General features: G+C 48.7%; 3 protein-coding genes and 2 long non-coding RNA genes across 10 annotated transcripts; 4 read left to right on the top strand and 1 right to left on the bottom strand.

The window, feature by feature from the left end:
• Positions 1 to 6795: 6795 nt before the first annotated feature.
• On the top strand, positions 6796 to 19059 carry SAPCD2 (suppressor APC domain containing 2). The gene is made up of 6 exons (XM_023937921.2): positions 6796 to 7446; positions 11935 to 12068; positions 13016 to 13162; positions 13277 to 13375; positions 14425 to 14538; positions 15392 to 19059. Exons 1-6 carry the CDS (start codon positions 6933 to 6935, stop codon positions 15518 to 15520), a joined length of 1137 nt encoding a protein of 378 aa, XP_023793689.2. The 5' UTR covers positions 6796 to 6932; the 3' UTR covers positions 15521 to 19059.
• A 3865-nt stretch (positions 19060 to 22924) lies between these two features.
• Positions 22925 to 40907, top strand: UAP1L1 (UDP-N-acetylglucosamine pyrophosphorylase 1 like 1). 4 transcript variants are annotated; one of them, XR_015278180.1, is made up of 10 exons: positions 22956 to 23261; positions 28560 to 28632; positions 30325 to 30529; positions 32116 to 32311; positions 33349 to 33521; positions 34325 to 34518; positions 35492 to 35564; positions 36757 to 36942; positions 37573 to 37639; positions 38544 to 38741. XR_015278180.1 is itself a non-coding variant. In XM_086858178.1 (10 exons), the coding sequence occupies exons 1-10, from the start codon at positions 22985 to 22987 to the stop codon at positions 38628 to 38630; spliced, it is 1599 nt and encodes a 532-aa protein (XP_086714304.1). In that variant the 5' UTR covers positions 22960 to 22984; the 3' UTR covers positions 38631 to 40907. The 4 variants fall into 4 exon arrangements, 3 of the variants coding, with proteins under 3 accessions (XP_086714305.1, XP_086714304.1, XP_086714306.1); XM_086858178.1 differs by having other exon boundaries at positions 22960 to 23261; positions 35492 to 35632; positions 38544 to 40907; XM_086858179.1 differs by lacking the exon at positions 28560 to 28632 and having other exon boundaries at positions 22925 to 23261; positions 32136 to 32311; positions 35492 to 35632; positions 38544 to 40907.
• A 1353-nt stretch (positions 40908 to 42260) lies between these two features.
• MAN1B1 (mannosidase alpha class 1B member 1) lies at positions 42261 to 62710 on the top strand. The gene is made up of 13 exons (XM_023937978.2): positions 42261 to 43177; positions 45422 to 45530; positions 46674 to 46810; positions 47781 to 47938; positions 49609 to 49718; positions 50986 to 51171; positions 53260 to 53408; positions 54014 to 54202; positions 55043 to 55233; positions 56844 to 56964; positions 58666 to 58863; positions 59166 to 59297; positions 60140 to 62710. The coding sequence occupies exons 1-13, from the start codon at positions 43046 to 43048 to the stop codon at positions 60341 to 60343; spliced, it is 2016 nt and encodes a 671-aa protein (XP_023793746.1). The 5' UTR covers positions 42261 to 43045; the 3' UTR covers positions 60344 to 62710.
• Positions 62711 to 62937: 227 nt separating this feature from the next.
• LOC111936883 (uncharacterized) lies at positions 62938 to 63520 on the bottom strand. The gene is made up of 2 exons (XR_002868339.2): positions 63335 to 63520; positions 62938 to 63231 (listed from the first exon to the last, which is right to left on the bottom strand). It is a non-coding gene; the product is annotated as an uncharacterized LOC111936883 (long non-coding RNA).
• Positions 63521 to 86159: 22639 nt separating this feature from the next.
• LOC147649666 (uncharacterized) lies at positions 86160 to 93684 on the top strand. Of its 3 annotated transcripts, none has more exons than XR_015278167.1 (17): positions 86160 to 86331; positions 86422 to 86613; positions 87486 to 87547; positions 87626 to 87669; positions 87764 to 87829; positions 88014 to 88093; positions 88164 to 88287; positions 89171 to 89234; positions 89313 to 89356; positions 89441 to 89516; positions 89701 to 89780; positions 89853 to 90008; positions 90894 to 90955; positions 91034 to 91077; positions 91169 to 91213; positions 92083 to 92126; positions 93450 to 93684. It is a non-coding gene; the product is annotated as an uncharacterized LOC147649666 (long non-coding RNA). The 3 variants fall into 3 exon arrangements; XR_015278166.1 differs by having other exon boundaries at positions 87764 to 87930; positions 89441 to 89617; XR_015278165.1 differs by having other exon boundaries at positions 88164 to 88352; positions 89441 to 89617; positions 93450 to 93570.
• Positions 93685 to 101335: the final 7651 nt, after the last annotated feature.

The following is a 101335-nucleotide window of genomic DNA, read 5'->3' as shown; positions in this document are numbered from 1 at the left end:
TACCACTCTGCCATCTCTCTGCCTGCCACCCTGCCACCCTGTCTGCCTGCCACCCTGCTTGCCATCTGTCAGCCTGCCAGTGTCTCACCTCTGTCGCCTCTGCTGATCTCCACAGTGCTACTCTCCATGCATTCATCCTCCCTTGACCATTCCCAGGGACAGAGGAACACTGTGAATTTTTAGGGAACTGCTTTGATAGCAGGAGGGACAGATCCCCTCAGCATGACCAGATATGAAAATGGCATTGAAACCTGAAATAACCAGAAAATCCACCAGATGCGGGAGCAGGGTTTTCTGTGGGGCAGCAATAAGTTCCCCACAATTTAATGCAAATTTTTCATGATTACAGCCTGTGTCACCACTGTGATGAGGCCACAGCAGCAAGGGACCAGGTTAACCTGTGAGATCAGGCAGATGCTGATCTCTTTTCTCTGCTGATCAGTGATAGGACCTGAGCATGAAGCTGTGTCAGTGGAAGTTTAGTCTGGTTATCAGGAAGAAGTTCTTCCCCAGAGGGTGCTGGGGCATTCACCAGTCTCCCCAGGGAATGGGCACAGCCCCATGGCTACCAGAACTCCAGGAGCATTTGGACAATGCTCTCAGGGATGCACAGGGTGGGATTGTTGGGGTATCCTGTGTAGGGCCATGACTTTTTTCCATGACCAGGCATTTTCCAACTTTAATGATTTTGTGCTTCTGTGATCCTTAAGGACTATCAGGACTATTCTACGGTTCTATCCTTCTTTGCGGCATTGGACAGGAGCCCAGAGGAAGGGATAGATGTCGCAGGCAAAGGGAAACCAGCTCAAGAGCCTCAACTCCCTACTGTGCTGATGTCTTTGGCTCACCCTATATCTGGATAAACACAAAGAACTTAATCCCAGGTAAAGCTGGATGAGGATGTGTCGCCAGCATGCCTGAGGCACCTGAGAACTTTTGTCTGTATGTCTACATCCCCTGCAGCTGGTGTGGACATGGGCTTCAGCTCAGTCACCCAGGGAGACAGGGCTTTCCTCCAAGGAGAGGCACAGGCACAGACTCCCCAGGAAAGACAGGGCATGCTGGCACCCATCCCAGCTGGGCAGAAAAAACTCGTCCCCACCATGGAGCCGGAGAAATAATCCCTGGGGGCAGAATGAAAGAAAGATGAGTACAAAGAGGAGAAGGTGGGGAGTGCATTAGTCACCCAGCAGTGCAGGGGACCGCCACTTCCTCAGACAAAGGAGAGGTGTTTTTTTTTTTTAACAAAAGCCTCTGAGGTGGGGACACCTGGGTGAGGGCTGCAGGGTTGAACAATGGATCATTCAAGGAGATCAAAGGAGACACTGGATCAGGAGAAGGAACTGATGTCTCTGAGAGGTGGGATTTGCTGGTTGTGGGAATCATGGCTGTTCAGTGGCTTTGTAAAACACAGATGAGCACATCTGGGAGCACTGGTGGGCGGCCCTGCAGCTCCGTATGCGGTTGGGTAATAACAGGAAGAACATAATGAGCCTGTAGATACTGCAACAGGCTGGGGTCCAAAGGGAGGGGTTAAGGACAGGGTTCTCTGCTCCCATCTGCGAGCTCCTCAGCCAACAGCAAGTGCAGGGGACCATTCAATCCAGAAGCATTCAACAGTTTTGGGATTGGCCCAGCACAGGCCAGCCCTGAGCAATGCACAAACAATCCCACAACACACTCCAGAGCTGCTCCAGCACAATATTGATCTTAGCCTTGGCAGAAGCCCTGGGGGTCCTGACCTGCTCCTGAGGGAGCACTGGGAGCCAGTGGGGTTCCTCTGCAGAGGCACCCAGACCAAGAACCAGCAGAGTTCCACCCAGGGACAGAGAGGGGCTGGCTGGAGAGCAGCCTAGTCCCTGTAGCAGCCAGAAGGACATTTGGGACAGCATGAGGCTGCAAAGATGTTCCCAGATGGAGCACAGCCCCCATCTGCCTCTGCAGCACAGACCAAGGAATAAAGGCAAGGATCTTTGGTCTCAGGTTGGGCTGAGGCTTCTCACCCATCCATAGGCTGTGGTCCATGGGAGAAATCCCCCAGTCCCGTTCTCAATCCAAACCTCAATCAATCCCACTCCCATTCCCAATCTCAGGTCTGCCTGGGAGCTGCACTGGAGGCACAGACAGATGGAGGAGTGGGAACCTACTCCCAGTCCTCAGGGCTCTGTGACTCCAGTCAGGACCTGGACTGACATACCCTGGGACTCAGCTGAGACATCAGGTGTATTCTTTGGCTAGTGCAGGACAATGCAGGCCAATGCAAGCCCAGAAGTGCCTCTTCCTCAGGGACCTCCAGGCAGGGTGAGTCCTGCACCAAGCAAAAGACTTGGATGTTTAGGCTTCCCCAGCTGCTGGGGCTGACTCTCTCCCCAGTATCTTGTCGCCTTGCATGGAGGAGTCCCAGTACTGTGTGGGGTATCAGGAAACCTCCCAGCTGTCTGTCCTGCTGTTAGGTGTATCCCACATTCCAGCAGAGATGTGTGAACCTGGAGCCAGAAAGATGCCTTTGCTCAGGGTGCACTTACATCTCCACCTGCACAAAGTTGGAGTCAGACAGGACTGGAATGGAAGCAAGGACCTGTCAGGAATTTCTGGGGATGCCCACACCAGTCCCAGCACTAAGGCCACCGCACACACATATGAGGCATTTTGGGGTGTTTTTGAGTCTGTGGCCAGTGAAGCTACAAATCCAACCAGTGTTTACACTGGTATAGTAAAAAAATAAGGGAATTAAACAATCTCCCTCAGTCAGGAGTGAGCTCCTGACTGAGTGCAGCTCCTGCTGAGCCTCTGCACCCTGTGAGTGGGAGCTCACTGATGTATTCCAGCCTCAGCTCCAAGCCTAGATCTTGTCCTCTTAGAGGCGTTGAAGGTCTGGAAGGATCTTGGTGTATCCAAGGCTATAATCTCCGTCCTGGCAAGAATCCTTGCCTGGAAGGAAAATCAAAACCAAGTACAAATCTCTATTCTTGCCTCACTTTCTAAACCCCTTTTTGTCTCCTCTTTCCCAGGACAGTGTCTGTTTGATGCAAGCCCTGAGGGGGTCCATGGGCAGGGATCCCTGTCATCCTGGCATTGAACCAGCCAGGAAGTAGGTAGCTTTTCCAGAAAAGCCCCACTGGTTTCTCCTGGTTGTCTTGCCAGGAGCCGTCTCCTGCCAGGACAGAGGGCCAAGAAGTATCGAGGTACAGGGCAGCCCCTCAGGCTGACAGCCCTGTTCCTGCAGCCTGGCACAACACATGACAAGCCCTCTCTCTGTCTCCAGCTGTCTTCAGCTGGGGGCGTGTCCTGAGCCAGCCATGATTTTCTGATTTTCACCCTTCACTAGATCCCTCCTTTCTGTACTTGTCAAAATCCCTGTTGCGTTGCAGGCAAATGTCCAGAAGCACCATCCCTTATCAGGAAACTGCTACACCCCAGCACTGGGAACTGCATGCTTTAGGATGGGTTGGATCTGGCTTCTACCTCCACTGGAAGAGCTGGTGGCTCCATTTCTCTCCAATCTCTCCAGGACTGTCTGAGTTTGTAGACCCCCAGTTGTATCTTCTCTGGCTGGAGGGACCAGTACTGCTTAGACAGGAAGGCTCCTTCCCACCAGAGTTTCCCAGGGACCCTACAGCTATGTGATGCTTCCTGGCAGGGCTCAGCTGTCCCAGCTGCCCCATGTGCGTGCCACTGCATCATCCTGGTGCATCCCAGGGGGCAGGATCAGCCCTCTCATGGTCCTTGCTGCCATGCTGATTGTTCCTACAGCTAACTCCCACCTCACATCCCTCCTGGGGTGTGCAACATATCCACCATCGAGCAGAGGCATACTACTATCCCACAGGCTGGCCCAGACCTCCGGGATTTTCCCACCAGTGATGTACTTTCCATTGCTTTTAAAAATAAAATCCCAGTAATAAAAACTTCAGCTAATTTTATCCCTAGCCTGTTTTTCCCAGGCTGGTGCAGGATGAATTTCACCATGCAGAACCACAGCAGGGGGATGGGGTCACCTCTACCTCTACTGTCTGCACCCACTGCCACATGGGTGTCCCACAAAGGGATGCTTTGGCTCTGAGGGAACCCACACAATGCCTGTGTTCCTCCAGGGTGCGGGCCAAGACCTCAGCCCCCACTCTGCTCCCTGACAGCTGCTTTTCCGGGGCTGGGTATCTTCTGTGTGCTGCTGCCTCTTTGTGTAATGTGGGGGAGTTTAAGTCATGGTCCCTGCGGTATGCAGCTGCAGAGCAAAGCAGGGATTCTGGGAGCCTCATTCTTCCCCATCACATGGGTCTCCTGGAGGGAGCATCTGCCTTCAATCAGTTGTACCTTGGAACAGAGCAGGGTGGCTGTGCAGACAGAGGTGAGCAGGCTGGGATCACAGCCACAGTGAGTCATTGGCTCTGGCAGAGATCTGATGGGACACTGAAACAGAGCCTGGATGCTGTGCTTGATCCCCTTAGGATGGGAAGTGTCCCCCAGAAATGAACTATGCTGGTGAGCAGAGGCTCAGCCTCCATCATACCTTGCAGTGGGGAGGGCAGACCTCTCCTTTCCGCCTGGGTGTGGGCCTTTGCTCACAGTGCTGCAAATATCAGCCACAGGCAGGGAGGGGAGAACAGGGAGCACTGGGTAGCATCCGGTGACCCTCCTAAGGCAGGAGGCAGTTTATCCATGCTGAGAGGAGAATAGCACTGGCATTCTGGAACCTGGGATACAAGCAAGAGCCTAGGATACAAGCAAGGATGCAGCAACACAAGGGGATGGTCTGGGATGGGAGAACACTCTAGCTGAGGGATCACAGGGATGATCAGCACCCACTTGCAGGTCTGAGATATAACAGGCACTTCCTTAGTCCAGTCAGCCCTGCATGGTCCAGCTCCCCATCCCAATGAGAACCATCCCCAGGACCCAGGGTCTTCTTCAGGTCATCACATCCTCAGTTTGCTTCCCAGGGAGTTGCACTGACAACAGCAGGCCAGGAGGTCCAGAGCGAGAGGGCTGCAGGGCCAGGGCACCAGAGACTGTGGTAGCCCAGCAATGCAGACTGTATGTCAGGGAAGAAAAGCAAAAAAGACAGAATGTTTGGATCAGGGGCCCAAGAAGCAGCTGTTCCTGGTAGAATGTAGGATGATTGCTCTGCTGGGACAGCAGCCCTTCTCTAAAGGGGCAGCTGGGCATGGAGCCCTGGCTCAGAGGGCATGTAAAGGGCATGTAGCTGGGCAGGACAAAAGAGAAACTATGCCTGGATAAACCTGGATAACTGGATCCTTCCCAAACTGCACAGCTGAGGACACAGAGGATGAGATCTTGCATCCCTGGGCAAGGTACACCTCCAGACTGAGCTCAGAGGAAGGCTCACTCTGCTCAGATAATAGCTTCAGGCTCTGGCAGTAGGGACCCCCCATGCAATGTCACCCTGGCGCTCACCATAAATGCCCCATGTTGACCCCATGGTGTTGCGCCTGCATGTGACGAACTCCAGTGTGGAGGGCTTTGGGGTGATGAGGTGGGTTGGCAGGAGCTGTCCTGGCTGGGGACAGCAGGGCTGTCTCCAGCTGCTCCCAGTGTAACCACAGCTTCACACAGTTGAGACATAAACTTTGAAGAATTTAAGATTTTAGAGAAGCTGAGACCTTAATTAAAAATAAGCCTTGCTTAATCTAATTAAAAAAAAATAAATAGACGGGCCTTGCTAAAATTAAAGGTAGTTAGAGAGGCTTTGCTAAAATTAGAGTTTAATCATTGGCTAATAAATAATTATGCTTGTTCAGCTGGGCTTATAAGGAGAAACAAAGAGTCCGGTAAAGAACTTCAAGAACATAAGACAATTGCAAATCAGAAACCCATTGAAGACATGAAACTAGGAGCCCAGACAAGGGTCCATTTGTCACTTTGCATTGAAAAGACAGAAAGGTCAGAACGAGGAAGAGCCATATCCCTTCCCTCCCTTTTGTGACCCCTGCTCATAGTAAGACCACCGACCCATTTCAAAGAACAAACCACACATGCTTGTTTTTTTTTAAATTAGCATAAGAAGCAGAGAGTGGGTGGCAACTGGGTTATGAGTATGGTTTGTATTTAATATTTTTGTAAATAAAAAGCCTGTATTCACCTGTATTTGGGGCCGTGCATATTAAGGGGAGATCCAGCACTGGCCCAGAGCTGCTAATAAACATACACTTTTTAACCCTAAAATGGTTAAAGAGCCTTTGTCCATCTCAGTTGGATATTGATACTAGATCGTATCCATATTTTGGTAAATCACAACAAATTTCCCTGTAAAACACAGAAACCCATACTCTCACCAATGCCAGTACATATTAACTTTGTAAAAGATAAGATCCAAATCCTGTTTCTTTCATTTTTGTCAACACCGCTGGGTTTTCCCCTCTTTTATGTCTGTGGTTCAATAGGGCTCCTACCACATCTCCTGCTGGCTGCTGGCCACTGGTGCCCCTTACCAGCCACAGCACTGGGAGGATGGGATTCTATTCCTTCTGTCAGCATTTCTTTCCCCCGTGGCACCAGACAAGTACACCCCCCAGGACTCCTTCGTTCTGGTGCTCTACTCCCCCTCCTGTAGGGATGCTGCACTTCTTGGGTGCATTTGCAAAGGTGGCAAGTAAGAGTGAATGCCATCGTTGGGATTTTCCTTGTCCCTGTTCACTAAACACATCGGCTCTGAAGTCGTTAGAAATTGTGCTGGTTTTGGCTGGGTTAATTTTCTTCACAGTAGCTTTTACGGGGACAGGTTTTGGATTTGCACTGAAAATATATTAAGGGAGGGGGGGGGGGGAGTGGAGACGGAAGGGTCTGGCGTTTGTCGCGGTCCGTCGTCCGCAGGGGAGGGTCGGGCTCCCCCCGCGAGAGGAGCGGGACCCCCGCGGGCCCAGGCCGGGGCGGGCGCCGCATGCAACTCAAATTGCCGTGCTACCTCTCAGCCAATGGCCGGAGAGCCCGCCCGTCGCCAGCCAATGGGAAGGCGGCACTCCCCGCCGCCAGCAAATAGGCGCGGGGGGGCGGGCGTTGGAGTAACGCTCGGAGCGGCGGCGATGGCCCCGGAGCGCGGTGACCGCTCGCTCCCCGGCGGTACCGAGGGTCTTCCCCGGGTTTTCCTGCAGAGCCTGCGGACTCTTTTCGATATCCTGGATGACCGGCGGCGGGGTTACGTGCACCTGCGGGAGATCGAGTCGCGCTGGCGGGGAGCGGAAGCCCAGGAGCTGCCTGCCGGTGTGATGGAGGGGTTGCGGCAGGCGGCGCCGGCCAGCGGGTACCTCACCTTCGAGAGGTTCGTCCTGGGGCTGCGGGCGGCTCTGCCTGGGGCTGAGCCCCCGATGGAGGGTGTCAGCGGCGGACGGCGGAGCGTAGAGAAGCCACCAAGCCCTCGCTGTTCCGAAGAGCGGCGGGGGAAGAGCGGCGGGCAGCGGGAACCGGGGCAGGGCCAGCCCCGAGGCCGCGGTGAGTGACGGGACTGGGCTGGGGGCTTCGAGCTCGCGGGGGTGATGGCAGCGCCCGGGACGGGGACTGGCGCTCGGAGGTCGGGATGCGATCCCGCGGTCCGCCCCGCTCCCCTGTGCCCTCCTCTGGGCTCAGAGCCAGCGTTCCCTCAGGGCCGGTGTAGAACTCCCCCAAAGTTACTGTTCGTCCTGGTTTGGGCTCGCTGAACACCGATCCAGGTGTGAATATCCCAGCGCCGTCGCCCGCCCAGGTCTGTGCTCCCCTCGCGATGCGCTGGGCTATTTATAGCGCTGACAGGAGGAATTAAGGGCTTTGCCGTAATGTGTCCGTGATTGTCCTGACCTCCAGGGATGGGTGGCACAGCTGGGAGTCTCGAAGAATGGCTGGGCCCTGGGGACCCCCAAAGCCGAGCAGCTTCACTGGGGTGAAGCTGCGGTCACAGAGCGGCCGTGTGCTGGCCCTCAGGAATGATTCCTTCACGATGTCATGCATGGTTTGGACAAATACAAAATGCAAAACCTGATTAGCTTTTTGGTTTGGATCATTCCAGAGCACTATTCCAAATAACAAATAATTAATCAATTAATAAATGGGAGAGCAGTGCCAGGGCGATGTGCTCTGCTGTCCCAGATTCTGTCCATAGAGCTATCCTGCACATCCCTGTGGACTCTGCCCTTTCCTTGGGATCTGGGCTCCCTGTGCTGGCTCTGCCAGAGCCCTCTGGGGTGGTACACAGACCTTAGCATGGAGGAGACATGCCAGTTTCACTGGCATCTTGATTTGTTGCTAGTCAGTAGAATATGCTATAAGGAAACCAGGTTTCTGGGCTTATCTGGGTAGGTAATAATTCTTTATCTAGGTTTGTGAAGTGCTTTTGAGACAAAGTCTGTGTGAGGAACTGGTACTTATTATTGCACCACTTGAGTGCAATGACTTCCTCCACCTTGGGAAGGTCAGGCTGGTTTGCCTTCCCTTCCCAACCACTCCCTCCCAGTCTGTTCTGCTGGGTGGAGAAGAAACTTTTAACTGTGTCTGAGGTTCTCTGCTTTCCATTTTGACTCCAGACTAACCACCAGAGCTTCATCTAAGGGAACTATTAAGCAGACTATCCTATCATCAAGAGTGTAAATCCGGAAAAGCCTGAAAAAAATCCTGTTTGTTGAATAGACAGCAGATTGAAATCTCTGCCCTGGGAAGAAACAAGCAGCTTTCTGCTTGCTGAGGATCTTTCCATTGCCGGGTGATGTTCTGTAACTGTCCAGAGCTTGCAGGCAGGGTTAGAGCCTCAGCCCTTGCTGCTAGCATCCCACGCTGCAGGGCTGTATTTTGGCAAGAGGCCTGAGTTTCAGGTTCATTCAGCAGTTTAGAAAATAGTACAACTCAGTTATTCCATCTCTTAGCTTGTGATCTTGCCCAGTGCGCCCCTCCACAGATGGTGTCCCAAGGTGCAGTTGAACAGGTGGATGTTCTCAGCTGGCTGCAAGGGACTTAGGCAGTGTCATGGCAGGATATAGCTCCATCCTTGCTGCGGAGATGTGTGGTGGGTGCTGGGAACTGACTGTGGCTCCAGGAAGACCTGTCTCCACTAAGGGTATATCATTTGGGTGTGAGGCTGCTCTGAGCCTCCAGCTGCATGTGGTGGCTTCTGTAAGACCCCAACCAAATGCAGTGAGAAGATGTGTCAGTGCTCATAAGCTGCAATGAGTCAGAGGAAATGTTCCCTCTCTGTGTTTTGTGGGAAGAGGGTGCTCTCACAGGGTGTCTGCCCAGCTCTGCTTTACGGTCTGAGGAGCATCTACACATGTCAGAGGTGATTTGGATGTGACTCATGGCAAAATGGCAGAGGTTGGGGCCAGGTGGTTCTCCTGGAACCTCCAGGGGTGCAGGGAGCCAGTGGGACAACAGTTCTGTCCCCTCTCTCACACTAGCCACTGCTAGCGTGTGGGCTGAAGTGCTTCTGAGGTCCCTGCTTAAGTCAGCTTCCAGCTTCTCCTCAGCCCAGCAGTGCTGGTGCAGAGTGCAAGCTTCTGCTTGGCACCCCATGGTCCCTGGGAGCCAACAGTGCCAACACTGGACACAAGGATGATGAGGTGGATATTGGAGAAGTCACAGGGCAGGGAAGTCACCATAATGACACCCTTCTTCTGGTGTCTTGTCACAGCAGTGTCTGAGCGCATTGTTCTTGGGGTTCTTAAGCTCAGTAGTACCCCTGTGAGCTGGGACCTGGAGAAGTCAAAGCACAGAGAAGAAAGCCCTGGAAGTGTGTTGTGGCCTGGGGCACTGGCTTCTCCCCAGCACAGTGCTTTCCCTTGCTCCAGGGGTGGCTTGGCCCTAGCCTCTGGAGAGTTGTTTGCACTAGCAGGAGGGAGAGGATGATTTGTAGGGGCTTGTCTGGGCCATTGCCAAGGATAGTTGTGGAGAAGTATAAAACAACCATGAGGTGTCTGCTTGTCCTGGGCAGAGAGGGTCCCAGAGGGAGGAAGGAGCTTCTCCATTATCTCATGGCGGGATCTCTTCTACCTCTAGTGAGCTTATCCTGTTCCTTCCCTAAGAAGAACTCTCCTAGCGCATTAGCAGGGGTGCTGTTTTAGCCACTACCTTGTCAGCTCAGGTGTGCAGAGATCAGCTGGTTGACCAAGAGCTCCTGCTTATCACAGGTGCAGCTCAGCTCAACCCATCACTTCTAGGTTATTGCAGCAAAAAGTTTTCCAACACGCTTGTCCCACAGCTCTGACCAGAAGTGCTCCTGGCATTGCCTTGGGATTCTGACTGTTAGGAGTATCATTGGTTTTGGGGCTGTTCCTCAGCTTTTCAAGCAGGATATACTACAGGTCTGCCAGGACAACACGTGTGGTGACACCAGTCCTGCTGGGTTCCTCCCAGGTAGATTTTGGTACATGAAACCAAAGGGAGTTGGCAAAGCAGATGGATGGGTGATATCAAAGACTGTGTTTGCTGATGTGCTAGAGACCTGTCTGTGCCAGAGTATTTGTTGGGAAGTGGAGTGAGATACTGTAATGGACTAGAAGGAGGACTTTTCCCATGGCATAGTGGCTTCTTTCCCCAGTGATACAAAGTGACAAACTGAGGTGTAGCATTGCCTGCTGCCAGCTGAGCCTGTCTCCTATCCCTGGACCAGTGTGACTGTGGCAGCGCAGGCAGCCCTGGTATAGGACTCCCACACCTTGTACCTTCAAGATGAAGGGTGGCTCCTGTGGCCGTGCCTGCCCTCTCCTGCCTCATATCCTTCCTCCGTCATGTTCATGTGCTCAGCTGAGGAAACTTGTGGAGCAGAGGGAAGAAACATGCCAGCCCATGTGGTGCCACACACCCTGTACTGGCATTCACAGCCATTCATGTGCCTGCAGCAGGGAATGTGCCAGACCTGTGCCAGGCAGCTCTGGTAGAAGGATGTGCGAGGGATGGGAGTGCCTGGCAGACACATGGGGAACTGTCCTGGGAAGAGGGCGTTTTCCCCAGCTGCCTGCCATCACTTGCCAGCTCCCTGCTGCTTTTCTTGAAAAGCCGGGTTAGGAAAGGAACTCTTGAGGAAGCCTCAAGTGTGCAGGGAGCAGGCGAGCTGTAGGACTGAGGGGGTGGCACGAGACAGGGTGTGCTGGGCACTTGGCTGGGGTCTGAGGCAGGATGGGAGGAGAAACAGGCTGCTGCCCAGACTTGCCTGGGGATGTGCTGGCTGCACCCTTGGCTGCCCTGATGCTGTGATTTGGGACAGTGGGGTGTCAGGGTGCTGCTCTACCAGCTCGGCTAGCAGTGGATCAGAGCTGGCTCAGCTGTGACTGCAGGGCTGGGTTTCTGGTGAGGGCAGGCAGTGTGGGGCTTGTACAGACTTCACTGCAAGTGCCCAGGGAATTCATGCCCTGGCTGACAGGCAGGAGGTGCCTGATCCAGCCTGGAACCTTCCAGTATGAACTTAATCTTCAAAAATAGGTTATCCATGGATTTACATCAGCGCTATGTGTTTGTAGTAGATTAGTCTTTTCCAGGATAGGATGTTTGGGTTTTAATAAAATTTTAGAAAATCTACAGCTTGATTTACTTTATGGTTACATCATAGACATAGTGTCTGGGCTGGATATCCACATGGCCGAGTCCATCACCAAGCAGGAGCTGCCTTCCGGAGAAGTTGGCTTCCTGGCACAGCTGGTGCCACCTGAGTGGAAGCCGGGTGTCCCATGAAGACACGTGAAGGCAGTCAATATCACTAATGGTTTTGTTGCCCCAGCTGGGACTGGACCAGCTTTTCCTGGAAACTGCTTGCTTTCTACAGAAGATGACATTGAGGTCTCTTGCTGGCCTGGCACAGCTGAGTCAATCATTCCTGACACCTGGACAAAAACAGAAGTAGGCTGGTGGTTTGCTCAGTCTCTCCCTGTTTGCAAGACCACCCTGCAGATCATCTCACAGAAGTGGCTGTGGGGAGGATTTTGCTGAAAGCAGCTTGTAGCCTCATGCTTTCATCTGTTCCAGGTGATGATGCAAAGTCTGCTGGGAAGTTCCAGGGAGACAGTGGCCACCCAGAGGCTGGGGACAGTCGGAGGCATCAGAGAGGCCGTGCAGAACACCGGAGACACACCATCACCAATGGTGTGGACTTCAGCATGGTAAGGGAGAGTTGTGGGCTCCCATGAGGGGGAAGGTAGATTGCAGGGTTCTCTCACTGATGACTTCATCTCTGGGCTTTGGCTTCTTCTCTGCCAACCCTGCACATGTGAGCTGTGAGTTGTCAAGCAAATCCTGATATTTTGGATATGAAGGTCTGTTGATGTATGTGGATGTTTTGCCATTATTTCCAAAGTGCTTTCTTTCCTGAATCGTGCCAGACAGGGAGGAGGTGGATGCCTTCCCCCAGAGTGGGGTCAGGCCACAAAGCCAGTGTACTGGCTGCTTTCCCAATGGGCAAGGTCTTGGGAAGAGGAAGACAAAGGTGGAGGTGTGGGAACAGATGTATCTCTGGGTCTTAAGAGCACACCAGTGAGGGTCAGGTATGCTTTGTGCTGGCAAGCAGTGGGGCAAGGCTATGTCCCCTCCCAGATGTTCCATGCAGATCAGGGCTCAAACATGCAGGTCCTCTCAGCTTCTGACAGACTTTTTGCTAGCAAAGCAGAGAAATCCACATTGAATTTATTCAGGCAGCCCAGGATGGAGGGGTCTGTTCGGTGCTCACCAAAATCCAAGTATGTTTGTTCTGGGGCTGACACACCCCAAAGGGAGCAGGGGGGCAGCTGTAGGCATGCTCCTGCTGCATTCCTAGGTAAATAGGTGAAGAAACCTGCACCTGCAATGCTGAGCAGGAGGGTAGAGGTAACCCAAGTGTCTTTCACACAGTTTGGTTGTTCTCCAAACTGGAGAACTTTTCTTCCAAAAGTCTTTCTCCAAAGCAGCATCAGGCAGCAGTCGTTATCCTGCCCCTCTGTAGCCTTTCGTGGGGAAAGGGGCTGAGACCCTTGCCTGTATCCACATCCCCCCACACCTCATGAAGAAACCTACTCCTGGGACTTGACAGAGCCTTGGTGGGGAGTGGGTGACATCTCTGTGCTCTGTCTTGCAGCTGAAGTACATGAAGGAGCTGGAACAGGAGAAGGATGTCCTGTTGCAGGGCCTGGAGCTTATAGACCGGGCTCGAGCGTGGTACTGCCAGCACATCCAGCTCATGCAGGAGCACCAGCGGCTCCTGGGGAAGAAGAGGACCAGTGCTGTGAGTCTGGGCCTTCTTCTGGCTGCGTGTGGGTTTGGAGAACAGGGCTGGAAGATAGCTGGACCTGGAGCTGACCCCATGGTAACCTCTAGCCTCTTCTAACCCATCCTGCAGGATTTTGCTGAGGGTGGCCAGAGTCACCTGGGGCGCCTGGTGCCCAAGCTTCAGGAGGTGAACCGCTGCCTGGGTGACCTTCTTTCCACTGCTGGCAAGGTGAGAACAGCATATCAGTAGCTTCAGGTTGTTTGTGTGATCTTAGGATTCATCCTGTCCCACCCATGTTGGTGGCTGGGCTGACATTGGAGCTGCCAGAGTTTCCCCCAGCTCTGGGAAGGCAATGGAGGACAGCCAAGAGGACAGCACAGCTGGTCCTGATGTGGGCTGGAGGATGCATAAGGCATTTGGGGGGCTAAAGGAGATGCCCAAAAAGGTACAGCCATTGTCAAGGGAATAAGGAGCCTAACCTCATGAGGCGCTGAGTCAGCCACTTCAGAGCTGACTGTCATGCTGGGCAGGAGACAGGCACACTGGCAGGAATGCTTCCCCATTCTGCCTGGTGGGCTGGAAACACTGTGATGGCCTGTGCTGGGATTTTAATCATCTGCTGGGCTTCTTTGAGTTCTTTGTGTGCCACAGAAACATCTCACCTTGAAGAAGGGCTCGGTAGGGCCACAAGATAAGAGGCCCAGTGTCTCATTCCCTTCATGTGGAGGCAGGTCAGCCTGTCAAGGCTTTCCCTTGGAGGAATGTACCCTGACGGAGCTGTGATAAGCTTATCTCAACCCTCTCCTAGAGAGGGTCCTTTAGATGGGACCATCTTCTCTCGTCATGGTGAGCTATCCCACCATACTTCAGTGACTATGCTGATCCTTTGTAACCCATTGGTTTTCCCCCTGGTACCACCTTGGCTTTCCCCCATAAAAACCCCAGCTTCTGCCCAGTTCAGTAGGGAGCTGATGTCCCTGGCTACCCTTCACAGTGCTGCTGGACAATAAAACTGTCTCTGTGGAATCACCATACGATGCTCCTGTCTCTCTGTCTCTGAGTTGGCCCGGGATAGCCTCGCAAGCAGAGCTGAAATCACTGAGCTGAAATCACTTGCAGCCACAGGCTACCCCTTGCTAAGGTTACCCAGTGGCCAGGGATTGCCAGAGACCCCCGAAGGCCATCTCTTGTGGGACAGCTCTCTCTGGGAAAGTTGTGGCATCCTGGGTCCGACCAATGGACACGGCCTGGCCACCACACCTTCATCTTCTCTATAGGCAGCAAACCCCTCCTCAGCCCTGAGCAGGCTGGTGCCTGTAACATCCCCAGCCTCCACAGGCTCCCAGCAAGCCATCAACATGCTGAAGGAGCAGAATCGGCTTCTCACTAAGGTGAGTGGAGGTAGGGGTGGAGGAGATGCCCTTGGGCGTGCTGGGAAAGGAAGGGGATGGGATGGGGCCAGGGAAGGAATGATAGGCAGTGGGAAGTGTTCCTTCAGCTTGACCAGACTTGGTCATCCCAGAGAAGGGTGTATGGGGCTGCACATGGAGACCTTCTGGCATAGAGCTGTGCCCAGCTGTCTCCAGCTGTTTGCTGGGTGAGTCAGTGGTAGGGATGAGGCATTCCTGGCAGAGGAACAGGCTGTGACAAAGGTCACAAGAGGTCACAAGAGAGGGCAGAGACTGAAGCTGGGGGCTGTCAGGGGAGTGATGGTCTGCCAGGGCCAGGCTCACTGCTGGGGTTTCTGTCATAGCATATGGCCACATAAATTCTTTGGGGGCTTGAGTCCCTCTGCTCTGGAGCCAGGCTGGGACAGCCTGGGGGTCACCTGGAGAAGAGAAGGCTCTGGAGAGACCTTAGAGCCCCTTCCAGGGGGCTGTTCCTTGGGACAAGGGCCTGGAGGGACAGAACAAGGGGGAATGGCTTCCCACTGCCAGAGGGCAGGGTTAGATGGAATACTGGGAAGAAATTGTTCCCTGAGAGGGTGGTGAGGCCCTGGCACAGGGTGCCTAGAGAAGCTGCCCCATCCCTGGAAGTGTTCAAGAACAGGTTGGACAGGTCTTGGAGCAACTGGCTCTAGTGGAAGCTGTTCCTGCCCATGGTTAGGGGCTGGGATGAGATGGGCTTTTTTAATGTCCTCCTACCCAAGCCCATGATTCTGTGGTTCTATGAAATTTTATCTGCCACACACCAGTTGCCAGCATTTTCCTCCTCTAACCAGCATTTTCCTCCCATCTTGTGCAGGAGGTGACTGACAAGAGTGAGCGCATCACCCAGTTGGAGCAGGAGAAATCTGCCCTGATCAAGCAGCTCTTTGAGGCTCATGCCAACAACAACCATGAGATGAGCCAGCTGGACTCCACCTTCATCTAGCACATGCCTCCCCCACCCCATCCCCAAACTTCCTCGGGGTTTTCAAGGGACCCTTGCTCCAAACTAATCGTACCCACTGCTCCAGGTGTTGTGTCTCAAGATCTGGGGCTGCTGGTGGCATCTCTGTGGGAGGAAGCCGGGAGCCCTCTTGGGGAGCATCCCTGCCCTGCTGATGGTTTATCAGCCATGCTGTTCTCAAGCTGCTCCTTTCCTGTCTCTAAATGGGTTGCAGGGACACTGTCCCCAGCCCCGTGACCCCCAGTATGTGGGAGACATGGCTGCTGTCTGTGCTGCCCGTGTGGGGTGAGCTGCTGTGCCCTTGCTGACTTAGGCTGGATTTTGGGGGCTCATGGGAAAAAGTGATGCATCTTCAACACTCCAGCCAGCATCTCCAGACAAGCCTGACCCTTAGAGGCTCATGCTTGTCCTGCCGTTGGAAGACTAAGATTAGAAATCCAAGGAGGCATGCCTGGCCCCTCTCTGCTGCCCATGTTCTGCCATGTCCTGGCCCTGTAGTGCCCAAACTGGTGGTCTTCATGGCAGCCCCTCTGTCGTGTTTGTGGTAGTGATACCATAGTTGCTGTTTACATGTCTGCAGGCTCCTGTAGGGAATGAGCCATAGACCTAAGCAAGATAGCCTCTACCTCTGAGCTGCTGTTTTGGGCTGTTGACAAGTTGAGACAGACACCGCGCCCTTTACTTGGCTTGACCTGGCAAATACTTCCTGATACCTGCCAGGATTACATTCTTTTCATGACTGTCAGAGAAATGATCTTCTGTAGCCTGGGGATGCTCACATCAGCCTGACCTCGCGGGGGGGCTTTAGAACTTGGTTTTGTATTTAACTGAGTGTGAGACAGAGCAGAGGCTACCAGGCTCTTCCCTGTGCACATCTCCACATGGAGAAATGGCAGCTCTGCTTCACGTGGTTGTGGAGGCTACTGCCAGGGGTGACATCCTGACTGTGAGCTGCACTCTTCTGCAGGTGTCTTGAGGGGTGGTGGTGGTCTAAGATGAGTCCTGGCGCATCTCAGGACTCCTCCTGCTTCCCATCACGATGGGATTCCCACCTCAGTGATGATGCTAGAGCTGAATGACATTCGACTGTGGCTTGCTACTTGGTATCCATGGTACTTTCACTGGAGATCCCATGTAGCACAGCCTGGCCCACTGTACCCCCAGGGCCAAGGCCTTTCTCTCTGGGGTTGTTTCGTGCTCCAATTCTCCAGGTATGATGCTGTGGCACTGAACTGAGCTGGGCAGAAGGTGCTGGCTCTGCCCTGAGCTGACACATGCAGGCCAAATCTCTTCTCACTTTTGTTCTTATCTGTCAGGACTCTCTCCCATGCAGCAGTTCTCTTCGAGGTTGATCCTGAGCTAAAGCTCACTGCAATGTATGAATCCCTGCTCTGCCCTTGTGCCTGCAGCTGGAGTAGGGATCAGTAGAATGCCAGGGGGATGGTGGAGGAGGAGCAGCAGGGCCATGGCTAGTCATGTCCCCTGTCCGCAAGAGTCGGGTGTTAGTTGTTCCCTGGGCATCAGTGTCTGCTATCCTTTTTGTGGTGTCTTCTCTGGTGTCCAGTGCCTGTTTTGCCTAAGGTTTAATTAGAACTGACCCTTTTTATGAGGGTTACCTGTCTGTAGGGCTAATAAAGTGGGGTGACCTATTTAATTTATCCTTCTGTCTCTCTCCCTAAATCAGCCCATCTCCTGCTGCCAGCCCTGAAGTCCCTGACTGTCCTGTCTCTCAGAATTTAGGGGGAGCTGAAGCTGCAATCTGGTGAGCAAACAAAGAGCCCGGGGAACTCTGCACCTGGATATGTTTCCATGTCCTTTCCCATCACCTCTGGGCTTCCCAGGGACTGGGGATGCCCTGTCCCCTGCTGTGGGGCAGGGTCTTAAACCCACCTGCACCCCTTCCAAGTGCTGTAGCTTCATCTGTGTATTCCTCCAGAAGCTGTGCTGGGGCTCACACTGCTAAGGCGGTGCTGGTGCAATTCACAACCTCTTACTTGCTTTTAAGTAACCTTTCTCAGAGCTGCCCCATAGAGGTGGCAACACTGGCTGGTGTTCTGCAGTAGCTCCTTTCCACAGGGTCAGTCACAGGGGACCTCAGTGGCATGGCATGTGTAGCAAGTGTCCCTCTGCCCTATGCTGAGATGGCAACTCAGTGAACCTGTGCTGACTAGGAAACCCTCCTTCCATAGGTTGTAGGGTGAAACCTGCACCCTGCAGAGGCTGAGTCTCCCCTGCTGGGAGCGGAGCCAAAAGGGAGACCCCAGTCCACTTACTGGCATCTGGTGGAGGGATCTCTGCCATGGCCTGTTCCAGGTGCCGCTTAGGGCAGCCACTAGTTCCAGATGGGGCAGGAAGAGGGTTGCTAATTACCCTTGGTTCCCATTTCATGCCTTTGCTTGGGTGTGGAGCCCATGAGGGCTTCCAAAGGAAAAAGAGTCACAGTTCCCGCTCCAGGCTGCTCCATGCAGAGCCAGGGCAGCTCTCTCTGTCCCAGCCCTTGCCAGCAGCACTGGCCCCCACTCTGCTTTCTGTGAGACGGCTGTAGGTTGCAGGGTAGCTCTGGCAGTGCCAGGGCCCACTGGAACCAAGTTTCCCCTGGAAACTGCAGGGCTCACCTCAGGCTGTCACTCTGGCCTGCCCACACTGTTTCTAGGTCCCTGATGAGCCTGACCCTCCCCTGTGGGTCTGTGCTGTGTCCACTTTGGCGCACTTAACTGTGGGGACTGGCTCAGGGGCCATGAGACCTGCATTTGAGGTCAGGTCTGATAGTGATGTGTATGCTGGGACATGTAGGTGAACACCTTCCATTCTCTTCAGGCCTTTTCCTGCTGGAACTGCCTTTGCATAGATCTGTGGTGGCTCCAGGGCCCTGATAACTGCTGGAGCCCACTGTGAGACATAAACTTTGAAGAATTCAAAATTTTAGAGAAACTGAGGCCTTAATTAAAAATAAGCCTTGCTTAATCTAATTAAAAAAAAAATAAATAGATGGGCCTTGCTAAAATTAAAGGTAGTTAGAGAGGCTTTGCTAAAATTAGAGGTTAATCATTGGCTAATAACTGTCTGTCAACTTTATGCTTGTTCAGCTGGGCTTCTAAGGAGAAACAAAGAGTCTGGTAAAGAACTTCAAGAACATAAGACAATTGCAAATCAGAAACCCATTGAAGACATGAAACTAGGAGCCCAGACAAGGGTCCATTTGTCACTTTGCACTGAAAAGACAGAAAGGTCAGAATGAGGAAGAGCCATATCCCTTCCCTCCCTTTTGTGACCCCTGCTCATAGTAAGACCACCGACCCATTTCAAAGAACAAACCACACATGCTTGTTTTTTTTTAAATTAGCATAAGAAGCAGAGAGTGGGTGGCAACTGGGTTATGAGTATGGTTTGTATTTAATATTTTTGTAAATAAAAAGCCTGTATTCACCTGTATTTGGGGCCGTGCGTATTAAGGGGAGATCCAGCACTGGCCCAGCACTGGCCCAGAGCTGCTAATAAACATACACTTTTTAACCCTAAAATGGTTAAAGAGCCTTTGTCCATCTCAGTTGGACATTGATACTAGATCGTATCCATATTTTGGTAAATCAGTTGTGTCTGTTAGACAAAGCAGCATGTTAACCCCAGTGCAAGGTGCTGCCTTCTCTGCAAATCCCCTCAATCAGAGTCCATTGCAACACAGCAGACTGCAAAGCCCTGGTGTCATGATTCCCATGCCACAGGCACTTCAGTTTGCTCAAGGGACTTTGGATAGTCACGTGCTGGCACCTCCAGAGCCCCCACCCTGGTTTGATGCTCATGATGCTGAGAGGAGTGTCAGGAGCAATCCTGCTGGAGAAGGGGGATGGCCAGGAAAGGTGATGAATCACTGTCCAGGTGCTCAGGTTGTGAGACTACTTGTGTCATGGATATCTTCCTGTGCCACATGCCAGGGATGATTCCCTTTAGCTCTGACTTGGCTTTGAAGGAGGAGTGTGGAAGCTATTTGGGGCTCAAGCCCTCCCACCCACGTGGCCCTTGCTGTGCTCCCCTTGCCATCAGATTCCCTGTCCAGGTCAGACTTCATCCAGGTGTCTTCAGCACCCTTGTCCTACTTCTGGCTTCTCACTCCATTCTCTCCACTTCTTTTTTCCTTGGAGACTCAGCCTTGCCAGCTGCCAGGTAAATCACAGCAGCCTCTGGAGACCCTCAGGGGGCTTTTCTCCACCAAGGTCCTGCTCCAGTTGCTCTCTGTGTTGCAGCTGAGCTGTTCACAGCCTGATTTTCTTTAACTCATTTCTTTTCATTAATTTCCCAGACCCATCCTACCTGTTTGAGATCTTTGCTTGACTTAGATGTGTTTAACTGAACAGGTTCACACCTGCTCAGGATACGGGAAGAAAGAACCAAGGCCAAGGGCAACAGCAGTCACAGCTGTGCCACAGACTGAAATTCACCAGCCTGTCACCTTGTTCAGGGAATGACTGTAAAACTGTGTTTCTTTGGGGAACATATTGGTCGTCTGTGGGAAATCCAGTCTACCACAAAGTAGACAGAGGAGTCCTTCAACTTTGTTCAAATAAAGGGGAAGAGTCCACTGGGCCATACCCATGTGGGATCTCTCTCGAGGTATCACAGGACGTAGCCTCCTTTTCTCCTAAGCTACCGGCTCCTGTTCACTGGGGTTGTTCTGCCTGGTATAACTAATCCAGCCTGTCACCATTTTTATTACTTTGCAGAAGAAAATACCTACACACAGAATGCCATGGGCTGTAGAAGCAGCCAGGGGGATGCTGTGCAGCCAGACGAACCTGTTCTGGTGGATAGCTGGATTTAGGGAGCGGGAGCATAATTGCCAGGAGCAGCATGATTTGCTTTGGTTCTTCTAGCATCCTATGGGTTTGAGTCTCCACAGCTCTGAGACAGGATTCCTTCAAGGCAAGGCAGCAAGTTCTGCAGGAAAAGAGTTGATTTATATGTTGGATCTGACAGAGCCTTTTCTGATGGGTAAGTTATGATGGTGGTTATGTAGGCATCACGTGCTTTGAAAGACCCACACTCATTTGCATACAGGGCAGGCAGGGCATGCAACCACAACAGGGAGAGATTTCATGTAAAGGCGAGCAGAGGGAGAAGTTTCAAACCCCCAAGGCTCTTCTGAGCAGGAGCTTTGTCAAGTAACATAAAATAAGAAACAGAATGTGAAATAGAAGTTTTGACAACTTCCAGGGATTCCTCCTGACCTGATGGTCACATCTGGATGGGGTCTAGCTTCCCTGACTCCAATCACATGCAGGGAGATGGCTGTGTCTGAGCTGTTGTGTGTTTTCTCATGTTCTCCTACCCAGCTTGGCTCTGACTGCAGGCAGGATGGCTATTGTGAGTAAGGGACAATCACAGCCTGTGGGTGAGGATTTTACTATGCTCATGAGCACAAAGTTTAAACAAAGTTGTTCTTTGGCATTTTAGTTCGATTTATAGTGTCCTCCTGCTCTTTGCTTCTCAGTTCATGGCTCTTGGTTCCTGCAGAACCCTTCATCATTCCTTCATCTTTCATGATTTCTTTTATTTGTCCTTGAATTTGTCCTGTACTACTTCAGTGATTCCATGCGGTTTTAACTCTTATCCTTCTCATTGGTACTTCATTTAAAAAATGGGGAATTGGATTTGTGAGCAGGTGGCTTGAGTCTGCACCATGTCTGGGGTACAGCTGGGACTATCCAACTCCTTCTTCGTTGAGGGAACCCTGAGACCTTGCGATGTTTCCAAGTGTGAATGTAAGACGGGGCACTGAGACCTCCTGGCACAGGTTGCACCAGGACCCAAGGGTCCCATCAGACACACCTCATGCCAGACACAGGACCATGGCCACTGTACAGCAGAGGTTTGGCCACAGGGTCCAATTTTCAAAAAGGGCAAGAAGAAGACTTACAGGCCTGTTCAGTGTCACTTCAGTGCATGGTAAAGCTATGGAGAAGCTTATTCTGGGAGTTACTGAAAAACACCTGAAAGACAACATAGTCACTGGTCACAGTCAGCATGGCTTCATGAAATTGCTTATCAAACCTAATTTCCTTTATGGCAAGGTAGCCACCTGGTTGATCAAGGAAAGCCAGTTGATGTAATCTTTTTGGATTTCAGTAAAGCTTTTGATACTGTCTCTCATAGTATCCTTCCAGATGAACTGTCCAGCATTCAGCTGGGTAAACACATCACGTGATCGTTGAGCAACTGGCTCACAGGTTGGGTGCAAAGGGTGACAGTGACTGGGATGACATCAGGCTGGCACCAGTCAATAGTGGGGATCCACAGGACTCCATCCTTGGCCCTGTGCTCTTCAACATCTTTGTTAATGACTTGGACACAGGACTGGAAGGGAAGCCGAGCAACTTTGCAGATCACAAAGTTCACAAAACTGTGAGGAGCTGTTGACTCCCTCAGAGGGAGGGAGGCTCTGCGGGGAGACCTGGACAATTTAGAGAACTTGGCAATTACCAACCATATGAAGTTCTACAAAGGAAAATGCCAGATTCTGCACTTGGGATGGGGCAGCCCGAGATACAAAAACAGACTGGAATATGAGATGCTAGAGAGCAGTGCCACAGGAGGGGACCTGGGGGTCCTGGTTGACAGGAATGTCAGTCAGCAGTGCCCTGGAGCCAGGAGGGACATCTGTGTTCTGGGGGCATCAGGACCCAGCATCGCCAGCTGGTCAAGGGAGGGGATTGTCTCTGCTCTGGCCTGGGGTGGCCTCACCTCAAGCCCTGAGGGCATTTTTGGGCACCGCAATTATGAAAGATATTGGAGAGTGTCCAAAGGAAGGCAATAAAGATGGTGAAGGGCCTTCAGGGGAAGCTGTATGAGAAGTGGTTGAGACTTGATGATGAACATCTGGAGAAGAGGAGACTCATCACAGTCTGCAACCTCCTCCTGAGGGGAAGAGGAGGGAGAGACACTGATAGCTTCTCGGTGGTGACCAGGGACAGGACCTGAGGAAATGACCTGAAGTTGTGTCAAGGGAGGTTCAGCTCGGATACTAAAAAAAGGTTTTTCCCCCAGATGGTGGTTGTGCACTGGAAGAGGTTCCCCAGGGAACTGGTCACGGCAACAAGCCTGACAGAGCTCAAGGATTGTCTAGACAACACTCTCAGGCACACGGTGTGACCTTGTTGGTCTGGCAGGGCCAAGAGTTGGACTCAATGATCCATGAGAGTCCCTTCCAACTCACACTATTCTGTGATTCCCTGGGGAAAGAGCTGCGGTGGCTGCAGTTCTTGCGGGGCCGGGATTGGGGCCAGCCCAGACTCACTGCGACCCTCCGGGCGAGGAAAGCGCCACAGCCCCGGGAGCGCGTGACCCGCGAGCGTCGGGGCGGGGTTCGGGGGGCGGGACGGCACCTCTGGCCCCGCCCCGGCCCGGTGCCGCCCCGCCCGGGCCCTCCACGTCCCAGACGGGGCCCCCGGCGTCATGGACCCGCCGGAGGAGGTGCGGGCGCGGCTGGAGCGGTGCGGACAGGGCCATCTGCTGCGGTTCTGGACCGAACTGGACACGGCGCAGCGCAGAGCGCTGCTGGCGGCGCTGCCACCGGGGCTGGGCGAGCACTGCCGGCTAGCGGCGGCGGCCGGGGCCCGCCAGCGCGGCCCGCCCGAGCGCCTGGACGGCCGGATGGAGCCGCTCCCCGCCGAGTTGCTGGGCAGCGCCCGGCGCAGCGGCCCCGCCGCGCTGCAGCGTTGGGAGGCGGAAGGTGAGGGGGCGCGAGGCCGCCTGTCCCTTCCGTTCTGGGGCTGCCGGGGTCCGGCGCGGGGGTTCAGGGGCAGCCGAGTTCCGCCGCGTCCCAGCCGATGCGGGACAGGAGCTATGCCCCGCGGGGCCCCGGGGCACTGCTGCCTCTTGCGGTGTCACCGCGTGCTGCCGAGGCCGGTGGCCGGCGGGTGGGAGCCGCAGGGACGGCGGGTAGAGCAAGGAGGGAGAGAGCGGGGTCACGGCTCCACCCCGGCCCTTAGCGCTGGCTGCCGGTGTCCTCGGCCCACGGAACTTTGGGTTTGGAACTTTGGGAGACACCGACTTTTCACTCTGGGTTATGAAATGCGGCAGCCGAGGCCCGGCGGCCGTGCCTGGCAGGATCAGATCTCTACAATTCTGTGACAGGCAATGATAGCCAGGTGGGGCTCAGTCTCTCCTCTCACTTAAGCGACGGGATAAAAGGAAAGAGCTTCAAGTTGTGTCAGAGGAGATTCACGTTGAATATTGAGGAAAATTTTTTCACTGAAAAGGTGGTCAGGCATTGGCATAGGCTGCCCATGGCAGTTGTTTGAGTCACCATTCCTGGAAGTGTTTAAAGAACAAGTGGACGTGACACTTAAAATACTGCTTAGAGGGTGTGAAGGTATTCTGTCAAAATGATTTGCAGTATGTGTCATGAAAAATCTGTAATACTAAAGGATTTAAAGGATCACCAAGAGCACTGGAGAGGGACTTTGGACAAGTTCCTTGGAGTGACAGAACAAGGGGGAATGGCTTCACAGTGACAGAGGGTAGGGTTAGATTAGATACTAGGATGTAATCGTTCCCTGCGAGAGTGGTGAGGCCATGGCGCACACCCAGAAAAGCTGTGGCTGCCCCATCCCTGGAAGTGTTCAGGGCCAGGTTGGATGGGTTTTGAAGCAACCTGGGATAGTGGAGGGTATTTTTGCCCATGGCAGGTGGTGGAAAGAGATGGTCTTTAAGGTCCCTTGCAACCCAAACCATTCTATGACTGAGTCCTTGGGGACGGTGGGAGGAAGGGGGGCGGGTTTCATTGCTGCTGAGCTGGGTAGCTGCCTTCATGGGAGGATGAGCTCCCAGCCTACCAACAGGTGCACAGGCTGGTCTCAGGTGCTGATCCCCATCCATGCTGTGTCATGTGCAGCAGGAGGCTGATGGGATTTGGGAGCAGAGTGGACGAAAGAAGCCCAGGAAAGTCCATAATCGATGGTTTTTGGAGCCTGGTAGGTGCGGGTGTGTGAAAGGTAGGGGTAATGGGGGACCTGGTAGCGGGATGTGCTCTTCCACAGCATGTAAATCTTACATGGATGTCCTGTGCTTTTTTATAAATGCACACTCTTACTTATTTATAAGGGTTCATCTTGGATCTTCCTTTATAAAATATAACAGCACTGTTAAAAAATAATCTTAATTAAAAAAAGAAAGCCAGGAAAACCCACCTGTGGTTATAGAGATACTTGTCTAAATTTTGACAAGTGGCTGCACAGCTTTGGCCCAATGTTGCTAGTAAAGAGATGAGAATGTGTGAGCAGGGGAGTCAAATTTTCAAAGCTTCTGTATGTTTCAGGCTTCTATATGTTTCTATATAGAAGCATGAGGGTCACAGGGCAGAGGAGCTTTTCTGCTGTGTCAGACTCTACTCATGGGGCTGAGTGGTGATAGAGGGAACATAAGTTGGTACAGTAAATCACAGAATCCCAGAATGGTTGAGGTTAGAAGGGACCTTAAAGACCATCTCATTCCACCCCCTGCCATGGGCAGGGACACCTTCCACTGTTCCAGGTTGCTCCAAGCCCTGTCCAACCTCTCCTTGGACACTTCCAGGGAAGTCCTGTCAGACACACCTCATGCCAGCCACAGGACCATGGCCACTGTAGAGCAGAGGTCTAGACGAGAAGCCACAGCCTCTCTGGGTTACCTGTGGCAGGGCCTCCCCACCCTCACGGGAAACACTTCCTTCCCAATATCCCACCTATCCCTGCCCTCTGGCAGTGGGAAGCCATTCTCTGTGTCCTGCCCCTTCATCCCTTGTCCTAAGTCCCTCTCCCGCTCTCCTGGAGCCCTATTAGGCAGTGCAAGGGGCTCAGAGGTCTCCCTGGATCCTTGTCTTCTCCAGGTGAATGCCCTGAGTTCTCCCAGACTGGCTCCAGAGCAGAGGGGCTCCAGTCCTTGGAGCAGCTCCACGGCCTCCTCTGGACTCCTTCCAGCAACTCTGTGTCCTCATGCTGACAACCGCAGAGCTGAAGGTGGCACTGCAGGGCAGAGAATTCCCCCTTCTCACCTGCTGCCCCTTGTGGTATCAGCCAGGGCACAGGGGCTTTCTGGGTGCCAGTGCACTTGGTTAGGGCATGTTGAGCTTCTCATCCACCCACACCCCCAAGTGCATCTTGGCAGGACTATTTGAGGGCATCATAGTGAGGAGGAAGGGATCCTTTGAGCCCTAGAGGCAGATGGGCCTGGGTCAGGGCCCCACAGTTAAACTAACAGCTTTATCAAACTGGTCACTTGTCCCCCAGCCAGCTAGGTAAGTGAGGAGCTGATGTGCCACTTGCCACTGGCAGGAAAGAAAGGGAAAGGGAAAGGGAAAGGGAAAGGGAAAGGGAAAGGGAAAGGGAAAGGGAAAGGGAAAGGGAAAGGGAAAGGGAAAGGGAGAGGGAAAGGGAAAGGGAAAGGGAAAGGGAAAGGGAAAGGGAAAGGGAGAGGGAGAGGGAGAGGGAGAGGGAGACCAGGCTACCTGAGTGGGCTGGCCTTGCTGATTGCCAGCACTGCCTGCAGCAGCCCAGGTCTAATGTGTTTAGGATCCTGCCACTGTGCCCTAATCATCTGGCTCTAAAGTCCAATGGCTTCAGGCCACTTCAGCCCTGCAGGCAGCCTGAATTTCTACCAGAAGGAGTATACACAGATGTTCTGTTTCCTTTGGTTTGTTTTTATGAGCCAGTTTAAGGCTGAAGAGCGATTTTATTTCCTGACAGAGGGCAACAGGAGCAGAGACTTTGTTCCACTGAACCCAGGCATTGCTGTGTGTGTCCCTGCAGATGTGGCAGCATCCGTGCATGGCATTTACCAGTGGAACCAGTGTCATGGACAGGCTTTGCAGATCATGGGTCTCTGAGGGGATGCAGCTCTTGAAAGGCCTTTATTTGCAGTGTGTTGAGCAGGCTGGGAGCAGGTGAGCCATCCCAACCTGCTGCTCAGTCTCCCTGAGTCTGCATGGCTTGTACAGCCTGTGGCTGTGGGATCATCATCATCCTGAGCTGAGATGCTCAGTACTCTGTCTGTAGGTGTCTGAGCTCCCCACACCTGCCATCTGCATTGCTTAATTGTTTTGCATCCTCCAAAGACTGAACAACTAAAATGATGTCTCCTCCTTCCCTCTTCCCCTTTTTCTGTGGTAAAAAATGATGGATAAAAGAACCACACAACTGAAAACTTGTCTTGGGGACACCTGAGATCTTTTTAATAGTTAAAAAAATAATACTGTTGTTATTGTGTCTCAGACAACAAAACTGCCCGATCAGATTTCCTTTCAGATCTTAAACACTGGCATTTAACAATCACATTTTCCAGGCAGCCCTAGGAATGATGGTATATATCAAACACAGACAGAAACACTTTTGCATTCTGTCAGTGTTTTATTGAAGAAATCTAAGTCATGGTCATGGGTTGAGGTGTACCTCATTTCATCAGAGAGTTTGAGGAGCCATTTTGGTTATCTGACTGCTCTGCAGTATTGAAAATTCTGGAGTCTTCTCTTGCTGGCTGCTGTTGTAATGGAACTGATGTGCCTGTTCAATAAGAGAATTCAGTCTGTTCTTGCAAGACTAGTCTGTTCCTCCTACAAAACCTATTTTTGTTTTTTTATTTTTTATGCAGAGTAGGATTGACTGCACTGGTAGTAGCATTGGTGGGTATCTCAGCAGCCAACACATTTTCTCTTTAGTTGAGCTGTTTGTATTTCATATGCTGCAGAAAATAAGGTGGATTTTTTTTAAGGGGATAGATCTTTTCATTGCAGCCATATGAGTCAGTTATTATGATCTTCAGTTGTGAATATTGGTAATTTTACAGTTGGGAAGTCAGAGCAGAGCTACTTACTGAAATTTATGGGGTTATTTGTTTTCATTGTGACCTAAGATCAGAACTTGGAAAAACTGTCTGGGTTGTAGGGTTGTACCATAAATACTGAGAATGCCATAAATGGTTGGATGCACTCCCCTGTCCGAGTTGTTCATGTGCACTATGGGGAGCCCTCCTGGGATCTGGCCCTGTCAGTCTGCTGGATTGTAAAAAAAGCAACATCATTTATGTTATCAGTGACGTTGCTTTGGGCTTGATTTTATCCTGCTGAAGTTGAGGTTTCAGTCCCTGCAGGGAAAGGCCCCTCCAGGAGATGTGTATGAGATGCCAACTCCCCCTTGGGTAGATCCCATCCCCTCATCACTGCGTGGAAAACTTCGGAGAGCTGCTATCTCCTGTGGGCATCTACATTTCAGTGGGGTGATGCCAGCTATGGCACCTGTGAGCTGTGGCTAAGAATTGTAGTTCCTTGATGTTGTGGGATAGAGTGGGGACCTCCTTGACTTTCCCAGTACAGTGTTCAGGGTGTCATGTGAATGATGACCTTGGTCACAATCTGCTGCTCTGCAGAAGCATCGAATTTGGGATCTATAAGATGTGGTCTGTTGCATCAGAACCTGAATGTATGAGGCTGGCAGTGCAGGGGGGAGATGCAGCAGTGCAAGCGTTGCACTTGTTCCACTGGTGGGTGAGTCTCAATTGCACCCCAAAGCAGAACCCCCCATGCTGCAGCAGCTGAGACCAGCAAATGCTGAGCTTAGACTTCAAGCAGCTTTGGTTGAAATTGCTGTGAAATACTTTAGCTCAAGTTTCAGTTATAGATTATTTTAAGTAAAGATAATTATTAAAAAATGTTTTAATTGTCCATTTCACAAAATCACAGAATGGTTTGGGTCGGAAGGGATGTTAAAGACAAGATTATCTTTTTCTAGCTCTCCTGCCATGGGTGTGGATGCCACCCACTATGTGAGGTTGCTCAGGGCCCTGTCCAGCCTAACCTTGAGCATTTCCAGGGATGGGGCAGAACAATCTGGAAGTGTCCCACAGGGCAACTTTTTAAGGTTTCTTTTTTTTTCCCCTCCATAAATTCTTTCTTTGCTGGATCCCAGTAGGGAAACAGGCACCACCCAAGCCAGGGCATGAGATAGTTTGGAGCCATGCTCTGGTGTCTCTCCACTCAGCTCTTTCCCTTCTTCTGCAGTGGTGCCCTGCGCTGGCAAACAGTTGAGCACACAGGAAAACCATGTGATGGGACTGGGACAAGTACTCATGGTGTAAGTAATACCTGAGACAACCTGCTCTGTCCTTTGAGTCTCATAGGCAGCTCAGTGGAGGCACAGAGGACCTGTTTATTGCTTGTGGTTTGTTGTGAAATTCTGGATGTCTTATTTGCATCACCATGCAGCTCACCTCGTCTCCATGTCTTTTACATTACCAATTTAAACCAATTGAAGCTTCCCCTGCTATCCAAGGACCTCCTGAAGCGTTGAAATCCCAAGATCTCCACACACTGGTTTCTTCTTACAGAACTCTCCTAATCCTACTTGGAGGATTGAAGATCGCCAGAAGTGGCTTTCAGCTCTCACTCCTGTGGCCCTGTGGCCCCGTGGCCCCAGAGGCTTCTCTACAGCAGAACCGTGGCGGTGGAACTAGCTCCCTGTGTGCCTGGACACTAGCAGCCTTTTTGGAAGGGGTGTGTTTAGGGAAAAGGCCTTGTGTTACTGCTGTGGTTAAGACTGAAACTTGTAAGCGTGGGAAGGGGAATTGTGTTACTGCAATGTCATGGACAACTTAAGTCTTTGCTGAAAAAATTGCTGGAAGCTGCATTTTTGAACAGAACTAAAATCAGGCCAGGTTGTTAAAACAGCAATTGATATTTTTGCTCTATTGTTCATTTAAACAGCCAATTATTTAAAGATTAGCATAAGCCAAATCCTGGCGGTTTTTTTAAATTTAATTTCTTTGGTCTCCATACCTTTCAGTCCAAATTAAGAGTGTTTTAGCCTGTGGGGTGTTTGCTGAAGGCTGAGGTGCTCCACAGGCTGTCCTTGGCTGCAGGAGCATTGGCAGTTCAGTGCTATGCAGTGGCAGAAGGCCACTGATAGCTACTGCAACAGAGCTGTGGCTTCTGACATGGGCAAGCCCGATGTTCCTTGCATTCCCAGAGAAACTCAAAGTGTTCCCTAATGAAAAGTCTTTCTCACAGTTGTCAGTCATTATTGTGATGCTGACTTTGGAGAAGGCAGGGACCAAAGTCTGAGACTGAGCTGAGTGTTTATTATGTGCTCTGGTTCTTCCCCAGGTTCTCCAAACTTCCCTGGTTTGTCAGGAGCACTGATACTGGTTTCAGTTAGATCGTGGAAGTTGTAGCTCCTGCAGGCTTGGCTGTATTACTAGCAGCTGTGTTCAGCTTCCACTGAAGCTGGAGCACAGGTACAGATAATTATTGAAGCCGGATTCCAGAAACCCTCATGCTTTACTCAAGACGATGGAACTTGGCTTCTTTGGGGTGTAGAAATGATAAGGGACCTCTGGAGGTCTCTAGTCCAACCCCCGTTTGAAACAGAACTACTCCTAACAGCCTGAAGCCAGGTCACCTGAAGCCTTACTGAAGTAAGCCTTGAAAACCTTAGGGGACATTCCTTCTTCTCTGGATGTCTTTTCTAGTGATGCACTACCTCCCTTGTAAAGATTTTATATCCTAATTTGAATCTGCTAAGTTGCAGCTCATGGCTATTGTCTAGGTTTGCACCAGTTGTTGCTTTAGGTGAGGAAACTTCTGCATTCAGGAGGTGAAATGAATTTTCTCCTGTGGGTGCAGTGGCATATTTCTCTCCGAGCTACCAACATTGAACTGGCAGCTCCTGGCTGTTGTCCAAGCTCTGCAGAAAGGCTCAGGAGAAGAAGATGGGGTGTTGATTGCTTTGGAGGTTCTTATGTTCCCTTGGGCTTCTTTTCCTGTACAGGTTTACATCAGATCTCACAGAACAAGGTGGCAGTGCTGCTCCTGGCTGGAGGACAAGGAACCCGCCTGGGAGTCAGCTACCCCAAGGGCATGTACAACGTGGGGTTGCCCAGCGGCAAGAACTTGTATCAGATCCAAGCAGAAAGAATCCGCAAAGTGGAGCAGCTTGCTGGCAAGAGACACCACTGCAAGTGTGCCATTCCCTGGTAGGTGACTTAAGGCCAGACCTGCTGTGCCGGGCTCTGTGCATTCCAGTCTTGCCCATGTTGCCTTCAAGAAGCACTGATCTGGGCACCGTACAAGGACAGGTTGAGGGGAGCCTTTTGTTGGCAGGATTTTCTATGGCAGTGGCTGAAGGAGAGTGCAGAGGGGGGATGGGAGACGGCAGGTCCATGTCTGCAGACCTGAGGGATTGAGTACTACCTTTGAATCACTGACCACAACCCTAACTGCTCTACCTTGCTGGCTTTCTAAGCAGCTACTGGCAACACTGGAAATGGCACTTTCCAGTTTCATGCATTTCTGTTTTCTCAGGTTCCTGCATGGAGGACAACCTAGAGCTTGCCTTCCAAGCCTTTCTTCTTGCCCTTGTCCTTAATCTCTGCAAAAAAACCTCTTCCTTTGTGTTCAAGCCACCTCCTGCTGTCACTGTTTACAGCTGCCAGTTCTGCCAGCTGCTCCTGGCTTTCAAAAGAGATGAGCTCTGGGCAAAGTGCAAAATGTGAATTCCCTATGGGATGTGGTGGGTGAGAGGAAGGCACTGCAGATGTGTCTGGAAATGGTTTCTGCTAAATGTTCTTTGTTAGACTATGAAGACTGTGTAGAAATACCCTTAAGAAATCTGTGTCTGGTCTGAGTCAGGGTTTTGGCAGTGAAAGAGCAGGTGTCAGAGGGCTTCGGGTTGCCACATTGTTTTACAAATTGGAGGTGGAAGTTGATTCATACATTGTTTCCTCATGGAAGGTGAGTCCGTATTGTGCTTCTTCCTGAAGCCTTGTATACAGGACCTGAATTGCAAATGTCCTGGTGCTGCTGGAAGTCAGGAAGTATTATTTGCAAGATGCCACATCTGTTTCCAGTTCCCCTCCTGGGGCTGAGGAGGCAGTTGAATCAGTTTGCTGCTCCAGTACACCTGGGCCTAGGCGATGCTATGCTACGGAGATGTAAACTGGGGATTGGGAATTGAGAGCCAGGCTCTCCTGTGTTGTTTCCTCATGCTGACAGAGGACCCTGTATTCCTATACTGATAGTTGTTGAAGTGTTTGACAGGTAGATGATGAAGATGGCTTTTAGACAGTAGTGAAGCAGGATAGTGGAGGAAGAGACAGAAGCAATAAGGAGCTGAAAGGAAAAGAGGAAATAGAAAAACTTGCGACAAAAACAAGCCGTGCAGCCAACGGAAATACAGCTGTTTGCCTTGGCACTGAAGAGGTGCTGGCAGAGTGAACCGATCAGAGTCTCTATACACATTTAACATAAGTTTGAATCTAGAGTGAGTGAGGTTGTTTTCTGTCCTTTGTCTTGTTTTCCAGCTCATCCAGATGTTGTTCACATTTAGGGCAAAGCTCTTCTGTCATGGCTGGAGCTAGACCAGGGTAGGATCATACCCTGATGCGGTCATAGGACCCCATGCAGCCTTACTGCAGGATGAGTTCCAGAGGAGAGCTCTCATGTGCAGTGGCGCACCACAGGATGCTGCCATGTCTCTCATTTCACACTACTGGGATTCCTCTCTTTTGTGCTCAGTTTGTAGTTGTGCCTTTTGCTTGTGTTGTTCTCTCTCATTGCCCAGCCCCCCCCATTCCTGCACAGGTACATCATGACCAGTGAGTTTACACTGGGGCCAACAGAAGAGTTTTTTGTGCAACACAACTACTTCAACTTGGATAGATGCAACGTTGTCATGTTTGAGCAGAGAATGCTGCCTGCTGTCACTTTTGATGGGAAGGCCATCTTGGAGGAGAAGGGGAAAATTGCCATGGCTCCAGGTACCTGCTGTTTGCACTTCCATACTGCAGTACTGCCGTGTATGTTGATAGTTGCTATGGGCCATCAGCTAGCCCAGGCGCACAAGCAGGCTTTGGGGATCAGGGTTAATGCTTCCAGTTAATGTGGAAAGGTTCTGTTAATGTTTCAGGCTGGTAATCAGGAGCATACCTCTGTTTAGTCCTTGCTGGAGATTTGACTACAGCACATGTGTTTTATCCAAGTCCAGGAGTGTTGGCAGGATCAGGAGTACTGTGACTGTAGTGTAGGGAAAAGGTTCATTAGCAGAGGTCTCTCTGTGATGTGTGGAGTGCTGCTTTCTTTGATGAAGGTCAGGAGCTCAAGGCTGATAGCTGGAAATGGGTAGGAAAGCAAGATTATGACAGTAATGTCTTACCTTGTCATGTTCTTTTAACCTAGACATGGTAAGAGACTTGGCGATGTCAGCCCAGTTGAGACTGTGTTGCAGCTGCAGAGTGGTTCTCCTGAGCATCCCAGGAGGAACTGTAAATGGGTGATCTGTGATAAATGTGCAGGTGTCTTTTGTACAGCTGCAGTTCAAGCCTTTAAAAAGGCATTGGGAAGTTGTGGCGGGGGGGGAAGATGAACAGAGAACAAGATTTATTTTAATCTTTCTCCAAGAAAGAGAATAAATATGCTTTTGCCGTGTACTGGAGGAGAAGTGTAAAAGACTTTTCCCACCCTCTGCATAGATTTGGCCTTTAGTATTCTCCCTCTGAGGATCTTGCTAGCCTTCATAAAGTCTCATAATGCTGCTCAGTCCCCGTGGTCCCACTGTTCAAGTGAGAGAACTGGGATGAAAAGAACATGCTCTGTGCATGTTCAGCATGTTCTGCTGAGCTGTGTAGCAGAACTGGACATAAAACCTGGTATCACTGGCTCTTGGCTAGAAAGCATTCCCTACTCTTCTGTTCAAGAATGTTTATTCAGTACTTTCTGCTTTTGCTCTGTTGTTACAAAAGAAACCACCCCAAAGTCGCTAATGAGCCAAGACTATCTCTTTTCTCTTGCTTTATAGATGGCAATGGTGGCTTATACCGTGCTTTGATGGATAATAAGATCTTGGATGATATGAAGCAGCGTGGAATCCAGTATGTCCATGTATATTGTGTGGACAATATCCTCGTGAAAATGGCAGATCCAGTCTTCATAGGTTTCTGTATTTCCAAAGGGGCAGACTGCGGTGCAAAGGTGAAGCAGTGCTAACACTGGGCTGGTTTCCCTCAGGGAGTTTGGGTCTGATGATGCTTGGAAGCTGTGGGGAGCTTGCACGGCCTGCGGTGTTCAACCCTTTGCCCATCAACAGCTCACTCAGCAGATTTAGAGTTATTTGCTGCCTGCACTGCATTTCAAATCCCTACTCGTGGGTGTCCTCTGTTCTTCCCAGAGTACTGTGGAAAATAAACTTCAATTAGAGCAGGGACTAAAGCTGCACAGGAAACTACACTCTGGAATTGCTTCATCTCTACACCCAGCCCTTTCTACAAAGGCACTTGGTCTGTCTAGAAGCCATAGACTTGGACTGGGTTGTGTTTTATAAGTGCACCTTTAAGTCTAATGGAGGCATTTCTTACGCTCTGCTGTAGAAGATGGGGAAAGCTTTAACAGCCTGGATTTTGTTAACTTAAGCAGCAGCTGTCTGAAGAGAAATTTATGTTACTTGAGTCATCAGCACTGTTCAGGCAAATGGGGAGTTGAAGGCTAATAGCTGCAAACTATTTAATGCCAGATCCCAGTCCTTGATAAGAAAAGGGCCCCCCAGTATGCCGATTGCTTTTAACTGGTTTGTCTTCTGAGAAACTGTCACATTAAGTGGTTGAGTACTGGGGTTTATGTTGAATTGTCAGGCAAAATGTGTTCTGTGCCCCTTACATAGCCCTGAGGTGCTGGAAGATCAGCAGGCAACAGTTCCATGGGATTGTTTGTACTTGGGAGTTGGAATAGTCCTGGGATTTTCTTCCTCTTTGTCATAAACCTGTGTTCTGTGGCTGCAGGTAGTGGAGAAGGCCTACCCCACGGAGCCTGTTGGGGTGGTGTGCTGTGTGGATGGGGTGTACCAGGTGGTGGAGTACAGCGAGATCAGCCTGGAGACTGCACAGCAGCAGCGCCCTGAGGGGGGACTGATGTTCAGTGCTGGCAACATCTGTAACCACTTCTTCACTGTTGAGTTCCTGGAATTAGTGGCCCAGTAAGTCCCAGCAGACCTTGTAGGTAGCTGTGCAGCCCAGAAATGCCCCCAAGACTGGGTATTTCTGTTTCCCACTCTGGAATTTCTGTTCTGGTTATCCCCTGTGTTGCCTTTTACCTCCTCTCTCTTCCAAACAGTTTCAAACACCCAAGTCCCCCTTCTGACAGCTCCATCATGCTCTCCAGGCCCTACCCAAGGAAGGGGTTCCCAGGTTCACTGTAACTAAGTCAGATAAATATCTATCTATCTATCTATCTATCTATCTATCTATCTATCTATCTATCTATCTATCTATCTATCTATATCTATATCTATCTATCTATATATCTATCTATATATATATATCTATCTATATCTATAGATAAATATATATCTATAAATATATATATTGAGATATACCGGTGCATGATCTTCCTGGGCCTTCAAGGCTGAGCAGCTGTGCAGGCTGCAGTGTGGCCAGTGATGCAGCCTTTTACCATGGATTTCCAGTGGGAATGTCAGCCATGCCAACTCTTGGAACAACAGAGTTTGTAGGAGAGGGTGAAGTTGCAGGTGGACTCTGCACCTCGGTGTTGGGGAATGGGGATGTGATGCTGGGTATTCAGTGAGTACAACCTTCCTAAAGAGCTTGAGCCACCCTTGGGTGAGGGATCTGCTCTCCTCTGTTTTCATCCCCATCAGGTAACAATTTGGGTTGCCTCTTTTTGTTTGTAACCTCTGCCTGCAATTTCAGTTTGATGCAAAGTTCTCCCTCTCCTCTGACTGTCATGTCCCAAGTGGTGCAAAGAGAGCCCATGTCCAGGCTGCGCTGCTCAGGGAAGTGTTTCCTGGATGTGACTTGGGAGGGAGCAAGACCCACAAACAGCTGGAAGTTGATCCAGAGCAGTAATGAGCTATCTGCTTCCCTCAAGTGTAGTGCTTTTTTTTCTAAGTGGGCTTGAACTAAATAAAATGGTTTCTTCTCCTTTTGCAGGAAATGGGAATCACAGCTGAAGCATCATGTAGCCATAAAGAAGGTACCCTACATTGACAAGGAGGGAAATCTGGTAAAACCACTAAAACCAAACGGGATAAAGCTGGAGAAGTTTGTGTTTGATGTGTTCCAGTTCTCTAAGTTAGTGACAGACATCATTTTACTTTTCCCCTCTGCTTCTCAGTGTTTGTTTGAATGACTGTAGGTTGAAACAAGCCATCCCAGAGAGCACATGGTTTGCGGGTGGCTTGTTAGGAAGGCAGTTGGATCTACGCCCAGCTCCAATCTGACAGTAACACCGCAGGCTCTAAGGGGAGCTCACAAGGCGCTCGGTGCTTGTGCCAATCCTGCTCCCAGTCTGGTCATCCTGCTGAGGATGTGTTGGCTGGCCTGGCCTCTGCCAGCCTGGGAAAAATCGAGTGCAAAGCCAATGCAGCCCATATTGGAGTATTCAGACTTAGAAAAATTGGGTCTTTCAGCATTGTGGCTTCCATGGCAACTGAAGCTCTGGTTACATTTTTGGGTGCTGTTAAGCCAGGGCTCAGTTTGCGCCCTTTGTGCTCAGAAAACTGTTTATTTGAGCACCGTGAGGCCAAGTGGAACCATCAGCGTTCACTTTCCAAGCTCTGCAACGTAGCTGGGAGTGCTGTGACATACATAGTCAGGGGTACTTGTATCTAGGGAACGTAGGATTTTAGGAATTAAGCATAAGTGTTGTTATAAAATCTTATTTTTCCAAGGTTTCAAATTCAGCAGTGAAGATTCTGTTTTAGGCTTAAATAAATGCCAAAGAGAGACCTCAGGCAAACTGAATTATCTTTGTTTGGGGGATAGTATTTCTCCTTTTATATTATTTCTTTTAGAATAGATAGCTCAAGGACCAGTCTCTTTTTCCTGACATGCGTTAGATAAAGTAGTATCAAACTAAAGACAAAATCAGGGTGATGGGAACACTGCTGAGTTCTGAGCTGTGACAGGACTCATTTGCAAGCAGTGATTCCTTGTGCTTTTTTAGCTCAAGCTCAAAACCACTTTGGCAGCTGTGCTTCACGCACAAAGCGCAGAAATGCACAGATGTTGCTGTGGGGCTTTTTAATTTGCACCCTTGGCGGTGGGCTTCCCTTGGCTTGACTGCCTTGGGCTGTATACAGTGCTTCTCCCAAAAATATATATGAGCCTTTCCCCATGAATGTTGTTGTTGCATTAGTGAGGTTGATGACTAGCTCTGGTTTTCATGATCATTGTTTTCTTCACTTTGCTGGTAGGAATTTTGTGGCATTTGAAGTTCTGAGAGAAGAGGAGTTCTCTCCACTAAAAAATGCAGACACAGCAGACAAAGATACTCCTACCACTGCTCGGCAAGCCCTCCTGGCCCAGCATTACCGCTGGGCTCTCAAGGCTGGGGCCAGATTTGTGGATGAAAATGGTTGCAGGATACCAGAAAAACTCAGGTATAAATCTGTGAACTCCTCTGCAGCTTCTCTGCTGGAAGTGCTTAGCCATGCCAGCTGGCCAATGGCACACGCTGGGCTCTCCAAAACCAGGAATTAGTGTAGTCACAGTGTGGCTCAGTATGATTTTTGTACAGCTGGTCCTCTCTGGATGTGCAGGTTGATGTCTTTTACAGTTCCTGCTCCTCTTATGACTATGGGTGCTCCAAGTAGTTATCACATGGGGCTCTGGGCATTCTCTCTGTCAGATCTCTGTTCTTGGGGTAATGAATTGGCCCTTGGTTGTTAGAGCGATTACCAGTTCAGATACCTTCCTGTATCATATGTAATGAAAAGCTGCTGTTACTCTATGGGGCCATTACTTCATCAACTCATAGTTCAATAAACCCACGAGTTGTTCATTTTACTTTAAAGGCATCTCTAGAAAAAGGGTGTTTTGGTTTTGCTGAATAATATTTGGGACCTGCTAATTCCTTTTTATTTTCCCACTTTGTTTTCACATAATGTCTGGTGCATGTGACTGTAACAAATGTCTTATCCTTCTGGCTATCCTATTCTGGACAATCTTTTGAAGAAGATGCACTGTTTTTTAATCATGGCAGGAAGTTAATCCTGTGCTCTCTTCATCAGTCTCTCAGGAACTGAAGATCCTCCGGCTGTGTGTGAGATTTCTCCATTAGTCTCTTACTTTGGAGAGGTGAGAATAACTATCTAAGGAGGCATTTTTAAGCGTGTGCAGGTATGCATCTGATTTCCTTCCAAATACAGGTGTTTTCTTTAGCCTGGGCTTGCTGAGAAATGGTAAGATCAAGGAAACAGGGACTTGGGCTTTGTGTTACTATAATGTGGTTCCATTATGTTTTACTCTTCAGCAGTTTGTTAACTCCTAGTTTTAGCCATCTGTAAAATGAGATTTGCAACAAGGCTGCAGCTTCATTAAGACTCATGAGCACTTTGAGATCTTAATGAGAAGTGCAGAATATCCAAATTAGAAAATCCATGGGTTCTGTGCTCCTTTGTGCCCATATCCCAGACTAAGTGAATCCTGACTGAGAAATACACCATGTGTGTTGGCTTTAGAGAAGCCATTGCTCAAGTTTGTCCCTCTGAAAAGAATTGATCCTGAGAAACCTGCTTCCATTTAGTAATGAGAATAGATGTTTTCGTGTGTTGGATGGACAGGGTGAAAAATTAGTAGATATCAGGAGAATTTGTGAGCACTGTTTGCTATGTTTCCACATGTGTTAACTTGCAAGCCAGCTATCTGCACTAGATGTGTTCCTCAATATGTGCAGGTGGTGAACTCATCGCGATCAAAAGGTTGTCAGAACAAAATGAAAACAAGGCAATGCAACTTTTCTTTGTCGGGATTAATCTAATGTTAGTTAAGGACACACCTTCCCATGCTGCCCCCCCAAGAAGCTTGTTTCTGAAATGAGGTTTTACGGTTCCTTAGCACCTCTGCTTCTTGAACCCTGGAAACGCTTTCTGTCACTGGGAAAGCTGTTACTGCTGGCTGTACCTGACCTTTGCCAGTCATTCCTTGCGGACTTGAGATAGTGTATTTACAGCCTAACAATACTGTTCTCGCACCTTCTCAGGGTCTGGAGGTGTACATGAAGAACAGAGAGTTCTCTTCTCCCTTTGTACTCGATGAAAACAAAGTGGAAATGCTGGAAAATTCTTGAAATGGGAAGCCTTACCCTCTCAAATCAGATCCATGTTTGTCAGATTGAATATAAGAACTGACAGAACTAAAATGTCAGCTATGAAGTGCATTATAAAAAAAAAAAATTGCATTGCAGTGTCCGATTGATGCTAAATCCTCGCAGCAGTTGCAATTACACGCATGTGTGAGCTCTCTAGTTCCATTTGGTAACTTTGAAGGCGGTGCCTTTTACCTCAGTCTGTTTTGTCTACTCAGATGTGAGTGTGAATTTATGCTTTCTGGGTGCTAAACGGATCCTACATTTCTTATTTACTGTTGCATATGAATATGGAAAAGCCAGTCAAGGCCTGATAAATCAGCTTTGCCTTCAAGAAGATTAAATTTCTTCAGTGCCTTGTTAGGTATCTTGTTTGTGTGGGTGTGGTTGGGTTTTTTTTGTTTGTTTTGTTTTGTTTCTAAATCATGTGCACAGCTGCAGTCAGATCGAGGTCCCATCCTGAAAAGTATGGAAGGAGTTTGGATACTGAGGTTTTCTCTCCAGCGGTCAGTTTTTTTTCCCTAATCGCATGCTTTTTAAAAGATCCAATTCAGAAATTGCATCCTCTAAGCAGATCATAAGGAGTCTGCTGTATGTAGGGATGTTGCTGTGCCTAAGCATTGCTTGAGGCTTGGAGTCCAAAGTAGAGCAGACAATGGGCTCGCTGGTGCCATGCCTAGACTGACTGCTCCTTCCAGTTGTAGTGACTTGGGCTTTGTTAAAAAAAAAAAAAAAAAAAAGAAGATAATATTTTCACAACCCTCTGCCCTTTCTGACTATAACAGTTTTCCTTTCCATTTCCTGTTTTATATATACCATATCCCTCAGACTAGGCTCTCTTGAGGTGCCTGAAAGTAGTAAGAAAAACATTCCCAGTGGTAGAATTTAATGCCTAATCAAAACAAAACAAAAAAAAGACACTTAGACTCAGCATCAATAGGGCACACAGTAAAAAGCCAGCTTCTACTTCTAGAGTTTTTGTCCAGGTGATTTTCCAGCACTCTTTCACTTAGGAAATAATTCCATAGATGCCTTTCTTTTAGATGTGTTACTAACTATAATGTAAAGATAAGTGTCAGCTAATGAAGGACACTAGTTGTCGGAACATATGTAGCATGTGAACTCAGCCCTGGCCAAGGGGTCCCAGGGTAGTCCTGACCCTTGACCCACCAGTGATTCTTCCTCTCTTCAGTTTTTGGACACTGCCCCAGAAAGCTCATTCCCATCTGATGCAGAACCTGTGCTGAGCATACCCGAGTTGTTTCAGCCTTGATGAGAACACGTCAGCTGCATACTCTGGTGGCTGGCCTTTGCATCAGAAATGTTCCATACTCTTTACCCTAAATGCAGTGTTAGGGAAGGTAGTGAGAAAGATGTTTCATCTGAAGCGTTACTTCATGCATCAGCTTCTACTGAGGAACTGCTTATGCTATTTCATTAAGCATAATTAAGTTCCATGGCTTTCTGCAATTTCTGATGTAAAGCTCTATTCAGAATAATAGAGAAGGGAATGGGGAAGTACATAAATGACTTTGAGAGTAAATACAGTTTGTAAGTATGCTCAAGTTTTCCAAAGAAAGCATCTAAATGTCAGTATCAGAGTTTTTGGTTGTAAAGTGTTTCTGCATGAACTTGAGTAATGATGCTTTCACACATGCAGACGGGCTAATAACCGGTTCTGATTACCTCAGTTGGCACGTGCAGCCAGTAACTCATATTTTTAGTATAAATGAAGCATTTGGCCTTGTCACCCAATTCTGTAATCTTTTTGCAGTTTCTATGACACATGCCATTCCTGTCAGTCAGGTTTTGTATCTGAGAACAAACTGTGTTGCGTATTTGTGAGTATTGCTCAGTAATTCAAGCACACACTTCTTTTACACTGTGCTGTGCTATAAAGAAAGATTTGTTTTGCTTTTTCTGAAGATCTTTTTCTCTTGAAGCTTCAGTTTCCATGCACACAGAACAGAGCTGCTGACATGGTTTTCAGGATTGTTTTCAACGAGAAGTTAAATTAGAATGCTGAATGCCTTGTCTCTTGGGTTTTTATTTTCTATTACTCTTCACATTTTAAACTGTGAACATAGAAACAATTTTGAGAGAACTTTAACAAAAAAAATCTGTCCTGTATGTAACAAAGTCTTTGTATGCATTATAAAATGAAAAAAAGTACCTGAAGCAAAGGGAAGGCCTGTAGTACTCCAGAAACTTCTGGACATCTAAACATTTTTAACAATAAAGATGTTACTGTAATTTCTATGTGTTTGTCTGTGTTTCTTGTATGTGAGAAAAATACTCTTGTTGTCTCTGTCCCTATGAATGTTGTCACCACAGCTACAGGATTGTGTCACTGGTAGTGCATCTGGAGGCTGCAATGCTCACTCTTCAGGTTACAGGGGCATATGGAACTGAGCAGAGGTGATTCCTGAAGGGGGTTGACATTGTGGGATCTATCTTTTCATCAGAAAAATATTGTTTTATCATCACAGTGGTGTACATTTTTTCCAAGCTTTTCAGCTTAGTTTATTGAGGGAAGGGTGTTTAATTGCAAGTGGCAGTTGTCTTTATTTCAAGTCGATTTGAGTAACGTTTCTGAGTCAGTCTCACAGCTGGTGTGTCGGTAATGAACACTCACTGCAGTGCAGCTTTTACTTTGCTTTCCAATGAGAGGCACTTCTTAAATAGGGCTCTATTTATAGCACAATCAGTAGGGAAAGGCAGTAACACCTCACAAATGACAGATTCCCCTCATCTGGGTGTTTAGGGCTGAACCCAGCAAATGTCAGAAGCATATCTCCATTCTTACCTCTTTTCCCCCCCCTTTCATATCTTCCCTTTCTTGCCTCTTTCCCTCTTTCTCTCTTGACACCCATGTGAAGGCTACTGGAGATTTAAATATGTTTTTAAGTTACATGAGTCAGTAGTTTCCTGTGATAGGAAAATTAATACTAAAAATGAACACATGCTTTGGGCATCTTAAATTGTTCTTCTGCTTGTTTATGTGCTGTTCGTATCTACCAGGATTTTTGATTGATTAGTTTTCTTAATCATGAAATACTCAGAAAACACCAAATTTTCAGTTTTATTTTGAAATCTACTGTGAGGTGGATTCCAAATATAAAGGCTCAAATGATGCATGCTAACCTGCCACTTGGGCACAGCTGGAGGTGAATTTGGTGCCAGCACTTAGAGCAGCAGTCTTAAAGCAGCTGCTTCACTGCTCCCTTCTTCCTATTGAACTATGAACCTGAGCTAAAAGTTATTACAAACCCGGTCTTGCTATATCTCAATGTACATCACTAAACAATGCTCTTCCCTACTCCAAATGAGTATGTCCCTCCTTCTCTGCAGGGAAAATGCAGGGAACTCTTTCATTGCAGAGGGAGTGTCAGGGCTGGGGGGCTGTGGAGGAGCACCCGAAGGAAGGACTTGTGTGGGAGGCCTGCTTCCTGCTGCATACCAAAAATTCAGTGCCAGGTCTTATGGAAGGGTTTATTTACACAACTGGTTAAGTTGCTTTTCACCCACTCACACACATCCTCTCACAGATTCCAGTTGTCTACTCTCAGGCGCGTGATCCCGCATTGCCTGCTGGAAAACTCTCAGTTTTTCGGCGGCAGGTGGTAATGCCATCAGACAGCACTTCCCTGCCTTGTAGAGACAGCAGGACTTCGGGGTTTTCCCTGGCCGTTCCCACTCTCCAGGCGGGCGCGAGGAGCCGCAGCGTCCGTTCCCCTTCCACGGGTCGGGGCACAGTGCGTTGTGCCGGGGCTGCGCCTCACCACAGCAGCCTACTCTGAGGCGAGTCCGTGGGGACTTGCAGGCCATTTACGTGCGTTGATTTTCCTTATGACCTCCCGCATGCACGTCTTCATTTCCCACTCTTCCACGCCAATGACTTTGTGACTGGTCTCTATGTCGTACTTTCACGACACCGACCAACAGCGAGGATTCACAGCTTCTCCTTTGCCTCACTGCCCACCCCGGCAGCTGCTGTCCTCGCTGGGCACGGCGCGGTTCGCGAGGTGCGCCGGGACAGCGAGAGACAAGGGCAAAAACAACGCAGCCCCGAGTCCCCCGGCCTGAAGCCGGAACTGGTAAAGTAGGTGGGGGGCTCGGGCCGGGGCCACTCCCAGGGCTGCGGCCTCGGGGCGGTTCGGCGAGTGGGCAGCGGGGGCTGAAACCCCCACCCGCCCGCGCGCGGAAAGGGCCCTTCCTGCATGGGGCTTCCTCAGGGCCGGAGCCTCCGCGGCGCCGTCGGGCGCTCTAGGTTCCGCCTCGCCCCGCTACCACCGAGCAGGGACGCGCCGGCGCCAGAGCGGCACCGGAAGCGGTTGCCGGAAGCTGCCGCTCCGTCCCGCGGGGCGATGGCGGCAGGGGGACCCTGAGGCGGCGCCATGTACTCGGGTGCCGCCGCCGCGGGACCGCCGCGCCGGGACTTCATCTCCGTCACTCTCGGCCCGGAGGAGGCGGTCGGGGTCGGTGGCTACAACAACGGCAAGGCCTGGCGGCGGCGCTCCTGCTGGCGGGTGAGGGCCACGCGGGGAGCTGTGCGGTACCGGGGGTAATCCCCGGGCTGGGTGCGGGGGGTACCTGGCGATGGGGGAGGGCAGTTTAGCGGCCAGAAGCGTCCCTGGGCTTAGGTGCAGCTGGAGTGTCATGGGGGATCTGGCGTGGTCCCCCAGTTCCGAGTCGGGCTGAGGCCACGGCCGTAGGCCTCGGGCGCTGGGTCGGCTCCGCGCAGGACTCCGCTCTCGGAGTGCCCGCGGGGCTGCTCTCCGCGGGGTAGGGGTGTGTAAGGCGCGGTGTGAGGCTGAGGCATCTCCACGTCATGTCTTTATTTTCACGAACAGAGCTGGGACGGGGGCATACGGTAAAGTCCTGTCCTCTGCTAACGGACGTTTGAGGGTCAACGCTGCGCTCTCTGGACAGGAATGAGGGGAGTGAGATTTGGTTTCTGTGCCTTTGTTCCCTGTGTTAAGGCTTAAGGGAAGTGTCCTGTCTTCTGCCCTAGAAGAGTAAACGGAACAGTTCTACTTTCAGTGTGAAAGCTGAGTGTGAGGAGAGGGGTTCTCTGGTAGAGGTCTGGGAAGTGACCTTTTGTCTGCTTGTGCATAGAATGGGCAGGCAGCTTCATGTGGGATGGGAGTCTTGGGCTGGAGAGTCTTGTGAGGAAAGAGTGAGTCAAAGGGACAAGATAGCTCTTGTTACAGATAGGAGATGATGTATAGTCACCTACAGGGGCTTCACAGGTCATCAGATGAAGTGTATGAAGAACCTGTTTAGGCACACGGTCCCACAGTTTTGTTGTTATTACCAGCTAGAGAGGTATGAGCCCGAGTCATCATCGTTCATTTTATCCTTTTTCTCTGTGAGCAAAAAAACCCAGTAAGTGGTGAATGCCCTCACACGTTCTGTTCTTGTGCCTTACTCCTACCCTCTGCGAGACACCACAGTTAAAGCTTCTTTTCCATCCTCCCTTGATGAACCACAGGGCTGCTGGATTTCAAGCATCTTTCTGCAATGGGAAGAGGGTTATACAGTTTTCCCAGGAGGTAGAACTGAAGATGACATAGTGGGACCAGCATCTTGCAGTGTGCACAGAAAAGGGTGTACAGTATTACTGTACAGTCAACAGTGCAGGCGGAAGTCAGGAAACTGTACCGTGGGACTCAGAGTGTCACATTGATACTGTTCTCCACCGAGACATTTCCGGCCTCTGCCTGTTGCTAAGAGGATGAGGACTGTGGGAAGTACTGTGTGGTTTGTGGGAAAGTTTGCTCCCAAGTGTAGCATTAGTGATGAAGTTCCCTCTCTGTATACCCAAATCAGTAGTGAATTTCAGGAGACTGTTGGAAAAGTAACAGTGATAATTTAGCACTTAATGTTTAACTCCAGCTTCTCTCTCTGTAAATGGAAGTTATTGTACCTTGGCCTCTTTCAGGTTAATGTAATTTGCTGTCAATTTTTCAGTGATTGTTGTGTATAATCTAGTCATTGTTGTATATAATCTAATGTTAACAATACATTTTTGCCCAGGACTAAGCTTGAAAATTGTGGGTTTGTCTTGCTCATTGTTTTGGTGTTTTACTTCATTTTCACTTTGCTGCAGGTTGGTGGCTTATTATTTTGTGGTGCAGAACTTGTTCTATGTGACAGTTCCCACGCTTGTCAGGGCCTGGATACCTGACTTCTCTTTCACAGATTGACAGAATATTCTGGTTTGGAAGGGACCCACTCTCTAAGCAATTGGCCTATAAAAGGATCAAACACACAACCTTTCCAGTGATCGGTGCTCAGCTTATTTTGAACCTTTCTTTACTGCAGTAACAGTTTTAGTTTTCCTACCATTTTCTTCTGTTTCTAATTTTGCATGTGCACTCTGCAGTCCCTCCCCAGCCAGGAGGAAAGAGGCTTTTGGCTGATTTCCCAGTTGATAGCTGGGCAGGTGCTCAGGTCAGTCAGTGGAGATTGTGCTCAAAGTCAGCTGTAGTTGAAGCTTTCTGGGAGTCTTGGCATTTGGCAGGTTCTGAGGTTCTTGCAGCAAGTGGCTCTTATGTTTTTGTGAGCTTCTTATGCTAGCTGGCTGGATTTCTTTTTTCTCTTCATCGAAGAAATTAAGCCATGGATATATGCAGTTGGAAACAGGATAAAATTAAACCTACTCAATTTTGTGGGTTTTAATCTGAATGAATCAATAAGAGTTTATTTTTAACCAAGTAGGTTCTTAATGTCATGCTAAATATTCTTTCTTTCACTTTTCTCTCCTAAAGAAATGGAAGCAGCTGTCCCGACTCCAGCGGAGTGTCATTCTCTTCCTGTTTGCATTCTTGGCAGTGTGTGGAATAATTTCGTACACAAGCGTGGGGGAAGCATGGAAAAGTATGTGTTCTGTACAGCTCAGAATTGCCAGAATGAGGTGTTGGAGTTAGGAGATTGTTGTGGGTCTTATAATCAGTTTTAATTTCCAATGGTAATGACTGGGTGTATTCATTAAAGAGCAATTCTGAGATGTTTTTATGTGATGTTTGAATTACGTGATTCTTAATCAAAAATATTTTTGTATGCCTTTGCTTTCTTTATCTTGACTAGAGCAACATTTTGTTTTAGCTGATGTCTGGGTTTCAGCCAGGATAGTTAACTTGTTGAAGTAGCTGGGAGAGGGTGTAGCTAAGGCCTGGATGTTATTCTGTACTGCATCAGTCGTTGCTGGGCATGGGAGAGGGGAGAAAGGAACTCTCTGTGCCAGGGAAAAGGGATTCCTTCTGGTAAAGAGAACATGGCAGGGGCAGCTGTCTGTATTCTTGCCTTCGTGTGAATAGTTTCTTTTTCCTATACCTTTTGTTATTAATACTGCTGGCCTTACTGTTTGTTTTCTTATTTCATTACTGTTTCCCCAAAATTGTTCTTATCTCAACCTGTGATCTTTGCCTTCTGTGCCTGCAATTTTCAACTCATCCACCCCAGAGAGAAGGGGAACGGGAAGGGGAAAATAGTCAAGGGAAAGAGAATGGCAGTGTGGTTTCTATGGTTTCAGGGAACACTGAACTGGGGAGTACCATTCCTAAACTATGACCGTTGGTTAAGATTTGAAGGTTTCGAGTGTGTTTTTTTATTATGTTTGTATGTAGATACAGGTAGCTTAAACCTAATCACTAGAATAAGGTAATCCTCTCTTGGTTTTGACTGCCTGTCAGTTTAGAAATTCCAGGCATTTGTGTAATACTAATGCATATTTACCTCTGATATTATGAATTGTATTGAAAAACTGAAATAGTAGCAATTTTAAAATTCCCTTTGTGCCTTTTAGCAGCCTCCTTTTATATTAGGGAGAGGATTAATACCAAAATACACTTTGTATCTAGCAATTAGTGTGTGTTTATCCATGTTTTGTGGATGCAAACAGTTTTTGGAGGTGCATCTACTACTTGAATACAGCAAACTGTTATAAATTTCTAACTGCAGCCTTAACTGTTGATTCCATATGCTAAGTATATGTGTATGAGTATTCCTTTGTGTGTCTAGCTATAACAAACAAATTGTTGGATGATCAGAGGACAGAACAAGAAATTCCTAGATTAAAGCTGGCAAATCCAGCTGTTCTACCAGCGCCCCAGAAAGCAGATGCCAACCATGGAGACTACCCTGAGCTTTCACTGCAGGTAATGCGAGAAAAAATTTGTTTTCTAATGCCACAAAGAGTTTGTGAAGGCAAATTGTGCTTGGTTCCAGCAGTTGTTGTGGAGGAAGGAGTTAAAACTTGGAATAAGCATGCTCTTGGTGGAATGCTGTCCTCTCAGGAAGGGTTTTGGTGTAGTATTTCTTGCCTTTGTATTTTTTATTTACATGTTCTGTATGCTGTTTTTCACTCATTGCTCTGCCGAGGAGTGCCAGGACTTTAGGTCACAGTGACCTCTTACTTGAGGCTTCGCTCGTGCTGTATGCATCAGTCTCCACTCTTGTGAGGAGCCTGGAGTCATGGTTTATCTGGGAGCTTGAGAAATAGCATCAGAAAGAGCAGATGATAGGAGGTTTTGAAGGGTTACATTTGTGGGGAATGCAGTGGGAAAGGAACATCAACTGTGTGAATTAGTAGAGCAAAGGAAATACTGGTTACTGTGTTGTTTGTCATGGATTTATCTCATGAATTCAGGGATTTTCAGTTAACGAATACAAAATTTTGTGTGAAATATTTTCTTCATCATGCAAAAATGTACGTGTATAGTAATTCTTAGTATTTACACTAGCACTGTGGAAACTTTTTTTGTGTTCTTTTTGCCAATTCTCGTAAATTTACTGTGCCTAATAAAAGGGAATCAAATATCTTTACAATCCTTTGTCACTGCCTCGTGTTAAACGAATACTGGTAGCAGTAGAGGTAGTTTAGAAGTAATTTATCAGTGTAAACTTAAGAACTGGATGATTTTACCAAAGGTTTAAAGCAAACAAAAACACAAGGTTTTTAGCATACCTTCCATTCAGGTCAGAATTTGCACGCTGCAAAACAAACAAAATAAGATTTATCTGAATTTATGCTTACTACTGGAATGATGTTGATTTACAGTTTGAAATTTTACCATCTCCACAACTTACCAAGCACATTTTTTTTTTTTCCCTTTATATTCTCGGAAGCCACCAAAACTGCCTCACGTTCGTCATGGTCCTTCCAATCTTCACCTCAAGGCACCACGGAGAGACACGAGGCTGAAGACCCAGTATGATACCATGAGGGCTGTAGAGGGGCTGGTCGAAGTGGATAAAGTAGAGGAAACAGAGAAGTCCATTATCAGGTAGAAACATTTCAGGCAAGGTACAGTGCTTCCCCCTTGCCCCCCCCAAGATCCATTGAGCGTTGGAGTGAAAATTGTAAGAGCTTTTCATTGTATGCGTCTGAGGTTATTTTCTTTGTTTGCATGGGTTTGTTCTCCGGCCTGGCCTGACAGCTGCTGATATTACTAGGCTGATAGATTTAATTTTGATAAATGTGCAGTTTCTCTTATTTTACTGTTCGTATCAAAAGCTGCAGAGGGTTTGAAGCTGTGCAAGGCCGGCTGTATTTCTAATGCACTTAGGTACTCTTAATGTTCAGGAGTCTTCGCGTCCAGAGGTTTCTGCTGTTTGTTGTAATAAATGCTAATGTAACAGTATCAATATAATAGTGCTGCTGCAAGTGTTTTTGTCCTGGGGCAGGTTTAGAAAGTGATAGCAGTGTCAGTGCTGCTTGTGGGTTGGTGCCATTAAACACAGCAGGCCCAGGCCGACCAGACAGAACCAACGGATGTGTACGTAGTTGTGCGTGTGTAACACCATGTGCTTACTTCTTTCTTACGAGATAATTCATCCCTTGTACAGGGATGTACAGTATCTAGTAGTATCTTTGACAGAAGATCTGTGCTTATATGGTTATGGAAGTGTTTAGATTTAGGAGTAAGTGAAGGAAAGTAACGCACGTATAGAAAAGTTTACTAAAAGTTCAGCAGAGGTTCTTCAGACTTGGAACACGAGGCTTGAGGTTTTTATGTGTTTAGCACTTTAGCACTGGCTCAGATGAGCTGGTCATAGCATCACAACTGTGCCTGGCTCAGCATTTTGGCTGTCAATATGGTCTGAAAGTGTTTTATTGTTTTGCTTTTGCATGTGCTATAACTTCCAGGGTTAAACAGGTGGTAACAAGAGAACTTGCAAAATCAATGAAAACATAGTGAAGACTAGTTACAAATTTAAAGAATGAAAGTAAGAAATGAAATACGGCATTTATCTAAGAAGGTGTGCTGACTGTAAACAAGACAGACTTTAAAGGTCCCGTAAGCCTGCTTCCCTTAGGAAGCATATAATGGGCTCAAAGGCAACATACCTATATATTAAATGGTATGGTCGAGATTGTTTGATCTTGATATGAACTTGGCTTGACTTGAAGTCCATTCTGAAATCTCCTTCAGGAGATTCTTCATAAAAACCTGTAAAAACTGTTTTACCCATCTGTGGTGGCAGAGAAGGCTTGTGTTCCCCTGATAGCAGAGTTAGTAGTTTGAGCATCTCATCCTTTGTGCTTAATGATGAGTTTTGGTGATCATCATTTATGTGGTACTATTTAGCATTAGTAGCTACTGTGGTAATTTCAAAGCTGGTAGATAACAAGTTGCCTGTAATACAGCGTTTTCAGGTGTTTGATTTATTTTAAGAAGTTTTTTATTAAATTCCATTGACAAGATATTTAATGAATTTCTAAGAGCTTGTAACACACATTTCTTAATCAAGTAAAATTTCTCTGCAAAGAAAATTTCTTTGAACGGAAAACTTGCCTAGTGGGCAACATAGCTGTTTTGATCATTGATACAAAATCTAACTTCTGTTTCATCAAAGTATTGTGTGATAAAGGAAATGCAGAGATAAGTCCTATTCACTTGCATGATTTTCTGTGACCAAAATAAATCTTAATTACAGTCCCTTGTATTTGCAGCTGGAGAGGAGCAGTGATAGAACCTGACCAAAGCACTGAACCTCCATCCAGTAAAATAACAGAACCAGAAAAACATTTGTCTGTGGAAGCTGAAGACGAGAAAGAAGCAGGTAAATAGCTAATGATACCTTTTTTTGTTTGCTTTTATGGTTTAAGTTGTGCAGTTTCTCCCCATGCACATTATTTTATTTATTTTTTTTTGATTAAAGGAAACAAAAAATGTAGGAGAGATTGCTTGCCTGGAACATCCTAGTTTTCTAGTGTTCTTGTTTCACTATGCCAGCCTTCGTGCTTGTTAGCCTTCAGAATTTGAGAATAAATTTTAGAGACAAATCTTCTAAATACAGCCTCTGGGCAGGACAGGATAACCTTGAGAAGGAGGCCATGAAAGAGAGAGCTTACTTTTCAGCTGTGCCTTTCCTTTTGTTCTGCAAATGCAGGGAAAGTGACTTCCTCCCTGAACTGAATGGAACTCTTTTTAAGGCTCACCAGAAAGGTGCAGAAGTTGTTTTTGAAGTTGCTGCACTTGTGGAACAAAGAACCTGTTGTTCCTTTTTCTGGGTTCAGAAAAGAAACCCGGAAGTTCTGGTGTGATAAACGTGACATACTTCAGTGTGATGTATTTGCACTTCTGCAAGCTTAATATTTATGGGGTTAGTTACGCTGCTCGGTGTTTCCCACTCTAGAAGTGTTTTTTCGTAATTTTTCAAAATTTCATCTAACGGCTTGATAGTTTTCGTGTTCAGTGTGTAACATGAGCTCCGCTTCATGGCACATTGCAAGCAAAAAATCAGTACACCTATGGAAAAGAAACGGTTTTACCAAGATGGAAAATGTAAATTTTCTTTTTATTTTGGTATTAAATAGAAAGTTCAATAGAATAATTTTGTAGAACTGATTTTAAATTTAACAGAAAGCAGTTAGTAAGGGAGGGAGGATGAAGAAAAAATGTTATGTGTCGAATTAGCTAAGAATTTTATTGTTAAGCATATGTATTCGGTACCTGAATTGCCATGGATCTTAATCTGGTATTTCAGATCTTAATCAGGTATTTCTGACTTTCATCTCCTTGAGCTTTAGTGATACTCATCTACATCTGTGCTTGTGATTATTTTAATGTTTTATTTGTAGAAGTGACAGTTTTGTTGCCAGGGAGAAATCTCTTTCTGCTTGGCTGAGTTGCTGACTGCAAACACTAACTGGTTATTCTGCAGTGGAAAGGCCGTCCTGAAAAGAGTGTGAGGGTGTTTAACATTGCGCTGATCAGTTAGTTTGGAAGAAAATTTCTTTTCGGTGGAATGCAGTGAAGTCGTGTGTAGTAGAGCTTCATCGATGCCCTGCAGAAGTCCTGAGCAAGGTGCTCTTTCTCCTTTGCAGTGCCCATCAATGAGCGCCAGCTGGCTGTGATTGAAGCCTTCCGCCATGCCTGGAAAGGGTACAAGGATTTTGCCTGGGGCCACGATGAGCTGAAGCCTTTGTCCAAGTCCTACAGTGAGTGGTTTGGACTTGGGCTTACCTTGATTGACGCTTTGGATACCTTGTGGATTTTAGGCTTAAAAGAAGGTAATTTTTTTTCCTCTTCCTTTTTTTCCCTCTAAAATAATTTCGTAATTTTTCTTCAGGCAGTGCACATTCAGAGTTCTTTGAGGGGAATATTTATTACATGTGGCCTATAAATTTAGCTTTCCTGTGAGGGTAAATACATGCATACGTATATATGTATACATAATGTATATATCTGGTAGAATTTGAGGGATGTTTTAATAAACTTCCTGGTCTTTGTTTCTGTACTAAAGCCGCTATGCCATTATACAGCCACTGGAGGCTTTCTGCCCATCACTCTTGGGTAGTTTCCCAGTATGTTCCTTGCTTGTTTTATCATACCTAATATCAATACTTCTTATATGGCTTTAAGAAAACTATAAGAAATCCGTGGGTGGAGAAAGGGAATGCTCAGTACCTCTTTCCTGAATTGTTTTGCTGTCTGTATTTTTGAGAGTTATTCTGGAAATGAGCATGTTATAAAACTTGGGAACAGATTTTAAAAACTAAGCCAAAAAATTCTTGCAGTTCTCTTGCAAAAATCTTAAATGCTTAATCAGTGTTTAAGACCATTTTTTTGTTGTTGGCTGTTTGGGTTGGTTGGGATTTTGTTTTTTGGTGATGCAGAGGGTTTTTTTTTAATGGTATTTAAAATTTTCTGGAACTGTATCTATTTAACTGTGGTAGATAGCCACCTTTGTAAACTTTTATTAATCTTGCAGCGTTTTTTGTCAAGATGGGAAGAACAGAGCTGCCAGTGAGGGTACAATAAATACTCCAAGTATTTCATGGTTCTGTCTCTTTTACCTTTGAAGTTTGTGTAAAATAATACGTCATGTGTGTGCAGCCCTAGGCCTGAGCAGGCTATCTTGAAGTTTCATCAAGTTGTCAGTGTGCTGCTCTTTTTTTCGTAAAAAATTAACTGTGAACTGAGTAGAGTTTTTAAAAATAAATTACTAGTATTTGAGATGTGTTGAAAATGGATTTTTGGTGAGGGATTCCATTCCATTCCATTCCATTCCATTCCATTCCATCCCATCCCATCCCATCCCATCCCATCCCATCCCATCCCATTCCATTCTATTCCATCTACAGTTCTGCTGACTGCCTTAGAGAGCTCCTGGAATTTCTTCTGTATAATAAATGCTATGTAAATGCAAGTTCTATTTGAGGCTGCCAGTCTTTCTTATCAGAAAGCAACAGTTTCTGTGGCAGAGAGCTCTGCCTTTTTTGTTGTACTGCTGACAACACTGACTGGAGATTGTTAGTAATTCCTCCCAATGTGCCTAACATCCTGTATTTGCCCAGCTTCCAAGACCAGAGGGTGCAAAGGCATCAGAGTTCGTCTCCTAAGGAATACCTTCCATTTCTGGCAAGCTGGTTGTTCTGCTGCTTCTCACAAGCAGGAGTTTCCAGAAGCTCTGAGATCTCTGAAACAGCTCAGCCTCCAATTGTGAGGGCTAAGCTGACTCATGTGCACCACGGAGAGAGACCCTGTGCCAAAGCAGTCATTGAGTGATACTGTGATACCAGCTGCTAAGCTGGTTGATGAACCTAATATGGCTTTTCTTTTAACCTTTCTTTTGAATTAGTAGTGTGATAAACAGCCATTTCTGTTTCTAGGGGAAAAAAATTGCAACGTCTTGCAGGAAGCAGGCTCCCGAGGACATTGCTAGGCTGTAACTGTTAACTGAAAATGTTACCTGTAATCTAGGTAGATAATAGCTTTGGTTGAAAAAGATTTAATTAAAACCATAAGGCTTTGTGGAGGTGTAACTAATTATCTGACAAGTCAAATGGATGGATTTGAAAGATTTAAATTTCTGGACTATTTTACTAAAAAACTCCTCTTATTTCTTCTTTTCTTAAACTGTTAAGGACTTGCTGTTTTGTTGGGTATATCTCTCTGTATGCGTCTGTGGTGTGTGCTGAATGAGAATTAAGTCAATGGTAATGAAACTTCTGTCAGGATCTGCTCTTTTTGGATTTTCGATCTAAAATATCTCTGGACAAATACAAGAAACTGTCATGGGTCTATGGAGTACTCATGTCTTTAGTTGTTGGAACACACTAGAAGTTCATAACTGAACTACCTTTTATGCTTTGCAGAGTTTGAAGAAGCAAGGAAATGGGTAGCAAATGATTTAATATTTGATAAAAATGTGGATGTGAACCTATTCGAGAGCACTATCCGTATCCTGGGTGGCTTGCTGAGCACCTACCACCTCTCTGGAGATAGCCTTTTTCTGGAAAAAGCTGTGAGTGATTTGACTTACAAGTGAAACTGGGTTTTGTATTGCATATTGGAAATCTGAGGGAAGATTCCTCAGAAAGTTAAACATTGCTGGTTTTTAACAGTTTCGTATTTAGAGTGGTGGGAAAGGCATTTGCCATTAAGCTTTGAAGCCTGCTCAAAGCCTTGCTGTGTTTGTCACCTCTTCGTGTTTGATTGCTCTTCTGCTGATGAATGGCTGACCAGCAGAAAGTTAATAACATGAAAGAGTAAATAAATTATTGGCAAAGGGTAATAGTTGTCTTTTGTTGCCCTTTCTGTGTGTCTTAACGGCATCAGCCACCACATCAGATCAGCTAGATCAGCCAGTGACTGCATGATAGGCATTGCAGCCTCAGATGAGGCGTGCAGTGCTAAGGACAAGGTGGAAACTCTGCTCATTACTATGAACGACTGTCACTTTAACAATGACTTTCTGAATTTCTTTAATTGCTTGCATCATCTAAAACTAAGCCGCTGTTCTCTCTTTTTCTGTCTGCTTTATGAAGAAAATCTAATAGGATGTGCATGTGTATATATGTATTTTTGGTTTGTTTGTTGTTTTGTCTTGCGCTCCTGGGTTTTCTTTAGAAAGACATTGGAAACAGGCTTATGCCAGCATTCAAGACCCCCTCCAAGATACCATATTCTGATGTCAACATTGGTCGGGGCACTGCACATCCCCCTCGCTGGACATCTGACAGCACTGTGGCAGAGGTGACCAGCATTCAGTTGGAATTTAGGGAGCTCTCTCGTCTGACTGGAGATGAGAAATTCCAGGTATGGAAGAATCAGGTGATGTCTCTCTCTTTTTCCTTTTCTCTGCAGCTCTACCACTGACTCTTCATCAGTACTTATGGTCTCAGGAGTCTGTAAGTTACGATAAAGAAGTTGTGAAACTCTAGAAAAGGGAAGAAAAAGAAACAAAATATTCCATTATTTTATTGAATACCAAAAGTAGTAGTGGAAATGAGTAATTATTTTTCGTCCTCAGAACTAGCTTTTAACTAAAAAAACCCGTAATTTCTGAGCATGGTTTCTTGGTACCGTTTTCTGTATGCAGAGAACAAAACCGAAATGTTACCGTCCAATGAACTAAAATGTCACTCGCTAGATGAGAGTCCAAGAGCAGGTCACTGTAGAGGGAAACGTTAGTTGAAATAAAAAGAATTTCAGAGAAAATAATATTTTTCACTTTTCTTTTTGTTTGCTGATGTTACTATTTTGAACTGTATCCACAGCTCAGTGTTGAAGAATGCAGTAATTTAAAGAACCTTACCTATTCCTAAATAGATCAATGTAGTTGTTACTTTTGCTGGACTTCTACTTTGCGAGTCTGAGTAAATCTGAGTGTCGTAGTACGGGCTTTCGAGTGTGCTTGCTTTCAAGGAAATGAAACAGTTACAATTGCTTCAGAATACTTGAACATAGAACATCATATTTTGGGAGTCCAAAAGTCTGATATCTTGAATTTAACATATTGCTCTAGCTGAACTTGATTCCCCTGAATCTAATTGGGGGTAGAAAAGTTACAGATTTGTTACTGCACTATAGTGACTAGACACAGTTCTGTACCTCATTTATACCTATAGTTTATGTTTGTCGTTCTCTTTCTTGTAGAAAGCCGTAGATGAGGTGATGAAGCATGTTCACACACTCTCAGGGAAAAACGATGGCCTCGTGCCTATGTTCATAAACACCAACAGCGGGCAGTTCACCCACCTGGGGGTTTACACTCTGGGAGCCAGAGCTGACAGCTACTACGAGTATCTGCTCAAGCAGTGGATTCAGGGTGGAAAGAAAGAAAATGAGTAAGTTCTTTACACTTCTCCTATTGGTGCGATAGTTAGTTGAGCTGTAAAACTCTCCATTGTAGTTAGCTGCTTAAAAATAATGCATGTCCCCAAGAGTCAGCTGAACTTATTACTGTTTTTAAAAGCAATCTAAGTGGAAAGAGACAGACCTGTGGTAACTTGGTGAACGAACACGAGGAGAGTTAGCCTTAGTCTTAAAACCTCCTCTCCACAAAAACCTTTTATTCCTCAGGTCATCAAATGTGAGGAGTGTCATAGACGGGAGATGAGAATTAAGTGTTTTCGATAGATATTGAGCATAATCAGACACTTTTGAAATACTGTGGGCATTTCCTTTCAACAGCGATGTCTGTTTGCTCTGGGTTTGTTAGTGAAACGTGAAAGGAGACAGAATTTTGATGTTCGTGTTGTCTTTTCTTTAATTCCAGAATCCCAGACTGGTTTGGGTTGGAAGGGATCTTGAAGCCCATCCAGTTCCACCCCTGCCACGGGCAGGGACACATTCCACTATCCCAGATTGCTCCAAGCCCCATTCAACTTGGCCTGGGACAATTCCAGGGATGGGGCAGTCACAGCCTCTCTGGGCAACCTGTGCCAGGGCCTTCCCAACCTCACAGGGAAGGATTTCTTCCAAATATCCAATATCGATCCACTTGCTTTCAGTTTAAAGACCCTTGCTCGATCACTGTGTGCTCTTGTAGAAGGTCCCTCTTCAAGTCTCATATGTTTCTTTTATCTGTTCTGCATTAGTGGAAGAGTGTTTGCAAGGAGGAGTTAAAGATGTTGGAAAAGAAGCTTTGCTTCAAGACAAGTCTGCATATAAGCTGATTATGTTAGATCTTGTTAATTTCAAGGAGTTTAATGCAGACCAAACAAAAATGTGTCAGTTGGAGGCATTTCTGTGTGTCAGAGCAGATGCCTTTCTGCAAACAAAGCTTTTATCACTGCTCTTTCCAAGGCTTACCTTACTGTAAATGGAGAACCAGTGTCCTCGGGACCACAGCGGCATTCTGTGAACCTCACAGTCAACAGGTTGTTTTCCATATTGAAAATACATGAAAACAAGGGAAAATTAAATTGAATACTGTGAAACAATGTTTCACAATTAAAAAGGTCAATTGGAAAAGACTGTTCAAATCTTTGAATCTCCATCTTTGGATGGGGGTACTAAAAAATTTCTTGGATAACCACTCAGACAACCTGATGTAATTGATCTGCCTCAGAAAAGAGGGTTGAAGCAGAGACCTCCAAGAGGTTCATCCCAGCCTAGGTTTGCTGTGATTTCAATAGCTCTGCTTCCAAGGATTTTTGAAATAAAATCTGGTTATTGCCTAGAAACAGTTGCAGGTGTTTTCTTTAATATTTGAGTAAGTACAAAAGTATTACTATTTACTTTTCAACTAAACCTGGTACTGCTACAGTGTAGTGACAACCAATTAATGTTGCATTGATGGTTACTGAGCAGGTTTTTTAAGTTTCACATTGCATTAAATATTACACTTTAGTAACAGTAACAGTTGCCTAAAAGATTGTGCTGAACATCAGCTATGATCAAATACGTTCTGACTGTGTGCATGTGAGCCAACTGGGAATGATTTTTTTCATAGGCTGTTGGAAGATTATATGAGAGCCATAGAAGGAGTGAAAAAGCATCTTCTTCAGAGATCAGAACCCAAGAAGCTTACTTTTGTAGGAGAGCTTGCTCATGGCCATTTCAGTGCCAAGATGGTAAGAAATACAACTGCAAAAGAAAACAGAAAAACCATTACAAACTTTAAATAAAACCCAACACAGAGGCAAATGCAAAGCTTTTCCCCCTCAAAAAACAGCAGCAATGAAGAAAAACAAACAACAAGCAAACAAAACCAAACCGACAAGCAAACAAAAAACCCCAAACACCCCCCCGCCCCAAAACCCCCCCTGAAACCCAAGGCAATCTATATATCCACATCTGTCCAGTGTGATGGCAGTAATGAGTAACTGCCTTGAAGATACTAAACACATGTGTAAACTGGGGGCTTTCTCTATGAGTTACTCTAGTAAACCCATTTTCTTCCTTCAAGACTGAACATTTTGGTGCTGGAACTAAATTCTCTCTCTCTTTTTTCCTTTTTTTCTGTTTTGGTCATAAAATTCCAGTGTCTGAAATTGTTGAGATAATACCTATTTTATGTATTAGTCATTTTCCATAATTCAAAAATTTATGTAGACACTTGAACACCTGTGTTTTCAGAGTTGCCTTTGAAAGAAGCATGTCATCTAATATTGTATTATTGGGTTAAAAAAGAAATTAACAATTTTGGAGGTTTCTGCCCATTCGTGACGTCTTTGTTTTCCTACCTGGAAGATTCTTCAGTAAAACAGTATGCTGTTTGCTGTAGGAAAAATTTTTTATCTTAACCCTCTGCTTCTAATATGTGCATTTTAAGATCTTTCAGTTAAAAATCTCATGCAGTCCAAGTATTGTAGTGTGTGCGTCTTGTGACACACAAGACGGTGATGTATTATTAATGTACATATAGCCTTTCCTCATGTAGTATTTTTAAGATACTCAGTTCTAGTTTTCAGCAGTTGTGCTTTTTGGATCTGAATTTCCCAAAAGCTCTCCAAAAAAATCTTCCGTGAATAAGACCAGAGTCTGGGTTTTGGGTAGGGGGAGCTGCCCCATCCCAAGAGAGGACAGAGTTGAATTGAGACAGAGGTTTGGCTTAGGTGTCTGTACATTTCAGAACACTTCCTTGTGTTTCAGGGAGACGGGATTTTGCTTTTAATCCATTATTATTGGGTGAAAGGCTGGACGGGTCTCTTATGCTGACCAGCTGGAAAAGTGGGAGATGTTTGTCTCCTATGACTACGCTGGATTTTACAGCCCTCAACTTTCCCTAAGGACTGGACAAAGCTTTTAAAGGTCCATACAGGGGCATCAGAGTGGTTTTACTATGTTTTTGGGTGATGAGACCTAAGCTTGGATTCTGAAAGTTGAGAATCATTTGAGATCCCATATGTGACATTAATCTGAAGTGCTTACTTACTTATATCAGTGGTAGATTAGCCCTAGAATGAGGACAGCCAAGCCTTTAGGTTCTGTTTACACCCTGCATGAGCTGATATGAAATGTATGCTTCTGGTAAACCAAAAGACACTCTCCTTTCCCTTAATGTGACCTGAGATTTTTTTTTTTGTTCTGGAACTTTTCATAAAAACACATTCTTGTACGTTTTTGAAATTAACAATTTCTGTAATAATGGTGCCTGCCTCATGTTACATTACATCAGATTTTAAAAAGTTATCCTCATGTTGGTACCAGAAATGTGTTTTGAAGAAGTGAAAGAAAAAAAAATTAAGAAGACAAAGGTACACTCACAGACCCCCTACCTCCCCTTGCCGTTTGATGTGTAACTCTTCAGTAAGAGTTGTCTTGTCTTGCAGGATCACTTGGTTTGCTTCTTGCCGGGTACTTTAGCACTGGGAGCTCACAATGGACTGCCTGCTGATCATATGAAATTGGCTGAAACTCTTATAGAAACCTGCTACCAGATGTATGCTCAAGTAGAGACAGGCCTGAGCCCAGAGATTGTACACTTCAACCTCCATGCACAGAAGGGCCACAGGGATGTGGAAATCAAGGTAAACAGACAACTGGCCTGAACTCCAGTTCCACGATTTCTCCGTAGCTCTATTCTGCTGTTGAACTCCCGGCCAGTTACTAGGGATGGGGTTTGTCGTGAAGCAGTTAATTCTTTTGCTGCCTTGTCTTCTAGCTGTACCCTAGGCTTTGGTTTTAGTTACACCAGCAGTATATTTAGAAGCTGACTTATGCTTAGAAAATTCTTAGGAGCAGATGGAGATGTGAATAATTCTTTTTCTCCCTGCTGTATCCTGGAGGAAATTCCCTATCTGAAATACTCTGGCCATTTTTTCTCTTGCAGCCTGCAGACAGGCACAACTTACTGCGACCAGAAACTGTGGAAAGCCTTTTTTATATGTATAGATTCACCGGTGATAAGAAATACCAAGATTGGGGCTGGGAAATCTTGCAAAGTTTCAACAGATACACCCGGGTAAGGCCAGTTCATAATGACCTTGTTCTGTCAAGACTGTATTTGCTCACTTGCTTTCTAACACCAACTTGGAAAACATACTGTGTTTCAAGATTCATCAGATAACCGTGGGGGAATTTGTAAGTATACGCAGAAAAATTGTTTTCTTATGGATGGAGATACCCTGCTTAGTCCACATAGTGAAAGAACTTGTATTATATTGATGAAAGACCTAAATGCAGAAGCTGTAGGCAAGACTACCAAAGTGTTAGAATCTGAAGTTTTTTAGACTTTGGAAGCTGAGAAGGACATGGCTGGATTGAAAGAACTCTTCAATTACAGTTGCCAAAGAAAAAAAAATACCACAAAATGGCATTAATGGTTTAATAGAAGGGTTAGAGTTAGGGTTTTCTATTTCTTTTCTATTCACTCTGACTACAGTGCGCGTGGAGATGCCACTGATAATGCCTTGCAAGTGTGTCACCAAGCATCAGTGGTCTGTTCTTAAGAAAATGGATACAAGGCTTGGGCCTACAGCTCTAATGGAGAAATTGCTGGTTCCTTTCAGTTTATTTGTCCAGAAACTTCAAAGGGATGTTCTTTGTGATACCTCTTTACCCTAAGCACAAATGGATATTTTGCTTCATTTATCGTTGTAGTTTCTTTTAAAATGTAATGAGATTTTTTTTTTCATTACTGAAGCTTTCTATGTAAATGAAAACCAAGGATGGAATGAAAAGTATGAAAACATGATGGTCTGTTTTTTACCACTTACCTTCTCCAAGTGCATCTGGGTGTTAGGAAGTAAAAATTTATTTCAGGTTATGTAAAGATATAATTTTTTTTTTTTTTTTTCCCCACAGGTTCCTACAGGTGGTTATACTTCCATTAACAACGTTCAGAATCCCAGTAATCCAGAGCCACGGGATAAAATGGAGAGCTTCTTCCTTGGGGAAACACTCAAATACATGTTTCTGCTGTTTTCAGATGACATAGACTTAATCAACCTTGACAAATACATCTTTAACACGGAGGCTCATCCACTCCCTATCTGGGTGCCGGCATAGACTCTGCATCAGTGGATCTTCTTCCAATGGTGGCATTTTTATCTAAAAGTCACTTTACTTTTCAGGGTTTGAGGAGAGATGCTATAATGCACCTTTTTGACTTCAAACAGCAAAGAAAAAAGCTTGGGAAAAGCATCTCTGGTTTGAAAAAATCATGTCAGTCTTAAATCTAATCCCTGTTTCTGGGATGGGCAAAGCTGTGCCATATTAAGCTGGTTTCTGGTACTGATGATGAGGTTCAGAAGGCAATTGTAGTGTGGACCATGACATTCTCGGGGCTCTGGTGATCCAGAGCTCACTTATGTCAGTGTTACTAAATGCTCATTAAATACTGGGAATGTAGCGAGTTGGCTTAGGGCACAGTGTTGTTCCCGGAGAGCAGAAGTAAGCCTACGGTTTTCTGGTTTATTCTGGATTCGCTGAAACACTGGATTACAGAGCATTCCTTTGTCAGACTGTCACAGTGGTTCAGGTGGAAAGTGGAATGAACAGCTGTAGTGCTCTCCCCGGGAGAAGCTGTCAGTATAGCTGCTGGTACGCTGATCTCATTCCAAACTCCTGAGCTATGCTGGATCACCTTAGGAGAAGGAAGAGGCAGCAGAGCATCTGTTGTATAGTGTCTTAGTTTTGTAGAGCACTTTGAACAGTCTGTTCAAGCTGTGGCTGAAACGAACGGTGAAAGAGAATTTGCTGCTGGTTTGGCTCAAAGTGGTATATAATTTTGTAGAGGTATTGCAGTTTTTTAACTTCCCTGCAGGAATGCAGGAGATAATGTGAAATGCAAGTAAAACTACTCATGCATTTTATATCTTATTTGCATCAGTTAGACTCAGGTATTCTGACTAAAAGCTGCTTTCTGAGGTTGGGCACTGGGAAAACTTGTGAGCATATTAGGTATCAGCCTCCTTCCGTCCCTTCCCATTCAGATATCACATTTATGGGTGTTTGTTGGCTCAAAACAAGCTTACAACTGTACAGTAAAGTTCCCGTTATTTGTAATTTCTTGGACCGTGGAGAAATTTTCAGTTATTTTTTTCCTTAGAAGTACATTGTGTATTTCCAGCAGTAGTGTTAAAAGTAGACAGTCTAAAGGTACTACAGCAGTTCTAGGCCCCAGTAGAAATGGAGAAATTAATTTCGGTTACTCGAAGACAAAGTAGACCCAGGTTTTTTAAGAATCTTACAGGAGCCCTGGGATCTTTCATTTTTATATGTGCACATTTACAGATTTTAAGCCATGAATTTGGAAATTAGCTTTCTAGAGTGCTTTTCCTTTTGGATTTGGACTTGGACAATCCCATATTCACGGATAACATCTCAGAAATGTAATTGTTTATATTTCCAGAGGTTAGTCTCACTGAAAGTCCTCTTCTCCCATGGCAGTGGGTGTCATGAGGGTCAGGAACTGCAGTCCCCACTAAATCCAGGGGTCCTTGGCCATTAATGGAGCTGACTGAATTTGACTCTAATGGTTCATTTTCCAGTGGCTGAGGGAGGTATTTTATAGTAATTGTAACCTTTGATTTGCAAAGTAAGATGCATCTTTATTTGTTTTATGCTGATCCATTCTGTTTGCTGGAGTTACAAGTTACTCTTGGGACCACTATTTTAAGTCTTTTTTATAATATTTATCATTCCACGTACTAGCGGAAATGGAGAAGTTCTACAAATTATTTAAATGCTCATTTTTCTGTCATCAGAGGGATTCCGTCTCGGTATTGGCGGGACATGACCAGTCAGTGCGGAATGTTCACATGCCAGCAGTAACTCTGACAATGAGCTTCTCACAAGTGTGGTGGAATGCTATGGCCTTTGGCTGCACAACTGATTTGCTGCCAAGGCTTCTGTTTTCTTTGGCACAACAAATGAGGATAGTGCAGGGGAAATGTGGAAGGAAACACCTTCAGTTTTTTTGTTCGTGAAGCAGGTTTGTGCTGCTGAGGATCTGAGCTTTGGCTAAAAGCTTAAAATTGGAGACTAAAGAAAAAAATGAAAAATTTAAATTCAGTGACACTACCCAAGTTCTGCTGACCTGTGTTATTTTGGCCTTGTGCCTTTGAGCAAAGCAAATTTTGAACCTTTAGTTATGACTGTGCTATGGACTGTAAAATTTCCAGGCTTCGGTGTTTCACCCAGATAGCTGCCTGACTGAGGCAAGAGAGATTTCTTAGAAAATGGAATACATATAAGTGCTTACCAAAAATCTCATGGTTTTGAAGTTGTACACAAGTCTTAATGTAATTGATTCTACGAATGGGACTGTGGGAGTCTATGTGATACTTTTTTTGCCTTATGATTGGCTTTGAGAGTAATAATTAATTTCTTAACGAGTTGAAGGAGAGAAGAATAAACTGTCACTTTCCCAAACATGTCTTGTGTTTTAGCTGAGCCTGTTGGTCCAACTGATTCTATATAGTTCCTCTTGGGGACATGCAGACTCCTCAAAGTGTGGCTTTACATTTTCTCCTCAGCCTTTAAACCCAAGGTTCGGATTGTTAGCTCTCACTCCTTTCGATAACCAACGCTTATTTCGGATCCTGCTGTCACGTGTGAAATAGCACAAACTGAATCATCTCAACAAAGCTCATCTGTTCTTTTGCAGAGGTCATTTTTATTGCTCATTTATTTTTACTTCCTTAACAAACCATTGTGGCAGATGGGTCTCTGAGCTTCAAAGCCAGTTTCTGTTCCATGATGCGCTCCCCCGGTGCAACAGAAGCTCAAAGCTTCCCTTTGTGGTTCTTTGTTTCAAAGCTTGAACTGCTGGGTCTGTAACCCACTTTGGTGTTTCTGCATGCTGGGACATTCCTGGCTCAAGTGGAGTGTTGCGAGAAGGCCACCGCTGAGCCGGGGTTCTGTCCTTTGCAATAGAAAGCCTTGGGTTTTCACTGAGAAACAGCCAGGCATGGGTAGAGACACAGAAAATTGCAGGGCTGTGAACTTGGGAGTCTCACACTTGGGGCTTTGAGCCACGTTTCAGGAAATACCGACCTGTATGCTCAAAGAAAATTCAGCAGCTAGACGGCGCGCAGTTACCATCTAATTCCTGAACTTTTGAAAGCTGAATTCTCTCTACAGGTCTTAGAAACTGGCAGTTTTGCAAGGTCCCTGGTGTTGGCTGACAGGTCTCTCGTGTTCTGCAAGACTTTCATGTAACAGGATTTTCAGCATTCCATGCTGTGAAAAACGAGGTTCACGTATTTTTTATAGAATTTAAAAGTTTAATAGACAATTAAGAGATAAAAATTAAGTAAAATATACAGCTATGGCCAGGTGTCTCTGCATTCAGCCAAGGGAGCGCACCTTACTTACAAAGGATTGTCCCTTAAAATCGTGTTCTCATACACGATTCAAGCATTCTTTTTAAGTTTTGGATTTTTCTTTGTTTAGTTTTTGACCTGCCCCCTTCCCAATAAATCAGTCTTCCTGGCTCCACCGAGTTTCATATTCCCTGATAACAGAAACGCAATAAATTCCTCCCTCAGAGCTCTGGCCACTGCTGTCCTGATCTGGACAAAATAATCTAAGAATGGAGGGGGGTCTCTAACTATCTTCTTCAGTCTTTGGGTTATACAAACAAAAGTAGTTTTTGTTTTAATACTATGCCATAGGTCAACATATATGTATATTATACTACTATTTCTAAGTTTCATCAATAACTGAAATGGAACTATATTAATATAACAAAGTTTTCTAACCTTATACATATAACATTCATTTTAATATTTGCAAAAAGACAACAATATAATATGTATTTATAACACATGCCAAGCTCAGGTACAGCTCTATATACTCCAAAGAATACACCTTATTTCCTGTTCCGTGCCAGCGTGATGTTGGCTGCGATGACAGATGAAGATGGGAAAGGTTTTTGCAATATTGAAATAATATTGCATATTATAATAAAAATTTCATGTTTTCAATGAATTTCTGATTTGCAATTGTCTTACGTTTTTGAAGTTCCTTACCAGATTCTTTGTTTCTCCTTATAAGCCCAGCTGAACAAGCCCCAGGTGTGACCGGTGAGGACGAGGAGAGAGCAGCTCCTGGCAAAGGCATTTTTCAGAGGGTTACCCGGGCAGACCCGCGCAGGGAGCCGCCGGAGGGGCCAGCGGGGGCATCCCGGGAGTTCCCTCCGAGAACGAGGATCACGGCACTCAGCAGGGACCGGGGGAGCAGCCGGTTCCACCCCGGCGGGGAGCGTCACTTTAAGAGAAAGCCGAGGGAAAAGCCTGTCCTGCTGAGCGGCGGCACCCGAGCGGGCGGGGCAGCACGCGGGGGCCCAGTGGGCCGGGGGGAGCTTTCAACATTCCCCTTCTACCTCGCCACTCCCTCTCCAGAACTCCAGAACAGGGATGGATTATCAGGAAAAAAAGGGGTTTAAACAGAGGGAAAAAGCTTCCTTTTCCAGAATCGCCTGTGTTCGAATAGAAGAGAAATCCACTTCCCCTGCAATTTTAATAGCTAAGGACCATCCCGAGGGTGCTCAGCACCACCTCGAGGGTGCAGGATGAGTCCCGAAGGTGCTCAGCACCATCCCGAGGGTGCAGGATGAGTCCTGAGGGTGCTCAGCACCATCCCGAGGTACCTCTTCTACCTCACCACTCCCTCTTCAGAGCCCCAAAAAAGGGATGGGTTATCAGGAAAAAAGGGGTTTAAGCTGAGGGAAAAAGCTTCCTTTTCCACAATTGCCTGTGTTCAAATTGAAGAGGAATCCACTTCCCCTGCAATTTTAATAGTCTCAATTTAGGCGGGACCAGGGCAATAGAGAGGGCCGGAGAAGGGGACGGGAGTCTGGCGAGCGGGGCCCAGGGCGTCCGCGGACCCTGCGAGCACCCCTGGCTCCGCCCAACTGAGCACCTCGCGCTCCCATGGGCCGCAGCCTCAAAGCTTCCGCCAATCCCGGTGGATCGGTTCTAGGTGAGGGTTCTAGGTCAGGGTTCTAGGTCAGGGTTCTAGGTTATGGTTCTAGGTAATGGTTCTAGGTTATGGTTCTAGGTCAGGGTTCTAGGTTATGGTTCTAGGTCAGGGTTCTAGGTCAGGGTTCTAGGTCATGGTTCTAGGTCAGGGTTCTAGGTTATGGTTCTAGGTTATGGTTCTAGGTCAGGGTTCTAGGTGGCCAATCACAGCCGCCCTTTGAATCCAGGCGCGGTCCCGCCAAGCTCAGCCCGCTCAGTCGTGGCCCGTTCCCGCTCCCCCGTTTTGCTGGGGTGCCGCTCCGGCCGCTGTCGCTTTGGGAGCCGGCGGAGCCGAGCTGCCGCAGCCCCGAGAGGTGCTGCTGGGTCCCGGGAAGGGTGGGCGGGGGCTCCCCGTTCAGGTCCCGGCCGTAACTTCGCCCAAAGAAACGGGGAGAAGGGGGGGAGCGGGCGGGATCGCGGGAGCGGGGCCTGAGGGGACAGCGGGGGGTCGCGGAAGCGAGCGCGGCGGGAATGGGCGGGCTGGGATTGGCGGGCCCGGCGCTGCCTCGGGCTGTGATTGGCTGGGCTGGCCGGCCGTGGGCTATAAATAGCGTGAGCTGGAGGGGCGCGGCCGTTAGTTCGGCGGCGAGCGGCGGAGAGGCGGCGGCGGAGAGGCGGCGGCGGGCGGCGGCGGCGGCGGCGGGCGGCGGCGGGCGGCGGCGGCGGGGAGCGGCGGCGTGAGCGATCCAGGGAGCGCCGGTGCGCCAGGACGGGAGCCCTGCGCTCACTGAACTGGGGAGCGCCGGTGAGGTCGGGCGCCATGCCCGCGTCTGCTGGGGCCAGCATCTGGGGGCCGGCGGTGTCCTGGGGCGGTGGGGCCGGTCGTGGCCAATTCTTTCTGCCACGTCCTGGGCTTTTCGGGCGGCCGGAGGCGGGTGCGGGGTCTGGAGTGGCACAGGGAGACGAGCTGCTGCTTCTGCGGGACAGAGAGGAGCTGTTTTGTAGTTTCTGGATTGAAGATAATGTTTAAAATATCGAGAATAAAGCTGGGTTCTTTTCATTTTTATTATTTTAGTTTGATTTTATTTAAAATAATAACGATTTTCTTTATTACGTTGCTTTGTTTTGCTCGTTTTATTAAAATAATAAAATTATTATTAATTATAATTACTTTTAACAAGATATATTGTTATCCTTGTATGTATTAGTTTAACTAAGTATTAATAAATGATGATTAAATATTACCTACTATTATTAAATACTATTTGCTAATCATTATTTAATTAAATATTTATTATTTTGTCATTTACTAATTATTTAATACTATTAAATATTAATTAAATATTAATTAATAATTATTAAATTAAATATTTATTATTTATTAGTTAGCCAATATTTATTTATTATTATTTATTGATTATTAATTAAATCTTAAATATAAATTATTAATTAATAAAATATTGATTATTAGTTCATTATTATTTATGATTTAATTATTAATTAAATATTATTTATTAATTAATTATTAAAATTAATTACTTTAGGGGCTTTTTTGCTGGATAGCTGATGTTAATTCAGTAGAGATTGTGGGGCTGGGGCTGAAACACCCATTGTGGGACCAGTGGAGACATAAAGCCCCAGGGTGTGGAATAAAGACCTTGGCACTGGAATCATGCCTAAACCAATGTGGGGCAATGGAAATACTGAGGCTGGAGCTGGATAAATGCCATCGGGGAAGGGGATGGAGCTGCAGCTCAGGGCCTGCAGGAGGTGCCTGGGGGATTAGCAGCCCCTGTCTGCTGGTACCAAGGAGAGTCTAAGAGTCTGGGGGCTGGGAGGGCCCAAGGGCACCTTTTGGGATGGGGGAGCAGGGGCCCAATGGCTATTCCCAGCCCCTGGTTCTGCCTGGGGGGGGTGAGGGGGGGGCCTTTGGGCAAGTGCTGGGCTGAGACCCAGGGGGAAGGGGAAGGTACCTGTTGGGCTTGAGGCCTCAAGTGGCCCCAAAGTTGGGCTCCCATTAGGGTGGGTAGGACAGTATCTAGAGACATTGAAGTGATAATAATAACTGATTTGTGGCCTTATCAACAGCCCCGGGCTGCAGTGAGAAGCAGGAGCAGCTTTCAGCCACCAGTAGTGGGAAGCTGAGGAGCTGGAACTGAGGAAGCAGAGCTGGAGCAGACAGAAACATGGTAGGGTTTAGAATAAAACTGTTGTGGGGCTGGGATAAGGAATATGGAGCTGGGATGCAAACTGCGTGGCTGGAGCTGAAGACAGAGTAAGGGCTGGGATAGGGCCTTGCAAAGCTGTTCCTGCAGTAAGGATGGTCAGGTTGGGGCTGGAATGTGGGTTCAAGAGCTAAACTCAAACCACAGAGAGCTAGAGCTAAAACAGAGATCCTGCCTGGAGAGCCAGAAAGCGGCATGATGTGGCACTGCTGGGAAGATGAGGCAGAAGCGCAGCACAAGTGCTGGCAGTCAAATAAAGCTTGTGGGACTGAAGCTGAAATCACTGGGGCTGGTATGGGGACTGCTGCAAACACTGTTCTGAGGGGATAGTGACTGTACATGTGGGAAGCAAGCATAGAATGGTACACAACGGGGCAGGCTGTAAATACAGTAAAGATTGCTTTGGGGTTGGGATGGGGTGGGAGTGGCATTTCTCAGCCTGGAGGTGAAACCTCAGAGCTGGAACCAAGAAAAAAGACCCTTTATCTCAAACTGGAGCAGCTTCACCTAGCAGAGAGGGGGGAAAAGAAGCGGATGTGGAGTTGGAAGAAGAGAGCTTGCAGTGAAATAAAGCTTGTGGGCCAAGAGCTGAAATCACTGGGGCTGGGAAGGGCTCTCCAGGGCTAGAGCTGAAATCACTGTGGGGCTGGGATAGGGACTGCTAATGGGATTGCCACTGTAGGATCTGTGTGCTGGAATCACTGTCAGCCTGTGATATGGATGTTGGGGCTGCGTCCTGTGACTGGAAATAGAACAAGATGGGTAGGGCCAAAATAATGGGACCGTAACGTGGGAGCTGAAATGGATGGCAGAGCTGGGATTTTGCCTGCGTCTGTGATAGCCACTGTAGGGCTGCTGCTGAATTCACTGTGGGGCTGGGACATTGACTGTGGCGTGGGCTTCTAGGCCCTAGGGTGGGAGCTGAAATGTTGCCGAGCTGGAGACAGGAGGAAGATCCCGCGCCTTGAACCTGGAGAAGTTTCTGCCAGCAGCATTGAAGAAACACGCATCTGGAGCTGGAAGAAGAGAGCTTGCAGTGAAATAAAGCTTGTGGGCCAAGAGCTGAAATCACTGGGGCTGGGAAGGGCTCTCCAGGGCTAGAGCTGAAATCACTGTGGGGCTGGGATAGGGACCGCTAATGGGATTGCCACTGTAGGATCTGTGTGCTGGAATCACTGTCGGCCTGTGATATGGATGTTGGGGCTGCGTCCTGTGACTGGAAATAGAACAAGATGGGTAGGGCCAAAATAATGGGACCGTAACGTGGGAGCTGAAATGGTTGGCAGAGCTGGGATTTTGCCTGCGTCTGTGATAGCCACTGTAGGGCTGCTGCTGAATTCACTGTGGGGCTGGGACATTGACTGTGGCGTGGGCTTCTAGGCCCTAGGGTGGGAGCTGAAATGTTGCCGAGCTGGAGACAGGAGGAAGATCCCGCGCCTTGAACCTGGAGAAGTTTCAGCCAGCAGCATTGAAGAAACACGCATCTGGAGCTGGAAGAAGAGAGCTTGCAGTGAAATAAAGCTTGTGGGCCAAGAGCTGAAATCACTGGGGCTGGGAAGGGCTCTCCAGGGCTAGAGCTGAAATCACTGTGGGGCTGGGATAGGGACCGCTAATGGGATTGCCACTGTCGGATGTGTGTGCTGGAATCACTGTCGGCCTGTGATATGGATGTTGGGGCTGCGTCCTGTGACTGGAAATAGAACAAGATGGGTAGGGCCAAAATAATGGGACCGTAACGTGGGAGCTGAAATGGTTGGCAGAGCTGGGATTTTGCCTGCGTCTGTGATAGCCACTGTAGGGCTGCTGCTGAATTCACTGTGGGGCTGGGACATTGGCTGTGGGGTGGGCTTCTAGGCCCTAGGGTGGGAGCTGAAATGTTGCCGAGCTGGAGACAGGAGGAAGATCCCGCGCCTTGAACCTGGAGAAGTTTCTGCCAGCAGCATTGAAGAAACACGCATCTGGAGCTGGAAGAAGAGAGCTTGCAGTGAAATAAAGCTTGTGGGCCAAGAGCTGAAATCACTGGGGCTGGGAAGGGCTCTCCAGGGCTAGAGCTGAAATCACTGTGGGGCTGGGATAGGGACCGCTAATGGGATTGCCACTGTAGGATCTGTGTGCTGGAATCACTGTCGGCCTGTGATATGGATGTTGGGGCTGGGTCCTGTGACTGGAAATAGAACAAGGTGGGTAGGGCCAAAATAATGGGACCGTAACGTGGGAGCTGAAATGGCTGGCAGAGCTGGGATTTTGCCTGCGTCTGTGATAGCCACTGTAGGGCTGCTGCTGAATTCACTGTGGGGCTGGGACATTGGCTGTGGGGTGGGCTTCTAGGCCCTAGGGTGGGAGCTGAAATGTTGCCGAGCTGGAGACAGGAGGAAGATCCCGCGCCTTGAACCTGGAGAAGTTTCTGCCAGCAGCATTGAAGAAACACGCATCTGGAGCTGGAAGAAGAGAGCTTGCAGTGAAATAAAGCTTGTGGGCCAAGAGCTGAAATCACTGGGGCTGGGAAGGGCTCTCCAGGGCTAGAGCTGAAATCACTGTGGGGCTGGGATAGGGACCGCTAATGGGATTGCCACTGTCGGATGTGTGTGCTGGAATCACTGTCGGCCTGTGATATGGATGTTGGGGCTGCGTCCTGTGACTGGAAATAGAACAAGATGGGTAGGGCCAAAATAATGGGACCGTAACGTGGGAGCTGAAATGGTTGGCAGAGCTGGGATTTTGCCTGCGTCTGTGATAGCCACTGTAGGGCTGCTGCTGAATTCACTGTGGGGCTGGGACATTGACTGTGGCGTGGGCTTCTAGGCCCTAGGGTGGGAGCTGAAATGTTGCCGAGCTGGAGACAGGAGGAAGATCCCGCGCCTTGAACCTGGAGAAGTTTCAGCCAGGAGCATTGAAGAAACACGCATCTGGAGCTGGAAGAAGAGAGCTTGCAGTGAAATAAAGCTTGTGGGCCAAGAGCTGAAATCACTGGGGCTGGGAAGGGCTCTCCAGGGCTAGAGCTGAAATCACTGTGGGGCTGGGATAGGGACCGCTAATGGGATTGCCACTGTCGGATGTGTGTGCTGGAATCACTGTCGGCCTGTGATATGGATGTTGGGGCTGGGTCCTGTGACTGGAAATAGAACAAGGTGGGTAGGGCCAAAATAATGGGACCGTAACGTGGGAGCTGAAATGGCTGGCAGAGCTGGGATTTTGCCTGCGTCTGTGATAGCCACTGTAGGGCTGCTGCTGAATTCACTGTGGGGCTGGGACATTGGCTGTGGGGTGGGCTTCTAGGCCCTAGGGTGGGAGCTGAAATGTTGCCGAGCTGGAGACAGGAGGAAGATCCCGCGCCTTGAACCTGGAGAAGTTTCTGCCAGCAGCATTGAAGAAACACGCATCTGGAGCTGGAAGAAGAGAGCTTGCAGTGAAATAAAGCTTGTGGGCCAAGAGCTGAAATCACTGGGGCTGGGAAGGGCTCTCCAGGGCTAGAGCTGAAATCACTGTGGGGCTGGGATAGGGACCGCTAATGGGATTGCCACTGTAGGATCTGTGTGCTGGAATCACTGTCAGCCTGTGATATGGATGTTGGGGCTGCGTCCTGTGACTGGAAATAGAACAAGATGGGTAGGGCCAAAATAATGGGACCGTAACGTGGGAGCTGAAATGGTTGGCAGAGCTGGGATTTTGCCTGCGTCTGTGATAGCCACTGTAGGGCTGCTGCTGAATTCACTGTGGGGCTGGGACATTGACTGTGGCGTGGGCTTCTAGGCCCTAGGGTGGGAGCTGAAATGTTGCCGAGCTGGAGACAGGAGGAAGATCCCGCGCCTTGAACCTGGAGAAGTTTCTGCCAGCAGCATTGAAGAAACACGCATCTGGAGCTGGAAGAAGAGAGCTTGCAGTGAAATAAAGCTTGTGGGCCAAGAGCTGAAATCACTGGGGCTGGGAAGGGCTCTCCAGGGCTAGAGCTGAAATCACTGTGGGGCTGGGATAGGGACCGCTAATGGGATTGCCACTGTCGGATGTGTGTGCTGGAATCACTGTCGGCCTGTGATATGGATGTTGGGGCTGCGTCCTGTGACTGGAAATAGAACAAGATGGGTAGGGCCAAAATAATGGGACCGTAACGTGGGAGCTGAAATGGTTGGCAGAGCTGGGATTTTGCCTGCGTCTGTGATAGCCACTGTAGGGCTGCTGCTGAATTCACTGTGGGGCTGGGACATTGACTGTGGCGTGGGCTTCTAGGCCCTAGGGTGGGAGCTGAAATGTTGCCGAGCTGGAGACAGGAGGAAGATCCCGCGCCTTGAACCTGGAGAAGTTTCAGCCAGGAGCATTGAAGAAACACGCATCTGGAGCTGGAAGAAGAGAGCTTGCAGTGAAATAAAGCTTGTGGGCCAAGAGCTGAAATCACTGGGGCTGGGAAGGGCTCTCCAGGGCTAGAGCTGAAATCACTGTGGGGCTGGGATAGGGACCGCTAATGGGATTGCCACTGTCGGATGTGTGTGCTGGAATCACTGTCGGCCTGTGATATGGATGTTGGGGCTGCGTCCTGTGACTGGAAATAGAACAAGATGGGTAGGGCCAAAATAATGGGACCGTAACGTGGGAGCTGAAATGGTTGGCAGAGCTGGGATTTTGCCTGCGTCTGTGATAGCCACTGTAGGGCTGCTGCTGAATTCACTGTGGGGCTGGGACATTGACTGTGGCGTGGGCTTCTAGGCCCTAGGGTGGGAGCTGAAATGTTGCCGAGCTGGAGACAGGAGGAAGATCCCGCGCCTTGAACCTGGAGAAGTTTCAGCCAGGAGCATTGAAGAAACACGCATCTGGAGCTGGAAGAAGAGAGCTTGCAGTGAAATAAAGCTTGTGGGCCAAGAGCTGAAATCACTGGGGCTGGGAAGGGCTCTCCAGGGCTAGAGCTGAAATCACTGTGGGGCTGGGATAGGGACCGCTAATGGGATTGCCACTGTCGGATGTGTGTGCTGGAATCACTGTCGGCCTGTGATATGGATGTTGGGGCTGCGTCCTGTGACTGGAAATAGAACAAGATGGGTAGGGCCAAAATAATGGGACCGTAACGTGGGAGCTGAAATGGTTGGCAGAGCTGGGATTTTGCCTGCGTCTGTGATAGCCACTGTAGGGCTGCTGCTGAATTCACTGTGGGGCTGGGACATTGGCTGTGGGGTGGGCTTCTAGGCCCTAGGGTGGGAGCTGAAATGTTGCCGAGCTGGAGACAGGAGGAAGATCCCGCGCCTTGAACCTGGAGAAGTTTCTGCCAGCAGCATTGAAGAAACACGCATCTGGAGCTGGAAGAAGAGAGCTTGCAGTGAAATAAAGCTTGTGGGCCAAGAGCTGAAATCACTGGGGCTGGGAAGGGCTCTCCAGCGCTAGAGCTGAAATCACTGTGGGGCTGGGATAGGGACCGCTAATGGGATTGCCACTGTAGGATCTGTGTGCTGGAATCACTGTCGGCCTGTGATATGGATGTTGGGGCTGCGTCCTGTGACTGGAAATAGAACAAGATGGGTAGGGCCAAAATAATGGGACCGTAACGTGGGAGCTGAAATGGTTGGCAGAGCTGGGATTTTGCCTGCGTCTGTGATAGCCACTGTAGGGCTGCTGCTGAATTCACTGTGGGGCTGGGACATTGGCTGTGGGGTGGGCTTCTAGGCCCTAGGGTGGGAGCTGAAATGTTGCCGAGCTGGAGACAGGAGGAAGATCCCGCGCCTTGAACCTGGAGAAGTTTCTGCCAGCAGCATTGAAGAAACACGCATCTGGAGCTGGAAGAAGAGAGCTTGCAGTGAAATAAAGCTTGTGGGCCAAGAGCTGAAATCACTGGGGCTGGGAAGGGCTCTCCAGGGCTAGAGCTGAAATCACTGTGGGGCTGGGATAGGGACCGCTAATGGGATTGCCACTGTCGGATGTGTGTGCTGGAATCACTGTCGGCCTGTGATATGGATGTTGGGGCTGCGTCCTGTGACTGGAAATAGAACAAGATGGGTAGGGCCAAAATAATGGGACCGTAACGTGGGAGCTGAAATGGTTGGCAGAGCTGGGATTTTGCCTGCGTCTGTGATAGCCACTGTAGGGCTGCTGCTGAATTCACTGTGGGGCTGGGACATTGACTGTGGCGTGGGCTTCTAGGCCCTAGGGTGGGAGCTGAAATGTTGCCGAGCTGGAGACAGGAGGAAGATCCCGCGCCTTGAACCTGGAGAAGTTTCAGCCAGGAGCATTGAAGAAACACGTATCTGGAGCTGGAAGAAGAGAGCTTGCAGTGAAATAAAGCTTGTGGGCCAAGAGCTGAAATCACTGGGGCTGGGAAGGGCTCTCCAGGGCTAGAGCTGAAATCACTGTGGGGCTGGGATAGGGACCGCTAATGGGATTGCCACTGTCGGATGTGTGTGCTGGAATCACTGTCGGCCTGTGATATGGATGTTGGGGCTGCGTCCTGTGACTGGAAATAGAACAAGATGGGTAGGGCCAAAATAATGGGACCGTAACGTGGGAGCTGAAATGGTTGGCAGAGCTGGGATTTTGCCTGCGTCTGTGATAGCCACTGTAGGGCTGCTGCTGAATTCACTGTGGGGCTGGGACATTGGCTGTGGGGTGGGCTTCTAGGCCCTAGGGTGGGAGCTGAAATGTTGCCGAGCTGGAGACAGGAGGAAGATCCCGCGCCTTGAACCTGGAGAAGTTTCAGCCAGGAGCATTGAAGAAACACGCATCTGGAGCTGGAAGAAGAGAGCTTGCAGTGAAATAAAGCTTGTGGGCCAAGAGCTGAAATCACTGGGGCTGGGAAGGGCTCTCCAGGGCTAGAGCTGAAATCACTGTGGGGCTGGGATAGGGACCGCTAATGGGATTGCCACTGTAGGATCTGTGTGCTGGAATCACTGTCGGCCTGTGATATGGATGTTGGGGCTGGGTCCTGTGACTGGAAATAGAACAAGATGGGTAGGGCCAAAATAATGGGACCGTAACGTGGGAGCTGAAATGGTTGGCAGAGCTGGGATTTTGCCTGCGTCTGTGATAGCCACTGTAGGGCTGCTGCTGAATTCACTGTGGGGCTGGGACATTGACTGTGGCGTGGGCTTCTAGGCCCTAGGGTGGGAGCTGAAATGTTGCCGAGCTGGAGACAGGAGGAAGATCCCGCGCCTTGAACCTGGAGAAGTTTCAGCCAGGAGCATTGAAGAAACACGCATCTGGAGCTGGAAGAAGAGAGCTTGCAGTGAAATAAAGCTTGTGGGCCAAGAGCTGAAATCACTGGGGCTGGGAAGGGCTCTCCAGGGCTAGAGCTGAAATCACTGTGGGGCTGGGATAGGGACCGCTAATGGGATTGCAACTGTCGGATGTGTGTGCTGGAATCACTGTCGGCCTGTGATATGGATGTTGGGGCTGCGTCCTGTGACTGGAAATAGAACAAGATGGGTAGGGCCAAAATAATGGGACCGTAACGTGGGAGCTGAAATGGTTGGCAGAGCTGGGATTTTGCCTGCGTCTGTGATAGCCACTGTAGGGCTGCTGCTGAATTCACTGTGGGGCTGGGACATTGGCTGTGGGGTGGGCTTCTAGGCCCTAGGGTGGGAGCTGAAATGTTGCCGAGCTGGAGACAGGAGGAAGATCCCGCGCCTTGAACCTGGAGAAGTTTCTGCCAGCAGCATTGAAGAAACACGCATCTGGAGCTGGAAGAAGAGAGCTTGCAGTGAAATAAAGCTTGTGGGCCAAGAGCTGAAATCACTGGGGCTGGGAAGGGCTCTCCAGGGCTAGAGCTGAAATCACTGTGGGGCTGGGATAGGGACTGCTAATGGGATTGCCACTGTCGGATGTGTGTGCTGGAATCACTGTCGGCCTGTGATATGGATGTTGGGGCTGGGTCCTGTGACTGGAAATAGAACAAGATGGGTAGGGCCAAAATAATGGGACCGTAACGTGGGAGCTGAAATGGTTGGCAGAGCTGGGATTTTGCCTGCGTCTGTGATAGCCACTGTAGGGCTGCTGCTGAATTCACTGTGGGGCTGGGACATTGGCTGTGGGGTGGGCTTCTAGGCCCTAGGGTGGGAGCTGAAATGTTGCCGAGCTGGAGACAGGAGGAAGATCCCGCGCCTTGAACCTGGAGAAGTTTCAGCCAGGAGCATTGAAGAAACACGCATCTGGAGCTGGAAGAAGAGAGCTTGCAGTGAAATAAAGCTTGTGGGCCAAGAGCTGAAATCACTGGGGCTGGGAAGGGCTCTCCAGGGCTAGAGCTGAAATCACTGTGGGGCTGGGATAGGGACTGCTAATGGGATTGCCACTGTAGGATCTGTGTGCTGGAATCACTGTCGGCCTGTGATATGGATGTTGGGGCTGCGTCCTGTGACTGGAAATAGAACAAGATGGGTAGGGCCAAAATAATGGGACCGTAACGTGGGAGCTGAAATGGCTGGCAGAGCTGGGATTTTGCCTGCGTCTGTGATAGCCACTGTAGGGCTGCTGCTGAATTCACTGTGGGGCTGGGACATTGGCTGTGGGGTGGGCTTCTAGGCCCTAGGGTGGGAGCTGAAATGTTGCCGAGCTGGAGACAGGAGGAAGATCCCGCGCCTTGAACCTGGAGAAGTTTCAGCCAGGAGCATTGAAGAAACACGCATCTGGAGCTGGAAGAAGAGAGCTTGCAGTGAAATAAAGCTTGTGGGCCAAGAGCTGAAATCACTGGGGCTGGGAAGGGCTCTCCAGGGCTAGAGCTGAAATCACTGTGGGGCTGGGATAGGGACTGCTAATGGGATTGCCACTGTAGGATCTGTGTGCTGGAATCACTGTCGGCCTGTGATATGGATGTTGGGGCTGCGTCCTGTGACTGGAAATAGAACAAGATGGGTAGGGCCAAAATAATGGGACCGTAACGTGGGAGCTGAAATGGCTGGCAGAGCTGGGATTTTGCCTGCGTCTGTGATAGCCACTGTAGGGCTGCTGCTGAATTCACTGTGGGGCTGGGACATTGGCTGTGGGGTGGGCTTCTAGGCACTAGGGTGGGAGCTGAAATGTTGCCGAGCTGGAGACAGGAGGAAGATCCCGCGCCTTGAACCTGGAGAAGTTTCAGCCAGGAGCATTGAAGAAACACGTATCTGGAGCTGGAAGAAGAGAGCTTGCAGTGAAATAAAGCTTGTGGGCCAAGAGCTGAAATCACTGGGGCTGGGAAGGGCTCTCCAGGGCTAGAGCTGAAATCACTGTGGGGCTGGGATAGGGACTGCTAATGGGATTGCCACTGTCGGATGTGTGTGCTGGAATCACTGTCGGCCTGTGATATGGATGTTGGGGCTGGGTCCTGTGACTGGAAATAGAACAAGATGGGTAGGGCCAAAATAATGGGACCGTAACGTGGGAGCTGAAATGGCTGGCAGAGCTGGGATTTTGCCTGTGTCTGTGATAGCCACTGTGGAGTGGGAATTGCAGCCTGTCTACTGAGAAGCAGAGATCAGCACCTCTCATTTGCTTGGAAATGGCTTTGCCTAATATCCCAGTGCCCTCGGACTGAGCTCAGTGCCCTGTGAGGAGGCACATGCTGCAGGAGGTAGCTGCTTGGACCCTGTGGCTGTGGGATCTTCTGCCCCAAGCACTGTCATACTCATTCGTGGAAGGGGCACAGCTGATAGGCCTTTCTCAGAGCTGGTCCATGGCAAACATTTCTCCAGGGATGCAGCAGTCACAGCTGTGCCTCACCCACGTAGGACAAAACAATGGAAATCTGATCAACTAACTAAATTAATTAACTAATTAATATTAATTAACTGAGTACACATGCACCAGCCCAGTCTCCTTCTCTTCCCACTCGCAAGCAACTCTCCCCCACATGCAGTACTCAGGGGTGGGAGCTATACAACTGGGGATGATAAATGCAGTTAGTCCAAGCTGCCACCATCACTTCATGTGACAGCTATGTTCAGACACTGTTCTCAGCCCTACAGTCTCCCTGCACACCCACCATCCACCATGCCCTCCCCAGGAATCACATAATTCCTCACCCTGACAGCCCAGTCCAAGTGCCAGCAGCTGCAGCTATTGTTGTTACATGCTGCCATTTATGAGTGTTTTTATTTCAGATTATTACGATTTTTAATTTTATTTAGATTATTTTATTCAGATTATTATATTAATTATTCAGATTATTATTATTATTATTCAGATTCTTGACGTTAAAAGCCCATAATTAAGATAATTAGAACAAAGACATTTGCCTTGTAATCAGCATATATTTCAATAAGATGTTTTAATTTACAGGTGAAAGTTCTGAGCTTATTATTTAAATAATGTTATCTATATTGACAACATGCTATATAGATCTGATTGTTTAGGGTGTTTATGATACTCCTTTATTTTTAAATCCTTTTTCAATTTGATGAACACACATCAAACCTCCACGACATGAGAGAGAGTAGCTCCTCAGGGAAGCCAGGCAGACCTGTGTTAGTGGTTGCTGGGATTGCCATGGGGAGGCACTATACAGAGCCACAGCTTGGTCGAGGCACTGCAGTGATCCTGGAATCATGCAGTACAGAACTGGAAGGTATCCACAAGAATCACTGAGTTCAACTCCTGGCCCTGCACAGGACAATTCCCAAAATCCCACCATCTGCTTGAGAGCATTTTCCAAATGCTTCTTTGACTTCTGTCAGGCTTCAGGCTGTGACCACTTCCCTGGGGAGCCAGTTCCAGAGTCCATGATACTCTACAGCATGAGTTTGGGTGGCCTCAGACCTCTCCAAAACACTCAAAAGAGAGATTCTGGCTCTGGGAAATTATTTCTCACTCTACTGGGTCAGAGGCTGTTGAAAATAGCTGCTGTCAGCATCCAGGAGTTCCTGTGTGTCAGCAGTGGGGTGAGAGATTGTAAGGGGTTGGCTGTTCACCTTGCCAAAGGAGCTGGAGTATCTCTGATGTTCTCTGATTTGCTCTCCATCCCTGGTTCCTGGGGCAGCCTCACAAGCAGCTATCCTTCCTCTGTTCCAACAGGGGCAGGGTACTCCTGGCTGCTTGTGCCTCCATTCCATCTGTGCCTCCGTCCTGCCCACGCCTTCATCCCGCCCATGCCCTCATCCTCCCCATGTCTCCATATCGCCAAACATGGTCTTACAGAACAGGCAGCAGCAACAGCAGACCTTGCTCCTCCTCTACACCTAGAGATTGCCTTTTCCACCCAGCAATATCTTTTGGAAGGTTTTTCACAGTGACATTGTCCCCGTGAATGTTGGTGTCAGCCCAGTAGCAGGTGCGCAGTTCCACTTACCAGGACAGTGCCTGCAGCCAGACTTCTGCCAAGGAGAGGGATGGGGAGGGTGGTGTCATCGATGTCCCTGTGCTGGCTGCTGGGTAACAAGTATCTGCTCTGTTCACCTGACAGTGCTCCAGAATACAATGCACCTTCCCTCAGCTGCAGCTGGCAGCCCTTCATTTCTCAGGCTTAAAAATAGTCACAGGCATTATAAACAGCCCTGCATGGAACACAACAGAAAACTTGTTTTTCATCCTCTCCACGTTCCTTGTGGGAACAAATGCTCTTATCTCCCTTCTGTGCTCGGTTGACTGCTCTGTGCAGGACAGAGACGTGGAATATACAGCACATCCAGCACCATGCCTTGTATAGAGGAAATTATCTGTTTGTTTATTTCTGCTTCTATGATGTTCCAAGTTCTTCAGCGGAACCAGGATGAAGCAGCAGCCACTGGAGAATCATTTGGAGACTGGTGCCCACCAGCCTCTGAGCTTTCAAAAAAAATCTGCTCACAGAGGACAGACTTTGGCTCTTTCTCAAGAGCGCCTTCCAAATCCAAGGGCTGTCTGGCATACTCACATTAATGAACACTCGCACATTAACAGTTATGAAGTTTTTACCTTCTGCTAAAAAGGTATGAATTATGCGTCAGGGAAATACAAGAGTTAGCGGTGTGTAAAGAGCTTGGAGCGGCCCACGGATCCGGTGTGCGGAGGCGCCACAAGCCCTGGGGTTTTCCTATCTCTGCCAGCCCCATTCTGGCTGTCGGCAAGTCAGCGCACGGGCTCCCATCCCAGTTTGGTGCATTATTGGAGATGCAAAAACACTCGCTCGCGGTGAGAGACTTCTCCAGGGTCAAGCTGTTCAAGTATAAGCAATTTATTACAAGGGTACAAGGAGGGGAGACCCGTGTCCGCCACCAGCCTCGGCGTCCACATGGTCAGGGGGAGAGGAGAGAGAGCAGGTAGAGCAGGGGAGGTGAGGTTGGAAGGGGGAGGGAGGGAGTAAGAGAGCAACAGAGGGAAAGAGCAGGGAAGGCGAGAGGGGTAGGAGCAGGGAGAGGGGGCTGAGAGTTAAGAGGGGGGAGAGGGGAGAGGGGTAAAGGGAGGAGGGAAGAGAGAAGAGTAAAGAGGCAAGAGGTAAGAGTAAAGTGAGCGAAGTTCTTGTTACAATCCAATATATCTTTTTCTATCGTGAATATTCTAATTACCAGAAACCAATCACCATGAGACACACCCACTAAAGAATTTACATACAACCTATGGGCTTCCCTGTATTAACATACAGTGTTGCATTTTATACTCTACAGAGCTTTACAAGTTCTTTCCTTGGTTCTTTACGTTTGGACTCTTCTTATCAGCAGAAGGACATTGTTTTATCAACAGGGATTCTCCTCTAGCTGGCTAGGCTATTGTTCTTTGGTTAACCAGTACTCAGTATCCTATAACTCAAAGCAGGCTTTCATTTCTACTTTGATTCTAGCCTTCATATTTTCACAATCTAGTGCCAAACAATCACATTCATAAGGTTTCCCTGTTTCACCTTCCCCAACATCTCCCCTGTCTCGATGAACTATTTAAGATAATAGAAACTGTCTTGTTAGTTTTTGCACACACTGAAGTATAATGGGTACTGCTGCTAAGACTACAATTAACACTTACTAAAACAATTAAGCTTATTTTACAGAGTTCTCTTAGCCAAGGTGCAAAGCTTAAACCTTTAAACAAATTGTCCAGCTTCTCTAACTTTTGACGGTCAGATTGATTCACTTTAGAATTATCAATGAGTTTGGTTGGCTAAATTTTTCAAATTTTGCAGCTGTGTATGAATGGGAACAGTATGATCAGACAAACAGATGGTATCAAAGCTTGCAGTCTTTGGCTAAGGCAACCCAGGTATTTATCTTGGACTGATTTACAGGTAAAGTTTTACTACAAAAATTAAAGCAAAAGGGTAAAAACAACACGCATTCATGCAAATAACGGGATTTTGGTTTTTTGGGGTTTGTTGTTTTTTTTTTTTTTTTTCTTGAACCGTCTCTGGTAGATCACTTTCTCTCAAAGTCTTTCTAAGTTCCTTTGCTTGAACTGTCACTGTTTGTGCTACAGTATCTGCATGTGAATAATCTTTCTTTATCTCCCTCCATTTCTCGCTCCCGTTCTCCCCCGTGTTTCGTGGCTGCTGCTGGTGGTGCAGGGGGTTTCAAGAGTCGCGCGCGCTGTTTTGTCAGGGGCTGTGACGGTGGCCGCGTAGGTGAACCCGGAAGTGGCAGCACATCGGTGCGAGGTGGCCGTGGCTGTCGCTGTTTCACATTGTCGGGGAGAGTTGTTGGCGCAGCAGATACAGACGGGATCTGTGCCGGTGTTAGCAGTGGGGCAGACAGGCGGGGGCCGTGTTCCGCCGTCGGACGGCTTCGGTGGTGGACACGGGGGCGTGAAGGCGCATGGCGGGGACTCGACAGTGGCTGGGCTGGGCGGTGGCAGAGGCAACCCGGGTGTCAGCAGTTGTAGAGCCGGGGTCCCGTGCCTGTTCTCTTTCTCCCCCACCGCAGTTTGAGAGGCTGGCACAGGGGGGTGACACGGGGGGCCCGGGGGCGGCGGCGGCAGGAGCATCGGCGATAGAAGCGGTGACTGCGCATGCGTGCATGACGTCAGCGCCGCAGGGCTGCATGGGGGAGTGGTGGGCGGCAGCGCGAATTTCGGATCGGCGCGCGCCGCACCGCACAGAACGGTGTCGCTGGACGGCGGCGGGGCCGGGGCCCGCGGCCCCACGGACGCCGGAGCCCGCGGGGCACCAAGGCAGCGCGGGCAGCACGGAGGGGGTGTAGGGGAGCTGAGCTGCAGGAACCGCGATGCCGAGGGCGGGCGGGGTGGCGCAGCCGGGAACCACGGTGTCGGCGGGGGAAGGCGGGACCGCGGGTATCGCGCCGCCGGGGATCGGCGGAGCCGCAGCGGTGGCAGGGCCCATAGCCGCGGGGACGGTGGAACGGGGCGGGACCGCAACATCGGGGGAAGCTGGGACGGCAGGAGGGGAGCAAAAGCGGGGGGGCGGTGGGACGGGGAAGGCGGGGGGAGGGGTGGGAATGGAGCGTGCCGGAACTGGGGTAGGGGGAACGGGGGCCGCGTGGTCGGGGGGAGGAGTAGGAGAGACGGAGGTCACGGGGTACGGGGGGCTGGTCGCGCCTTGTGTATTCGCAGCACACATTTCTACCAGTGCTCTGCCGGCTGGGAGGAGTTTAGCGGCTGCCATATCTCGGCGGGAAATGTTATTGAAAAGCTTATTACCAACTGTGTCCCAGAAATCTCTGGTAAAAAAATCTGAGTGTTTTGCGTTTGGGAAATTAACTAGAGTCCAAGTTAGGAGGGTTTTTAGTTCTCGTTTAGGCAAATTACTTTGGCTGGCTTTCAGTAAGAATTTTAGTTGCTTATACAGCTTTTTGTCTGGGGTTGAACAGTTCTGACCCATGATAGACTGGTTTGTGACTCACCTCTTATTTAAATGATGTTGGCTCGTCTCTCAGAGCTCGGGCGATGGGTGCTAGCCAGGCACCTCCCGTCCGTTCTCGGGTGTCACTTAGTAATACTCGCACATAATCACGCTGCCGAGTCGTCTAAAAGCTACGTTTGGACACTGCAGCGGAAAAACTTTTAGAGAGATCAGGGTGCAGATGCTGTGGCAGCGTTTTCCCCTCGCTCGACCACGTAGAGGCTTTCCCCGCCCAGCCCAGGTGGGACATCGCCTTGCAACGCCCCCCTGAGCTCCACGGGGGCTCCACAAAAACCAGGGGTTCAGACGCTGCTTGGCAAGCTTCACCTCGAATAAACCACGCAGGGGGGCGTGTCCCGTGTAGCACAGAAGAGATGTGGCTTCGCCACACCTCTCAGTGCCACAGGGCCCTGCGGAAACCAGGGGTGCAGACGCTGCTCGGCGACGTCCACCCCGAAAAACCCACGCAGGGGGGGTGTCCCGTGTAGCACAGAAGAGATGTGGCTTCGCCACACTTCTCAGTGCCACAGGGCCCTGCGGAAACCTATGGGCTTCCCTGTATTAACATACAGTGTTGCATTTTATACTCTACAGAGCTTTACAAGTTCTTTCCTTGCTTCTTTACTTTTGGACTCTTCTTATCAGCAGAAGGACATTGTTTTATCAACAGGGATTCTCCTCTAGCTGGCTAGGCTATTGTTCTTTGGTTAACCAGTACTCAGTATCCTATAACTCAAAGCAGGCTTTCATTTCTACTTTGATTCTAGCCTTCATATTTTCACAATCTAGTGCCAAACAATCACATAAGGTTTCCCTGTTTCACCTTCCCCAACAGTGCCTGCCCAAAGGCTGGCCTGGGAAGTCTGTGAGCATGTCTGGCTCTGCTCTCCCTGGGAAAGACACAGCTGCTGCTGCTGCTGGCCCTGCCCTTGATACGCCACCAGCTTCACCACATTGGACTTTCCCCACAGAGTGAAAATAATGAAAACCAGAGCCACGTCATTTTGTTGTAATAAGGCATTTTCTGCAATCCTTCACAGCCTGCCCTTCACTGCCACAGGGACTAGCTCTCGGTGGTGCCTTTAAGCCTGGCAGTAGGTTTGGTTTTTGGGAACCGCTACGTATGTTTGCTTCCCGGGGTGGGGAGGGCTCATTGGAGGTTTTCTCCCAAATTTGCCCTAAACCATGACAGGGGACCTGACTACATGGGGCTGGGTGTTCATCCCACTCGTGTGCTGCAGCTATGGCAACATTGCCTTCCCAACCTCGTTCCCTAAATTAGCTGCTATTTAGGCTTTGTTTATAGCTCTGCTTAAGAAACAGAGTGTTGCATGTAAAGGTTCTTATTTATTATTTGGCAGATGGGGATCTGTTAAATTCCAGTTGGAAATGAGTTGTGGGAAGATCAGGCTCTTTGCAGAAACTTCCTTCTAAAACAATGGAACAGGACCAGGGACACGGAACTCACGCACCTATGGCACTGCCCTGGGAATGAGGGACAGCAATTAACAAAATTAACTTCACAGAATCATAAAATGGTTTGGATTGGAAGGGCCCTTAAAGCTCATTACCTCAGCCCTGCCGTGGGCAGGGACTCCTTTCCCAGGCCAGGTTGCTCAGCACCATACAGGATTCTGTGCCACAGCTCCCAGGTCCTGTTGTGCCACTCATGCCCATGATGGTCTCCTGCTTTATGTATGCAGCAAATCTTGTAAGATTTCCTGTCTTTTTTCTCTTCCTTCTCTCCATGCACAGTCCATGAACAGCCACCTCTCTGCCTGCTGCTCCGTATGGAATTTTTACAGGTGCAATGTACATTTTGACAAGGATTGTGAAGGCCCGAGGGCAACAGAGATATTAATTGCACACTGAATATTCCACTCATTACTAGGACAAAGCTTCCCATTAAATAATTCACAAGTGGAAGACATGCTGAGGAAACTACCTCTCCAGAATAGTGTCCAGGCTCCCATGAGCTGAAGGAGAGTTGCAAACAAGCAACAGGCAAACGGTTTGACATAGTTTTATTTTCTCCCAGTACCACTATGATCTATAAGCCATAACAGGCAGATCTTTCCAAAGAAGCTATAAGAACTCGTTAATATTCATGCTTTTAAATAACGAGGCAGCAACGGCTCAGCAGCGATTATACCCAGTAAATTTTGATGCACTCAGTTCACATCCCTAGAGGCTCCAGCTCTATCAGCTGGGATGCTAGGTGAAGGACAAGATGCTCTGCTCCTCTCGTCTTGCTCTGGCTTGTCTCCCACCAATCCAGCCGCTGCTGTTTTCCATCAGTCTGCATCTCTCAGCTAGTGGCTGTGCTCTAGGTAAAACCCCACTGCTGTGTTTACCCATGTAAGCCAATCCTCGAAATCTGGCACCAGGCAGCATTCAACATGAACCTGCAGTTAATTACACCTTCTTGCTAAAATAATTGAGTAGCCTACATTCTGATTGCAGTAATTGCATCCTAATGAACTTACGTGTCAGCTTGTTGCACACAACTTTGGTGCTCCATAATATATATAAATATATAAAAATATATATAAATACCAAGTTAAGTTCATAGTTCAATCTCGAGGCACCTGAGGCACAAGGAGTCCAGAACCAACCTCCTGAATGGAGAAGGCTGGACTTGATGTTCTTGGAGGTCTTTTCCAAATTTAATGATTCTATGATTCTATTCTATAGTCACTCCAGGAGCTCAGCTGGGGGACGGCTCTGTTCCAGACCTTGTCAGGTCCCGAGGGTGCTCAGCACCATCCCGGGGGTGCAGGATGAATGCCGAGGGTGCTCAGCACCATCCCGAAGGCGCTCAGCACCATCCCGAGGGTGCAGGATGAGTCCCGAGGGTGCAGGATGAGTCCCGAGGGTGCTCAGCACCATCCCGAGAGTGCTGAGCACCATCCCGAGGGTGCAGGATTAGTCCCGAGGTTGCTCAGCACCATCCCGAGGTACCTCTTCTACCTCACCACTCCCTCTTCAGAGCCCCAAAAAAGGGATGGGTTATCAGGAAAAAAGGGGTTTAAGCTGAGGGAAAAAGCTTCCTTTTCCACAATTGCCTGTGTTCAAATTGAAGAGGAATCCACTTTCCCTGCAATTTTAATAGTCTCAATGGGAGGTAACTGTGCTTTTTCTGTGCTGTTAGAGGTATCAACTGACAGAGACTGTCCATTTTCCATTTTTTCCCACTTTAAGTGGAACGGGAAAGCATGGATGATGCTTCCTTATGGATCTGAATTAAGGGGAAAATGCCCCCTTTTCCATCACCAGAGAGATTTAAAGTGAGGAAAACCACTCTTTTCCCCAATATCTGAGGGGTTTAAATTAAAGGGGAGAAGCCATTTATTTACCACTGTATTTGTTTAAATGGAGTTAGCTGTCCCGTTTGCTCATTTTAAGCGTTGCCTTTTCCAGCATTTCAAGGGTTTAAAGCTGCATTTCAGGGCACTTCTACCCACACCCTGGCACCAAATATCTCCAATGGGAGCGAGGCCAGCAGGTATGTAATGGTAATGCCACCTGGGAGTCCATTCTTTTTCTTATTTTCATTTAGAATGTAGACAGCCCTGATTAAAGGTCCCTATGAGACACCATTCAAATCAATACTATTCTTCTCCACCCTAATTAATCACAGGTGGAGTGCTACTTAGTAATCACTGAAAAATAATTATGGAAGTCCATAAATTATCCAACTTAGCTGGCAACACTGCTGAAACACAAAGTTTTTCTTCTTACCTTTTTTTTGTTCCTTTGCTCCATTGTCCTGAGTAATTGTAGCAGAAAAGAAAACATTGTTTTTTTCCCAAAGAGTTTTCTTCTACGCAGAGCTCCTTACCTCAAATTTAACTCAGAGGAGCCAAACAGCTACGCTCCCTCTGAGGGCCTTTATACCCGGTGGGATTTGCCGCCTCCCCTTTCCCAGGCATCGTGGGAAAAAGAGGCGGGCCCAATTAGGGGTATATTAACCCCAGGCTGTGCTAAGGGGCATTATTCCTTCCAGGGGAATCAGCAGGGGTAAAGAGGGTTTAGGGTTCCTCTCTCATTTCAGTGAAGAGGCTCTTTCAATTTGCTTCAGCCTGCTAAGAGCAGGCATCTTTTTGGGCATTTGAAGCAGCAGAAGTTTTGAAAACACCTCAAAGAAAACAATATTGAATACAGGGAGTATTTAAGTTCATGGTTTTGTGTTGGGGGTTCAGGGGCAATAAGATGCTTTTATAATGACTCTTCCTCTTGGCTTTTTTTTTTTTTTAGGAGAATTTCCAGAAGTTCTAGGTCACATCAAGTGCGATACTTCAGATTCTCTCAGCAGATTCATCGTAACACAAAAGGGAATCGCCCCCGCAGCAGCTTTCCTTAGCAGCGGATCGTCCCCTCGCACAGATTCACTTCAGAGAGATAAGACGAGGGCTGTGGTCACAGAGGGGATAAAAACAGGGCGGTGGGGTAGGATTCACACCGGTTAGGGGTTTTGAGTCAGCTATGCGGGGGGGAAGGTTTGGGAAATGGCCTCTGGGGCCACAGTGCGGGAAAGGCTCACTTTAGCGAACAATGCTGAGGCGGGCAGGGCAGAGCAGTCCCAGGGTGTGTTGTCACTTGTCTCTTGTGCTTTCTGTATCTTCTGTACATCTCGTGTAACATATCTCTTGTCTTAGCCCTCCCAGGAGCTTATAAGAAACCCCAGGTCCTTCCGTTCATCTCCCATCTTTGCATTCCTCGGCCCGGCACCGGCGAAGCTTCTATGTGGGAGTTCGGACAGGCGTCAGAATCGCATCTGTCTTTAGAAGCATGTGATCGGATGTTTTCTTAGGTCTCGTTCTCAGCTGTGTCAACAGCTATATGCAGCAGTGTTTCTTTACAGTGGATAAGGACTTGTGCCGATTCAAAGGCAGGCAGAGGCTTCCAGCCACAGGATTCTCAGGCATCCGTCTCTGCGGTTCTTGGAAAATAGTTGTTCCGTTAGCATCTTTTCCCTCCAGGGTCATCGGATCCCGGCAGGCTCACCTCGGGTCCCTCCTCGGTCATCTCGTTCAGCATTCTCTCGGTCCTCGTGAGGACTTTCTTGTCTCAGAGAGTTTTCTCTCCCTGTCACGTCCCCTTGTCTCACGGGTGTCTGGTGGTATTTGGTCCGGAGCTGCTCTGCCCTGGCGCCCAGCCTGGTTGTAGGTGTTTAAGGACAAGTCCCAGGCACTTGTAATTGGAGATTTGTTATACGGGCTGTAGTTGGAGTCTAGGTGGTATTCTTATGTTGGCAGCAGGTGTCTGGAGCTGTGAAGTTACCCTGCAGCACTTTGACTTTTTTCCTAACTTTCTTTCAGATTCAGACAGATTGACCTCCTGGCAGAACACCTGTCCTAGATGAGGGGGTCCCCCTGAGAAGGTCGGTCACGGTTTTACTTTGCAGCAGGGCTGGAACCGGTCACTGTGTTACAGCTCTGCTCTTTGTATTTATTTCTAGGAAGTAAAGCCGGATAGCAGCGGGGAAGGTGAAGCAGGTGGAAGGTGAGCCTCGGTTGGTGGAGAGAAGCAGTTGTTCTTGCTGGGGTCTCAGTTTCTGGTGCAACTCCAAGCATCCCTGCTTGTTGGTGTGTTTTAGGCTGCCTCCTGATGCTGTGCTGAGGCCCCCTCACTGACCTGCCAAGAGACCCGGTTTGCTTCTCTGGTGAGCCCCAGCAAATATTACCGGAGTCCGTGACGAAGCCTCGACCTCGTCCACGTGTCGGTGCGGTCCTGGTACCCTTTAGGCGTGGCCGAGGAGTCACGGCAAGTCGGGGGCGTCGGAAGGAGCGGCGAGGGCGCGCTCAACTTTCAGTGACGCTACATTGCCTGCTCTCCGTTTATCCTAGGCGTACCCTGCGATGACGGCATCCGCCTCGGAGCGTGGCCGAAACGTGCGGCCGGAGGACCTGGGAGTTCCTAAGAGCTGGTGAGTAGGAGTCTCTTAGGTGAATATGCCACTAAGATTGTGCACTTACATTTGGTTTTCTTTATCATAGGTGATGATACTTGTCTGAGACAACAGCCCGGTGAGAGAAGAACTTCCCAGACAGCGAGGTGGCTTTGTTTGGCTCCCGACCGGCCTCTCGCCGTGATTCACATCTTCAGCCCTCTGAGAGATAAGTGGAGCCCACAGAGGGGATCAAAGCAGGGCGGCGGTCGGGACTGAGATTGGTTTGGGTTTTTGAGTGAGTTTTGGGGATGGGGAGGTTCTGGAAATGACCCCATAGGCCTCAGTGAGGGAAAGCCTCACTTTGGTTCGCAATGCTGAGGCAGGCAGGGCAGAGCAGTCCCAGGGTGTGTTGTCACTTGTCTCTCGTGCCTTCTGTGTCTTCTGTGCATCTCATGTAATGTGTCTCTTGCCTTAGTCCTCCCAGGGGCTTATGAGAAACCCCGGGGTCCTTCCGTTCATCTCCCATCTTTGCGTTCCTCGGCCCGGCGCCGGCGAAGCTTCGATTCGGGAGGTCAGACACGTGTCAGAATCGCATCTGTATTCAGAAGCACGTGATCTTTTTAGGTCTCGTTCTCAGCTGTGTCGACAGCTATGTGCAGCAATGTTTCTTTACAGTGGATAAGGACTTGTGCCGATTCAAAGGCAGGCAGAGGCTTCCCACCACAGGATTCTCGGGCATCCGTCTTTGCGGTTCTTGGAAAAAGTTGTTCTGTTAGCATCTTTTTCCTCCAGGGTCACCCGAGCCCGGCAGGCTCGCCTGGGGTCCCTCCTCGGTCATCTCGTTCAGCATTCTCTCGGTCCTCGTGAGGACTTTCTCTCCCTGTCATGTCCCCGCGTGTCACGGGTGTCTGGGGGTATTTGGTCCGGAGCTGCTCTGCCCTGGCGCCCAGCCCGGTTGTAGGTGTTTAAGGACAAGTCCCGGGCACTTGTAATTGGAGATTTGTAATACGGGCTGTAGTTGGAGTCTAGGTGGTATTCTTATGTTGGCAGCAGGTGTCTGGAGCTGTGAAGTTACCCTGCAGCACTTTGACTTTTTTCCTAACTTTCTTTCAGATTCAGACAGATTGACCTCCTGGCAGAGTACTGCATCCCAGATGATGAGCGTCCCCCTGAGAAGGTCGGTCACGGTTTTACTTTGCAGCGGGGCTGGAACCGGTCACTGTGTTACAGCTCTGCTCTTTGTATTTATTTCTAGGAAGTAAAGCCAGATAGCAGCGGGGAAGGCGAAGCAGGTGGAAGGTGAGCCTCGGTTGGTGGAGAGAAGCAGTTGTTCTTGCTGGGGTCTCAGTTTCTGGTGCAACTCCAAGCATCCCTGCTTGTTAGTGTGTTTTAGGCTGCCTCCTGATGCTGTGCTGAGGCCCCCTCACTGACCTGCCAAGAGACCCGGTTTGCTTCTCTGGTGAGCCCCAGCAAATATTACCGGAGTCCGTGACGAAGCCTCGACCTCGTCCACGTGTCGGTGCGGTCCTGGTACCCTTTAGGCGTGGCTGAGGAGTCACGGCAAGTCGGGGGCTTTGGAAGGAGCGGCGAGGGCGTGCTCAACTTTCAGTGACGCTACATCGCCTGCTCTCCGTTTATCCTAGGCGTACCCTGCGACGACAGCATCCGCCTCGGAGCGTGGCCGAAACGTGCGGCCGGAGGACCTGGGAGTTCCTAAGAGCTGGTGAGTAAGAGTTGGGTTTTGGTGAATATGCCACTAAGATTGTGCACTTATATTTGGTTTTCTTTATCATAGGTGATGATACTTGTCTGAGACAACAGCCCGGTGAGAGAAGAACTTCCCAGACAGCGAGGTGGCTTTGTTTGGCTCCAGACCGGCCTCTCGCCGTGACTCACATCTTCAGCCCTCTGAGAGATAAGTGGAGCCCACAGAGGGGATCAAAGCAGGGCGGTGGGTCAGGACTGAGATTGGTTTGGGTTTTTGAGTGAGCTTTGGGGATGGGGAGGTTCTGGAAATGACCCCATAGGCCCCAGTGAGGGAAAGCCTCACTTTGGTTCGCAATGCTGAGGCAGGCAGGGCAGAGCAGTCCCAGGGTGTGTTGTCACTTGTCTCTCGTGCCTTCTGTGGCTTATGTGCATCTTGTGTAACATCTCTATTGCCTTAGTCCTCCCAGGGGCTTATGAGAAACCCCGGGGTCCTTCCGTTCATCTCCCATCTTTGCGTTCCTCGGCCCGGCGCCGGCGAAGCTTCGATGCGGGAGGTCGGACACATGTCAGAATCGCATCTGTCTTTAGAAGCATGTGATCGGATGTTTTCTTAGGTCTCGTTCTCAGCTGTGTCAACAGCTATATGCAGCAGTGTTTCTTTACAGTGGATAAGGACTTGTGCCGATTCAAAGGCAGGCAGAGGCTTCCAGCCACAGGATTCTCGGGCATCCGTCTTTGCGGTTCTTGGAAAATAGTTGTTCCGTTAGCATCTTTTTCCTCCGGGGTCACCGGAGCCCGGCAGGCTCGCCTCGGGTCCCTCCTCGGTCATCTCGTTCAGCATTCTCTCGGTCCTCATGAGGACTTTCTTGTCTCAGAGAGTTTTCTCTCCTTGTCATGTCCCCTTGTCTCACGTGTCATGGGTGTCTGGTGGTATTTGGTCCGGAGCTGCTCTGCCCTGGCGCCCAGTCCGGTTGTAGGTGTTTAAGGACAAGTCCCGGGCACTTGTAATTGGAGATTTGTAATACGGGCTGTAGTTGGAGTCTAGCTGGTATTCTTATGTTGGCAGCAGGTTTCTGGAGCTGTGAAGTTACCCTGCAGCACTTTGACTTTTTTCCTAACTTTCTTTCAGATTCAGACAGATTGACCTCCTGGCAGAACACCTGTCCCAGATGAGGGGGTCCCCCTGAGAAGGTCGGTCACAGTTTTACTTTGTGGCGGGGCTGGAACCGGTCACTGTGTTACAGCTCTGCTCTTTGTATTTATTTCTAGGAAGTAAAGCCGGATAGCAGCGGGGAAGGCGAAGCAGGTGGAAGGTGAGCCTCGGTTGGTGGAGAGAAGCAGTTGTTCTTGCTGGGGTCGCAGTTTCTGCTATAACTTTAATCCCTTGGTTTTTTTTTATTTTAGGTGGTCTACTTGCAAGATATCCCAGCCCAGGATGCTGGAGGACAGGTGGGTGCAAGCTCTGTGTGTGTTTTGGTGTTTAAGTCCCTGGTTTGCTGCTAATCTTTAGTTCTTGAAGATAGAATGAAAGAACCACATCACAAATCCCACCTTGTGGATCCTGACACACATTGGTGTCATGGACAGGATTCTGAGAGACAGAAGGGGTTGCAGGTTTATCGTGCAGTCAGTATCAGGGGAAAGACGTTTCGCCTCAGCCGCCCCTAGCCTGCCACGTCGGTGAGCAGTGTCTAGAAAGCAAGGGAGGTGACTCGAATTTGTTAAAAACAGCACATGCCTCAGGGCAAAGCACCCCACACTCGTTTGAGGGCTCTGTCTTCAGAACTTTACAGGCGATCTTTGAGTATGATAAGTGGGACTGAGAGGTTTTTCTGTTTAAAGTCCCTGGTTTGCTGCTAATCTTTAGTTCTCTAAGATAGAAGGAAAGAACCACATCACAAATCCCACCTTGTGGATCCTGACACGAATCGGTGTCACGGACAGGATTCTGAGAGACAGAAGGGGTTGCAGGTTTATCGTGCAGTCATTATCAAAGGAAAGACGTTTCGCCTCAGCCGCCCCTAGCCTGCCACGCTGGTGAGCAGTGTCTAGAAAGCAAGGGAGGTGACTCGAATTTGTTAAAAACAGCACATGCCTCAGGGCAAAGCACCCCACACTCGTTTGAGGGCTCTGTCTTCAGAACTTTACAGGGGATCTTTGAGTACGTTAGGTGGGACTGAGTGGTTTTTCTTCTGTTTCAGTCCCTGGTTGGCTGACAAGCTTTTGTAGTCCAAGATGGAATAAAGGAACCACATTGGGAATTCCACCTTGTGCATTGTGACAGTAACTCAGTGCTTTTTTCTTTTCTGTCTTTGCAGGATTCGGCGTTGCCCCGAGCACGGCAAGGAGCAGAGATGAGGAGGTGAGTTGGCATTTTGAAGCTAAGTTAGAGGACAGGGCTGTAGTGGGATGGGCTCCTCTGAAGCCAAGGGAGAGGGTTTCTTTGCAAGCTCGCCAGAGCTTTTGCCGGGCAGGGCAGTTCCAATCCATCTTCTCGTTGTCTCGTGTTTCACGTCATCGGCCATCTCAGCCTCTCGACGTCATCGTGGATTTTTTCGCCTGAGGAACCGGCCTTCGCATCCACAGCTATCGCCGCGTTCACCCGGCAGACATCGCCTGCGACTGCCTTGTACCATGCCTGCCTCTGTAAAACTAACTGCATTGTGCCTGCCTCTGTAAAACTAACTGCATTGTGCCTGCCTCTGTAAAACTAACTGCATTGTGCCTGCCTCTGTAAAACTAACTGCATTGTGCCTGCCTCTGTAAAACTAACTGCACTGTGCCTGCCTCTGTAACTTAACTGCATTGTGCCTGCCTCTGTAACTTAACTGCATTGTGCCTGCCTCTGTAAAACTAACTGCATTGTGCCTGCCTCTGTAAAACTAACTGCACTGTGCCTGCCTCTGTAACTTAACTTAACTGCACTGTGCCTGCCTCTGTAACTTAACTGCACTGTGCCTGCCTCTGTAAAACTAACTGCACTGTGCCTGCCTCTGTAACTTAACTGCATTGTGCCTGCCTCTGTAAAACTAACTGCACTGTGCCTGCCTCTGTAACTTAACTTAACTTTAACTGCATTGTGCCTGCCTCTGTAAAACTAACTGCATTGTGCCTGCCTCTGTAACTTAACTGCATTGTGCCTGCCTCTGTAAAACTAACTGCACTGTGCCTGCCTCTGTAACTTAACTTAACTGCACTGTGCCTGCCTCTGTAACTTAACTGCATTGTGCCTGCCTCTGTAAAACTAACTGCACTGTGCCTGCCTCTGTAACTTAACTGCACTGTGCCTGCCTCTGTAACTTAACTGCACTGTGCCTGCCTCTGTAAAACTAACTGCATTGTGCCTGCCTCTGTAACTTAACTTAACTTTAACTGCACTGTGCCTGCCTCTGTAACTTAACTTTAACTGCACTGTGCCTGCCTCTGTAACTTAACTTAACTTTAACTGCACTGTGCCTGCCTCTGTAACTTAACTTAACTGCACTGTGCCTGCCTCTGTAACTTAACTGCATTGGTTTGGAGCTGCCCTGCCCTGGCACAGAGTTAGAGTTAGGTGGAACAATTATAAAAGGTTACAGTTCCTCTTTTCTATGAGGTTTTTGTGTAGAAAATATGTGGGCCTAGAGGGTGGCTGAGTCATAGCTCCCATAGAATTCCTCACTGACCACCTTGTGTTGTCTTGCAGGTCTCTGATGCCTATTTTCTGAGGATCTACCGTTTGATGTTGAGAAGCAGCAGTGAGAAGATATCTCAGGGCATTTTGTTCAGCAGAGTGTTTCAAATAAGGGTTGCGGTCACTGTGCGAGTTAGTCTCCTGCTGCGTGTCAGAGTGTGTCTGTCTGTGAGAGTCGGTGGGTCTGGGTCTGCTTGTGTGCATGTGTGTTGAGTGGTTCTAACCTCGTATGTATGGCTTTTGCTTTCTAGGACTTGCAATTCACTTTTAAATTTAGAATAAAAAATCCCCAGCTGGGGGGGTTTTTTTTTTTTCCCTCCCAGCTGGGGTTTTTTTTCCTCGGTCCCGGCCGGTCTGCGAGGCGACAGTCATCGCCAAAGTTTGGGCACGGACCGGCCCCGGACCGAGGTTTTCGTCAGGCAGGCTGAATTTGAGGCCCCCCGGGAACCGAGTTCCCGTGGGGTAGGAGGGGGGTGTGTGTTTGTGTCGAGTGGTTCTAACCTGGTATGTATGGCTTTTGCTTTCCAGGACTTGCAATTCACTTTTAAATTTAGAATAAAAAATCCCCAGCTGGGGGGGTTTTTTTTTTTCCCTCCCAGCTGGGGTTTTTTTTCCTCGGTCCCGGCCGGTCTGCGAGGCGACAGTCATCGCCAAAGTTTGGGCACGGACCGGCCCCGGACCGAGGTTTTTGTCAGGCAGGCTGATTTTCAGGCCCCCTGGGAACCGAGTTCCCGTGGGGTGGGGGGGTGTGTGTTTGTGTCGAGTGGTTCTAACCTGGTATGTATGGCTTTTGCTTTCCAGGACTTGCAATTCACTTTTAAATTTAGAATAAAAAATCCCCAGCTGGGGGGGTTTTTTTTTTTTCCCTCCCAGCTGGGGTTTTTTTTCCTCGGTCCCGGCCGGTCTGCGAGGCGACAGTCATCGCCAAAGTTTGGGCACGGACCGGCCCCGGACCGAGGTTTTCGTAGGCAGGCTGATTTTGAGGCCCCCCGGGAACCGAGTTCCCGTGGGGTGGGGGGGGTGTGTGTTTGTGTCGAGTGGTTCTAACCTGGTATGTATGGCTTTTGCTTTCCAGGACTTGCAATTCACTTTTAAATTTAGAATAAAAAATCCCCAGCTGGGGGGGTTTTTTTTTTTTCCCTCCCAGCTGGGGTTTTTTTTCCTCGGTCCCGGCCGGTCTGCGAGGCGACAGTCATCGCCAAAGTTTGGGCACGGACCGGCCCCGGACCGAGGTTTTCGGCAGGCAGGCTGAATTTGAGGCCCCCCGGGAACCGAGTTCCCGTGGGGTAGGAGGGGGGTGTGTGTTTGTGTCGAGTGGTTCTAACCTGGTATGTATGGCTTTTGCTTTCCAGGACTTGCAATTCACTTTTAAATTTAGAATAAAAAATCCCCAGCTGGGGGGGTTTTTTTTTTTTTCCCTCCCAGCTGGGGTTTTTTTTCCTAGGTCCCGGCCGGTCTGCGAGGCGACAGTCATCGCCAAAGTTTGGGCACGGACCGGCCCCGGACCGAGGTTTTCGTCAGGCAGGCTGATTTTCAGGGTCCCGGGAACCACGTTCCCGAGGACCAACGACAGCAGGATTATAATGGGGCGGTGGAGAGGAGTGTGAAGGTGAGTATGTGTGCGAGCTGAAGCCGGCTTCTGTGGCGAATGAGTATTGTGTTTTCTGTGTGCTCCTTGTGGTTTGGCATAGCAGTAATAATGAAACAGCATGTATTGACCTTTCCAGAACTGTAGAAATAGTTATATTCTGTTAATATGTATTTGGCTTGTATTGTTCTGTATTTGCATTTGCTGCTGTGTTTCACTGTATTACTCTGTATGTGAATTAGGAATTTTTCAGTGTGTACATGGATTGTATTGTAATGCATTTGTCTCCAGTTTCTCTGTGTTTTGCTGTAGTGTAAATAAATTCATTAAATAAAGGTGAATAAACCTTCATCCCCCTCCCCCCTCTCCCCCCCGGCTCTTGTGTTTTTGGTGTGGTGTAGTCATTATTTTCATTCTATTTCTTGCTTTTCAATCTCTTTCTAACTTTCTCTAAGTCTCTGTCACTGTTGCTCACTCTATTTTTCTGTTTCTTTTCTCTCCAACTCTGTTTCCTTTCCCTCTAGCTCCGAGTTAGACAGAAAGCAACTGGACTTGCTTCCTTTCCACTGTAACTCCGAGTTACGGTGAACAGGAATTGTCTAAGTTTCCTTTCTCTCTGCCTCTGAGTTAGAAAGAAAAGAAATAGAGTTAGTTTCTCTCCACTCTCCCTCGGTTTCTTTTCTCTCCAACTCGGTTTCCTTTCCCTCTAGCTCCGAGTTAGACAGAAAGCAACTGGACTCGATTCCTTTCCACTGTAACTCCGAGTTACAGTGAACAGGGATTGTCTCAGTTTCCTTTCTCTCTGCCTCTGAGTTAGATGGAAAGGAAGTAGAGTTGGTTTCTCTCCACTGTCCCTCTCTTTCTTTTCACTTTGACTCTGTTTCCCTTTTCTCTGTACCTCTGACTTGGAATTAGTTTCTTTTTGCTCCCCCTCTGTTTCCCTTTTCTCTGTGACTTGGACTTTGACTTTGACTTGGACTTAGTTTCTTTTTGCTCCCCCTCTGTTTCCCTTTCCTCTGTGACTTGGACTTTGACTTGGACTTAGTTTCTTTTTGCTCCCCCTCTGTTTCCCTTTTCTCTGTGACTTGGACTTGGACTTAGTTTCTTTTTGCTCCCCCTCTGTTTCCCTTTTCTCTGTGACTTTGACTTGGACTTAGTTTCTTTTTGCTCCCCCTCTGTTTCCCTTTCCTCTGTGACTTGGACTTTGACTTGGACTTAGTTTCTTTTTGCTCCCCCTCTGTTTCCCTTTTCTCTGTGACTTGGACTTGGACTTAGTTTCTTTTTGCTCCCCCTCTGTTTCCCTTTTCTCTGTGACTTTGACTTGGACTTAGTTTCTTTTTGCTCCCCCTCTGTTTCCCTTTCCTCTGTGACTTGGACTTTGACTTGGACTTAGTTTCTTTTTGCTCCCCCTCTGTTTCCCTTTCCTCTGTGACTTGGACTTTGACTTGGACTTAGTTTCTTTTTGCTCCCCCTCTGTTTCCCTTTTCTCTGTGACTTGGACTTGGACTTAGTTTCTTTTTGCTCCCCCTCTGTTTCCCTTTTCTCTGTGACTCTGACTTGGACTTTGACTTGGACTTAGTTTCTTTTTGCTCCCCCTCTGTTTCCCTTTTCTCTGTGACTCTGACTTGGACTTAGTTTCTTTTGCTCCCCCTCTGTTTCCCTTTTCTCTGTGACTCTGACTTGGACTTTGACTTGGACTTAGTTTCTTTTTGCTCCCCCTCTGTTTCCCTTTTCTCTGTGACTCTGACTTGGACTTTGACTTGGACTTAGTTTCTTTTTGCTCCCCCTCTGTTTCCCTTTCCTCTGTGACTCTGACTTTGTTTCTCTTCACTCTCTCTCTTTTCTTTCCCTCAAACTTTAACTCATTTCTCTCCTCTCTAACTTCTTGCTTTGCTTTCTAGCTTCAAAGTTAAACTTAGAAAAAGCAGCAGTAGAAGCTTTTGTGCTCCCGGGGAGTAAAAAAACAATTTAAATAAAAATTATAAAATACATACTACTTACTCCCCGGGAGCACAAAACCTTCTACTGCTGCACCAGACTTATTATTTTTATTCTTTTTCTTTATAGTATATATACTATATAGGGGGGCCCCACCCCCTCCCACCTACACCATAACTAGTCCACACCCCTATTCCACTCTCACTCACTCCTCACACACCAATGACCCTCCCCTAGCACTCACCCAAGCCCTTTAACCACCCCTCCTCCACATCCACTAGCCCCCCACCCTAACCCCAGCAACCACCGTCACTACACACCCCCCATCCCCTAGCCACCATCCAGCCCCAAGCACCCACCCCCCTATGCAGCCCCCCCATCCCCTAGCCCCCACCCCTACTGCACACCCCCCCATCCCCAAGCACCCACCCCCCCCTATGCACCCCCCCATCCCCAAGCACCCACCCCCCCTATGCACCCCCCCATCCCCAAGCACCCACCCCCCCTATGCACACCCCTCCATCCCATACCCCCACCCCTCAAGCACACCCCAGCCCCAAACACAGCCCCCCAGCCCAGCACCCCCACTCCCAACACACCAGCAACAACGGGAGCCCCCCCAATCAACACAAAACCCACCAAAACAGCACCCCTCAATGCCAGCACAGCCCCCGAGCTGCCCATCACACCACACCACCCCCCGGCGGCGCTCCACCCCTCGGGACCGCCCCAGAACCGTCGATCACACGGCCCCACCCCCGGCACCGCCCCCCTGAACCGCCCCCACGCCGTCCGTCACGCAGCCCCGCCCCGCGGCCCCGCCCACGGCACCACCCCCGCGCCGTCCGTCACGCGGCCCCGCCCCTCAAGACCACCCCGCGCGTGTCCGTCACCGAGCCCCGCCCCCCGGCACCGCCCCCGAGCCGTCCGTCACGGCGCCCCGCCCCCTGGCACCGCCTCCCACCCGTCCGTCACGGCGCCCCGCCCCGATGACATCAGACGGCCGCCATTTTATGAAAAATATCAACATTATGATTTTTAATAAAATACATACAAAAACACGATAAAACGACACCGTAACACAAGCACCGCACGCCGCACACACCCCGCCGACCGCGCCAGGGCAAAAAATCAGTCCCGAAGCCGCAGAAAAAGTCGCGATCACCGTCGCCCCCCCCAAGCCCCGCCCGACCGCGAGAGCGCCCCGCGCCGACCCGGAACGACCCTCCGGCGCGCGCCAGCGCGCCGGCGGGTCATTCCGGGTCGGCCCGGGGCGCTCCCGCGGCGGCGCAGCACAGGTAAAACTCCCGGCACGGGCGCCGCCATCTTGACCGGAAGCGCGTCACCGGCACCACGGCAACCGCCCAGAACTGCCCTCCTGGCCGCCCCGCCCACCGGTACCACCCCCGAGCCGTCCGTCACGCCGCCCCGCCCCCCGGCACCGCCCCCCCGCCTGCCCGTCAAGGCACTCCGCCCCGATGACATCAGACGGCCGCCATTTTGTAAAAAAATATAAACAATCATATTTTTAATAAAATAAACCCAGAAAACCGACAAAAAGACACCTTAACACAAGCACCACACCCCGGACGCACGCCGCCGACCCCGCCACGCCAAAAAACCCGTCCCGAAGCCCCGAAAACAATCCCGATCACCGTCGCCCCCCCAAGCCCCGCGCCGCCGCGGGAGCGCCCGGCGCCGACCCGGAACGACCCTCCGGCGCGCGCCAGCGCGCCGGAGGGTCGTTCCGGGTCGGCGCCGGGCGCTCCCGCGGCCGCGCGGCTCCGGTAAACCCCCCGACACGGGCGCCGCCATCTTGACCGGAAGCGCGTCACCGGCGCGACGGCACCCGCCCGGAAGCCCCCAGGGCGCATGCGCGGCGCCATTTTGTCCCGGAAAAAAATCAAATCGAGAATCCCAAATCCCGGCGCCGAGAAGCGCGAGAAAAACGGCACCGAATGCCGCGCGGCAGCGCGGCATTCGGTGCCGTTTTTCTCGCGCTTCTCGGCGCCCCGTTTCAAAGCCACACACAAGCACGACACTACAATTATGCATAACCACATGGGCGCGGCCATTTTGAACCGGAAATATAGAGCGCGGCCATGTTTATCCCGGAAATACATGGGAGCCGCCATGTTTTTGCCGGAAACACATGGGCGCCCCCATGTTTTTGCCGGAAATACAGGGCGCGGCCATTTTAAACCGGAAATACATGGGCGCCGCCATGTTTTTGCCGGAAATACAGGGCGCGGCCATTTTAAACCGGAAATACATGGGCGCCGCCATGTTTTTGCCGGAAATACAGGGCGCGGCCATTTTAAACCGGAAATACATGGGGGCGGCCATGTTTTTGCCGGAAATGCATAGGCGCCGCCATCTTTTACCCGGAAATACAGGGCGCAGCCATTTTGAACCGGAAATTGATGGGGGCGGCCATCTTTTTGCCGAAAATACACGGCGCGGCCATGTTTTTGCCGGAAATACACGGCGCGGCCATGTTTTTGCCGGAAATACTTAGCAGCCGCCATATTTAATCTGAAATTCAAAGCTACAGCTCCAGACTGGAGTTCCAGGTTGCAGTTCCAGGCTCAAGTTTCAGGTTATGGTTATAGTTCAGGGTTCCAGGTTACGGTTCTAGATCACGGTTCTAGGTTAGGGTTCTAGGTAACGGTTCTAGATCAGGTTCTAGATCACGTTCTAGATCAGGTTCTAGATCAGGTTCTAGATCAAGTTCTAGATCAGGTTCTAGATCAGGTTCTAGATCACGTTCTAGATCACGTTCTAGATCAGGTTCTAGATCACATTCTAGATTTCGGTTTCACTTTCACTTTCACTTTCACTTTCAGTTTCGGTTTCGGTTTCACTTTCAGTTTCACTTTCACTTTCGGTTTCACTTTCGGTTTCGGTTTCACTTTCGGTTTCGGTTTCACTTTCACTTTCCGTTTCAGTTTCACTTTCGGTTTCGGTTTCACTTTCAGTTTCACTTTCGGTTGCAGTTTCACTTTCGGTTTCACTTTCACTTTCCGTTTCACTTTCACTTTCGGTTTCACTTTCGGTTTCACTTTCACTTTCGGTTTCACTTTCGGTTTCACTTTCAGTTTCACTTTCGGTTTCACTTTCGGTTTCGGTTTCACTTTCAGTTTCGGTTTCACTTTCGATTTCACTTTCACTTTCGGTTTCGCTTTCACTTTCAGTTTCACTTTCGGTTTCGGTTTCACTTTCACTTTCGGTTTCGCTTTCACTTTCAGTTTCGGTTTCAGTTTCGGTTTCACTTTCAGTTTCGGTTTCACTTTCACTTTCGGTTTCGGTTTCGGTTTCACTTTCGGTTTCGGTTTCAGTTTCACTTTCGGTTTCGGTTTCACTTTCACTTTCGGTTTCGGTTTCACTTTCGGTTTCGGTTTCACTTTCAGTTTCACTTTCAGTTTCAGTTAGGGTTAGGGTTAGGGTTAGGGTTAGGGTTAGGGTTAGGGTTAGGGTTAGGGTTAGGGTTAGGGTTAGGGTTAGGGTTAGGGTTAGGGTTAGGGTTAGGGTTAGGGTTAGGGTTAGGGTTAGGGTTTAGGGTTAGGGTTAGGGTTAGGGTTAGGGTTAGGGTTAGGGTTAGGGTTAGGGTTAGGGTTAGGGTTAGGGTTAGGGATAGGGTTAGGGTTAGGGTTAGGGTTAGGGTTAGGGTTAGGGTTAGGGTTAGGGTTAGGGTTAGGTTAGGGTTAGGGTTAGGGTTAGGGTTAGGGTTAGGGTTAGGGGTTAGGGTTAGGGGTTAGGGTTAGGGTTAGGGTTAGGGTTAGGGGTTAGGTTAGGGTTAGGGTTAGGGTTAGGGTTAGGGTTAGGGTTAGGGTTAGGGTTAGGGTTAGGGTTAGGGTTAGGGTTAGGGTTAGGGTTAGGGTTAGGGTTAGGGTTAGGGTTAGGGTTAGGGTTAGGGTTAGGGTTAGGGTTAGGGTTAGGGTTAGGGTTAGGGTTAGGGTTAGGGTTAGGGTTAGGGTTAGGGTTAGGGTTAGGGGTTTGGGTTAGGGTAGGGTTAGGGTTAGGGTTAGGGTTAGGGTTAGGGTTAGGGTTAGGGTTAGGGTTAGGGTTAGGGTTAGGGTTAGGGTTAGGGTTAGGGTTAGGGTTAGGGTTAGGGTTAGGGTTAGGGTTAGGGTTAGGGTTAGGGTTAGGGTTAGGGTTAGGGTTAGGGTTAGGGTTAGGGTTAGGGTTAGGGTTAGGGTAGGTAGGTTAGGGTTAGGGTTAGGGTTAGGTTAGGGTTAGTTAGGGTTAGGAAGGGTTGTTTTTAGGGTAGGGTTAGGGTTAGGGTTAGGGTTAGGGTTAGGGTTAGGGTTAGGGTTAGGGTTAGGGTTAGGGTTGGTTAGGGTTAGGGTTAGGGTTAGGGTTAGGTTAGGGT

This window comes from Cyanistes caeruleus, chromosome 20 (assembly GCF_971803275.1).
Source record: "Cyanistes caeruleus chromosome 20, bCyaCae1.hap1.1, whole genome shotgun sequence".
Taxonomy (NCBI): Eukaryota; Metazoa; Chordata; class Aves; order Passeriformes; family Paridae; genus Cyanistes; species Cyanistes caeruleus.
Note: the sequence above shows the minus strand (reverse complement) of the source record. Positions and strands in the feature narration are given on the sequence as shown.

Bases quoted from the DNA above. Each gene is read 5' to 3' on its own strand.
- SAPCD2 (XM_023937921.2), top strand. From the start codon at position 6,933: ATGGCCGGAGAGCCCGCCCGTCGCCAGCCAATGGGAAGGCGGCACTCC. The intron at 7,447-11,934 runs GTGAGTGACGGG...CATCTGTTCCAG, and splicing joins GGGCCAGCCCCGAGGCCGCG to GTGATGATGCAAAGTCTGCT. The intron at 13,376-14,424 runs GTGAGAACAGCA...TCTTCTCTATAG, and splicing joins TTCTTTCCACTGCTGGCAAG to GCAGCAAACCCCTCCTCAGC.
- UAP1L1 (XM_086858178.1), top strand. From the start codon at position 22,985: ATGGACCCGCCGGAGGAGGTGCGGGCGCGGCTGGAGCGGTGCGGACAG. The intron at 30,530-32,115 runs GTAGGTGACTTA...CTCATTGCCCAG, and splicing joins TGCAAGTGTGCCATTCCCTG to CCCCCCCCATTCCTGCACAG. The intron at 34,519-35,491 runs GTAAGTCCCAGC...CTCCTTTTGCAG, and splicing joins TTCCTGGAATTAGTGGCCCA to GAAATGGGAATCACAGCTGA.
- MAN1B1 (XM_023937978.2), top strand. From the start codon at position 43,046: ATGTACTCGGGTGCCGCCGCCGCGGGACCGCCGCGCCGGGACTTCATC. The intron at 43,178-45,421 runs GTGAGGGCCACG...TCTCTCCTAAAG, and splicing joins GGCGGCGCTCCTGCTGGCGG to AAATGGAAGCAGCTGTCCCG. The intron at 51,172-53,259 runs GTAATTTTTTTT...TATGCTTTGCAG, and splicing joins GATTTTAGGCTTAAAAGAAG to AGTTTGAAGAAGCAAGGAAA.